This window comes from Callorhinchus milii, unplaced genomic scaffold (assembly GCF_018977255.1).
Source record: "Callorhinchus milii isolate IMCB2004 unplaced genomic scaffold, IMCB_Cmil_1.0 Scaffold1, whole genome shotgun sequence".
NCBI lineage: Eukaryota > Metazoa > Chordata > Chondrichthyes > Chimaeriformes > Callorhinchidae > Callorhinchus > Callorhinchus milii.
The window spans coordinates 70,644,148-70,788,326 of record NW_024704742.1 but is presented as its reverse complement, the minus strand read 5'-3'; the positions used below and the strand labels follow the sequence as shown (position 1 = coordinate 70,788,326).

Here is a 144,179-nt window from a genome sequence, read left to right as displayed (position 1 = left end):
GTAGAAGATGTGAGTTGTTTTCACCTTGAGGCACATGGGTTAAGTTATTCCTCTTGGTTGACCCTCTAATGTCTGTCACAAGAGACCAGACAATGACAGACCATAACACCAACGCCTCGCAATGTCAAAACGTCTCAACACGCTTCACTGGTAAATACTGTCACGTGTAGTGACTGTTTCCTGAGGTAATTCCCCTTGAGGTCAGTGAGTAGACATTTGTAAGAGACTAAAAGCGGAAACATGACTGCCTGGGCTCCAAGAATAGCTCATGTCTGGCTGTGCTTCACAGATAATGGACAGAGAGAATCAATTTATGTTGTGAATTACAATGGAAGGAAACACAATAAATAGGAGCTCTGGGACATTCAAAACACATTGAATTAATGTCTTCACAAATAGCCCATGGCTGGCTCGGAGTCTCATCCATGTTATTATACATCACATCTCTCATATTTGCTCCCGGTCTTACCACTTGGAGTCCACATCATAGATAGGAGGTCATTTGAGCTTTTGTATCAATCCTGGTGCTCTCACTTCCCTACTGGAACTCTCTACTCTAATCCCATTCCTGCCTTCGCCCCATTGTATCTGTGTTGCTGCTCACTCCCCTTCACTTGAGCTATCCACTCTAATCCCATTCCACTGCTCACTCAAGTAACCCCTTCAGTGGAGCCCTCTGCCGCATTTCCCTACAAAATACACAGTCACTCCACCTTACAATATATCATGTGAAGCGCTTTGAGACATTCTCCTGACGTGAAAGGTGCTATATCAATGCATGGATTCACATAATTATTTTCCACAATTGTTTGACACTAGCTGTACCCGTGGCAGCTACGCTTGCAACCAAAAAGTCCAATATGAAATGTAGATAGACACACACATAGACAATTCATCTTTATACTTATCTGGGAGGACTCCTTTTAGAAGGACTCAATGAGAGGACTCAGCGCTTTAAAAATGTAATTGTGCTGTTGGTGTTCTTTATTTTGTTCCCGCCGCTACTTGGGTAGCTTGGCTACGTGTGTGCTCTGTGACGCAGGATGCCACAGGGCCATAGTCAGCCGCCGCGGCCACCAGCTGTAACTGCAGTGCATGCGTGCATAAGAATATGCTCTGTGACGCACAATGACCCAGAGCACAACTTTGACTCGGCGGCCACCAGGTGTAACTGCAGTGAAAAACGTAAAACTGAAATCCATTTTAGGTGATAACTCATGAACGATAGGAGATACCTGAAAACAAATATGCCTGTGTCACTCCCAGACACAAGACCTTTCCGATGAGATATAAATCATGTCTCTAAGTCAATCGGTTATTGAGATCCTTCTTGAAGCGTACACAGACAGACATTGTTGTTTTATTATTATAGATGATTGTTATGTTCTCAATGTGTAGAAAACTCTTTTATTCTCAGCTCACAAGTTACAAATCAAACAATCCAACCAAAAACCCTTCAGTCAGTAGTCAGTGGGTAATAAACAGACTGTATCATGCCCCACCTTTGTTTTGCATCATTAACACCTCTTTAACCCATCATCCACTGTCCTCTACCCCATTTTCTCCTTTATCTTCCTTGTCCTGCCTCCCCCCTCTCTGTTAACCCTTAAAAGCCTCTCCCTCCCAACATGCCCCAGTTTTGATGAAGGGTTGTGGACCTGAAACGTTGACTTACTTACTTTCCTTTCTTTTTTTCACTTTCTGCCTGACCTGCTGAGTGTTCCCAGTGACTTCTGTTTTTGCCTCATATATCCGTTTTACACTCCCATCAGTCTTTGCTTCAAATTACCTCAATTACCACCCTCGGTAGCCGTGTCTTCAGCCACTATGGCCCGAGGCTCTGGAACTGCCTTCCTCACTCCCTTCGTCTCGCTTCCTCCCTTCCCATTTTCAGGTCTCTGCTGAAGACCTTTCTTTTCGACTGCGCCTTTGGTCACCTTCCTCCCCCTCCCCCTGGCTCTGCCCCGGGATCCTAAACTGTAAAGCACTTTGAGATGCCGTCCAGCATGGAGGGCGCTATATAGATCCAAGTTGTTGTTGTTGCTGTTCAATGGCAAATCCCCTCCGAAAGCCCCCTGTAAAACAACCTGGCGTGCGCACCCACGCACAACCACACGCACTCACGCCCGCCCTCCTATCCTCCACCACTCAATACAGCAAGCTACTAGTGGAGGTTTGGGGGGAGAGTGCAGTAGAGAAAGCAAACAGGAACCCAGCGCTATAACATCCATTCAAAGAAAAATTGTTTTATCGAAGGTGCTGTCTTTAAGAATTAGACATTAAAATACGAGGTGCCGTCTGTGCCCTGTTAATAAATCCTTGCATTTGATATGGCACCTTATCACGTCATTGAGACATCTCAAAGCGCTTCACAGAATATACAACAGCAACAATTTGCATTTATACAGCGGCCTTTCATGTGGGGTAGTGTCCCAGAGCCTTTGATATTGTACACTTTATATTGTAAAGTGGATTGACTGTATTTTCTGGGTAAAACAATGGTAGCCAATTGCACACAGCAGTGTGGATTGAAATTATTCAATTATTCCTATTTATTTTTACAGGATTATTGCCATCAGAAAGGAACTGTCAATCGATTAACAAACATTTTCCTATTTCCTACTGCTAAGTAAACAGAGGCATATGGAGTAATAAACTTGCCTAATATTTTGCCCTGCCCGGGAATCAAATTCAGATCCTCTACTTGCAAGGAAAATGCTCTAACCACTAAACTACAGGACTCCACAGGACTTAAATCTTGTCTTACCCAATACAATACGGGATTCCACTCGACCAGGCATTGCAGGCAAATTGGACTGAATGGATTCCTCTTTCACAGACGTGATGAGCTTTAAGTGCTCTGGGACGCTGCTCTGCTTGAAAGGTACCATGTAATGTAAATGCAAATTGATGTTGTTTTTGTTGTTGCTGTTGTTAATGGCCTACATTGTTGGAGGCATTATCCATAGAATGAAACGTTAAACCAAGGTCCCGTTTGCGTCTGTTCAGGTGTTCAAGATCCCATGGGCCTACTCAAAATGAATTTCTCGCTCAATGTGTCCTGACCAACAATCCCCCAAATAGAGTCAGTCACTCCATGGCTGTTTGTGGGATAATTTATACTGGCTGCCACATTTCACTTTACAGTTTATCCTGTGAAGCGCTTTGAGGCGTCTCAATGTCGTGATAAGGCGTTATATCAACCGTAAGGATTATTATTATTATTCCCTACCAGACAAAGCAGTTTACTGGACCAGATAGAGATGAAATAACACACCCTCATACAGCCACCAGGTAGTCTTCAAAGCAGCTTGAGAGAGCTCCCCAGCGCCCAACCATCTGTTAACACCACAACAATCTCCGCTTGTGTTCTAGGGATTGTCAGTCGCTGCCGCCAGCTCCTCACCTCGCCGCAACCCCCCCAACCCCCACCCTCTCTGTTGTCTTCTTCTAAAAATGGAGCTCCACTAAGCCAGAAATAGATTGCTGTGCTGCCAGCTCAGTGAGAAATAACAGCGGGATATTAAACTCAGGACACTTACAACTCAAGACATTGACAGCCATGGAGTTTTGCTGGAACAAACTTCCATTATAATAAAAATAATAATTTTTACTATTATCCCAAGACCTTCCTCTTTGATTACGTCAACAGAACAATTCAAAAAGAGAAGGAAGTTTCTCTCTCCTGGCGTCCTGGCCAACAATCCCCCAAATACAATTAATCACTCACTTCAAGGCTGTTTGTGGGACACTGTTGTGTGCAACTGGCTGCTGCGTTTCACCCACAAAATACACAGTCACTACACTTTACAATATATCCTATGACGTGCTTTGAGATGCCTTGATGACATGATAAGGCGCTACACCAAATGCAAGGATTATTATTATAATATTACTGGGAGGAATCTTGAAAGGAATCAGGGCAGGTGGCCAAACACAACAACACCAGCGGATGTTTCTGAGCTAAGTTCCATCCCATTTGGCAGAAATGAAAGGGCAGAGTTTTTACTCATTGCCTCCCACCACTTCAGAGACGTAGGGCAGTTTTTCATCCCATCTGTTGGAGTTGGAGCCCTGGCTCCAGGTAGGTAAGCATGTCCGTGTAAAGAGAAAGGTGCTCAGCAATTGCGTGCCAGCCTGGTTCAGTCTGTAACCCTCTCGCCTCTGAGTCAGAAGGTTGTGGGTTCAAGCCCTCACATCAGGACTCTAGGTTAATGCTCTAGTGCAGTGCTGGGGGGAGCACTGGCTTGTTGCAGATGCTGTCATGTGTAAGTTAAAATAAATAATAATTTGGTCACTTTTCACAATTGGCTGCTGTATTTGGTTCATAAAATATAGTCAATTAATTTTACAGTACATCCTGTGAAGTGCTTTCAAACATCTCAACGACGTGATAAGACGCTATATCAAATACAAGGATTATTATATTATTATGAGCTATTCAAAAAGAAAAGGAATTTTCTCCTGGTGTCCTGACTATTAATCCCTCGCCTTCTCCCTGATAAAATTGATCACTCACTTCATGTTTGTTTGGGGAGATGTTGCTGTGTGCAAAGCTGGCTGCCACGTTCGCCTACAAACACAGTCACTGCACTTAACAGTAAATGTCGTGAAGCACTTTGTGAAAGGTGCTGTATCAAATGCAAAGATTATTACTATTATTCCAATAATCAGTCCCTCTTGTCTTAATGGACTGCGGAGCCTTGCTGGCCCGTGACAAGTAGAGACCTGGGTCAGACAGCGCTCTGTGGGCTTGTGCCCATGATTGTCTTCCCCTCCCCTCCTGCTCCCCCCCGGCACCGAGTTCCCATGGCTGCAGAGTTGTCTGCTGGCACAGATTGGTTGCTGTATTTACACATTTCACAACCACAGCATTTAGACTCACACTGAGACGTCTCTGGTTCATGGACTCGCCAACATCAGAAAATCACAGATTGTTACAGCACAGAGGGAAGCTATTTGTCCCACTTTATCTGTGCCAGAAGTCTGTTTAGTCTCTCACAACCCTGTCACTCCCCATCGTGTCTATGCTGGTGCTCGCTACCCCACTGGAGCTCTCTACTCTAATCCCATTCCCTGCTCTCTCCCCATCATGTCTGTGCTGGTGCTCCCTCCCCACACTGGTGCTCTCTATTTTAATCTCGTTACTCTGACTGACAATCTTACAGTTAAATTGATCATTGATTTCCCACCTGTTGCTGTGCACAAATTGTTGCTGTGTTCAACTACAAATGATAATAATAATAATAATAATACAAATATACAACAACAGCAACAAACAACAACAACATTACATTTGTATAGCGGCTTTCACATTGGGAGGATGTCCCAAGATGCTGGACATTCAGCTTTTCAGCCCCGAGCTGGGGGTCGGGATCTGGGAGGGTGGAGGGCAGCGGGGAAAGAGGGTGATTGAAAGCACGGTCGAAGAGGAGGGTTTTGAGACGGGTCTTGAAGGAGGCAAGGGAGGGGGTGAGGCAGAGGGACTGTGGGTTGGAGTTTCAGTCGGTGGGGGCAAAGTGGCTGAATTCCGCCCGCCAATGGTGGGGCGGGCGAGGCAGGGGACATGATGCAGGCCGGAGCCTGCTGAGCGGAGGGAACTGGCCGTTTGGTAGGGGCCACTTACAGTAATTAATACACTGTACAGAAAACTCTGAAAGACTTTGAGACATTTTGACCAGCGTGGTGTTAAATGGAGTCCCGGAGCCAAGTGGTTGGTGTGCTCGCCTCACAAGCGAGAGGACCTGAGTTCGATTCCTTGGCGGAGCCAAACCTTAGGCAAATTTTCTTACTCCGCACGTCTCTGCTTACCGAGCAGTAAGTAAGAATGTTAGTCAATTGGTGGATCATTTTTTGGGGATAATAATCCCTCAAGACAAAATGTGGTCATTCAATCTATGGCTGTTTGTGGGTTTTTTTGTGTAATTGGCTGCCGTGTTTCACCCACAAAATACATAGTGAATCCAATGTACAGTATATTCTGTGAAGCACTTTGAGACGTCTCAACGACATGATATTATGCTATATCAAATGTAAGAATTATTAAATACAGAGAATGTTGTTATTGGTATTATTTTTGTGGGCTGGTCAGGGCTCAACCATTGTAACTGCAGCAAAGGAGAATCTCCCTACCCCCTGACTTTGTTTGAATGGTTTTACCTGGAAGCTGAGATTCATGGAACTGGCATCAATTACTTGGATTCAGGATCAGCAGTTGAAATCACTTGAACAAATTTGGGAGGGAACATAATAATGATAGTAATAATGCTTACATTTGATACAGCACATTTCACATCAGGAGGACGTCCCAAAGAGCTTCACAGGATATACTGTAAAGTGTAGTGACTGTGCATTTTGTGGGAAAACGCAGCAGCCAATTTGTACCCATCAATATAATAATAATCCTTGTACTTAATATGGTGCCTTATCACATCATTGAGACGACTCAAGGCGCTTCACAGAATCAATTGTAAAGTGAATTGACTGTATATTTTGTAGGAGAAATGCGGCAGCCAGTTGTGTACAGCGGTGTCCCACAAACAGTCATGGATTGAGTGATCAAATTATTGTTGTTATTTATTTATTTTTTGGAGGGATTTTTACCTCCACCGGAAACCGATCCACTAATTGACTAACAACTGGGTTCCTACTTACTGCTAAACAACATGTAACAACAAGATAAACAGAGGCGTGTGGAGTAAGGAAATTTGCCTATGGTTTCACCCTGCCCAGGAATTGAACTTGGGTCCTTTCGCTTGTGAGTCGAGCGCACTAACCACTATGCTACAAGATTCCACAATCTCGTCCCATTGTACACTGCAGAGCAGTGATAATATCAGTCTCAAAGCTTTAGCGATAAGACCGTCGTCTTTCAATGTGATTAATGTTTGGCAAGTAACCGATTTCTTCTCCTTTGATTCACTTAACAGATGCTCGTAGTTTGCAAGAGCCTGATGCAATATTAGCTGTTTTGTACAAAGATTTTGTAACTAGTGATCGAGTCATGACTATCAACTTGGGTCTCCGCCGAGCTGAACTGGCTCCAAGGTGACATGCTCGGTAAAAGAATGTTGGGAATCAAGCCCATCCTCCATGGTGACACTCCACCCAGTAACAACAATAACTAATAATTTTGTCACTTAATCTATGACTGTTTGTGGGACACTGCTATGTTTAATTGGCTGCCGTATTTCACCCACAAAATACACAATCAATTTGTTTTACATTATATTCTGTGAAATGCTTTGCGACGACTCAACAACATGATAAAGTGCTATATCAAATGCAAGGATTATTATTATTATTAAAATCCTGCGAAGAGGGTTTGAAACATCTCAACGACATGAAAAGGTGCTACATCAAATGCAAGGAATAATATTATTATGACTATTACACATCCCTTTAATATTCATCCTTATCAAGCATCTATCTCCCTCCCTTTTAAAAAAAATTAACAGACTCTGCTTCAATTTGGATTGATGACAGAGAATCCAAGTTGTCACCTCCCCTTTAATTTCCCTCTTTATCATTGTCTTAAATTTGTGCCCGGTCATAACTAACTTGTGACGAGTGAAATGACCTGTCACTATTCACCCTATCATGATCCTTCAGAATCATCAAGACTTCAATCAGGTCACCTCTTAATCTTTTTCTATATAGAGACAACACACAGCATAATGAAATGTATTCCACAGAGACACATAAAATAAGTCTTTAATGGTAGGACTGACACTATTGAGATTGAAATTCCATTTAGGTTTACTCTATTAATACAGGATTTAAGTAATAATAATTTGGTCACACAATCCATTCGCTGCTGCATTTCGCCCACAAAAATATACAGTCAATTCACTTTACAGTGTATTCGATGAAGTGCTTTAAGGCATCTCAATGATGTGATAAGGCGCTATATCAAATGCAAGAATTATTATTTCAGAACAGAGACCGGAGGATCTGAAATGTTTTCCATTGGAACAAAAACGATTGAGGGGTGACATTTATCAAAGTCTTTAAAATGATGAGGGGTTTTGGTATATAGGCAATCAATCGGGAGACTATATTTCCACTGGTTATTGAGTCAGTGACTAGAGGGCATCAATTTAAGACAGTTAGTAAACGAGCAAATGGGGAGGTTAGGATTTTTTTCACACAGAATGGTTAGGACATGGAATGTCCTGATGGAGAGGTGGTTCAGGCAGAATCCATTTTAGTTTTCAAAAGGGAACCTTTATTTACCTAGAAAGGCATAAACTGCAGGGGTGTGGGGAAAAGGCAGGTAAATTACAACAACAACTTGCACTTATAGCACCCTCCATGCAGGGTAGTGTCTCAGAGTTGATTGACTCTTGAAAACGAAATTACGTATGAAAGGATTGCTCTTTAAAAGAGCCAGCACAGACACAATGGGCCAATTGGTCTTCTGTCTTTAAGTATAGTTGATTAACGGATCGCTTTTCTGGGATAATAATCCCTTCAAAAATAATACTAATAATTTGGTCATTCAATTCTCGATAGTTTGTGGGACACTGCTGTGTGCAATTGGCTGCCATGTTTCTCCCATAAAATGTACAGTCAATTCACTGTACAATATATTCTGTGAAACACTTTAAAATGTCTTGAACACCATGATAAGGTGCGATATCAAATGCAAAGATTATTATTATTTATGGGACATTGCTGTGTAGAAATAGGGTGCTGCTTTTGCCTACAAAATACACAGGCAATACACTTTTACAGTAACAATCCTGTGAAGTGCTTTGAGACATTTTGATGAATTTAACAACAAAAATTTGCATTAATATAGCACACTTAATGCAGGATAGCATCTCAGAGTGCTGTAAGATACAAAATCAAATACAAAAATCATTATTAATTTTGTCCTTTGGATGAGACGTTAAACTGAGCTTCGGTCTGTTTCGTTTCAGGTGGATGTTAAAGATCCCGCGGCGCTATTCAAAAAGAAAAGGGAGTTTCTCTCTCCTGGTGTCATGGCCGACAATCCCCCAGATAAAATCGTTCATTCACTTCATGGCTGTTTGTGAGACTTTACTGTGGGTAAACTGGCAGCAGCATTTCCTCCACAAAATACACAGTCACTACATTTTACGGTAAAATCTGTGAAGCACTTCAAGTTGTCTTGAGGACGTGGTAATAATATTAATCCTTGCACCTTATTATATCGTTGCGACGTCAAGCGCTCTGGGATGCTGCCCTGCACGAGGAGCGCTATATAAATGCAAGTTGTTGTTGTCTCAAAGCTCTACACAGAATATACTGTAAAACTGCTGTATCAAATGCAAGTCCTATGTGTGGGACAATTCATTCAGAAAGAGTTAGATCACTGGAGAAAATCTGGACCCTGGTGGAATTTCTCTCCCCTGGTAGCTATTGCTGAGAGACCCTGGCACACTAAGAGTTAACAATCCTGGATGCCAATTGAGTGCTTCCTGACTCAATGGGCGGATTGTAGGAGTTAGAAATCTATTTCTCAGAGAAAATGCATAGACCTCCCCCTTTGCTTTGACGTGTCCTGCTTACGAGAGTCTCTGAGCAAACCTGCCTCCTCCCTCTGTCTCCCTATCCACCCTCACCTCCTCTCTCTCTCTCTCTCTCTCCCCCCGTCACCCCTTCCCATCACATCCCAGCCCAGGCTGACCACCTGCCTTGCCTTTATGCCTGTTCTGGACGCTTTCAGCACCACAGTTACGGCGGACAGCTCCTCACCACATCACCGCAATGAACATCTCCAGCAGTAGCGACCTGTTGGAGTTGGCCGGGGGATCCCAATATTTGGAGGATGGGGACTTTAGGACCTCTTTGCCTGTAATCCTCGGGGTGATCTGCCTTCTGGGCTTGTCTGGCAATGTCCTGGTAGCGATGGGTTTGACCATGGACCTCAGAAAAGGCAGGAGATCGGCTGTCAACACTTGGATCTTGGTCTGAGCTCCACAGACTTTCTCATCCTCCTGCTTTGCCTTCCAATCCGAGCCGCTGTCTACTCAAAGCCAACTTGGACTTTGGGGCGCCTGGCTTGCAAGTCCTCGGATTACATCCTACAAGCCTTGTTGACCACCAAAGCTTTTTGCCTGGCCGCTTTGGGACATGCAAGTTACAGGCAAGTCAGCCAACCTACTAAACCTGACCACCTCAAGCCTCAACCAGCCACTGCTATCTTGGCTTTGTCTGGCTTAACAGCCTCCATCCTATTGCCCATCCCTCACTGGCTCTTCTCCACCACACAGCAGAGCCAGCTAGCCACCTATTGCTTGTTCCAGGTGCCCAGCCACGGCACAAGGTTCATGTGGGTCTTCAGCAAAGCTTACCCTGTCTTGGCTTACTGCCTCCCACTGGCTTTTTCCATCGTTTGCCCCATCAAAGCTCTCCTGCTGCCCGGAACACCCCAGAGAAATAGGACCATCAACCCAAGATACCAGACCAGGAGGGTTTCCATCATGGTGCTTGCCCTCAGCTTGGCATTTGCTCTCCTAAGGCTCCCAGATTGGATTACCTGGATCTGGCTTAGACACAGAGACACTGGGAGCTCCAAGCCCCCTGTTTCCCTGATGGTCCTCTCCCAAGTTCTACTTTTCCTGGGTTGCACAGTGAACCCTGTGATAGTCTCTGCCATGTCCAGGGAGTTCAGGGATGGGTTGAGGGATATTTGGTCAGCGGTTCGATGCAGGCAGGCACCTAGGAGCACTTCTGAGGAGCTGGAGGGAGAGAGAGAAGGGAAAGGACCAGGGAGAAGAGGAAACAGTGCCTTGGGGCACCTCCAGACCATCTCAACCCTGCAGAATGTGGACATCTGCCAAAGCCCAATCGACCAACTGCTCCCAGATGTTCGCCACTTCTGGCAGGACAGAGAGAACACTAAAGCTGCGGTTGACCAGGACCCGATTCCCTGGGAGCATCATGAAAACGCCTAAAAGGAAGTTTGCAACAGGTTTGATCACACATGTAGCTGAGTTAATAATATTAATAATCCTTGCATTTGATGTAGCACCTTATCACATTGTTAAGACTTCTCAACACGTTTCACAGAATATACTGTAAAGTGGACTGACTGTGTATTTTGTGAGGGAAACAGGAATTTTTAAAATTTTCTTTCTAAGTTACAGATATGTAATATGGAATCATGTAGCGTAGTGGTTAACGTGCTTCAGTGAGGGTACCCGCTCCCCACTGGAGCTCTCTTCTCCAATTCCATACATTTGCTATTTCCCAAGCTCTAATCCCATTCCCCTGCTCTTTCCCCATTGTGTCTATGCTGCTGCTCACTCCCCTCTGGAGCTCTCTCTAACACTTCTTGACTGTATTAATAATTAATAGTGTAAAGAACTAATTAACTTGTATGTTTTTTGCACCTTAATAGTTTAAGACTCCTTAATAGCAATTATTAAATCTGGTAACTGTTTATCTTTGTAGGCAAATGCAGCAACCCCAAGCAGTTATGGGTGAATGGTGAATTAATCTGGAGGATTGTCGGCCAGGACAACGGGAGAGAGAAATTCCCTTCTCTTTTCCAGTAGCGCTGCGGGATCTTTAACGTCCACCTGGACAGGTGTAGATAGTATCTCGGTTCAATGTCTCATTGTGAAGGACAGCACCTCAGACAATGTAAAGCACCATTTTCTCTCCCACCCATACTACTTCCATTGCTGCATTGGTGTGTCAGTATGGAATGTAAGTTCAAGAACATTGCTTTGTTCTCTCAATACAAACTGATAAGGAAATCAAGACCCCAAAATGACAAGGGAAGGGGAGTGGGGGTGTCTAATTTGTAAAAAAAAAGATTCAGGCAGCAAGAGAAAAATGGGGGAATGATAATAATAATAATAATCCTTGCATTTGATATAGTGCTTTTTACGTCTTCTAGACGTCTCAAAGCGCCGCACAGAATAAATTGTAAAGTGAATTTGACTGTATGCTTGTGGACGAATCGCGACAGCTAATTGCACACATGAGTGTCCCAGAAACAGTCGTGGTTTGAAGTGACCAATTTATTATTGTTTTTTTTTGTTGAGGGAATATTATCAGCCGTGTGTAGTAAGAATACTTGCCCAAGGTTTCGCCCTGCCAGGAACCAAACCCAGATCTCTCGCTTGCGAGGCGAATGCTCTAACCACTGAGCTACAGGACTCCATTAGAAAAGGTTAGGAAAGACTATTAGAGAATAGATATTCTGTAAGCGAATATCACAAATTAACAAGCATTGATTGCCTCCACCCCCTATCCTAATCACCCGTCTCTGATTCCCTGCCCTGTGAGCACTCTACAGTGGTGATGCTTTGTGTCAGAATGTGCCCCTGCCCCTCTCTATTGCCCAGGAGGCCTGGGGCCGAAATTTGACACGCAGCTCTTAATACTCATTTCTTGCAGTGTTGAAATGCTTCTGTCTTGTAATATGCTCTTCTCTCTCGTTCCATTCAGTCAGTCAGTCTCCGAAATGGAAAATGTTACTGGTTGCATGCATCCCTCTCTCCCTCCCTCCCTCCCTCCTTCTTCCGTCTATCTTTCTTTCCACTTTTTTCCTTCATTCTGTACTTCTTTCTCTCCTTTTTTCCCCTCCCTCCCTGCCTCCTTCCTTCCTCTCTTCCCTCCCTCCCTCTTACACTCCCTCCTCCTACACTCCCTCCCCTCCCTTCCTCCTTGTGTGGTATTTATTAAAAGGTTTATTCAATGTGTCTGATGGTCACTTTCTTGTGCACTGAACTGCAAATACACAGTCACCAATTACATTTTACACGTGCATCTGTGAAGACTATGCAGGGAGTTTCTCTCTCACGGAGTCCTGACTGACAATGCTTCCAGCTAACAGTCAAACACCTCCTGGCTGTTTGTGACATTGTGCTGTGTACAAGTGGCTGCCACGTTTGCTTAATAATAATAATCCTTGTATTTTATGTAGTGCCCTATCACATAATTGAGATGCCACTAAGTGCTTTACAGGATATACTGTAAAGTGGAGTCATTGTGTATTTTGTGAGAAAAACATGGCAGCCAGTTGCATACAGCAATGTCCCACAAACAGTCAGTGAACAATTTTATCTGGGGATTGTTGGTCAGGACATGGAAAATCTCCGATTAGTGCCATGGGATCTTTAATACCTGAACAGATAGATGGGACCTTGGTTTATGTCTCATCTGAACAACGGCATCGCCGACAATGGAACACAACTGCAGCATTGCATTGGAGCGTCATCTTAGACTATGTGATTCCAAATCCCGACATGGGGGCTTGAACCCACAACCTTATTACTCAGAAGCAAGAGCGCTACCACTGAACCAGGCTGACACATAGCATGCATACAGCATACACAGGAACTACACTATGGCAGCAGTTCACTGTGAAGTTCTTAAAGATGTGCAAAGTAGATCAAACTGAATACTAAATCAACTCTCCAAATTCCATTGTTCTGACAAGTGTCATTTTGTCTTAAAATTTAATAGTGGAATTTTTTTAATCCACTTCTGGTTTGGACGATGTTTTTATTTCTTAAATATTGTGCAAAATTTCACAGGCATGATATCAATCGACCTAGGTTTGATTCCCAGGCGGGACGAAACCTTGGGCAATTTTCCTTATGCCACACGGCTCTGTTTACCTAGCAGTAACTAGGAGCCCGGTTGTTAGTCGATTTGCAGATTGTCTTATGGATCAATAATCCGCTGTGGAGTCCTGGCTCAGTGGTTAGAGCATCGCCTGCAAGCGAGAGACTGAGTTATGGTTCCAGGCAGGGCGAAACCTTGGGCAAGTTTCTTACTCACACACGCTAATAATAATTCCCTCAAAAACCAAAACAATAATAAATTGGTCATTCAAACACGACTGTTTTGGGACACTATGCTGGCATTAGCTGCGCAGTTCGCTCCACAAGATACAGTCAAATTCACTTTACAGTTATTCTGTGCGGCGCTTTGGGACGTCCTCCAGAGACGTAAAAGCACTATATCAAATGCAAGTATTATTATATTATAATCAGTCCCCCAAAAATTGGTCACTCAATCTACGACTGTGGGACACTGCTGTGCGCAATTATCTGCCGCATTTCACTCACAAATACACAGTTAAGTCACTTTACAATATAATCTGTCAAGTGCTTTTAGATGTCTCAACAACATGATAAGACGCTATATCAAGTGCAAGGATTATGGTGTTGAGTGAGCCCCGCATGGCACTGGAGTTGGACCTCTAGAGCATCACAGTGGTTGTCACGTCACAAGCTGTCCTGTAAAGGTCCTCCCCCAAGCTGAAGGCAGATACACAGCTGCTGCTCAAGCCCTAAACCTCCAACTGGTGAAACCATTGCTCAATGGGAAGGGATGTGTGCCCGAGCTGTGGATAGGAAGATGGAGTGGCAATGCTCTCAAACATTTTGTGCTGAGATGTATTGCCCAACAGGAAACTAGCAGGGAGTTCCTGGTATCGACCATCCACCTAGTGAGAGCTCAAACCGTGCTTGTCAGATGACAAATGACCAACTAGTGACTATCCTCTTTGGGGGGAGGTAAGCAGGGTCTCCTTGGACTTGAACTGGCTCCAAGATGACATGTTTGTCAATGTAATGTCTGAATCGAGCCCACCCTCTGTGACTGTCTTTAGTTCAGTTCCTGAACCAGGGGGATCTGCAGTATTCCAGGGCACTGCTGATGGCAGCCCAGCCAGCCTGGCTCATCGCAGGACTTGGCAGGACCAGTCACTGGGGGCGGGAATCCTCCACTCAGCCCTGTTAACCCTGTAAGCCAAAGCTCCAAAGGGTAGGGTGGTCCTAACTGGACTAACAATGGGAATCTTGCCAGACAGGGATATCAATGACTAGTCGTGTGGTTCAGCTGGTTATACTCTAGCTGTTATCCCAACACATACTCTGGGGTCCCCAAGCATTCTCTGGGATTAGAGAATGTACATTTCTTTTGAAACATTGTAGGTGACATACATATGGGGAACTCTGGTCTGGTTTGGATTCTCTTAAGCACGGTGATGGGTTTCTGCGTGGGTCGGCCACTCAACTGACAAAAAAACACTCTCTCATTCTTAATTTTGCTACCATTCTCTATCTCACATTCTCCCTTATTCTTTCTCACTATCTTTCGTTCTGTCTCAGTCTCTCTTATTGTCTCACACTATTTCTCTCATACATTTTATTCTCTCATACTCTCATTCTTCTTCAACTTCTCTCGTTCTCTCTTACACTCTATCATTCTGCCCCACTCTATCTCTCAAACTCTCATTCTCACACTTTCACTCAGTCTCTCTCAGCCTTTCTCATTCTCTCTCGCTGTCATACAAACTCTTTCACAAACACTGTGTGATGATAGTGTCTCTGTCGTTCTCTCACTGATTCCCTGTCTTATTCTCACCCTCTGTGTCTTGTTCTCTCTTTCTCCTTAATTCTTCCATGCTTTCTTCTCTCCCACACTCTCTCCCTCCCTCACTCTCATTCTATCTCTCACTCTCTCTCCCTCCATCACACTCTCCCTCCCTCACTCTCTTTCTCTCCCTCACTTTTCTCTCTATCCCTCACTCACATTCTCTCTCTCTCTCTTGTTCTCTTGTACTTGTTTTGCTTTCTTTCTCTCTCAGTCTCATGTCTTGTTTCTTCTTTCTCATTCTATCTTGCTCCCTCTCCCCCTCTCATTCGCTTTTCTTCTCTCTCTCTCGTTTTCTCTCACTCCCCCTCTCCTTAATTCTCTTAATCTTTTCGCCCACAGAATACAGTCAATTCACTTTACAGTATATCCTGTGAAGCGCTTTGAGGCATCTCGATGACGTGATAAGGCGCTATATCAAGTGTAACGATTATTATTATTATTCCCTACCAGACAAAGCAGTTTACTGGGCCAGATAGAGATGAAATAACACACCCTCATACAGCCACCAGGTAGTCTTCAAAGCAGGACAAGCAGCGGGAAAGCTTGCCAGACAGCAATATCAATGGCAAGCTCTGCAGTTTTAGCTGGTTGGGTTCCAGCATTTACCTCAACCCACACTCTTGGGTCCCCAAGCCTTGGCTCTTGCCAACCTGCACCCAATACTCTGGAATTAGGTAAGCAGGATGTGTCCCTCCAGGGAGAGAGTCCGCTTTCCTTTCCAATGAATATCTTTGGAATTTCAATGTGTAGGTGGGATGCATGGGAATTCTCAGTTTGGGTTTGGAGACTCTTAAGCATGGGGATGGGTTTCTGTATGTGTCAGATACCCGGCTGACCAAAAAAAACGTCTCTCTCTCTCTCTCTCTCTCTCACACACACACACACACACACACACAGCCCTGACATTTCAAAGCTTTGATCTAATCTCCCAGCCTGTGTTGAGTTGCGAGCAATCTCAAAGCCTCCCAGGGCTCCGCTGGATCAAAAAACAATGAAATGATGTGATGTGATGTTTACAGACAGGAGGACTAAGGAAGAAAGAGATTTGACAGCATGGTGCCTGCAAGATGTGTGTCTGCAGCCTTAGGCAGTCGTCATAGCAACTGCAAAGTACCGTTTATAGACTCACATTCTGGATAAAGGTTATTCAATAAAATGGGTTTCCATTTATCCTGATCCCTGTGTGTCTGTGTGTGGGTGGTGGGTGTCTCACAAGTCAACTGAGGCAAATAATATCAACTCCAACTTCACCTGTTAATCACAACAACAACAACAACAAGACTAATTTCACGTCGGGAGGACTTCCCAAGGTGCTGGATCACCTCTCCATCCCTCACTCCCTCCCTCATCCCTCACTCCTTTCCTTAAAGATCCTGCGGCGTTACTCGATAAGACACGACAGTTTCTCTGTACTGGTGTCCTGGCCAACCATCCCCCAGACACAGTTGGTCATTCATTTCATGGCTGTTTTGGGGACAATTTGGCAGTTGAGGTTGGCACCAAATACTGCACTGGTCGCAACAGCAAATTCCATGTATAGTGCCTTTCACTTTGGGAGGATGGCCAAGGTGCTGGACAGTCAAGGTTTTGCACTCGAGCTGCGGGTCGGAATCAGGAGGGCAAGAGGGGTGGGAGGATGGCTGAAGGCATCGTCAAAAGGAAGGTCTTGAGATGGGCCTTGAAAGAGACAACGGAGGAGGTAAGGCGGAGGGATTCTGGAATAGAGTTCCAGAGAGTAGGGGCAGAAAGGCTGAAGACCTTTATTAAATGGCGTTGTATCAACTGCGAGGATTACTGTTACTTTCCCACGTTTATTGCTGGTATCAAACACTCCAAGGATGGGAACAGAACACACCTGTGTCACAGAAATTACTGGCTTTAAATAATATAAACAATAATAATAACGGCACTTTCATGTCAGATCAGTGTCTTGAAGCCCTTTATAGTAACAGGACGTCAAAACGTTGTGAAATATCTCATACCTCAATTGTTGTCCACTGTAGTGACTGTTTGTTGCCTCCCAGCTAACGTCCCACTAACCGGCCACAAAGCGAATGACCAATTGATCTGGGGGATTGTCGGGCAGGACACCGGGTGAGAGAAACGGCCTTCTGCTTTTCAAGTAGCGTCCTGGGATCTTTAATACCTGCTTAAACAGGCCACAGATGGGCACTTGCTTTACTTTCTCGACCAAAGGACGGTGCGACTGACAGTGCTACATCACTGCGCTGATCTTCAGTATATGAGCTTGAGTGTTTCAAAATACAGGTTGATTCCGTTATCACACAGTGGGTTTGGTGTCTGTGAATTTGAACCCCATATTATCAGCCACAATAAAAAATGTCTCTCGATCAGCACATCCAAGTGGTCAGGCCTCAGGCCTGCTGAACCCACTGCTCCTGCGAGTCTTTAAGAGATTGCTGGGACATCGCTAGACACCGGAAAGCATTCTGTGTAGGAGTTTGGCTACTCAGCGCTGGACGTACAGCAAACCCAGCCTATGGGGGACTCCACAGGCAGGGGTTATGACAGGTTTGGCCTGTATATTTCTTGGTTATTTGGTCTTTCTTTGATATGTTGGAGGGACCATGCTTCAGGTGAGATGTTAAACTGAGGTCCCGTCTGTGGCTGTTCAGGTGGACAAAAAGTTTCTCTCTCCCAGTATCCTGGCCAACAATCCCTCAGATAAAATTGGTCACTCACTCCATGGCTGTTTGTGGGACATTGCGGTGTACAAATTGGCTGCATGTTTGCCCACAAAATACACAATATACAGCAAACATGGGATGAGCAGTTTAGAGTGAGCTTTACTCTGTCTCTAACCTGTGGCTATGGCTGACCTGGGAGCCTGGACGGATAGTGTAGAGGGAGCTTTACTCTATCTCTAACCCATGCTGTGGTTGACGGGGAGTCGGTGGTTGCTGTGATAACCGTTGTATGTGATTACAGGTCACCTGGTCAGTGTGGTGTTACTCACCTTGCCACTGCAGCACCTGGTCAGACTGTACCTGTACATACTGACAGTCGTGCTGCTGTACGCTGGGCACCAGAGCTCCAGGTAAGCCCTCAGCGACACTGGGGACGGTTCCATTTTATCTATAGCCTGTGTGTGTTTGTAGGGCAAGATTTGAAGCCACAACCTTCTGACTCGGAGACCAGAGTGGCATCACTGCACCAGGCTGACACATTAAGGTGTTCAGATTTTATGGAGCACTCTTGCCTTGGAGTCAGAAGGTTGTGGGTTCAAATCCCACATCCGGATCTTGGAATCACATTTTGTAAGCTGACACTTCAATGATGGGGTGTTGTTGCATTGGCAGAGAGGTGCTATCCTTACATTTGATATACAGTAGCACCTCACACTGTTGAGACATCTCAAACCACTTAACAGGATATAATGTGGAGTGACAGTGTATTTTGTGAGTAAAACGGATGAAACAGAAAACCATTGAATGTCAGCCTGGTGCAGTGGTTGCACTCTTTCCTCTGAGTCAGAAAGTTGTGCATTAAATCCCTCATGTGGGGGACTTGGAATCACAGTCTAAGCTGTCACTCCAATGGGGTGCTGGGGGTGTTGCATTGTCGGAGGTGCAGTGCTTTCAATGAGACGTTAAATCCAGGTCCCGTCTGCCTGTTTAGGTGGACGTTAAAGATCTCATATCATTGTTCGAAAAGAGAAGGGAGTTTCTCTCTCCCGGTATCCTGGCCAATAAATCCCCCAAATAAGTTACTCATTTCCTGGCTGATTGTGAGATGTCTCCGTGCGCAAATTGGCTGTCTTGTATGCCTGCAGAACACATAGTCACTACACTTTACAGTAAAATACTGTGAAACGTTTTGAGATGACCTCTCAGTATGAAAGATGTATCAAATGCAAGGATTAGTTTCTTCTCAGCTGTCACTTCCCAAGTATTTGATCATCTTTCTGTTAAACTTCCCAATTGATTCGCTTTCCCACTCCCTCCCACCACCCTCCTCCCCACAGCCTCAGGGTCTGGGCTGCCCACCTTCTCACCTCTCTCTGGGAGAAGCAATCTCTCCTGGTCAAATTGGTTTAACTTCTCAAGGCAGGGAAATGAGATTAAAGGAGTTATCCTCACGAGCTCTGAAAGTCTCCCCCGTGTGTGGCTGTGAGGCTGAACAGCTCCCTATCGCCCACTTTCCTCCTGCTGCCTCCATCATGATTGCTCGCCATCTAACCTTCCGTCGCCCTTCTCTTAAAGGAATTACGTTCTGCGTGAGATGGAATACGGGTACGAAGGGGCTGTACACAGGGATACAGCAGCTCTGCAGCGGTTTCTCACAACTTTAACAGGTCAGTGGTGGGGGGGCAGGAGTGGGAAACTGATGAAGGGTAGTGTGGAGGAATATGTTGGGGGAATGTGTTGGCGTCTTGATTTGGATGGCACCAACAGGCCTTATATGATTGTAAGGCTTATAGTATAGTGGTGGTGGAGGGGAGAAGAAATAATTGGGGGATATAAGATGCCCTGTTAAGATCGTGCTGCTCAGTCGGTAGTGCTCTCATGGTTGTGAGAGTCAGGAGGTTGTGGATTCCAATCTCACGTCGGGACTTGAACTTGTCTAAGACAGTGGTGGCCAATCTTTATGGTCGGATAACAAAACAAACAAACTTTCTTATAAACAAAAGCAAAATACTGCAGATGCTGGAAATCTAAAACAAAAACAGAAATCACTGGGAACACTCAGCAGGTCAGGCAGCATCTATGGAGATCTATGGCATCTATTTTTCTCTATAGATGTTGCCAAACAAACTTTCTTGGTTGAATATTTCTTGTTTTATCCCATGAATAAAGAAAGATTCAATCAAGAAAAGACAAGAAACATACTACTAATCGAACAGGAATTTACCTAGATTAGTGCAAATGTTCTGGGGGTCGTTTACGGATTGCACCAAGAGGACACTTCCGGCCCACGAGCCACAGGTTGCACAGGTTGGCCACTACTGGTTTAGGCTGACACTCCAATGCAGTGCTGGCTGTGTGCTGCCTGGTCGGAGGTGCCGTCCTTCAGATAAGACGTTAAATCGAGGCCTTGTTTGCGTGTTCAGATCCCATGGCACGATTCGAAAAGAGAAGGGAGTTTCTCTCTCCTGATGTCCTGGCCAACAATCCCCCAAATAAAATTGGTTGCTCACTGCATGGCTGTTTGTGGAACACTGCTGCTGCTGTGTTTCGCCCACAAAATACAGTCAATCCACTTTACAGTGTGAATCACTTTGAGATTCTCGACAGCATGTTAAGACATTAAATCAAATGCAAGTAATATTATTGATATTATTACTAATCCCTAATACTATTAAACAAAATTATTGTTATTTTGAAGTCCTGTAGCATAGTGGTGAGCGCGCGCCCCTCACTAGCGAGAGGACCCGGGTTCGACTAGCAGTAATTAGGAACCTAGTTGTTAGTTGAGTGGTAGATCGCGTTCCCTTTTAAAAAAAATGTGGTCACGCGATGCACGATTGTTTGTGGGACACTGCCATGTTTTTCCCACAAAATACACAGTCACTCCACTTTACAGCTTTGAGACATCTCGACGACATGATAAGGTGCTATATCAAATGCAAGGATGATTATTAATGTTATTAATCTCTTCACCTTGCTTTGCAGGCCAGCTCCTGGTTTGCTCTCTCTGCACTTTCTTTATGAGGACCAGACAGTTGTGGCTGTTCTCGGCCCACCTGCTCCCATTGCTGGCCAGGGTCTGTATGGTGCCCCTCTCCACCCTGCTGCTCCTCAGCAAACTGGCCTTTGTCTTCAGTAGCCTCGAGGTGCTCCTTTTCCTCACCTCGAACATGTTCGTCCCCTATTACCTGGCCAAGGCTGGCTATCGGGAGGTCATGCAGGTAGGTCAGCACAATTTAAGTCACACTTACACAGTCGTTTCACTTTACAGTATATTCTGTGAAGCGCTTTGAGGTGTCTCAATGAAGTGATAAGGCGCTATATCGAATGCATGGGTTATGATTACTATTATTATACAGCGCTTTTCATATCGTCCCAAAGCAATTCACTAGAATGATACCAGGGCTTAAAGGGATAAAATTCGAGCACAGGTTGCATGAACTTCGTTTGTATTCCCATGAATTTAGAAGGTGTTTGACTAACAGTAAGTAGGAACCAGTTTGATAGTCGATTGGGGGGTCGCTTTCTGGGGGTAATTAATCCCTTAAAAAATAATAATTAATAATAATAATTTGGTCACTCAATCCATGACTGTTTGTGGGATACTGCTGTGTGCTATTGGATGGTGCATTTTAGTGCACAAAACACACAACCAATCCACTTTACAATATATCCTATGAAGAGCTTTGAGACGTCTCGATTGCATGAAAGACACTATATCGAATAAAAGGATTATTAATGTATTTTATAAGATTGATATGTGATCTGATTGAGGTGTTTAAAATGATAAAGGAATTCAATAGGGTAGCTCCAGAGAAACTGTTTCCTCTGGTAAGGGAATCCAGAATAAGGGTATTATAATGTAGAGTCCTGTAGTGTCTTGGTTAGAGCGCTCTCCTCGCAAGTGAGAGGACCCGAGTTCGACTTCTGGGCAGGGCAAAACCTTAAGCAAGTTTCCTTGCTCTACACACCTCTGTTTATCGAGCAGTAAATAGAAACCCTTTTGTTAGTCGATTGGCAGATCGCTTTCCAGGGGTAATTATCCTTCAAAAGAAAATTGGTCACTCAATCCGTGAATGTTTGTGGGACACTGCTGTGCGCAATTGGCTGCTATGTTGCACCCACAAAATACAATCAATCCACTTTACACCATAATCTGTGAAGCTTTGAGATAATATGATAAGGTGCTATATCAAATGCAAAGATTATTATTACATTGTGACACAGAGGTGGGAGTGCTATTGAGTGTGCCAGGCTGACACCGGTATGTGTTCCTCTACAGGAAGTGGAACTATTCGGTTTCCTGTCTCTGGGACTAACCTTGTGGAACCGCTTTGTGATTCCCTCGCTCCTCACTGTGTTCTGGCTGGTGTTGTTCGCCACACAGCTCTACTTCTACCTCTCATCCCATGCCCAGAACTCTTCACACGAAGGGCTCGTCTTCATCTTCCTCACCAGGTAACCCTAACCCTCCACCCCCAGTGCACATTGAGGTTTAGGAACGATCTCTGTCCTTTGACACCGAGGCTATAATGTCCCAACAGCACTGTTAATGGCCTCCAACAACAGCAACCAATTACATTTGTATCAGGCCTTTCACGTTGAGAGGTCGTCCCAAGGTACTGGACAGTCAGAGATTTGGAACCGAGCTGTGGGTTAGGATCAGGAGGGGTGGAGAGCAGGGAGAAGGAAGACCCAGGAAGATCAAAGAGGAGGGTCTTGATACAGGCCTTGAAGGAGGCAAAAGAGGGTGGAAGGCAAAGGGATTCTGGAATGGAGTCCGAAGGATGGAGTAGAGAGGCTGAGCCCCTGACCGCCAATGCTGGCCACTCCAACTGCAGTTACTGTGAGCATACACTTTTGCCTGAAGCGATGTCCTGCAGGAAGACATAGAATGGATGAGCTAGTTGGGGATTTATCAGTCAGGACACTTGGGGGGTGGGGGGAAGAGAGGGAGGGAAACGGGAGAGAGAGGGGAGAAACGAGGCGGTGGGAGGGAGAAGGAAGGGAGGGAGGGAGGGAGAAGGAAAGGAGGGATGGAGGGAGAAGGAAGGGAGGGATGGATGGAGGGAGAAGGAAGGGAGGGATGGATGGAGGGAGGGATGGAGGGAGAAGGAAGGGAGGGATGGAGGGAGAAGGGAGGGAGAGAGGAGGGAGGGAGAAGGGAGGGAGTGAGAAGGGAGGGAGAGAAGGAGGAGGGAGAGAGAGATAGAAGAGAGTGGTAGGGGGGGAGAGAGAGAGACTCCCTTATTTTTTCCAATCCTGTGATTCTGCACTGTCATAAATTTGAATCACTGTAAAAATGTTACAGCTCAGAAGGAGACGTTCTATCAAATGCAAGCATTATTATTATTGTTAATGCTGTGTGACTCTCTCTGTCACTTGCAGTGTGGCTGAGTGCTGTGCTACCCCGTACTCTCTGGTGGGTCTGACCTTCACTGTCTCCCGGCTGTCTCTGGGATTGCTCGCTCTATGCAAGTTCTATCTACAGGGATTCTCTGCGTTCGTAAACGAGAACCTCATGCACAGGTGAACAGTGACAACAACTTGTATTTATTTAGTGCCTGTTGTGCAGGGTAGTGTCTCAGAGTGCTTGACAGTGGCTGCGCCTGGCATTGAGCATGGCATTGAGCCAGGAGGGAGGTGACCGTAGGCACGTTAAAAGAAGAGGATCTTCAGGTGGGACTAGAAGATGGGGAAGGAGGGGGCAAGGTGGAGTGATAGAGGAAGCGCATTCCAGAGTTTGGGGCGAAGTGGCTGAAAGTGTGGTCACCAATGGTGAAACTGAGGGCATGAGGGACATGAAGAGGCTGGAGCCAGTCGAGCGAAGGCAGCGGGTTGGGGAGTAGGCGGGTCGGAGATGTAGGGACGTGCCAGGGCATGAAGGGATTTGACAATAAATATGAGGATCTTGAAATCGATAATTTGGTGATAGGGAGCCAGTGGAGCCTGGTTTGATAGGGCTACGGAGTTTAGTGCGGGTGAGAAATAGAGTATGGCGACCGAGAGTTGGAGGAGGACGGAGGAGAGCAGGGAGGAGAGAAAAGCTAGAGTGTAGGGGGTGGGTGACAATATTCGGACTCTGGCATAAAGTAGAGTCCTGTAGCTCAGTGGTTAATGGCTAGAGTTGTTAGAGCGCTCCCCTCACAAGCAAGAGACCTGGGTTCGATTCCCGGCGGGGTGAAACCTTAGGCAAGTTTCCTTACTCCACCCACCTCTGTTTATCTCGCAGTAAGTAGGAATCTGGTTGTTAGTTGATTGGCAGATTGCTTTTCGGGGGTAATAATTCCTTCAAAAAAATATAATGATAAATTGGTCACTCAATCCACGACTGTTTGTGGGACACTGCTGTGTGCAATTGGCTGCCCCGATTCGCCCGCAATTTATACAGTCAATTCTCTTTACAGTATATTCTGTGAAGCGCTTTGAGACGTCTCGAAGACGTGATAAGGTGCTTTATCAAATGCAAGAATTATTATAAAATCTCTGTGCTTTTAAAAACAAACTTTGTTGGGGCTTAACTAGAACTTCTGAACGAGGTTGTAGGGGGTGGCAAGTATTGGGAGCCAATGTTGGGGGACTCAGGAAATTTTCCAATTTCCCGTTGAGCTAAATAAAAAACAGAAGTCGCTGGGAACATCTAGCAGGTCAGGCAGCATCTATCAAGAGAGGAAAGTGAGACAACGTTTCAGGTCGATGACCTTTTATCAGATTTGGGGGGTGATGGAAGGGAGCAGCTTATAAAGATAAACAGAGGAGGGGCAGGGAAAGCAAAACAAAGGAAAAAATTGGATGGAGTACAAGAGATGACCCATTGAGCCAGTTTGACCTGCGTATGAGAGAGCAACTGTGAGGTGCTTTAAGAACTCACCCTGAGTGGGCTGATGGCTGTTTTGTGTGTACAGGGGGGTGACCGAAGGCATTACCTTCCTGCTGCTGGCCCTTCAGACGGAGCTGATGATGCTGCAGGTCCTCCAACGCACCTTCCTCCTCAGCATCATCCTCTTCATCATCGTGGCCTCAGTCCTGCAGTCAATGCTGGAGATTACCGACCCCATTGTCCTGGCACTGGGAGCTTCCAGGAACCGGTGAGTAATACCTACCATCCCCAATGAAGGCTCCAACCCATGCCTGCCGATTGTTTTAACGACCAACTCGTGACTATTCTCCTGGGGGTTAAGCGGCCTCTCCTTGGAGATGGGTGGGTTTAGTGGGGGGGGGGGGCGTGTGAGGGTGTGGGCTTGAGGGAGCAAGGGCGTGGATTTGAGGTTGGAGAGAGGGGGTATTCGGGGGGATACAGGTGAGAGTGTTAGCATAGTGAGTTTGGTTGTGACCCACCTTGTGTCCTGTTGCACAGAACTTTCTGGAAGCATTTCCGTGCTGTCACCATGTGCCTGTTCCTGCTCCTGTTCCCCTCCTACATGGCCTACAAGATTTCACACTTCTTTCAGATGGATTTCTGGCTCCTCATCATCGTCTCCAGCAGCGCTCTGACAGCACTCCAGGTAACGGGGGGGGATGGCACTGGGGATATCTCCAACCTGTGCTGTAACTGTCCTGGGAGTGTGTGCGGACAGTGTAGAGCTTTATTGTGTCTCTAAAGCCTGATCTCACCATCTCCCCCCACAGGTGACGGGGACTCTCTTTATCTACGTTCTCTTCATGACTGAGGACTTGCGGCAGGACTCCGCGGAGAGCATCGACGATGTGATTTACTATGTGAACAGCGGGTGCTGTGTGCTGGAGTTTGTGGTGGCAGTGTGCGTGGTGGGGTACGGGGCAGCCGAGTCGCTGTGGGGAGAGTGGAGCTGGATGGGAGCCTCCGTTATCGTGGTTCACTCCTACTTCAACGTGTGGCTGCGAGCGCGCTCCGGCTGGAGCAGCTTCCTGCTGCGTCGAGAGGCCTCACGGAAAATCAGTGCCCTCCCCCATGCCACCCCTCACCAGCTCACACAGCATGCTGACGTGTGTGCCATCTGTTATCAGGTCAGTGACCACCCAACCCCAGCTCCTCACCTCTCTGTCTCTCTTCCCCATGTGTGTGCTGTGTTTTTCTCTATTTTTTCCCCCATCTCTCCAACTTTTTCTTTCCCAGTCTCACCATCCCTCTTCCTCTCTCTCTCTCTCTCTCTCTCCCTCTATATATCTCTCTTTTCCGCCCATCTTTCCCTTTCTCTCTGTCTGTTCCCCCGTCACTCTTTCTCCCCCTTCCCTCCCCCGTCTCCCCATTCCTCTCTCTTCTCCTCTGTTTTCCCCTTCTCCCCATCTCTCTTTTCCCCCGTCTTCCCACTTCTCTCTCACTCTCTCCCCTCTCCCCCCCCCAACCCCCCAATGGGGGGATGGGATTAGAGTAGAGAGCTCCAATGGGGGAGTGAGCACCAGCACAGACGTGATGTAGGTGCCATGATGATGGCATGTATGTATCTCTGTTTGTTCCTAGGAGTTGAGAAGTGCCGTCATCACCAAATGTGGCCATTACTATCACTCCTCATGTCTCCGCAAGTGGCTTTATGTGCAGAAAACCTGCCCCATGTGCCACCAGCCCATCAAACCCACTGTCCCGGGGGAGGGGCTGGGGGCCCCTCAGCAGGCCGGGGCCGTAGAGCAGCCTGAAGCCCCTCTGCCTGCTGAGGGGGGAGGGGAGGCTGAGGGATTGGTGGAGAGGCCTCGCCAGCAAACTGGTGCTGAGGACCCGGGGCCCAGAGCCGGAGGAGAAGCCTGTGGCTGGATTTCGGACGCTACCCGCGATGAGACACAGGATTTCCTGAAGGAAGCAGCGGGAACGCTGGAACGGGACGGGGAAGAGGAAAGAAACAGGAGGGTGGAAGAGGTGGTGTTCCTGTCGGTAACTGAGCAGCAGCCTGCGAGCATGTCGCTGGGCCTCAAACCTGAACCCAGGGAAAACCGGGAAAGGGACACGGAGGCTCGGAGTTCCCAGCGCAGGGTTAATCCCATTCCTGTTGAGCCTGACGAAAGTCGGGAATGGTCCCATCTCTCCGGACGGCCCGGCCTCTCAGGAGCAATCCCGGATTCTGAAGACAATCGTTCCCAGGACAGATGATCCTGATTTTTTTTTTCTTTTCAGACTTTTAGCACAAAAAAACTCTTAACGTGTGTGGGTGTGCGTGTGGGTATGTGTGTGGGGGGCGCACAGGAGGAGAGGGAGAGAGAGGGAGTGGAAGAATGGAGAGAGAGGAGATTGGGGGGAGACAGAGTGTGAGGAAAGAGGGAGAAACTAGAGAGAGAAGGTTGCGAGAGAGGGAGAGAAGTGTGGAGAGATGTAGGGAAGAGTGGAGAGGGGGAGAGATTGGAGAGAAGAGAGAAACAGAGTGGGGATAGCTTTGGTTTGTACACAACTGCAGTTTGAACTTCTGGACAAGTTGTGTTGCCACTGTTTTAATTCCATACTTCACCAATGCCCCACCTCCTGCCTTGTCTCCTGGCTCGACACCCCGCACACACAGTCACAGTCCCCGATCCAAGCAAGTGGCCCCGATTCATTGCCTCTCAGGGACTCTCAATCAATGGGAAACCGGGCAGATTCTTGTGTTGCTTTGACTCAGCCATCAATCATCTCCTCACCCATCACCATGTGTTATCTGTCTTCAAACTAGACTCAGAGTTCCACATCTGTCTGCCCAGTATACACAGTTTTCATGAGTCACCAAATGCTCCATTATTGTGGGACATTATTTCCTTCTCCCCAATTCAGCAGTTTGGAAATAACCTTGAGATCCATTTATACCCAGCCACCCCCTCACTCCCTTCCCCAGCACCACTAAAGAAGTCTCTCAGCAAAGGTCTGAGCTGTGATAACACACAATTCAACCCAGCTCAGTGCTCGGAAATTTGACTCATCTTAGCCTCAGACCCATCATCCCTCTGTATCCCGGTTCCCCAGCATGTAAACGCCGCTTACAACTGTGTTTCCGAATGGTCTCTACTCGCTAATCTACTTAACTGTGGAGTCCTGTAGTGTAGTGGTTAGCGTGCTTGCCTTGCAAGCAAGAGGACCTGGGTTCGATTCCCAGGCGGGGCGAAACCTGTGCACAATTGGCTGCCTCATTTTGCCCACCAAATACAGTCAATCCACTACAGTACATTCTGTGAAGCGCTTTGAGACGTCTCAATGACGTGATAAGGCATTATATCAAATGCAGGTATAAATCCATCAATCGATTCATCCATCCATTAATTAGGGGTATCTTTCCAGGCAGCCCCCCACACCACCCCGCCATTGCGTCAATGTTCTCACCAGAAGGCTTGAAATTTTCAGGGTGGTGGGGAAGGTGTTTGGTTTTGTATAAAGTAATGGATAATAAAATTTTGAAATGATTACAGGCTTGTCAATCTTTGATACGTTACAAAGTGCGTTGGTTGGGATTGAGGCTATTTATACACTTTTCCTTCTGCACTTTCTCAACGTCCACCTGAGCAGGGCACAACGGACCTCCTCGTCTCCATGTCTCATACGGAGGACAGCATGTCTGGTAATTCATCACTCACCCCCCCCCCCCAGCACTGCATTAGAGCATCGGTCTAGACTGTGAGTTCAAAGTCCACAATATGGAGTTCGAACTCACAAACCTGACTCAGAGGTGAGAGTGACACTCTTGAGATGCTGCTGTACACAAACAACAACAGATTACATTTATATAGCATGTTTCATGTCAGGAGGACATCCCAAGACTCTGGACAGTCAAGGATTTGAACCCAAGCTGAGAGTTGGGATCAGGAGGGGTGAAGGGCAGGGAGAACGGGGATAGGAGGATGACCGAAGGCGTAGTCAAAGAGGAAGGTCTTGAAACGGGCCTTGAAGGGAGCGAGGTGAAGTGATTGCAGGATGGAGTTGTGGGGGCAAAGAGGCTGAAGGCCCAACTGCCGATGGTGGGGTGGTGGTTGTGGGAGGAGGAACACATGGTTGGAGCCCGCTGAGCAGAGGGAGCGAACAGTTAAAGCAGATATATATATATATAGGAAAGGGAGCTATATATAATTGCAAGTTGTTGAGTCCTGCCACGTGAGCCAGGCTAACGCCTTATATATCGATCATTCACTTCATGGCTGGTTGCGGGACGTTGCTGTGTGCAAATTGGCTGCCCTCTTTTCCTACAAAGTACACAGTCATTACACTTGGCAGTGAATCCCGGTGAAGCACTTTGAGACGTCCTTTCGACAGGAAAGGTTGTATTAAATGCAAGGATTATTACCGTAAGTTATTGTTGCTGCAGTGAACCTCTCTGGCCCCTAAATGGTTTCTCTTCTCACCCCCACCTGGTCACCTGTAGGCTACCCCAAGGCTCTTCTCATCCTCATCTATATGCTTCCTCTCGGTGACTTCATCCACAGACACTGAGATAACTTCCACATGTGTTCGGATGACACTCAACTTTACTTCTCCAGCTGCTCTGATGTTCTGACAGCTTGTCTGGATGGTAAATAGCTGCATGAGCACAAAGTTCTTGCAATTAAATGTCAACAAGCAAGAAGCCATACTCTGGCTCCCGTCAACAACGTCTGTCCTGCGGTTCAGAACTCTTCAACCTACCCGATCTGTCCTTAAAACTCTGAACCCGTGCACAACTTAGACGTCAGGTTCGATCCCCAGTTACCCTTCCTCCCCCACATCTGGTCCCTGGCCAGGATCGCTTTCCTCCATCTCCGCCACATTGCCCGTCTCCGACAATACCTCACTCCACTAGCTGTTGAAACCGTTGTCTATGCGTTCATCACCTCTCGGCTGCACTACTCTAATACCCTCCTCGCTGGTCTCCCCTCCTCCACTATTCACAAAATTCAGCTCATCCAGAACTCCGCCGCCCCATTCTCACCCGCACTAAACTCCACACCCCGATTACACCAGCTCTTACTAAACTCCACTGGCTCCCGTCACAGAGCAGATCAACTTCAAGATCCTCACTCTAATGTTTAAATCCTTCCACGCCTTGGCTCCCCACTTTCTCTCCAACCTCCTCTCCCCCCAACACTACCCACTGCCTCTGCTCTACTTATAAATTACGAAAATAATTTGGTCACTCAATTCGGGACACTGCTGTGCACAATTGGCTTCTGCTTTTCGCCCACAAAATATAGTGATTCACTTTACAGTATATTCTGTGAAGTGCTTTGAGACGTCTTGAAGATGTGATAAGGCACTATATTAAATGCAAGGATTATTATTATAACCCATCTGCTCCTGTTCAGATGGAAGGTAAAGATTCTGAATCACAATTTGAAAATAAGGGAGTTTCTCTCTCTCTCTCTCTCCCCTGGTGTCCTGGCCAACAATCCCCCAAACACAATCATTTACTTTGTGCTTGTTTGTGGGAACATTGCAGCGTGTAAATTTGCTGTTGCATTCAGCTACAAAATATACAGTCACTACCCTTTATAGTAACATCCTTGGGACAATCTCCTGATGTGAAAGCCTCTGTATCAAATGCAAGGATTATTATGAATTTATTCGAAAAGAGAAAGGGGTTTCTCTCCCGTTATTCTGGCCAACAGTCCCTCTGATTAAAAAAAATTGGCCACTCACTTCACTGCTGTTTGTGTGATATTGCATGTGCAATTGGCTGCCATGTTTCAAATGCGATGATTATTATTTTTATTTGTTATAATTTCATGTTAAATTATAAGGTTCATTGCAGCCTGTTTCATGTAGTTGGGACTGGGTGAGCTATAGAGAAATAACCACGAGATGGCACTGTTGACCTGATGGTGGCTCAGCCTCACACACCTGTGGTTCTTGGCTGTGTGTGGCACTTGCACCTCTCTCTGAATGGTAAACAATTAACAAACTACTGCAAAACACAAAACATATTGGTTAGAGCGCTCGCCTCGCAAGGGGGAGGATCCGGGTTCAATTCCCGGGCAGGGTGAAACCTTAGGCAGGTTTTCTTACTCCACACACCTCTGTTTATCAAGCAGTAAATAGGAACCCAGTTGTTAGTCGATTGGAAGATCACATTCCAGGGGTAATAAATCCCTCAAAAAAAAATTTGGTTACTCATTCCACGAGTATTTGTGGGACACTTGTGCGCAATTGGCGTTTCGCCCACAAATATACAGTCAATTCACGTTATAGTATATTCTGTGAAGCACTTGGAGGTGTCTCAATGACTTGATAAACTGTTATATCAAATCCTGGGATTATTATTATTAAAGGATTATTATTTGTTATTATTAAAGGATTATTATATGCATGGGAAAATGCAGTTTGCATGTTATTTTCTAATTTAGTAATGTTACATTTATTAATAGTTGCAAAGTACTAATACAAGTTATAATTTGACACAATGCCTTATGTTTCACCAAGTTTTTCTGTGAAGTGTAGTGACTGTGTGTTTTATAGGCAAATGCAGCAGACAATTTGCACACAGCAGCGTCCCGCAAACAGCAGTGAGATGAGTAACTGATTTTATCTGGGGGATTATTGGCCAGGACACCAGGAGAGAGAGAAATTCCCTTCTCATTTCCAATAGAGCTGCGGGATCTTTAACATCCATCCACCTGAACAGGCAAAGATGGGACCTTGCTTTAACGTCTCGTGAAACACGTTGTATGTTGCAAATACAATTTTTGAGATGAAACGTTAAACTGAGATCTGTCTTCCTGTTTTTTGAAGCCTGGCAATATTGTTTGCAGCACATAGTCACTACACTTGAAAAGGCACGGATTATCACTATATAATGAATAGGATTTGCAGGGTAGGTAAACTCAGTTATTCGCTTTGTGGCGGTTTGTGGGACATTGCTGTACACAAATTGGTTGTCACGCACATACAGTTCCCAATAAGTAAACTCCGGTTAACTCGATCCTGGCTTAACTTGTCACAGCCACTTAAGTCAACACGCTGTTAATATCCTAGCCACATTTATTTATGTATTTTTACATATGCATAACTCCTTACTCCTGATAACTTGTCACTGAGCCATTTTCCCTTGGGAGTGATGTGTTATCAGGAGTTTACTGTATATTCTGAAGCACACTGAGATGTCTTTCTGACGTGTGTGGTTTTGTGTGTGTGTGTGTGTGTGTGATTGTGTGTGTGTGATTGTGTGTGGTTGTGTGTGTGTGATTGTGTGTGGTCATGTGTGTATGTGGTTGTGCGTGTGTGTTCCCCGGCTCCTTGCCTCATTCTCACTCCATTTCGCTGAATTGATCTCTTGTGGACTCTTGGGCTGAGCTATTTTCTGTGTATTTTCTTTCCTTGTCTGCTGCTGCCTCAGGTTCTCTGCATATCTATACGCACTGTATATAAAAACACTGTATGCACACACCGTATACACACCATATATACACACTGTATATACACCCCATATACACACACAGTATATACACACCGTATACACCCAGTATATACACACTGTATATACACCGTATATATACTCCGTATATACACACAGTATATACAACAACAACTTGCATTTATATAGCACCCATCATCCGAGGTAGTGTCGCAGAGTTCTTGCCCTGGCCAACAATCCCCCAGATGCACACCTTATATACACAGCGTATATAAATATGCCTTACACACGTACATCATATGTGTGTCTGTTTCTTTTAATCCACTTTCATCTCTATCTCCCACTCTCCTCTTTCTCTTCTCTCCTTAAATCTCTGTATTTTCCTGTAGGCCTAAATTCTTGATTTCCTATAATAATAATAGTTTCTCTATAATAATAATCCTTGTGCTTGCTGCATCTTATTCATGTCGGGAGGACGTCTCAAAGTCTTTCACAAGATATACTGTGAAGCCAGCAGCCAATTTATGCACAAATGTCCCACAAACAGCCATGAAGTAAGTGAGCAATTTTATCTGGGGGATTGTTGGCCAGGACACTGGGAGAAAGAAACTCCTTTCTCTTTTCCAATAGCACTGCAGGCTCTTTAACATCCACCCAAACACTCGGTTTAACATCTCATCTGAATGACGGCTCATCTGACAATGCAGAGCTCTCCCAGCATTGCACTGGCATCTCAGCCAAGACTGTGTGTATTCAAACCTTGGGCCTGAGCTCACAACCTTCTGACTCAGAGGTGAGAATGCTACCAATGAGCCAGACTGACACCGAATTCTTGCATTTTGTATTCCTTCTTTCCAAAGTTGCTAAATTCTTAATTTCCGATATTCCAGTTCCCGTTACATTTCTATATTGTGGAGTCCTGTTGGGTAGTGATTAGCGTACTCGCCTCGCAAGCAAGATGACCTGTGTTCCATTCCCAGGTGGGGCAAGACCTCAGGCAAGTTTCCTTACTCCGCACTCCTCTGTTTACGTAGCAGTAGGTAGGAACTCGGTTGTTAGTCATTTTCTGGAGGTAGTAATCGCTCTAAAAAAATGTGGTCACTCAACTGCATGTAGGTCATTGCTATGCGCAATTGGTTGATGTGTTTCGTCCACAAAAACAGTCAATCCATTTTCTAAATATTCTGAGAAGCATTTTGAGGCATCTTGACGATGTGAAAAGGCAAGGATTATCACTATATAATAATTGATTTTATCCAGGTTAGGTAAAATCAGATATTCGCTTTGTGGCTGTTTGTGGGATGTTGCTGTACACAAACTGATTGATATGCACATACAGTAAACTCCTGTTAACTTGACCCTGGCTTAACAACAACAAAATTACATTTATATAGCGCCTTTCACGTCAGGCAGACGTCCCAAGGCACTGGATAATCAGAGTTTCGGACCCAAGCTGTGAGTCGGGATTGGAGAGAATGGAGGACAGGGGAGGAAGGTGATTGAAGAATGGAGGAAGGTGATTGAAAGCAATGTCGAAGAATAGGGTCTTGGGATGGGTCTTGAAGGAGGCAAGGGAGGGGGCGAGGCGGAGGGACTGTGGGATGGAGTTTCCGAGGTTGGGGGCAAAGTGGCAGAAGGCGGGGGGGGACGTGAAGCAGGCCGGAGCCCGCTGAGTGGAGGGAGCGGGCAGGATGGTAGGAGGTTAGGAGATCGCAGAGGTAGTGGGTAACAAGACCATAGAGAGCTTTGAAGGTGAGGAGGACCAGGATCTTGAACTGTATCCTCTGTGTGATGGGAAGCCAATGGAGTTGGGTGCGAATGGGAACGATAGGGTTACGGAGCCTGGTGCAGGAGAGGACACAGGCTGCAGAGTTCTGGATGATCTGCAGCCTACGGAGGGAGGAATTGGAGAGGCCGACAAGCAATGAGTTTGCATAGTCAAGCTTCGATGTAATGAAGTTGTATATGAGGGTTTTGGTGGCCTGCCGTGTGAGACAGTGGCGGAGCTGGGCGATGTTGCGGAGATGGGGGAAGCCAGAGCAGGTCATGGCACAAATGTGGGGTAGAAAGGATGTTGAGGATCAAAGAAGACGCCAAGGTTCCATACTGGCTTAGCAAGGTGGAGTGTGCAACCATGGATGGTGATGCTGTCAGTGCCTGAGGTGAGGAGGGGATTGATCTTGTTGATTTTCAACTGAAAAAAGTTAGCTCTCATCCAGGACTTGATGTCTGACAGACATTCTGTTAGGACAGCAGTAGTCCTGGAGTCGAGGGTAGAGGTGAGAGGTAGAGTTGGGTGTCATCCGCATACATGTGGAAGTTGACCCCGTGTCTGCGGATGATGTCACCAAGAGGCAGCATATAGATATTGAAGAGGAAGGGACCAAGGACAGAGCCCTGAGGAACGCCGCATGTGACGGTGCGGGGGTTAGAGGAGAAACCGTTTGTGGAGATGAAATGTAGGCAATGTGAGAGGTACAATCTGAACCAGTCAAGGAGAGAGCCGTGAAGGTTGAGGTGAGAGGAGAGGCGATGGATGAGGATGGAGTGGTCAACGGTGTCGAAGGCACCAGAGAGGTCAAGGAGGACGAGGAGGCAGAGGGAGCCCTGATCGCAGATGGACACAACTTTTAAAAATGCGGTAGATGGGTGTTTGAGGAGGATGGGTTTGCAGGGTTATGGAGAAAGGGTTGGGGAGTGGGATTGACATTACATAGGTCTTTTCAAAGAGCCGGCACAGACTCGATGGGCCCAATGGCCACTTTTTGTGCTGTACGATTCTATGATTCTATGAATGTCATTTGTCACTTTGACCAGGGCTATTTCTGTGCTGTGGACAGCACGGAAACCCGATTGGAGGGGTTCATGAAGGGAGTGGCGGGAGAAGAAGGAGTGAAGCTGGGAAGCAACAACTCATTCCAGGACCTTGGAAAGGAAAGGGAGGTTGGAGATGGGGCGGTACTTTGAGAGCAGCGATGGGTCAAGGGAGGGTTTTTTAAGTATAGGAGTGATGGCGGCTGTTTTTAAAAAAATGGGAATGGTACCAACGGACACGGATAGGTTTATGATATCTGTGAGTAGAGGGGCAAGGAGGTGGAGCTTGGAGGTAAGGAGAGGGGTAGGGATGGAGTCGAGGGAGAAGGTGGTCGGTTTCATGCGGGTTGTAGTGGTGGTGAGAGAGGAGTGGGAGACAGGTTCGAAGGTGTGGAGGGAGGGATGGGTAGGGGCCGGGATATGAGGGGGAGATGGGGAGGGTGTAGTAGACGGAAGAGCAGAGGTAGCTGAACGGATCCTCGAGTTTGGATTCGAGGAAGTCCAGCATCGCTTCGCAGTTGGACTTGGAGGTGAGGATGGGCAACGCGTGAGAGAGTGGGCGGAGGAGCCAGTTGGTGATGGAGAAGAGGAGCCTGGGGTTGTCCTTTGGCCTCCAAGATTGTCTTATTAACTTGTCACAGCCACTTAAGTCATCAGGCTGTCAATATCCTGGCCGCATGCATGCATGGATTTGTTTGTTTGTTTGTTTGTTTATTTATTGATTGATTCATTGATTCATTGATACATACATATGCCTAACTCCCCACTCCTGATCAGTCGTCACTAAGCCCTATTCCCTTGGGAGTGATGAGCTATCAGGAGTTTACTGTATATTCTGAAGCACATTGGGACATCTTTCTGACATGAAAGGCAATGTATCAAATGTAAAAATTATATTTTTTTAAGAAGGAAATTAGATAATGGCTCCAGGCATCACAGGAATTGATAATCTTTATAATGATCCGTACATTTGATACTTACATTTTGGGTGCCAGTTTTCTTTAATAAGAATCTTTACATTTGATACAACAATTTGGATTTACAACAACAACAATAATACAGTGCCTTTCACATCAGGAGGGAGGATGTCTTAAAGCGCTTCACAAGATTTACTGTAAATAATAATAATAATCCTTGTATTTGATATAGAGTCTTATCACATCGTTGAAACATCTCAAAGGACTTCATAGAATATCTCGTAAAGTGAATTGACTGTATATTTTGTGTGCGAAAAATATAAAAAATATAAATGTAGTGACTGTATTTTGTAGGCGTACATGGCAGCCAGTTTGCACACAGCAGTTTCCTGCAAACAGTCATGGAGTGAGTGACCAATTTTATTTGGGGGATTGTTGGTCAACAGGAGAGACAAACTCCTTTCTCTTTTCGAATCGTGCTATGGGATCTCTAACATCCACCTGAACAGGCAGACGGGACTTCTCATTCAAGGGCAACACCCCCTCAGAACTGCATTGCAGTGTCATCTTAAACTGTGTGAGCTCAGAGTCCACAACCTTCTGACTCAGAGACGAGAGTGCTACCAACTGAGCCAGGCTGACACACTCTTTTAAAACGATTTCAAAATAATTTCAGGATTTTCCACAATTCTGTGTGATGATGAGCCCTGAATAGTGATTTCACAGTGAATCATAGAGTGATTTCATGCTGCTTGAATTCACAATCTGGGTGTAAATACTGCACCAATGTCAGTTCAAACTGAGCTGTGGATAAATTACCTGTGGCCTGGAAATATTTTAATTTTGCATTTGGCTAAAATGCAAAAATTTTCTTTAATTTTTTTAGCAATCAAACTGTGAGAATAAGCAAATTTCAGTAATGAAGGGTTTAGAAGCATTGCAGAGTCAGAAATTAACCTCAAAGTTTTTGCTGCTTTTCGCCCACAAAATATAGTCAATTCACTTTACAATATATCCTGTGAAGTGCTTTGAGATATCTCAAAGACACAATAAGGTGCTATATCAAATGCAAGGATTATTATTATATTATCATTGCAATGTAGCTGTCAAAAAAATTATGTTTTATGTTTGTTAAATTAAAGTAACTTAAAATGAATAAATAGCTATTTATTATCTCACAAGAGTAAAGAGAACATGCAAAGGGGGAGCTTTGTGAATTAATGTCATTGATTTTAATAATAAAAAAATTGCTTTCTTTTGTTTTGAAATTTAGAAATAAAATTTCACCCACAAAATACACGGTCAATTCACTTTACAATGTATTCTGTGAAGTGCTTTAAGATGACTGAACAATGTGATAAGGCGCTATATCAAATGCAAGGAATATTATTATTATTAAATTTAATTTTCTTCATTACAACAATGCTGGAACTGTTGTGTGTGTGTGTTTGTGTGTCAGTGAGTGAATGTGGGGAAGATTTATCTTGTTATAAGGTGCAAAGAAAAAATAGATGCACACATAAAACCAAGCTGAGATATTATCAAACTGTATTAATTTAAAAATACTTCAGCGAATGTAACCTTAGATCATTTTACATAATTTTACATATCTGCCAACATGCAAAATTCTAAATAATAATAATAATTCTTGCATTTGATATAGTACCTTATTATGTTTTCAAGACATCTCAAAGCGCTTCACAGAATATACTGTAATGTGAATTGACTATGTATTGAGTCCTGTAGCTCAGTAGTTAGAGCATTCGCCTCGCAATCGAAACCTGGGTTTGATTCCCAGGCTGGGCGAAATGTTGGGCAAGTTTCTTTACTCCACACACCTCTGTTTACCTAGCAGTAAGTAGAAACTCAGTTGTTGGTCGATTGGCGGATTGCTTTCCCGGGGGTAATAATTCCTTCAAAAAAACAATAATAATAAATTGATCACTTCAGTCCATGACTGTTTGTGGGACACTGCTGTGTGCAATTGGCTGCCTTGTTTCACCCACAAAATATACAATTTACTTTACAGTATATTCTGTGAAGTGCTTTGCGACGTCTTGAAGACGTGATAAGGTCCTGTATCAAATGCAAGGATTATTATTATTATGTGGCAAAATTGTGGTAATCAGAATTGATTAGTATTTATTAATATTATTGAGTATCATTGTTATAAGTAACGATCACATAATTATCAGTGAAAAGATAAATAAATAAGACGGTTGATTAGATTTCGATTTGTTGTGTTAAAGCTTTAACTTATTGGACTTGAGATTTTAATACACCAACAATTGTAATATATATAAGTAGATAAGGCGTTTATATCGCAGATCCAATTTAAAAAAGCCACAAAAATATACACAAGTGTAGATTATCGATTATAAACTCAGCGATGTTATAATATAGGTAACATGCTTAAAATGTATACAATTCACATATAATTCTCCATAATTCTCACTCAAACTGACTTCAAACAACAAAACACACCTCTAAGTCAGAGTTGCAAAGCCTTAGATTAATTCGAATTCAATAAAACCTTGTGGGGAAAAAAAAGTTTAAACGCATTTTTTTTAAAAAAATTGTGATTGTGAAAAATGATAAGGCAAAATGTGTTTGAAAATCTCAAAATTATTGCTAACATAGTAAAGCAACATTCTGTTACAAACCTCATCTGCAGTGTTTAAATGTACTGTGTATTTAAACACTGGTGGTTGGTGAGAGAGTGAGTGTAACTGCAGGATATGTCTGATAATCATTGCATTATATATAGCTCTACTGATAGCTCCAGACACCAGTGAGAATAACCAACTACTCGATCCTCTCTCTCTCTCTCTCTCTCCACTATTTATCCGCACACCATCAATCTGTTTCCCCACTCTTTCTCTCTCTCTCTCTCTTTCCTCTTTTTCTTTCTCTCGTTCTCTTTTCCCCCTCTTTCTCTTTCCCCCCTTTTTCTTTCTCTCTCTCTCTCTCTCTCTCTCTCCCCTCTCTCTTTCCTCTTTTTCTTTCTCTCGCTACCTCTCATTATTATTGTCTGCCCCCTCTCCCTCCCTCCCTCCCTCCCTCTCTCTTTCCTTCTTTCTTTCTTTCTTTTTCTCTCTCTCTCTCTCTCTCTCTCTCTCACCCACTCCCCAGCACCTCTCTCTCTCTCCCCCTTCACTCTTTTCTCTCCCTCCCCTCTCTCTTTTTTCTCTCACTCTCCCCCTCCCTTCTCACTTTCTCTCTCTCCCCTTTCTTTCCCTCTCTCTTTTTATCATCCCCTTCTCAATCTCTCATTCTTCGATGCAATATGAGACAGGAAACTGGGAGGGAAAAGCACACAGCCAATTATCCCCAAAAGAGATTGCAAAACAGCTTCAGCAGAATTGCAGAGTTATAAAAATATATATAATATACAATTCAAAACAAACACACACTAAGTAGTATCTTAATGAAAACACATGGCTGAGCTTGTTTGAATATAATACACAAAAATAGTAAGTATGTAAATGTTGCCCTGTTTTCAGCCAGCGTTCCCCCATTTCCATATCAAAACTATATGGAGTTAGGGTTTCAATATACAGAATATATTACAGTGAAGTTCTGAAACCAGGGATTTCATGAAATCCCTAAAATTTTCAGTAAAATTATGAAACCATGAAACTTGCCTAAGGTTTTGCCCCGCCCGGGAATCAAACCTGGGTCCTCTTGCTTGCAAGGCGAGAATTCTAACCACTATGCTATAGGATCTCATAAACCTTTATCTCTCTCTCCCCTCAGGAAGACAATCCGTTCCACCGTCAGTGGCAGCACTTTCAGCCACTATGCCCCTCTGCCTTGCCCCCTCCTTCCCCATCTTCAGATCACGCCTGAAGACCTTCCTTTTTGACTGTGCCAGCAATCCTCCCTTCCCTACGGCTTGGCGTTGTGCTCTGCCACTGTCAAGCGCTCTGGGACGCTACCCTACGTGATGGGTGCTATATCAATGCAAATTGTTGTTGTTCTTTTGCAGTGATTCCGAGTGAAATCATTCTGAAACAAAAATGGGCTTGTGCTTTTGTAGTGTGTAATACGGGTGAATCACTTGTGGTTTTTTTGCATCTAAACTCTGAACACTTGTGGATGAGGTGATGGATGTTACAGTAATGCTAGAGAACAGATTCCATTGTAATTCCACAGCTTTGCACTCAGTTTAGCACTCCCAGGTCAGCGACAGCATGGGTTAGAGACAGAGTAAAGCTCCCTCTACATTGTCTGCCAACACTCCCAGGTCAATGTCAGCATTTGCTGTACGCTTGCATTTAAGGTAGTGCCATACCACATCGTTGAAACATCTCAAAGCGCTTCACAGAATACATTGCAAAGTGAATTGTTTGTATATTTTGTGGGTGAAATGCGGCAGCCAATTGCACACAGCCGTGTCTCACAAACAGTTGTGGATTGAGTGACCACACTATTATTATTTATATTTTTGAAGGGTTTAATACCCCCCCGGAAAGTGATCCGCTAATCGACTAACAACCGGGTTCCTACTTACTGCTAGGTAAACAGAGGCGTGTGGAGTAATAAAACTTGACTAATTTTTCGCCCTACCCGGGAATCAAACTCGCGTCCTCTCGTTTGCGAGGCGAGCGCGCTAACCACTACGCTAAGGGACTCCCTACATAAATGTAATTTGGTATTGTTGTTGGCCGGGTAATTATCTGGCCTGGAATAACTCCTGTTCTTCTTGTTATTTTGCCTGTTCAGCTCTCTCCCTCCCAGGTGTGGCATGAGCTGGGCTGCTGCCTGTCTCACTGATCGTTACTCATTCTGTACTATTTCAGGTGCTCATTACTCTCCATGTGACTGTCTCTCCCCAGGTATTTGTTTATTATTGCCTCCTGCCTCCCAGAGTCACCGAGCTGACATCAGGCATTGCACATGTGTGCGGCGACGTGCTGTGTTGTGCTAAATTACCCCTCGGTTAATAAATGGGAGTCTGGCCAGAATACAAGGCAGCCCGTGACCTCTCACTTGGATGTCAACAGCCAGAGCTCAGCGGGTCTGAGCATTGCTGGGAGACAGAGAACAGAGAGAGACAGTGAGACAGACAGTGAGGGAAAGAGACAGAGTGAGAGAAAGAGACAGAGTGAGAGAGATCGAGAAAGAGAGAGACACACACAAACAGCGTGAGAGATACATACACAGAGTGTGAGAGATGGAGACAGACAGTGAGAAAGGCAGACAAAATGAGTGACAGATGGAAATAAGTGGGAGACACACAGCAAGAGTAAGAGAGACACAGAGGGAGACACACACGCACAGTGAGAATGAAAGATACATACACAGTGTGAGAGAGAGAGAGACACACGCACAGCGAGAGTAAGAGAAAGAGAGACACACGCAAACATACACACAGAGCAAGAGAGAGACACACACACACTGCAAGAGTGAGAGAGACACATACAGAGTGAGAGAAAGTGAGAAACTGTACGAGACAGAACAAAAGCGAGCAAGAGAGAAAGATGGAGAGAGAGACACAGAAGAATGAGACCCAGTGAAACAGTTATCCAGTGAGACAGAATCAGAGAGATACATAACAAGAGAAAGGCAGAGAGAGAAACGGAAAGAGAACATGTGAGTTAGCGAGAGAGAGACTAGGACAGAGTGAGAGACACACACACAGAAACACACAGAGAGAGAGAGAGAGAGAGAGAGAGAGATACAGAAACTAAGTGAGGGAGATACACAGAGACATAGGGTGAGAGACAGAGTTAGAGTGAGAGATAAAAACAGACAGATAGAGAGAGAGAATTAGACACAGACAGATGGACAGGGAAAGGCACACAGACAGAAAACAGACAGACGTAAGGACAGAGGGAGGGTGGGAAAGATATTCTGCGGATATCTGGTCTCTATCGTAAAATAAAATCTAAATCTTGTTCCCAGTGGCCGGAGCAGCGGGTAGGTTTGAGGTTGGTGTAAACTGGCAGAATCGCTTAAGTTCTTAGCCTGAAGAACATTGTCTTAAATTTACATTTGGGTGGAAAGGCTTCAAACTCAGTCTTAATTTGGAAGCCTTACACATGTATTTGTTTAAAAAAATAGAAATGCAGGAAAACGACTTTCGAATGAAGATGATTAAGGAGTTTGTTTAAAAAATGGTTAATTTCTCATCACTGGGTAAAGAAATACTCGCTGGGGTCTGTCCTGAAATTACCCCCTGAACCTGTGTCCTCTTGTTCTGCTGTAAGTATTGTTCTAGGTTTAATTTCTCAATCCCATTTAAAATCGTTCACAACTCGATAAGCCCGCAAGACATCTTATTTCAAGACTGAAGAGCACCCCCCACCACACACACACACACTCTTGTCCAGTTGTTGCACCAGCTTCAATCCTTCAGTGTGAGTGTCAGTCTGGTACAGTGGTAGCGCTCTCATCTCTGAGTCTGAAGGTTTTGGGTTCAGGACCCAGTTTCTTTCTCCATGGCCAATAATCACCCAGATAAAATTGGTCACTCACTCCATGACCATTTGTAGGACACTGCTGTGTGCAAACTGGCTGCCGCGTTTCACCTACAATACACACAGTCACTCCACTTTACAGTATATCCTGTGAAGCGCTTTGAGATGTCTTGACGACAGGATAAGCCACTACATCAAATGCAAGGATTATTATTATATAAATGAAATTTAAATAATAAAATTATATATAATGAAATTGAATTCACAAATTACTGACTGTCACCCCAAAGGACTCCCGTACTGTGTCTCAGACAATAACAAATTGAGCTTTTAATAATAATTCTTGCATTTGATGTTGCGCCCTTTTTTGTAGGGAGGACGCCTCAAAGCACTTCGCGTGATCTCACTGTAAGGTGTAGTGACTGTATTTTGTGGGTGAACCAGGAAGCCAATTTGCACACAGCAACTTCCTGCAAACAGCCCTTAAGTGAGTGACGTTATCTGGGGGATTGTCGACAGGACACCAGGAGAGAAACTCCCTTCTGTTTTTCAATAGAATTGTGGATTCCTTAATGTCCACCTGAACAGGCACAGACAAATTTAACGTCTCATCCTAAGGATGGATTTTTTCTTATATGTGGCAGGATTTATTATTTGTTTCTTCCCCACCCCGATGCTGTGGCTCACAACTCTCCAAATAAATTGATTCCACCTTTTGGGGAGAGCAATGGGACCTTAATTGTTGAAAATATTATCAATAATAATAAAAATTTAAACAGCAATCTCATTTTTTTAATCCCAAGTAAAAAGTTTTTCTTCTCTCTCCTAATGTTTTTTTTTGCTCCCCAACAGCTCCAAAAAATCTGGCTCTCATCCAGTTCTAATTTACAGCAGTGCCAATTATCCGGCACACCTGGGTAGTACGGAATATTTGTGGAGTCCTGTAGCATAGCGGTTAATTCGCTCGGCTCGCAAGTGAGAGGACCTGGGTTTGATTCCTGGGTGGGGTAAAACCTTAGGCAAGTTGCCTTACTCCACACACCTCTGTTTACCAGCATAAGTAGGAACCCGGTTGTTAGTCAATTTGCGGATTACTTTTCCAATGAAAATCCTTTTTAAAAAAAAGAATATTTTGGTTATTCAATCTATAGCTGTTTGTGGGACACTGGCGGCTGCGTTTCGCCCACAAAATATACAGTCAATTCACTTTACAATATATTCTGTGAAGCGCTCTGAGACGTCTCTCCCACTGCGAAGTGCTCCGGGTGGAGGGCGCTATATAAATGCATGTTGTTGTGATGAGGCGCTATATCAAATGCAAGGATTATTATCTGCAAAACCACATCTGAGCATTGCATAACATCTGCAAAACTACTTCCCTGCAGTTGACCCCTTTCAGATGAGTGTGTCGGGGGCGGTGGGGGGGGGGGGGGGAGTGTCTTTTAGTTCCGTGTAAGTAAAAGCCAACAGAATACATGTCATCCTGTTACAGTCTATCCACCCAGCTGAAAGACTTACTGGTGTAAACAAGCATTTTCCCTATAAGCTTCTTAAAAGTGGTAAGAGTTTACAATTTTTCTGGTGGGGAGTTGGGTGGGGGGGTTGGAGCAAGATTTAATAAAAATAATGATAGTAATCTTTGCATTTGATATAGCGCCTTACCACGTTGTTGAGATATCTCAAAGCGCTTCGCAGAATATACGGTAATAATAATAATAATAATCCTTGAATTTGATATAGCGCTTTTCATGTCGGGAGGACATCCCAAAGCGCTTCACAGAATACACGGTAAAGGGGGTTGACTGTATTTTGTGGGCGAAACACGACAGCAAATTGCGCACAACAGTGTCCCACAGACAGTCATGGATTGAGCAGCCAAGTTTTCTTTTTTAGAGATGGTTACCCCCAGAAAGCGAGCTGCCAATTGACTAACAACCCGGTTCGTACTTACTGCCAGATAAACAGAGGCGTGCGGAGTAAGGAAACTTGCTTAAGGTTTTACCCGCCCGGGAATCGAACCCGGGTCGTTTCACTCGCAAAGCAAATGTGCTGACCACTACACTACCAGACTCCATAATATTCAAAGTGCTTCACAGAACATACTGTAAAGTGGATTGACCGTGCATTTTGTGGGTAAAATAAGGCAGCCAATTGCGCACAGCAGTGTCCCACAAACAGTCGTGAATTGAGTGACTAACATTTTTTTGAGGGATTATTAACTGCATGACCCAAAGTGCAGGCAATTTGGGCAAGCTCTCTGCAGTCTAAACATCTCACCAATTTTTCCTGGCTGGCAATGCCTCTCCAGTGAGCATTGGATGTTATGTACAGAAACCTTTCTCGCAGCTCCAACACACTATAATAAGGCAAAATGCTTTGAACACACCACAGAGCGTTTTGGTTATTTATGTCATTTCCTGGTAAGACTTGTCTTTTTCAAAATCATTATTATTAATATTATTATTGATAACATTTGCATATATTTCTGTCTTTGAAAAAGGAATCGATCTCTCTTTTTTTTAACATAAATCTTGTCTCACGCGCTCTCTCTCTTTTGCAATGCGTTAGAAACACAGTGCATTATAACAACTTTCGCTCTCTCGTTTTCTTTCTAATTCTGGCAATGTGGGCAATTGAGAAATAATGTTACCGTTATTAAAGATGCTATATATAAAATTCACAGCAGCTCGGGACAATATTGTCATCATATTGTGATCCCCCAATAATTGGAGTCAGGAAAAAATAAACAATTTTATTAAATATTATTTGGAATTTTTATCAACATTTTAGTAATTCACCCATTTCTTTCTTTCTTTCTTTCTTTCTTTCTTTCTTTCTTTCTTTCTTTCTTTCTTTCTTTCTTTCTTTCTTTCTTTCTTTCTTTCTTTCTTTCTTTCTTTCTTTCTTTCTTTCTTTCTTTCTTTCTTTCTTTCTTTCTTTTCACTGTCTCTTTTTCTATTTCTCGCTGTCGTTTATTTCTTTCCTATCCTTTTACTTTCTTTCTCTCTCTCTATTTCTTCCTCCCTTGATTTATTCACTGATTCCATCTGAGGGAAAGGGAGGGAGACCTGTACATTAATGGGGGGAAGTGAGAAGCCAATTGGCTTTGCGAATACCGGGGCTAGAGTTTGCGTGTAAAGGTTTCGCAACCCGTTTCTTGTGCTAATTAGCACCAGAGGTGTTGGCTTCGAGTCACATTAATCGCGATAAAAGTTGTGTGCAGTTTTTTTTAAAAAGCAATGTAATGATGTTTTAAAACTATTGTGTTTTTAAAGCTATTAATATTAATTATTATGATGATGATGAACAAAATAAAAATAAATATTAGTTGCACAATCATTTTTTTTTACAAAGGTGAGTAATACGATTTTACTAGGACCCCCAATTTGAAATTTTGCTTAGAAACGTCACTACACTTTGTAGTAAAATCTCCCTCCCCCCATACAAAAGGTGCTGTATTCAGTGTAAAGATTATTATTAATTTTTAGAAAAAGAAGTATAAATGTCTTGAAGTAATAATTGAAGAAACAGCAGTGCACCATTTAATGTCATTATTTTGGGTGAAATCATGACATGTGTTAATATTCAACAGCCTTTAACTATAATAATAATCCTTGTATTTGATATAGCGCCTTATCACGTCATTTAGATGTATCAAAGCACTTCACGGAATATACTGTAAAGTGTAGTGACTGCATATTTTGTTAGCAAAATGCGACACCCAATGGCATACAGCAGTGTCCCACAAACAGTCGTGGATTGAATAACCAAATTTTTTTGAGGGATAATTATCCCCGGAAGAGATCACCCAATTGACGAACAAGCAGGTTCCTACTTACTGCTGATAAAGAGAGGTGTGTGGAGGAAGGAAACTTGCCTAAGCTTTTGTCCCATCCGAAAATCAAACCCGGGTCCTCTTGCTTGTGAAGGGAGCGCTCTAACCACTTACCCTACCAGGCATTTGATATGGAATCTCATCACATTTTAGAGGTGTCTCAAAATGCTTCTGAGGATATACAGTAATGTTTAGTGACTGTGTGTTTTTGCAGGCGAAGGAGGCAGCCAATTTTGTACATAGTGATATCCTCCAAAAACAACCAGGAAGCGAATGTTCAATTTTATCTGTGTTGATCTGATTGTTGGTCGAAACAGCGAGAGAAACGCCCTACACTGAGCCTCAAACAGCCTTATGTTATTAAGCATTAAGCAACTGTTGTCTCTGAGATTAACCTGGCAGGAAGTAGGAACCCGATTGTTAGTCGATTGGCAGATCATTTTCCAGGGATAATAATCCTTCAAAAAAAAAAGTGGGCCACTCAATCCACGACTGTTATGGGACGCTGCTGTGCACAATTGTCTGTCGTGTTTTGCCCAGATAATACAGTCAATTCACTTTACAGTATATTATGTGAAGCGCTTTGAGATGTCTTGACAATGTGAGAAGGCTCTATATCAAATGCAAGCATTATATTTATTATAAACGTTAGGACAAGTTTAGCCACCAAGAACGAGACCCATGTTTCACTAACAATTTCAACCCTGTTTTGGGGTTTGGTTCTGAAAGAGTTAAAGCTTTTTACCTGTTATTTTTAATGTGTTTTTTTTGAGAAAAGGGAGGGGGCAAGGGATTTGATGACTCTGAGGCTGATCTCATCACTTCCTTTCTCCAATCCTGGTTTTCCCAGCTGGATGCAAAACTCCTTGTTTGGCAGAGGAACCCACCTCCAGTGGATGTGAGCCATGTAGTTTGTCCCAGGAGAGAAGAGAGAGAGAGAGCGGGAGAAGGGGTGATGATTAGAAACTTGCAAGCTCCGTGTAGAATAACAAGTGCTCTGAGATGCTGCTCCGTGATGGGCGCTACATGAATGCAAAGTTGTTGTTGTTATAAGGTCCATTTCCGCTGGGACTCGGACAGCTAGAGTGAGAGAAGAAGGAAGAGTGAGAGAGACGGAGGGAGGTTAGGGGAAGAGGCTAAGAGGAGAACATAATAATAATAATCCTTGCATTTGATATAGCGCATTATCACGTCTTCGAAACGTCTCAAAGCGCTTCACAGGATATACTGTAAAGTGAATTGACTGTATATTTTGTAGACGAAACATGGCGGGCAATGGATCACAGCAGTGTCCCTCAAACACTGGATTGAGTGACCAAATTATTAAATTAATTTTAAAATAGTTATTAAACATCACCCACCTTCTCACCATCTCTCCCTTCCACCTCCTCCTCTCCACCTCTCCTCCAGCTCCCCGCAGCCTATCTTCCCACCAGCTTCCTATCTCTTCCTTTCTCTATTCCCCCCTCTTTATTCTCTCCTTTTCCCCTTCTTTCCCACTCTCTCTGTCTACCCTTCTATCGTTCTTTCTCCAGTCCTCACTCTTTTTCCCTTTCCCTGCACTCCCCCTCTCTCTCCCCCTCTCTCTCCATCCCCTCCCCCAAAGGACAAATCACATATTTGCTAAATAACAGTCGACCTTCCCCAAACAATATAATATAATATATATACTAATAGAGATTTTAAGTCGATCTGCCTGGATTTGGGACCCCTGTTTTCTGAATTCTCAACTTTAGCTCTGCGATTTACGACCCAGAACAACCCTCCCCCCTCCCCTCTCCCCCTCCCCATCCCCCCCACCCCCAAACCATCGTGTCCCCCCACCCCTCCCCTAAGAAAACAGCTTGACATGTCAGTGTGTGTGTGAATGTGTGTGCTTCTCCCTCTCTCCAAAAGCTGATCCAATATTTAAGACACCCCCTCCTTCCCCTCTCACAACCTCCCCCCCCCCCCCCCCCTCACACACACCCACAACCCATCACCCATTTGGGATACGGAATCAATCGCTATTTGTGTGTGTGTGTTATTACTATACCAGTTCGCTGTTGTCTGGCCAGAGAATCCCATCGATCCCATATATATCTATAATATATATATATATATATGTATTATATGTTTCCCTAATATCGATCCCATATCTTAAGTGATGTACAAAAACACCCACACCACATCCACACCCGACACTCTTCCTCTCTCCTCTTTTGCTCTCGCCCCAAATAACATTAATAATATTAATGAATAATTGTCACGCTGTGAATACCAGTCAATTGGACGATCGAGAGAGTGAGAGAGAGGAGAGAGAGGAAAAGAGGAGAGAGAGGAGAGAGGAGAGAGAGAGAGAGTCGGGACGTTTGTAAAGCAAAACTCCCTACCGAAAAGCTGGGCTGATGTTTGCGATTCAGGACAACATTCCCCGAGTTGGCTTAGCTATGAAGGAAGAGCCCCCGGTCTCTGGGATGAACTGTGTCCGCTCCTGGATGCAGGCTGGCGGGATACTGGACGCCAACACCGCGGCTCAGAGGTAAGCAAACCCCCCGCCCCCCCCCCCCCCGACCCCGACCCCGCTCCTCTCCGCTGTGTTTTTACATCGCTGTGTGTGTTGAGAGGGGATGAGTGCAAATGCGTTGTTTTGCTCGAAATAAGGAGGACGAGCGTTTGAGTGCGGCTCCTCGGCTCTGCTCGAGTTCCCTGGACTGTGGCTCTCTCTCTCCCTCTCTCTCTCTCTGTGTCTGTATCTGTGTCTCTCTCTGTGTCTGTATCTGTGTATGTGTCTCTCTCTGTGTCTGTATCTGTGTATGTGTGTCTCTCTCTGTCTGTATCTGTGTATGTGTCTCTCTCTGTGTCTGTATCTGTGTATGTGTGTCTCTCTCTGTCTGTATCTGTGTATGTGTGTCTCTCTGTGTCCTGTATCTGTGTATGTGTGTCTCTCTCTGTCTGTATCTGTGTATGTGTGTCTCTGTCTGTATCTGTGTATGTGTATGTGTGTCTCTCTCTGTCTCCTCTGTCTGTATATCTGTCTGTCTCTCTGTGTCTGTCTGACTTTCTGTCTCTATCTGCCTCTCTTTCTCTGTCTCTCTGTGCTTGTGTGTGTGTCTCGTTCTCTCTGTGTGTGTCTGTCTATCTCTGTGTGTGTATCTCTGACCGCCGTCTCTCTCTGTGCCTGTGTGTGTGTTTATATCTCTCGGTCTCTTCGCTCTCTGTATCTGTTTCCTCTCCCCCTCTCCCCCTCTCTCTCTATCTGCCTTTCCCCACGTTCCGCATTAAGAGCCCATTTGGTGTTTGACAAACTCCGCACAGAAAACACTGCCGTCTCTCTCTCTGTATCTCTCTCTCTGTATCTCTCTATCTCTGTGTGTATCTCTCTCTGTGTCTTTCTCTGTGTCGCTGTATGTGTATCTCTCTCTGTTTATGTATCTCTCTCTGTCTCTGTGTGTATCTCTCTGTGTGTCTCTGTGTGTATCTCTCTCTCTCTGTGTATCTCTCTCTCTGTCTCTGTGTGTATCTCTCTGTGTGCCTCTGTGTGTATCTCTCTCTCTCTCTCTCTCTGTATCTCTCTCTCTCTGTCTCTGTGTGTATCTCTCTGTGTGTCTCTGTGTGTATCTCTCTGTGTGCCTCTGTGTGTATCTCTCTCTGTGTATCTCTCTCTCTGTCTCTGTGTGTATCTCTCTGTGTGTCTCTGTGTGTATCTCTCTCTCTGTGTGTATCTCTCTCTCTCTCTCTGTATCTCTCTCTCTCTCTGTGTATCTCTCTGTGTGTCTCTGTGTGTATCTCTCTGTGTGTCTCTGTGTGTATCTCTCTGTGTGCCTCTGTGTGTATCTCTCTCTCTCTCTCTGTATCTCTCTCTCTCTCTGTGTATCTCTCTCTCTGTCTCTGTGTGTTTCTCTCTGTGTGTCTCTGTGTGTATCTCTCTGTGTGCCTCTGTGTGTATCTCTCTCTCTCTCTGTATCTCTCTCTCTCTGTCTCTGTGTGTATCTCTCTCTGCCTCTGTGTGTATCTCTCTATGTCTCTGTGTGTATCTATCTGTGTGTCTCTGTGTGTATCTCTCTGTGTGTCTCTGTGTGTATCTCTCTGTGTGTCTCTGTGTGTATCTCTCTCTCTGTGTCTCTGTGTGTATCTCTCTCTCGCTCTCTCTGTGTGTATCTCTCTGTGTCTCTGTGTGTATCTCTCTCTCGCTCTCTGTGTGTGTGTATCTCTCTCTGTCTCTGTGTGTATCTCTCTGTGTGTCTCTGTGTGTATTTCTCTCTGTCTCTGTGTATCTCTCTGTGTGTCTGTGTGTATCTCTCTCTGTCTCTGTGTATCTCTCTGTGTCTCTGTGTGTATCTCTCTCTGTCTCTGTGTATCTCTCTGTTTGTCTCTGTGTGTATCTCTCTGTGTGTCTCTATGTGTATCTCTCTGTGTGTCTCTGTGTGTATCTCTCTGTATGTCTCTGTGTGTATCTCTCTGTGTGTCTCTGTGTGTATCTCTGTGTCTCTGTGTGTATCTCTCTGTGTGTCTCTGTGTGTATCTCTCTCTGTCTCTGTGTGTATCTCTCTGTGTGTCTCTGTGTGTATCTCTCTGTGTGTCTCTGTGTGTATCTCTCTGTGTGTCTGTGTGTATCTCTCTCTGTCTCTATGTGTATCTCTCTCTGTCTCTATGTGTATCTCTCTGTGTGTCTCTGTGTGTATCTCTGTGTCTCTGTGTGTATCTCTCTGTATGTCTCTGTGTGTATCTCTCTGTGTGTCTCTGTGTGTATCTCTCCCTGTCTCTGTGTGTATCTCTCTCTGTCTCTGTGTGTATCTCTGTGTGTCTCTGTGTGTGTCTCTGTGTGTCTCTGTGTGTATCTCTCTGTGTGTCTCTGTGTGTATCTCTCTGTGTGTCTCTGTGTGTATCTCTCGCTCTCTGTCCCTCTCAGTTTGTTGTCAGTCTGGTTCTGTTTCATTGCAGATCAGTTTTACACCTTGTTTTTTAAAAATATTTTATTAAAATAAAAGTTAGCTGTTCGGACTTTAACGCTCTCCCATCTCCTATTTTAATGTTGGAATGCGTTATTATTCGCTTTTCTCCTTTTTAACTTTCTTTCTTCCTCTCGCCCTTTCCTTCTTTCCCCACTGTCACTTACTTCGTCTTACTTTCTATTTCCCTTCTCTCTCTCTCTCTCTCTCTCTTCACTTCGCTATTTCCCTCTCTCTTTCCCTTTCTTTCCCACCCTCTTTCCCCTCTCTCTTCTCTTCTATCGTTCCCTTTCTCTTGTTCCCACTCTTCTCCCTCTTCCTTTCTCTTTCCCCAGTTTTCTTACCCCCCCCCCCCCTCTCTCTCCCTCTATTTTTCTTTCTCTTTCTCTGTGTCTTTCTCTCTTTCACTCTCTCTGCATATCTTTCTCTCTCCCCGTCTCTCTCTCCGTCTTTCTATTTTTCTATCTCGGCCTCTCTGTTTCTCTCTCTATCTTTCGCTCTCTGTTTCTTTCCGTCTATTCTTTCGTTCTCTCTCTCTATTTTCCCGTCTCTATATATCCCTCTCACTCTGCCTTTTTCTCTCTTTTCTGTATCTCTCTTTCTGGAGCGTTTGAGGCAGAGAGGTAGAGAGAGACACACACACAGGGAGACCCACACAGGGAAACAGAGACACACACATAGGGAGACAGAGACACACACACAGGGAGAGAGAGAGAGACACACACACAGGGAGAGACACACACACACACACACAGGGAGAGAGAGAGAGACACACACACAGGGAGAGACACACACACACACACACAGGGAGACCCACACAGGGAGACAGAGACACACACACAGGGAGAGAGAGAGACACACACACAGGAAGAGAGAGAGAGACACACACACACAGGGAGACACACACACACACACACACACACCCACAGGGAGAGACACACACACACACACACAGGGAGAGAGAGAGAGACACACACACAGGGAGAGACACACACACACACACACAGGGAGACCCACACAGGGAGACAGAGACACACACACAGGGAGAGAGAGAGACACACACACAGGAAGAGAGAGAGAGACACACACACAGGGAGACACACACACACACACACACACACCCACAGGGAGAGACACACAGGGAGACAGAGACACACACACAGGGAGAGAGAGAGAGACACACACAGGAAGAGAGAGAGAGACACACACACAGGGAGACACACACACAGGGAGAGAGAGAGAGACACACACACACACACAGGGAGAGACACACACACACACACAGGGAGAGAGACACACACACACACAGGGAGAGAGACACACACACACAGGGAGAGAGACACACACACACACAGGGAGAGAGACACACACACAGGGAGAGAGACACACACACAGGGAGAGAGACACACACACAGGGAGAGAGACACACACACAGGGAGACACACACACACACACAGGGAGAGAGACACACACACACAGGGAGACACACACAAACACACACACACACAGAGGGAGAGATACACAGGGAGAGACACACACACACACACACACACACAGGAGAGAGACACACACACACACACAGGAGAGACACACACACACACACACACACACACACACAGGGAGAGAGACACACACACAGGGAGAGAGACACACACACAGGGAGAGAGACACACACACAGGGAGACACACACACACACACACACAGGGAGAGATACACAGGGAGAGAGAGAGAGAGAGACACACACACACACACAGGGAGAGAGACACAGATTCGCTTTCTACACTTTAACGTCCTGTTAACTTTTAAGATCAGTTGCAAATTATCTTTCACCAGTTACTGTTTGCAGTGAAAGTGTCAGTCTGGCACAGACCGGGGTTTCATTCCACATCGCTAAATATAGACGTTTTATATGTAAAAAAAATCAAAACATAAAAAACTACTTTAATTTATGTTGTACTATCATAAACCCGCTTGACCGGGATAATCTCTCTTAATATAAAATATATTTATATATATATAAATACCCTGGATAACCTGGGATTTGACAAGTCAATCTGATCCCCAAATAGTGTTTAGAAATGTATTTTTTCTCCATTTAAGTTTCTAAATTGGATTCATATAAAATTAAGGACATGTTTAGCCTGAAATATTACACACACAAACTGTGGATTACTGTGTACAATGATGTCCCGGTTTATTTTCTGAGAGGGGTTTTGGAGAGGGGGAGAAATACATAGTGAGATAGGAAGATAGATAGAGAGAGTGAGGAGAGAAAAAGAAAGTTGGGGTGGGGGGGGGGGGTGGCGCACACAGAGAGACAGACACACAGTTCGAGAAAAAGACTGGAGAGAGAAGAGAAAGAAAGAAACAAAGACAGAGAGAGAGAGAAAAAGACAGAGAGATGAAGGAAGAGACAGAAAGAGAAAAAGCAGAGGAAGGGAGAGAAAAACACAGGGAGGTGAAGGGAGAGAGGGAAGGCAGAGAGGGCAGGGAGAGAGATGGGGTGGAGAGGGGGAGAGGCAGAGAGGGTAGGGAGAGAGATGGGGTGGAGAGGGGGAGAGGCAGAGAGGGCAGGGAGAGAGATGGGGTGGAGAGGGGGAGAGGCAGAGAGGGTAGGGAGAGAGATGGGGTGGAGAGGGGGAGAGGCAGAGAGGGTAGGGAGAGAGATGGGGTGGAGAGGGGGAGAGGCAGAGAGGGTAGGGAGAGAGATGGGGTGGAGAGGGGGAGAGGCAGAGAGGGTAGGGAGAGAGATGGGGTGGAGAGGGGGAGAGGCAGAGAGGGTAGGGAGAGAGATGGGGTGGAGAGGGGGAGAGGCAGGGAGAGAGATGGGGTGGTGAGGGAGAGGGGGGAGGCGGACAGAGAAGGGGGAGACAAGAGGGGAAAGGGAAGGGAAGCGAGGGAAGACTGTACTGGGTGTGGGTTGGGGTGGGGGCTTGGGGCTGGGGTGTGGGCTGGGCTGGGTTGGGGTGTGGGATGGGGTTGTGGGGTGGGGGTGGTTTGGGGTGGGGGTATGGGGTGGGGTTGGGTTGGGGGCTGGGGTGTGGGCTGGGCTGGGGTGTGGGGTGGGGGCTGGGGCTGGGGGTTGGGGTTGGGTGGGGTGTGGGGTGGGGGTGTGGGGTGGGATGGGGGTGGGCTGGGCTGGGTGGGGGTATGGGGTGGGGGTGTGGGCTGGGGTTGGGGTTGGGTGTGGGCTGGGCTGGGGTGTGGGCTGGGGTGGGGTGGGCTGGGGTGTGGGCTGGGCTGGGGTGTGGGCTGGGGTGGGGGTTGGGTGTGGGGGTGTGGGCTGGGCTGGGCTGGGGGTGGGGGCTGGGGTGCTGGTAGCCTGCTGACCCCGGGCTGTCTCCCCTCTCTGCCCGCAGTGGGGTGGCTCTGGCCCGGTCACACTTTGAGAAACAGCCGCCCTCCAACCTCCGCAAGTCCAACTTCTTCCACTTTGTGTTGGCGCTGTATGACCGTCAGGGCCAACCCGTGGAGATAGAGAGGACCGCCTATGTGGACTTCGTGGAGAAGGACAAGGTGGGCTTCCCCACTCCTTCCTTCCTTGCTTCCTTGCTTCCTTCCTTTCTTTCTTTCTTTCTTCCTTCCTTTCTTTCTTTCTTTCTTTCTTTCTTTCTTTCTTTCTTTCTATCTTTCTTTCTTTCTTTCTTTCTTTCTTTCTTTCTTTCTTTCTTTCTTTCTTTCTTTCTTTCTTTCTTTCTTTCTTTCTTTCTTTCTTTCTTTCTTTCTTTCTTTCTTTCTTTCTTTCTTTCTTTCTTTCTTTCTTTCTTTCTTTCTTTCTTTCTTTCTTTCTTTCTTTCTTTCTTTCTTTCTTTCTTTCTTTCTTTCTTTCTGCCTCCCTCCCTCCCTCCCTCCCTCGCTCTCTCTCTCTCCACTCATCTTTTTCTATCTATCTTTCATTCATTTCTTTATTTCCCCTCCTTTTACTTTCTTTCTCTCTTTCTCCCTACCTTGAATCAGTTATTTATCTATTTCTTTCATTTTCTTTCCCTTTTTTGCTTCCTTGATCTATTTCTTTTTTCCCCCCTCTCTCTCTCTCGTTTTGACCCGCTCCACTCTCACTCTCCTCTCGTTTCCCTTCGTTTTCTCACTCGACTCCTTCCTTCTCTTCTCTAAAGTCCCCTCTTTCCCTTTCACATTCCCCCCATCCTTTTACTGTCAGTACATTATACCCAGAGCCTAACACTGCGCTTCACACCCAAGGTCACACTTAATTTTAAACTGAAATCCCAGTGGCCAGTAACAAATTGCAAGTATATGCTACTAATTTACAATAAACATTAATATATATATATATATTTGCACAGGAACAAGCTGGGGAAAAGACAAACAATGGAGTACATTACAAGTTGCAACTTCTGTACAGCAATGGTAAGAAACTGTGACACATGTCTGTCTGTCTGTGTGAAAGATTCTCACTTTGCTGTGTATAATGGTTAGAGCATTTGTCTGGCAAGCGAGAGGACCCGGGTTCGATTCCCAGGCCGGGCGAAGCATTAGGCAAGTTTCCTTACTCCGCGCACCTCTGTTTATCCAGCAGTAAGTAGGAGCCCTGTTGTTAGTCAATAGGCGGATTACTTTTTGGGGGTAATAATCCCTCCAAAAAAATGTGGTCACTCAATCCGCAACTGTTCGTGGGACACTGCTGTTCGCAGTTGGCTGCCGTGTTTCGCCCACAAAATATACAGTCAATTCAATTCATATTACAATATATTCTGTGAAGCGCTTTGAGGAGTCTCAATGATGTAATAAGGTAATATATCAAATGCAAGGATTATTATTATCTGTGTGGGTGTGTGTGGGTGAGGGTGGGGGTGCATGTCATTTAAAGCACTTATACATAATTCCAATTGACAAATTCAGTGAAAGTTAAAGTTACGCCAAATAAACATTTTCTATTTAATATATCTTTTGGGTTGGGGAAGGGGCAGGCGTTACACTATATTTAAGGTATAGTGCAGCTGCACAATAACATAGTCATTACATTCCAGTAAATTCCGTGAAACGCTTTGAGATGTCCCAATGCTCCAAATTCATAGAATCATGGAATCATAGAAATTGAATTGCTTTCATAATGATAATTATAATCCTTGCATTTGATACAGCACTTTAGCATGTTGTGAAACCGTCTCAAAAAGTCCTTCATAGGATTTTCTGTAAAGTGTAGTGACTGTGTATTTTTGCAGGAGAACGTGGCAGCCAATTTGCACACAACAGCAGCCCACAAACAGTCTTGGAAGTCAGTGATGAAAATTTAATCAGAGAGAAACTCACATTTTGTTTATCCTTGATATACTTTGGTTGGAACATCAAACTGACATCTCGTCTGTGCCTGTTCACATGAACGTTAAAGATCCCTCAGCACTATTGGAAAAGAGAAGAGAAGGGACTTACTCTGTCTGTTTTTTTGTGGCCAACAATCCCCCAAATAAAATTGATCATTCACTTCAGGGCATCGTTCACTGTTGGACATCACCGTGTGCAAATTGGCTGTATCTTTCGCCTACAAAACACACAGTCACAATAGTTTACAATAAATCCTGTGAAGCGCTTTGAGATGTCTTCCTGACATGAAAGCTGTGATATTGAATGCAAGGATTATTATTATTTTTATGCTATTACAGTTTAAATCACTGTGTAGAGGTAGTTTCTAAGTGTTTTTCAGTGATGGTCAGCCAGACCAATAACACTGCCACGTGACATATGAATAGATGTTACTTTTATTAATATATTTAAACTTCATAAAATAGCTACTGTTAACAGGAGGTTGATATTTTGTTAACCAGGTATGTTGTCATGCCATTTCTGAATAATCTTATTAACAGTCCCAGCTGCACTGATGATTATAGGAACTATGTTTGTTTTCTACTGCCACATAAGTCCACTTTCAATTTGTAGATCAATATATTTCCTGATCTTCTCTAGTTTCTTATTTCTTACATTGTAATCACTTGGGATAGCTGCATCAATAATACTACATGCCTTTATTATCATTAGTATCATTATGTTATTGCATTTTAAATCACTCTATTGGGGTAACTTCTTAATAGTTTTCAGTGATGGGTCAGCCAGACCAATAATACTGACATTTAAATGGGAATAGGTGTTACTTTTCTTAATATATTTGAGCTTCTTAAAATATCTATTTTTAACTGGAGGCTGATATTTAGTTTACCAGACATTGTGTCAAGCCATTTCTGAATAATCTTATTAACTATTATACATTATTATTATTAAAGGGACCCGGACTCTATATTGTATGTTCAGAATCCCTGTTACTCAAGCGCTTGATTCTCAGATAATAACCCCATTGAATTGTGCGAGGCTATCACCTTCAGTTTGCTGTGTGTGGAGTATCTGCTATTTCTGGTTTGTAAGCCTTAGTGGAATGAAAAACAAACCGTTTATCCTTTGTAAAAGTGAAGAGGTTAAAAAAATCAGCGATAAAGTGTTGAACGCAGAGTGGAATGGGAGGATGTTTAACTTTGTTTTAGGAAAAGTAATTACTCAAAAGGAAAATATATTTAGTGGAAGAAGGAATTAGGAAATGGCAGAGAGGAGAACTTCCAGGAGATGCCCTGAAAACAGCTGTGGTTGTGAAATTGGCTATCATAAAGTATAGCATGCTTCTACTTACAAATACACTGACAAATAAAATAATAATCATCCTTTCACCATGGGAGGACATCTCCGAGCTATTCATGGGATTTTACTGTAAAGCGGAGTGAAAGTGTGTTTTGTGGACACAGGAACGTTCCACAAATAGCCCCACATAGCCAGATATAGACAGTCCCTCTACTTAACAATGATTACCATAAAGCGCTCTGAGATATCAACATCAGCATCAATTTACACCTACAGCATATATACAGCCTTCCTCGTAGAGAGGACGTCTCAAAGTGCTTCATCCGTTTGTATTTCAAGGTCCCTGTCAGATGTACAATGTGAAAATAATATTAGCAATTGCAAACAGACCGAAATTTGTATCTGGGGAATTATGGGCCAGGACACTGGAAAAGAGGAACTCCCTTTTCCCTTAATGTAAGCTAATCGGGGAATTTTGGTGTAACACATCAGTGGATCAAAAAAGCACTAAGCCGTGAATTTCCATTTCATTTTTGTCTCTGTCTTGGTTTCCACAGGAATCCGAACAGAGCAGGATGTATATGTTCGGCTGATCGACTCCATGACCAAACAGGTAAGAGGATTTCTTAATTGTGGGATGCTGGATTTTCACATCAGAGTGTATTGGAGTCTTGTGTGCAGTTGTGGTCACCACATTACAGGAAGGATACTGTAGCATTGGAGAGAGAGAGAGAGAGGGGGGACAGTGTAGATTTACAGGGATGTTCCCAGGGAGGAGAGGACACAGCTATCAGGAGAGCGTGCACAAGTCCAAGCTTTTCTTTCTGGAGTTGACAGGGGACCTGATCAAGGGCTTTAAGGTTTGAAAGGATTTGATAAGGTGGACGTTGATGGGCTGTTCGCACTTGTTGGTGAGTCTATAACTAGAGGCTGTAAATATAAGCTCATCAGTAACACATCTCAGGGATGGAACTTTAGGAAAAACTTCTTCACACAGAGGCTGGTGAGAATGTGGACCTCACTGATCAGAGCTGTGGTTGAAGCAGAAAGTATCAACAACAACAACTTGCATTTATATAGTGCCCTTCACACGGGTAGCATCCCAGAGCACTTGGCAGTGGCAGAGTCTGACCTCGAACCAAGGAAAGAGAGAAAGTGGAGGTGACCATAAGCATGATCAAAAAGGAAGGTCCTTAAGCGGAATTTGATAGTGGGGACAGAGGGGGCAAAGCGGAGTGATTGAAGGGGAGAGCTCCAGAGCTTTGGGGTGTAGTGGCTGAAAGCATGGCTGCCGCCAAGCTGATGCAGCAGGTGGTGGAGTGGGGGGTAAGCAGATCGGATAGGTAGGGAGGTGCGAGGGCATGAAGGGATTTGAAAACGAGTACGAGAATCTTGAAGTCGATCTGTTGGGTAATTGGCATCATATTCAAGAGGTGGAGTCCTGTAAAGTATTGGTTAGCGCTTTGCAAATGAGAGGACCTGGGTTTGATTCCCAGGAACGATAAAACCTTAGGCAAATTTCCTTACTCCACACACATCTATAAGTAGGAACCTGGTTGTTAGTTGATTGGTGGATCGTTTTCTGGGGGTAATAATCCCTTAAAAAAAAATCCACAACTGTTTATGAGACGCTGCTGTTTGCAAATTAGCTGCCGCGTTTTGCCCACAAAACACACAGTTAATTCACTTTATAGTATATTCTGTGAAGCGCTTTGAGACGTCTAAAGGACATGATAAGGCGCTATAGCAAATGCAAGGATTATTATAGGATTATTAGCGCTCCCTCATCTAAACTAGCTAAATCCCCACGCCTCCTCCACCCCCCACCCCACCCCCCCCACAATTCATTAAAGATCTCCCTCCCTCTCTCCCTCTCTCCCTCCCTCCTTCTGGTCAACAATCCCTCAGATAGAATTAGTTATTCACTCCATGGCTACTTGTGGGATGTTGCTGTGCGTATTTTTCTACAAAATACACAGTCACTACACTTCACAGTAAATCCTGGGAAACGCTTTGAGATGTCCTCCTGACATGATAGGCACAGTATCAAATGCAAGGAATATTATAAGAGATTGCTGATATAACGGGAGCTGCTCTCTGGTGACTAACCCTGCGCACAACCTCTCATCCGCTCACAGCACTGCGGTATTCAATCCCGACGGGAAGTGTAAAAGAGATGCTCACATTTCTAGCTCGCTTCTTATGGTATTTTTTTTCCCCAGACCTGGGAATTACAGCACATTTCTGCTGTGAAATAATGCTCCAATCTCCTCCGGTCCCAATTCCTTGCTCTTTCCCTCCGCTCACCTTCAATCTTCTTCCTCTCCTGCCTTGCCACAGCTCCGTGAGAACATTTTTACTGAACAATTTCAGGCAGCGGGGATAATGACAGTTTGGAGATTTTCCATGAATCTATGTCTTCTTGAGTTTTAAGACAAAATCCTGGGTAGAGGCAGGGAGAGACACACTAATCCCGGGTAGAGGCAGCCATGGAGTAATAATAATAATCCTTGGATTTGATATAGTGCCTTATTGCATTGTTCATATGTCTCAAAATGCTTCACAGAGTATTCTGTGAAGTGGATTCACTGTATGTTTTGTGGGCAAAACCCGGCAGCTAATTGCACACAGCAGTGTCCTACAAACAGCCGTAAATTGAATGACCACATTTTTTTTTGGTGGGGTTATTACCCCCAAAAAGCAATTCGTCAATAGACTAATAATCAGGTTCCTACTTACTGCTAGGTAAACAGAGGCGAGTGGAGTAAGGAAACTTGCCTAATGTTTCATCCTACCCGGGTATTGAACCTGGATCCTCTCGCTTGTGAGGCGAGTGCTCTAACCACTACAATACAGGACACTACCCTCTCCCTCCTATAGCCAAGGGAGAAGGGAATTGAGAGGAATACAGGAAAAGGGAATACAGCAGAATAGGAGAGGAGAATAGACCTCTCTCGTGTGGAGTATAAACACCGGCACAGACTAGCTAGGCTGGACGGCTGTAATGTTCTATGCAAATTAATTGTTGACTTCATGCCTGCAGTTAGTTAATATTATAACAATAATCCTTACCCTTGATAGCGGCTCTCACATTGAAAGGACGTCTCAAACTGCTTCCCAGGATTTTACTGTGTAATGTAGTGACTGTGTGCGTTTTGAAGCGCTTTGAGATACGTTCTGACGGTATTGGCATGGTTTCTCTGGTTTAGAAAGTTGGAGGCACAGAGCAGTGTAAGACGTGCTAGCTTAATGTTGTAACAGACAGAGAGAAACACAGAAACACACAACACTAGCTAATTAACACGCAAATTCAGTGCATCATTTGTATCCAAAGTGTGGTCTCACTCTGGTAACAGCAGCTGAGCGTATTTTAAAGGCAGCTAGAGGCACAGTTATAGGCATGCAGTGTGCCCACAGACAAAGTCTGTAAGGGGCTAATTTGAGAGATCTGCACAACATCAGCGCTTGGACTTGCAGTTTTTCTTCACAGGAATTGACTGTATATTTTGTGGGAGAAACGTGACGGCAAACTGTCCCACAAACAGTTGTGCATGGAGTAACCAGATTATTGTTTTATTTTGGAAGGATTATACCCACTATACTACAAGATTCCATGATATCTCAGAGTACATCACAGAGTATACTGTAAAGTGGATTGACTGTATTTTGTGGGCGAAACACGGTAGCCAATTTTTGACAGGGCAGGTCCGGCTGGGTCCGAGTTCCGTACCTGGAGTTCGATAAACAAGGTGTTTACGTATTTTGTATTGTATTTAAAAAGGATGTGTAACTAACATTTTACCGGGTATATCACACAGAGCTACTGTACTTATTAACATAGGAACAGGGTAGGCTATTGAGCCCTCTAGCCTGTTCCGCCAATTTATTAGATCATGGCTTATCTGTACATCAACTTCACTTACCTGCCTTTGCTCCATATCTCTTGATACCATTGGCTAACAAAAATCTATCTACCTCTGTCTTGAAAATTATTCATTCCCTTCATGGCTGTTTGTGGGAAATTGCTGTGTGCAAATTGGCTGCCACGTTCGCCTATGAATTACATACTTTTCCTTGTGAAATTCTTTGAGCTATTTTGCCATTACAGATGTAGTATCAAGTGCAAGTGCTGTACAGTGTATGGAGTCTTGTTATAATGTGGTGTTTGGAATTGCAACAAGTTGGATTGCATATCTGCACCATTGACTGATTCCATGCCCCGACTATCTTGTGCTAAAAGAAAAAAAAGGACAACTCCCAGATCAGTGGGTCACTGCCATCGTCACCTCCCATTGACCGCACAGGTGCAAAGCTGGAGGTCCTTTCAGCAGTGACCCGACGATCTGGACATACAAGTTGGACATTTGTTTCTTTGCGTGACAAGCAAAATTGGCTGACTTCTGGGTCATAAGGTCTTCACAGACTTCACTTTCTGTTTGCTCACGCAGCAAAGCAGGAAGTGGCAATGACAGTGACCTAATGATCTGGAAGTCAGCTATTTTAGCACAAATGCTTATTCTTGTTATTCTTATTATCAATTGACCGGATTAATGTGGGATGGACAATGACCGCTGGTGGCATTGTCACTGAGCTCCGCCTCGAACTTCACCCAATGTCTGGACATGAGCCTGAAATCTAGGAAGAGAAGAGAAACAACCAACACTGTCACGTAGGTCAATGTCTCAAAGCCTTCACAGGGATTGTACTGGAACCTGGGAAATTGAGGGGTGGAGTGGATGCGGCACATGGAGGGGGAGAAGGGGAGAGAGAGGAGAAGATGGATTTGACTGAGGACATGGTTAAAGAAATGCCGGAAGTTTTCCAAAGACGGGGAGCTCTGAACAGAAGGTGCAGTAGCTGAAAGCTTGGCCACCAATGGCAATGCAGAAATGCACTCCGCACAGGTCAAACAATAATAATAATCTTTACATTTGATACAACAACAACAAATTACATTTGTATAGTGTCTTTCACGTCAAGAGGCACTTCACAGGATATACTGTAAAGTGAAGTGACAGTGCATTTTGTAGGTGAAACATTCTCAATGGTAAGCTGTGCAGTTTTAGCTGGTTAGACTCCAGCAGTTATCCCAACCCACACTCTGGGGTCCCCAAGCCTTGGCTCTTGCCAACCTGTGCCTAATACTCTCCGGAATTATGTACACAGGGTGCGTCCATCTGGGGGAGAGGGATAGAGTGCACATTCCATTTGCAGACACAGAGAAAGTTTGTAGAGTAGGTGGCATGAATATAATGATAATCTTGCATTTAAGTGTCTTTCATGTTTGGAATACCTTTCAAAGTGTTTCACAGGATTTATCATAAACTGTAGTGACTGTGTTTTGTAGGCAAAAAGAGCAGCCAATTTGCTCCGTGAGGAACTCTCAGCTTGAGTCTCATTCGCAGTCTGGTTTGGAGACTTAATAATAATAATAATCCTTGTATTTGATAAAATACCTTATCATGTCATTGAGATGTCTCAAAGTGCTTCACAGGCTATACTGCAAAGTAAATTGACTTTATATTCTGTGGGTGAACCACATCTGGATGTGAAGCACATCTATAGTCCTGTAGTGCAGTGGTTACGCATTCGCTTCGCCAGCGAAGGATTCGGCAGGGCGGAGCCCTAGGCAAGTTTCCTTACTCCACACTCCTCTGTTTACCCATGTAGGAACATGGTTGTTAGTCGATTGGTGGATCACTTTTCCAGGGGTAATAATCTCTTCAATAAAAAAAAGTAATTTGGTCACTCAATCTACGACTGTTTGTGGGAAATTGCTGTGTGCAATTGGCTGTTTTGCCCACAAAATATATAGTCTTAACTACGGTGATGGGTGTCTGCGTGTGTCAGACACTCGGCTGACGAGAAAAAAAGACTCCGCAGAGACGTGCTTGTCTCGTGGAGACCGTTGTGATGTATCTTTGTGTGGCGACGCTTTATATGTGTAGTTTAGATAGAGAGATACGTGGGTGCAGGTAGAGATGACCTTCTTGTGACAGTTTATTATGTAGATGGATACTGCCTTTTGCAGCACCACACAACAGGAGATTCTGGCAAGAAGAGACAATTTGTCTTCATAAACTGTGTCATTGCCTGTGAATGGTCTTAATAGCTTCAATTCAGTGCTAAAGAAAACATACTCACACGTTTCTATGTGTATATTTTTACCATTTTTTATCCATTGCTCACCACAAACACTGCTCATTCTTTTTCTCTCCCTTTTTGTTTCTTTTATTTGTTCCATCTTTCTCTTACTCTTTTTTTCTATTTCGTTCTTCCTTCCTTTTCGTCCGCTTACTTTTTCTTTCTTTTTTTTCATTCTTTTTCTTTTCCTTTCTTGTTTGTTCGATTTTTTTCTTTTTCTCTTTCTATTCGTCTCTTTCTCTTTCATTCTTTCTCTCACTTTCTCCCATTGTCTTTCTTTTAGTCTTTTTCTCGTCCTTCTTTCTCGTTCTTTCTCTTTTTTTCTTGGTCATTTGTACCTTCTTTCTTTACCTCTCTCACTTTTTCTCTTTCTCTCTTTTGTCTCTTTTTCTTTCTCATTGTTTTTTTCTTGAATATCTTTTTTGTTCTATGTCGGATTATCTTTCTCTTTCAATGTCTTCCCCTATCTCATTTCTCTTTCTCTTCTAGTTTAATTTTCTCTGTATTGTATCACATTATTTTCAGCCTAACATGGAATTATGGAATATGCAGGTTTCAGCCCTTTAGGCTAACCCGGGAGCGAGGTTCATAATAATGATCCTTACATTTCATATAGTGCATTATCACGTCATTGAGACGTCTCAAAGTGTTTCACAGGGTATAATACAAATTGGATTGACTGTATTTTGTAGGCGAAATGCCCAGGATTGGAACTTTCTAGTTCATTTCAACTCCCTACTCTTTCCTCATAACCTGATATATTCTCCCTCGTTGAATCTTTGAATCTCAACCTCAGCAGTCACAATGCCGAAGCACAGTAACAAAGTGGAGACCTGTGTGTAGTGGTTAGCGCACTCGCAAAAGAGAGGACCTGGGAGGGGTGAAACCTTAGGCAAGTTTTCTTATTCCACATGCCTGTTTCCCAAGAGGTAATTAGGAACCCAGTTGTCAGTCGATTGGGAGATCACTTTCCGGAGGTAATAATCCCTTCAAAAAATAATTTGGTCACTCAAAGCACGGCTGTTTGTGGGCCTCTGCTGTGCGAAATTGGCTGCCGTGTTTCTCTCACAAAATATACAGTCAATTCACTTTACAATATATTCTGTGAAGCACTTTAAGACATCTCAAAGATCTGATAAGGCGCCACATCAAATGCAATGCATTATTCCGTGTTGTAATAATAATCCTTATATTTGATACAGAGTATTATCATGTAGTTGAGACATTTCATGATGCTTCACAGGATTTACTGTAAAGTGTAGTGTATTTTGTGGCGAATGCAACAGCTAATTTACATCCATCAATGTCCCATTAACAATCATGGAGTGAGTGTCCGAATTTATTTGGGGGATTGTTGGCCAGGACTCTGGGAGAGAGCAACTCCCTTCTCTTTTTGAGGGAGAGGAGAGAGGGGAGGAGAGGAGATTTCAAGATCCTCATCCTCACCTACAAGGCCATTCACGGTCTTGCTCCCTCCTACCTCTCCAACCTACTATCCCCCTACCTACCTGCCCGTACCCTCCGTTCCTCTGGCTCCGGTCTGCTCCACGTCCCCCGCCCCAACCGCCCTACCATCGGTGGTCGGGCCTTCAGCCTCTCAGCCCCCAGGCTCTGGAACTCCATCCCCCAGTGCCTTCGCCGCCTCCTCCCTTTCCTCCTTCAAGGCCGCTCTCAAAACCTTTCTCTTTGACCGTGCCTTCAGCTCCCCTCTCGACTCTCTACCCCCTCCTCGCTCCCTCCCTTCCCTCCCCTCACCCTGACCATTTCCCCCCTCCTCGCTCCCTCCCTTCCCTCCCCTCACCCTGACCATTTCCCCCCTGCTCGGGTCATGACCCAACTGTGCAGCGCCTTGGGACGTCCTCCTGACGTGAAAGGCGCTTTATAAATGGAATCTTGTTGTTGTTGTATCTTGTTGAGAGGACAGGATAAAAGTAGAGGAGGGATAGATATGAGAGACAGAGATTGCCGGTTCAGGACAATGAGCGATCAGCTGGGGCACGTGCTCAGTGCACTTAAGCTGAGAGAAACCAGCCATATTTCTTCATAAGCTGGGTGTCACCGCCTGTGTATAAACCTAATAGCTTTCAATTTGCTCTTAACTTCTCCAATTCATTCCTTGATCCGTATCCATCTGTTGTAATATCTCTGAGAGTATATGACAGAGCCTGCATCAGCACAGCTTCAGAGCTCAGACATTCCCCACAGACACCTCAGAGGGGAGAAAACTAGTTAATGATGTACTGATGGGGGTAAGTGGAGGGGGCTGGGTGGGGGGGGGGAACATGTGTTATCCCGGTGTCCTGGCTAACAAATCCCTCAAATAAAATTGGTCACTCAGTCCATAGCTGTTTGTGGGACACCACTGCATTCAAATTGGCTGCCGCATTTTGCTCACAATATGCACAGTTACCTCACTTTACAATGTATCTTGTGAAGCTCATTCAGCAACAACAACAAAATTACATTTATAGAGTGCCTTTCACGTCGGGAGGACGTCCCAAAGCACTGACCAGTCAGGTGTTGGGGCCCGAGCATGGGGGAGGGGTGGTGTAGCGGTGAGGGAAGGCAGAGAAGTGGAAGTGAGATCAAAGGCACGATCGAAGAGAAGGGTCTTGAGATCGGCCTTGAAGGAGGTAAGAGAGGAAGCGAAGCGAAGGGACCGTGGGATGGAGTTCCAGAGTGTGGGGGCAGAGAGGCTGAAAGCCCAGCCACCGAGATTAGGGTAGGTCGGGCAGGAGACATGGAGCTGACCAGAGCCCGATGAACGGAGGGAGTGGCCAGGTTGATAGGGAGTCAGCAGGTCAGAGAAGTAGGAGGGGGCAAGGCCATGGATGGCCTTAAGGGTGAGGACGAGGATCTTGAACTCGCTCCTTTGGGGGATGGGGAGCCGGTGGAGTCGGGTGAGGATGGGAGTGATGGGGTCGCGGAGCCTGGTGCGTGAGAGTACACGAGCTGCAGAGTTTTGGATGATTCTGCAGCTTGTGAAGGGAAGAGTTGGGAAGGCCGATGAGGAGGGAGTTCCCGCAATCGAGCCTTGAGATAATGAATGCGTGTGTGAGGGTTTCGGCAGCCTGAGGGGTGAGGCGGTGGCGGAGTCTGGCAATATTGCGGAGGTGGTGGTAGGCAGTGCTGGTCATGGTGCGGATGTGGGGGAGAAAGGACAGTTCAGGGTCAGACAAGATACCCAGGTTCCTGACTGGCTTAGTGAGGTTGAGAGTGCAGCTGTGGAGGCTGATGCTGCCAGCGCCTGAGGTGTGGAGGCACTGGCGCGAGCCAATCAGGAGGGCCTCGATCATGCTGGGGTTGAGTTGGAGAAAGTTGGCCCTTGTCCAGGACTTGATGTCAGACAGGCAGTTGGTCAGGACGCCAGTAGTCCTGGAGTTGAGGGTGGAAGCAGAGAGGTAGTAGAGTTGGGTATCATCCGCATACATGTGGAAATTTACCCCATGTCTGTGGATGACATCACCAAGGGGGAGCATGTAGAGGGTGAAGAGGAGGGGACTGAGGACAGAGCCCTGAGGAACACCGCACAAGACGGTGCGGGGAGTGGAGGAGAAGCCGTTTGCCGCGACAAAGTGGAGACGGTGTGAAAGGTAGGACCTGAACCAGTCAAGGACAGAACCTTGAGGGTTGAGGTGGGAGGAGAGGCGGTGCAGGAGGATTGAGTGGTCCACGGTGTCAAAGGTGGTGGAGAGGTCGAGGAGGCAGAGGGAGCCCTGGTCACACATGGTCAGGATGTCATTTGTGACCTTGACCAGAGCAGTTTCGTGCTGTGGGCAGCACTGAAACCCAATTGAAGGGGTTCATGGAAGGAGTGAGAGAAGAAGAAAGAGCGAAGCTGGGAGGCAACGACTCTCTCAAGGACCTTGGATAGGATGGGGAGATTTGAGATGGGCCGGTAGCTGGATAGCTGTGGTGGGTTGAGGGAAGGTTTCTTCAAGGTGGGGGTGATAGTGGAGTTTTGAGGGGGGAAGGAACAGTGCCAGATGACAGAGAGAGGTTAATGATGTCGGCGAGTAGTGGGGCAAGGAGGTGGAGCTGGAATTTAAGAAGAGGGGTGGGGATGGGGTCGAGGGAGCAGGTGGTATACTTCATGGAGGTTATCGTGTTGAAGACAGAGGAGTGGGTGACAGGCTCAAAGGTGTGGAAAGAGAGATGGGTAATTGTCAGATGGGTAATTGTGTGGGGTGGGGGTCGGGAGGGGGTGGAAGTTGGGTGGGCAGTGGCAGCTGAGAAGTTTCCCTCGATTTTGGACTCGAGTAAGTCTAGCATTTTCTCGCAGTGAGAGTCAGAGGAAAGTATCTCCGAGGTGTGTCGGGGAGGGCAGAGGAGCCAGTTGGTGGTGGAGAACAGGAGCCTGGGGTTGCCCTTCGCCTCCAGGATTAACCTGGAATAGAAGGACGATTTGGCTGAGGTGAGAGCGGAATGGTAGGTCTTGATGAGGTCCAGCCAGATGTGGCGGTGGACCGTTAGGCTGGATTTGAGCCAAGTGCATTCGGCAGACCACACCTAGCCCTTAAGCAAGCGGAGGTGGCTGGTGAACCAGGGTGAGGATCGGGAATAGGAGGCAGTTCGGGAGGTGAGGGGGGCAAGGACATCGAGTGTGGTGGAGACGGTGCTGTGGAGAAGAGTGAGTGCAGCGAGTGGGTTGTTGCGAGAGATGGGCCAGAGGGGGAGGAGTTCAGAGGACTTCAGGGCAGGGGAGAGGGATTATGGGGAGATCTTCTTCCACAGGTGGTAGAAGATGGTGGTAGGTTTGGAGGCAATGGGGAGAGGGATATGGGAGTTGAGGGAGATGAAATGGTGGTCAGAGATGGCCTTGTCAGTGAATGGTGACATCTGAGATGCTGAGGCCCTGGGTGATCACCAGGTTGAATGGGTGACCGTGGGTGTGGGTAGCAGAGTGGATGTGAAGGGAGAGATTGAGAGAGGAGAGGAGAGAGGAGAAGTCTGAGGAGATGGAGCAGGAGGGGGTGAAGTGGAGGTTGAAGTTGCCTAGGATGATGAGGCGGTCGGAGCAGAGGCAGAGGCAGAGGGAAGCAAGGAGGGTGGAGATGTCAGAGATGAAGGTGGGGGAGGATTTTGGGGGGCGGTAAAATAAGAGAGTTTTCAGAGAGAGGTGGGAGGGATGGCAGAGGGTAAGGCAGGAGAGTTGCGGCGGGGGGGCTATTTTAAGGGAGGGCCAGCTTGGGTCGGAGCCGGCAGCCAAGATGCTCATGCTGGGACAAGAGGCGGTGGGTTTAGCAGTACATTGTCAGCCTGCAGGAGGCTGGGGGACCTAGAGTTGGCGCAGAGGGGGGAGGGCACTCATTGTGGTTAGCAATGAGCATCCTGCAGGGGAAGGACAGGGGAAACAGACAGACAGACAGACAGACAAAATGAGGGTGGGAGGGAGGGAGACACTGGTACAGGCTGTCCTGTCCTGTACTATACTATGTAGTAGCTGCTGCCAGTGATTCAAATCTGGCGGGTGGAAGTGGGAAAATCTGGAGGTCTAAAATAGCGGCTCCCCCGACTGGTAATGGCCACTGCTCGATTCCCACGACACCCACCTCACCTCAAGGTCCACGAGACCCCCGGCCCAGCCGGCAGTTACCGGCCCCTGCCTCTGGCTAACGTTGGTCCCGATCCCCGGGACCCCGGACCCGCTCTGGCTAACGCTGGTCCCGATCCCTGGGACCCCAGCCCCCGCTCTGCCTAATGCTGGTCCCAATCCCTGGGAAACCAGCCCTGTGATTCCCCGCCGCTGCCTGACTTACCTTCTGTGAGTCCCGCTCGGTTTACCTGGGTTTTCGAGGCCCTACCGCTCACTGGCTCTCGACTGTCCCTGTCGCTCGCTGGCTCGAGACATTCAGACATCTCAATGACATGATAAAGCACTATATCAAATGAAAGGATTATTATTATTATCACACATACCAGGTTTTACCCAGCAATGGTGAAGGGGGAATGGGATACAGTGTATACCCAGCCATCCTCAAGGTTAAATACTAGTGACCATGTAATAATTATCACAACACACACTACATTTTCAGCTGTTCTTAGATTAAAACTAAACTGAATTGGAAAACAGCTACTTTCATAGGGTCTGAGACAGCATAAACACAAACACGATGGAGATTGACTGTGTGTTTTGTGGGCAAATGTCACAAAATGTAACACAAACAGCCATGGAATGAGTGACCTATTTTATTTGGGGGATTGTTGGCCAGAACACTGGGAGAGAAAATCCCTTCTCTTTCCAAATAACACCATGGGATCTTTAATAGGCTGATGGGACCTTGGTTTAACGTCTTATCCAAAGGACGCATCTCTGACAATGCAGCATATCCCCAGTGCTGCATTGGAGTATCATCTTAGATTATGTTATTCCAAGTCCCGATGTTGGGCTTAAACCTACAACCTTCTGACTTGGAACCGAGAGTGCTGCCACTTCGCCAGGCTGACACTACTGGAGGCAGAGTCTATAAAACGTGTGTGTTGTATCTGCTCTGGGAGATTCCTTCTCTCCTTCCCTCCTTCCTTCCCTCTCTCCCATTCTCTGTTACATCTCGAGTTAGACCTCATTGTCACCGTTAACCATCATTGTATTCAGAGACTTTCTCTTCTCTTGTTGAATACCAATTTAATGACAGCTTTTCTCTCGCCCTCTTTTCCAGCCGATTATATACGAAGGACAAGACAAGAATCCAGAGATGTGTCGTTGTCTGCTCACACACGAAATCATGTGCAGGTAGCTCTCTACTCTAATCCCATTCCCTGATCTTTCCCAATTGTATCTGTGCTGGTGCTTTCTGGCATTGTGATAATTATCAAATGAAACATTTCATTTTACCTACCCATTATATCCTTTATTTATTTTTTCTCTATTTTATTTTCAGTCATTAGAAAAGATGTCATTGCTAGGGAGCTACACTCTGACTCTAACCCAAGCTGCAGCTGTCTTCAGCAACGGTTAGAGACAGAGTATAGGCCACTCTATGCCCTCTGCCCAGGTCAGGTACAGCAGGGGTTAATAATAATCCTTGCATTTGGTATCAAGAAGAAGAACAACAACAAAATTACATTTGTATAGTGCCTTTCACCTCGGGAGGACATCCCAAGGCACTGAACAGACAGATTTACAGACCCGAGCTGGGGATCGATGTGGGGGAGGGTGGAGGGCAGGGGGTAAAGCAGGGAGATCAAATGTACGGTAGAAGAGGAGGGTCTTGAGGTAGGTCTTGAAGGTGACAAGGGAGGGGGCGAGGCGGAGGGACTGCGGGATGCAGTTCCAGAGGGTGGGAGCAGAGTGGCGGAAGGCCTGCCCGCCAATAGTGGGGCGAGCAAGGCAAGGGATGTGAAGCAGGCCGGAGCCCGCTGAGTGGAGGGAGCGAACAGGATGGTCGGAGAGGTAGGGGGAGCAAGATTGTGGAGGGCTTTGAAGGTGAGGACCAGGGTTTTGAACTGTATCCTCTGTGTGTTGGGAAGCCAGTGGAGTTGGGCAAGAATAGGGGTCACAGAGCCTAGTGCGGGAGAAGATATGGACTGCAGAGTTCTGGATGATCTGCAGCCTGTGGAGGGAGGAGTTGGGAAAGCCAGCAAGCAAGGAGTTTGCATAGTTGATCCTCGATGTAATGAAGGAGTGTATGAGGGTTTCAGCGGCCTGCGGTGTGAGACAGTATCGGAGCCGGGCGACGTTGTGGAGGTGGGGAAAGCAGAGCGGGTCAAGGCGTAGAAGTGGGGTAGAAAGGATGGCTGAGGGTCAAACAAGACCCAAAAGTTCTGGAGTATCTTAGCAAGGTGGAGTGTGCCTCCATGGACGGGAAAGGAGGAAGAGTAGCAATATTGATAGAAAGACACTATTACAGTAGCGGAAACGAAAGATTTGAGTAAGAGAGATCAGGTTGTGGAAACACTGGGTAGAATTAAGGAATAGCAAAGGAGGTAAGACTGTTGAGAGAAGTCTACAGACCTCCAGAGAGTTGTGATGTAGTGGGGAAATGTATAAATACCGAGATCAGGGAAGCATGTAGCAAAAGCAATGTGGTTATAATGGGAGATTTTAATTTTCGCATAGACTGGGAGAAGCAGGACACTTCAGGTAGTAAAGGCAACACATTTCTAGAATGTAGAGCACGTTTTTCTAGAATGTATTCCAGAGTGAACGTTTTCTGGAACAATATGTTTCAGAACCAACAAGGGAACAGACCACACTGGATTTGGTGATGGGTAATAAGCCAGAACTAGTTAGCAATCTGACAGTAAAAGAATATTTTGCAAATAGTAATCATAATATGATTGAATTTGACGTTAGGTTTGAGAAGGAGAAGGGAGAGTCCCAAACCAAGGTTTTATATTTAAGTAAGGCAAACTTCGATAGTATGAGAAATAAATTGACCACAGTAAACTGGGCTGAACTGTTAGTGGGTAAACCAGACGAACAATGGGAAATTTTCACAAAAGTATTTGGTCTGCCTCGTCCCCTCCCTTGCCTCCTTCAAGCTTCAAGCTATAAAAGGCAACAAAGGGATACAAAGAAAGTAATAAGAGGAGCAAAAAGGGAATATGAAAAAAAAACTTGCAAGGAATATTAAAACCAATAGTAAGAGTTTCCATAAATACATTAAGAGCAAACGAGAGTGGTCAAGGGGAATGTGGGCCTGTTAAAGACAGATGTAGGTGAGATTATAACGGAAAATAAGGAAATGGCTGACTTGTTAAATAAATACTCTGCTACTGTTTTTACAGGACAAAATACCAGCCATACAGGGAAACCCAAAAATAAGTCAAAGTGAAATGCTTAATAAAATTAATGTAAATAAAAAAAATACTGTAATCCGTCATCAGGGACAGAATAAGTGAACACTTGGACAGGTATGAGCTAGTCAAAGAGAGTCAGAATAGGTTTGTGAAGGGTAGGTGTGTCTGACTAATCTAGTTGAATGTTTTGAGGAGGTCACTAAAATGGTAGATAAGAGAGTGTCTATGGATGTCGTTTATATGGACTTTCAGAAGGTATTTGATAAGGTTCCGCATAAAAAATTAACAAAAATGAAAGCGCATGGAGTCAGAAGTAACCTTGTAACGTGGTTTGGGAATTGGTTGGGAGGCAGGAAACAGAGAGTAGGGATAAAGGGAACGTTCTCTGATTGGCGCGACATGACAAGTGGTGTCCCCCAGGAGTCTGCACTGGGACTGCAGCTATTCGCCATATACATAAATGACTTGGATGAAGGAATAGAAAGTTTTATACCCAAGTTTGCAAACAACACTAAGCTAGGAGGCTCAATAAGTTGTGTAGATGAGAGTAGAAAGTTACAAAGTAACTTAGACAGATTAAGTGAGTGGGCAAAGCTGTGGCAAATGGTGTTCAATGTAGGGAAGTGTGAAGTCATCCACTATGGACCAAACAAAATCAAGCAGAATATTTTCTTAATAGGGAGAAACTAAGAACTGTGCAGGAGCAAAGAGATTTGGATGTCCATATCCACAAAACACTAAAAACTAGTTCCCAGGTGCAAAAATTAATCAAAAAGGCGAATGGAATATTGGCCTTTATCTCAAGAGGAATACAAAGCGGAAGAAATGATGCTTCAGCTCTATAGAGCATTAGTCAGATCCCATCTGGAGACTGCGTTCAGTTTTGGGCACCGCGCCTCAGGAAAGATATATTGACCCTAGAGGGGGTGCAGCGCAGGTTCATCAGAATGTTACCAGGCCTTAAAGGGTTAAATTACGAGGAAAGGCTCCATAAACTTAGATTGTATTCCCTTGAGTTTAGAAGATTGAGGGGTGATTTGATTGAGGTATTTAAGATAATAAATGGATTCGATAGGGTAGATACAAATAAGCTATTTCCTCTGGTGGGGGAAGCCAAGGCAATGAAGCATAATCTTAAAATTAGAACCAGGCCATTTAAGAGTGAAATCAAGAAGGATTTTTTCACTCAAAGGATAGTAGAAAACTGGAACTTTTTCCCCCAAAAGGCTGTGGATGCTGGATCTACCCACACCTTCAAGAGTTAGGTTGATAGATTTTTGGTAGGTCAGGGTATTAAGGGATATGGGGAAAAAGTGGGAAATTGGAATTGACAGGATTGGTTGACATACTGATCAGCCATAATCTAATTGAATGTCAGAACAGGCTCGAAGGGCTGAATGGCCTACTCCTGTACCTGTCTTGGCTTGCAATTGGGGAATTGCAACCCAGGACACCAGGAAAGAGAAACTCCCTTATCTTTTCGAATAGCATTGAGGGATCTTTAATGTCCACTTGAACAGGCCTTGGTTTAATGTTTAATCCACAAACAAAGCACCCCTCCCCAGCTATGCACTAGTGCATCAGCCTATTACATACATATTATGTACACAATGTCGGGGCTTAAACCTGCAACCCGCTGACTCAGAGGTGGGAGAGTACTAGTGACTGAGCCAGGCTGACACAATTGGTTAGATGGTGAGCAAAGCTTCCTCTACACTGCCCTATCCAGGGTTCCAAGGCAACAGTGTCCATTTTAGTAGACAAAGCATGGCAGCCTAGTCTGTCGTGCGTGGCCTATAAAGATGGCCGCTCAACATTCAGGCATATTGCACTAAGCCCCTATTCTGTGCATACACTTTCGATAGGCCCAGATAGACAGGTGCACAGAATAGCCAGGTCTACAGTTAGACTGTGTGGTGTTGCGTATAGCGAGACACAAGGCAAAACGCTGTGTTTCTCTTCCCGTATCAGAGATTTCACAGCCCCCTCGGGCTGCTCACGGGCCTATATTTAGTTCTGAGAGACACCACTGTCTATTTTAGAACACAAGTTCGCGAAGGAGGGAGCACGTGATATTACAACTAAAAGAGAAACACTCAATGGCTATATTATTAAAATACTCAATAGCTACAGGAACCAGTTACAGTACTGGACTGCCAATCTACAAGTCATGGGTTTGATCCCCCGCTATGGACTGTGTGCAATTTAGGTTCAATGAAAATGTGGCGAATTTTTCGGACGGCAGTGTCCCACAAACAGCTGTGGATTGAATGACTAAATTATTATATTTTTACAAAATTATAATTATTAATAATAATAATCTATGCAGTTTATACAGCATCTTTCATGTTGGGAGGATGTCTCAAAGCGTTGATAGAAATTTATTTTGGAAGTGACTATGTGTTTTGTGGGTGAATCCGACAGTCAACTTGCACACAGCAATATCCCCGCTATAATAATAATAATAATAATCCTTGCATTTGATATAGCGCTTTTCACGTCGGGACGTCCTCCCGACGTGAAAAGCGCTATATCAAATGCAAGGATTATTATTATTATTATTATTATTATTATTATTATTATTATTATTATTATTATTATTATTATTATTATCCCACAAACAGCCATAAAGTGAATGATTTTATCTGGTGGATTCAGCCAGGACACTAGGAGAGAGAAACTCTCTTCTCTTTTCGAATAGGGCTGCAACATCTTTAACTGCCATCTGAATAAGGACAGATGGGACCTCAGTTTTAGTGTCTCATCCGAAGGACAACATCTGACAATACAGCATTCCCCCCCCCAATGCTGCAATGCTAGGAGTGCCAGTCTAGACTGTGAGTTCAAAGTTCAGGTGTAGAGGCTTGAACCCACTACCCTCCGACTCAGAAGTGAGAGTGCTACCAACTGAGCCTGGTTGACACCAGAATAAATAATAAGAAAAAGTGAGCAGACAGACTAACATTGGAGGATTGAAATTCCACCCGTGATTAACCTGTGAGGTTGTTTAATCTTTAAATTTTAAGGTGACAGCGAATTGGGGGCAAAATTCTTCAATTCTCTCACAATCTAATCTAATAATAATAGTCCTTGCATTTGATATAGCGCCTTATCATGTCTTTGAGACATCTCAAAGTGCTTCACAGTGTAGCAGCCTAGTCTGTTGTGCGTGGCCTACAAAGATGCCCGAAACATCGTGGGCGAAATACGGGAGTCAATTGCGCACACAGTGCCCCACATGCAGCCGTGGATTGAATAATTAAATTCTTATTTAAAAAACATTTTTTTTTGAAGGGATTATTACCCCCGGAAAAGTAATCCACCAATCGACTAACGACCAGGTTCCTGCATACTGCTGGGTAAACAGAGGTGTGTGGAGTAAGGAAATGTTTCACCCTGCCCGGGAATCAAACCCAGGGCCTCTCGCTTGTGAGGCGAGTGCTCTAACCACTAAGCTACAAGACTCCACAAAAATATACAGAGAGAGTGAGACAGAGAAAGCGTGAGAGAGGGGGATAGAGAGAGAGTGTGAGAGAGAGAGAGAGAGAGAGAGACAAAGAGAGCGAAAGAGTGAGACAGGTAGAGAGAATAAGAGAGGGAAAGAGAAAGGTGTGTGTGGGGGGGGGGTAGAGAAAGAGTTTTGGAGGTTAAATTTGGAGGTTTGCCTCTCTCTTCCCTAAAATATAGCTTTCAAGTTAAGACCAACTTCAAGAATGCAACATAGAAACACACAGTAACTCCATTGTGTCAGCTTGGCTCACGTAGTAGCACTCTTGCCTCTACGTTAGAAGATGGTGGGTTCAAGCCCTGCATTGGGACTTGAACTCACTTTATCTAAGATGACGCTATAGTGCAGTACTGGGGGGAGCACCTCATTGTCAGAGGTGCTGACCTTCAGATCAGACATTAAACTGAGGTTCTCATCTGTGACCTACTCAGGTGTATGTTAAAGATCCCAGAGCTACTCAAAAAGAAAAGGCAGTTTCTCTCTCCTGGTGTCCTGGCCAACAATTCCTCAGATAAAAATGGTCATTTGTTTCATGGCTGTCTGTGGGATGTTGCTGTACACTATTTGGGCTGCACTTTGCTTAAAAATACACAGTGACTTCACTTCACAGTAACTCGTTTGGGATGTGAAAGGCACTGTACCAAATGCAAAGATTATTTTGCTATTGTTATTTGCAATATATCCTGTGAAGTGCCTTTGAGATGTCCTCCTGACGTGAAAGGCACTGTGTCAAATGTAAGGATTATTATTATCAATAATCGCTCATAAAGTACATAGTTAATCCACTTTACAGAATATACTGTGAAGCGATTTGAGATGTCTCCATGACATTATATCAAATGTGAGGATTATGATTTTTATTATTTATTATAATAATTACAGGAAACGTGACTAGCCTCTACCCCTTATTCCCCCTCTCTTATTCACCTTATCTCCATCGCCTTGTCTCTCATGTCTGCATCGAGTTTCTTCTTAAATTCATTGATGCTCTCTGCTTTTCTCTGAACCCACAACTGTCGGTGGTGAGAAATTAAATGGTCTTGTAGATAAGGCTAGGTAGATTTGCAGGAGTTTGCAGCGTAATATCCTGTAATATTCTCAAAATACTGGAGGGAGTGGAATTTCATCCCTCCCTCCTCACCTCTCCCCCTTCGCCCCCATCACCCCACCCGCCCCAACATGCCCTGAACACGGTGTCGTGCCCCAAGCCGTGTTTGTTCCGTGATTAAATCTGCTCTCATCACATCAGAGTTGAGACGTAAACTCATTTGCTGAATATATTAGCGGAGTCTGGGTCTCATCTGCATTATAATTGATAGATTGTTCCAACGAAATTGCCTTGTGCAGATGTGGTGTCTAACGTTTTGTCTGTAGCTGTCGCGATGCGATGTGATGCAGTACTATGTACAACAGAGAGTCTCTTTATTAGTGAACCTGAATGTCACAGCCTATCTCTGGCTCAGATGTGGAGTCCCGTAGTGTATTAGTTAGAGCAATCGCCTCGCAAGCGAGAGGACCGGGTTTGATTCCCAGACGGGCCGAAAATTTAGGCAAGATTCTTTACTCCGTACAACTCTATTTACCGAGCGGTAAGTAGCAACCCAGTTGTTAGTTGATTGGCAGATCGGTTTCCCTTAAAAAAATTGGTCACTCAAAGCACGACGGTTAGTGGAACACTGTTGTGTGCAATTGGCTGCTGCATTTCTCCTATAAAATATACAGTCAATTCACTTTACACTATATTCTATGAAGCGCTTTGAGACATCTCAATGGCCCAAAGGCGCTTTATCAAATGCAAGGATTATTATTATTGTGGGTTCAGACCCCACCCCACAAGTGAATTCCAGGCTGGAGTCTAAACCAGGGGTTCAGAACTCTGCAGCTCGTGCAGCTCGTGCACTGTCCCGCACCAGGCTTCGGGACCACATCACTCCCACCCTCGTTCGCCTCCACTGGCTCCCCATCCCCCAGAGGATCGAATTCAAGATCCTCATCCTCACCTACAAGGCCATTCACGGCCTTACTCCCTCCTACCTCTCCGACCTACTATCCCCCTACCTACCTGCCCGTACCCTCCGTTCCTTTGGCTCCGGTCTGCTCCACATCCCCCGCCCCAACCGCCCTACCATCGGTGGTCGGGCCTTCAGCCTCTCAGCCCCGAGGCTCTGGAACTCTATCCCCCAGTGCCTTCGCCGCCTCCTCCCTTTCCTCCTTCAAGGCCGGTCTCAAGACCTTTCTCTTTGACCGAGCCTTCAGCTCCCCTCTCGACTCTCTACCCCCTCCTCGCTCCCTCCCTTCCCTCCCCTCACCCTGACCATTTCCCCCCTGCTCGGGTCCTGACCCAACTGTACAGCGCCTTCGGACGTCCTCCCGACGTGAAAGGCGCTCAATAAATGGAATCTTCTTGTTGTTTGTTGTTGTTGTTTGGGGGTTTTATATATAATAACAGATCCCAGAGTGAGTTACAAACTACCTGTTTTAAAAGAGGACTGGAGAGCAAGAGAGATGGATAGAGAGAGAAGGTGTGAGTGAGAGGGCATGAGAGAGAGAGAGATTTAGGAAGTACAAGAAAGAGAGAGAGGGAGGGAGCAAGAGAGATAGTTAGGGAGAGCAAGAGGGAGTAAGAGTGAGAGAGAGGGGTGGGTGGGAGGAGGAGAGAATCTTGTCCTGTAATAGACTACCCATCACTCTGTTAAACCATACTGGAACAGGATTACGTGAAATGAAAGCCTTTAAAGAACAGCTGGTTAGGAATTTGACTCTTTATTGGAGCCAGTGGTATCAATAATCCTTTAAAAAATGTGGTCACTCCACAGTCCACGACTGTTTGTGGGACGCTATTGTGTGTTTCGTCCACAATCTGCACGGTCAATCCACTTTACAATATATTGTGTGAAGCACTTTGAGACGTCTCAGCAAGAAAAGGCGCTACATCAAATGCAAGAATTATTATTGTTATTATGATAACAATAATAATAGGCTTCGGGTACCCATACCCACCATAAAGCACTCTGAGGTCCTACCCTGCCTGAGGGCCTATATAAACACAAGTTGTTGTTGTTGTTACTGTGAACACTGGATGCGACCAGGCACTGTGAATGTGAGTTGCTCTCTTGACCCTGTGACTTTTTCCCCTCCCTCTCCCCTCCTCCCACGCAGCCGATGTTGTGACAAGAAGAGTTGCGGGAATAGAAACGAGACGCCCTCTGACCCCGTCATCATCGACAGGTAGGAAAACATGGCTTCTGGGAATAATGTGGAATTCCTCTCGGAATAGTGCAGAATTCCTCCGGGAGGAGAGGATGGTGACTCCTCGTCTTGCGGGGGCGTTTTGTGGTCGTGTTTTGATTGTTGTGTTCGGACTGTGTGCCTTATCCTGGGGGCTCCCTTCACACTACAGCACCTCCCGACCTCTCTGACCTGCTCTTACCTGATGCCTGTTGCCCCCCCCACCCCGCTCAATGACCGTGCTTTCTGTCATTGCACCTCCACGCTCTGGAACTCCCTGTCTCTTCCCCTCTCAAACTATCTTCTGAAGACCTAACTCTTCAGTCGCACCTCTCCCCCCCACCCACCCACCCACCAACATCACTGGCTTGGCATCCAACTCCATCACTATGAAATGCTCTGAAACGTTATAATGTGTGTAAGGTGCTCTGTAAGTGAAACCTCATTTTGGAACCAAATCAATCTCATAGTGAGTTCCTGGCTGGCTCCAGTTCCGTGCTTTGTCTCTAGCCCTGAAATTCCTGAGCTCTCATCTGGTGTTGGGGGGTGGCGGGGGTGCAATAGTCAGAAGGTTGTGGGCTGAAGCCCCATGTCAGGATTTCAAATCACATCGTCTAGGCTGGCAATCCACTACAGTACTGGAAGGAGTGTTACATTGTGGTAGTGCCATCCTTCAGATGAGATGTTAAACCGAGGCCCAATATGTTCTGTTCAATTGGACATTAAAGATTGCATGGATTTCACAGCTGCTTCTAATTTGAAGTGAAATACTGTGAAGCGCTTTGAGACTAACCTGGAGTTAGGGTTAGGGGTTAGGGAGATGATTAGGGTGAGGGGTTAGTGGTTATGGTGATGATTAGGTGGTTATGGTTTGTGTTTAAGTTTAGGGTGTTAGGAATTGGGGTTAGTGGTTAGGGTGAGGAATCATGGATTAATTTCACCCACAAAATATACTTTACAGTATATCCTGTGAAGTGCTTTGAGACGTCTCAACTACATGATAAGGTGCTATATCAAATGCAAGGATTATTATTATTATTATTAGGGTTTATCATTAGGGCTTAGGGTTAAAGTTTAGGAGTTAGGTTGAGGAATTAGTGTGAGGGATTAGGGGTAGGTTAGGTGTTAGGGTCAGGGGTTAGGGTTTGGCATTAGGGTTAGGGTATAGAGTTGATGTTAGGGAGAGGTGGGATTCCCAATGTATGGGAGCGAGACCGACGCAAATGTTTGTTAAGTGAAGGCAGCTGTTTGCTTAACAAAGAATGTACGAAACAAATTAGAGAAGAATGTGAGCCACGTGGGAGTGGGCGGCGTGTCCGACCTGTCACCGATCAAATATCCCCCCTTCCTCCTCCCCACAGCTGCTGCTGTCTGTCTGACAGATAGCCATCACTTGGCACCAGGAAGAGGGGGATGGGAGGGGAGACAGAAGACGAGACTGTGATTCCCATGGGATTTGTCTGCAGGATGATGGCTTCCCACCCGGCAAAGAGAAATCTATTGACTCACATCAGGGAGCTCCAGTGGGGAAGCGAGCACCAGCACAGGCACGATTGGGAGAGAGCATGGAGTGGGATTACAGTAGAGAGCTCCAGTTGGGGAGTGAGCACCAACACAGACATGATGGGAAATGTGAAGAGTTGAGTGTTGGGGGGTCCCAGTCAGAATTCCCTCCCTTCCTCCCTCCCTCCCCCTTTCTTTCTCTCGCTCTCTCACTCCTGCCTTTAAAGCGACAGGCTTGTAAAAAAGTAACCTCGCTCCTGCTGTTATTGCCACTGACCAGATGCTTCCAATTTCAATTTCGTCCCACCACGTGTTAAAAGAAGCAAGTCTTAGCCATTACCTTATGCTCTCAGTATCCATCCACACACAAAACACACTCACAAGCACAAATATACACACACTCACACATACACTCATATACATACACACTCGGACACACACATACATTGAGAAGGGAGAGAAAGTACAGCTTCTTCTCTTTGATGCCTGTCAGCCAATGTGGAAGTTAGAGCATTTGCCTCCCAAACGAGAGGACTGGGGATTGATCCCCGGGCAGGGCAAAACCTTGGGCAAGTTTTCTTACTCCACATGCCTCTATTTATCTAGCAGCAAGTAGGAACCTGGTTGTTAATCGAATGGCGTATCGCTTTCCGGGGGTAATAATTCCTCAAGAAAAATTCGGTCACTCAATCCACGATTGTTTGTGGGATATTTCTGTGCACAATTGGCTAGTGCGTTTCGCCCACAAAATAAACAGTTAATTCACTTTCCAATAGATTCTGTGAAGTGCTTTGAGACATCTCAAGGACATGATAAGGCGCTATATCAAATGCAAGGATTATTATTATACAAATGCAAGTTATTGTATCTCTCCTCTGTCTCTGTATCTCTCCCTGTCTGTATCTATATCTCTCTGTGTCTTTGTATCTATCTCTGTCTCTGTCTGTATTCTCTGCATTTATATCTCTCTCACTTTCTCGCACTCTTATATCTGCATCTCTTTGTCTATCTCTCTGTCTCTTTCACTCTCTCTCATTCTGCTATACAAATGTAATTTTGTTGTTGTTGGCTGTTTTTATCCATATCTCCCTGACTGTATATGTGCTTGTGTGTCTCACTTTGTCTGTGTATCTCTGTCTCCCTCTATGTTTGTGAGTGTGTCGCTCTGTGTCTTTTTTTCTGTCTTTCTTTGTCTCTCTGTATTTCTCGCTCTATCTCACTCTCTCTGGCTCTTTCTCTCTCTCTCTTAGACTGAAATCAGGCAGTTTATTAGTTCAATCCCCTAATGCTCCATAAACTCATTAGTTTTTCCCAGTGTTAATTTATTATTTGAGCGTAAGGGGACAGTGGAGGATCAGAGCTGGGACTGGCTGGGCTGCACTGGCAGATTGTAGAGAGAGAGAGGGGGGTGGGGGGCGAGAAAGAGAGAGAGATTGGGGGGGAAAGGAGAAAGGAATTGTGTTTGATAAAGCTTCACCGATGGCCCAGTATCTCAAAGCGCTTCTCAGTGCTTCCTGTCAAGTGTAGTGGCTGTTTTTAGTTCGGCAAATGCAGCGGCTATTTTGATCAGCGTCAAAGTCACAGCGCTGTAACTCTTGATGTGAAGGGCCCCACATATGTTGCTATTGTTGTATGTTTGGGAATGTGCGTATGATTGTGCAAATGTGAGTGTATGTGTGTGTATGTTTGTGCGTGTGAATATGTATGTGCGTGTGTGTAGGTTTGTATATGTGTATTTATTTGTGTGTACATATGCATATGTCTGCACATATATGTGTGTGTACTTTTTGTGTATGTGTATTTATGTGTGTGTATGTATATGTGTGTATATGTTTATGTGTGTGTCCATATATTTGTGTGTATGTGTTTGTGTGTATACTTATGTGTGTCTGTGTGTGTGTATGTCTATGTTTGTGTGTCTGTAGGTATATACGTGAGTCTGTGTATGTGTCTATATGTATTGAAATGTATGTGTGTATATGTATGTGTGTGTGTATGAGTGTATATGTGTATATGTATGTGTGTGTGGGGGGGGGGGGGGTGAGGGGGCGTGCGGGATGGGAGGATGGGAATTGGGAGCTTGGCCTTTACAGTGGCAGGTTATTGATCAGGTGAGCGCCTCTCAGATTGACTATAGATTGGCAATAAATGGAAATTGTAAACTTGGAGTTTAAAATGGAAAACCCTGGGCTGCCGGGGTTTGAGCAGCGATCACAGTGACTGGGGTTAATCGTTAAAGTACCGACAGACATGTCAGGGGAGGTGGTTTCCATGGTTACGGCCTGAGATGGAGGGAGACCCCAACAGTATTTTATTCCGAGTGAACGCCGTGAGCGAGAGATGGAATCATGAATTGGAAATCAGGGAACAGAATCCCTTGGAATTTGTTTCCAGAGAATATTCCACGACCTGGAGTTGAGGTACAGATCAGATATGATCTTAATAGAATGGCGGACCAGTCCCAAGTGGCTGAATTGCCTTGAGCTGTTCCTATGTTAGCATTGATGGGATTATTTCCCTCCCCCAAACTCTGACCTCTCTCTCTCCTGTAACCATAAAATGCGACTTTTCCAAACAGATTCCATGGGCTAATTATCAAAGCAAACCTGTTAAGAAACATCAGGAGTAAAATTTGTGGGAATTTCAAAATGGTTCCTTATGTTAAGTGAGGAACTTTTGATAACCGCCAGCAGGTGGCACTCCCTCCTCTCTGAGTCAGTGGATCTGACCTCTTCTAGCTCGCTTGCTGCCATATTTTTAACCTCACATTATTTTAAAATTAATCGTTACAACAACACCATGCAGCTACACAGTTACCTTCACATGGGGTAGTGCCTTGGAGCGCTTAACGGTGGGGGAGCCTGACACTGAGCGGGGAGGAGGGGGAAGGTGACCGTAAGCGCAGTTGAAGAGGAATTTCTTTAGGTGAGATCTGAATATAATAATAGTAATAATAATCCTTGTAGTTGATATAGTACCTTATCACATCTTTGAGACGTCTCAAAGCGCTTCACAGAATATACTGTCAAGTGAATTGACTATGTATTTTGTGGGCGAAACTCGGCAGCCAATTGTGCACAGCAGTGTGCCACAAACAGTCGTGGATTGAGTGACCAAATAATTTTTTTGAAGGAATTATTACCCCTGGAAAAGTGATCCACCATTCAACTAACAACCAGGTTCCTATTTACTGCTAGGTAAACAGAGGTGTGTGGAGTAAGTTAACTTGCCCAACATTTTGCCCTGCTGGGAATTGAACGCAGGTCTTTCGCTTGCAATGCAAGTGCTCTAATCACTGAGCTACAGGAGTCCACAAGGGCAACAAGGGGGTAAGATGGAGGGATTGAAGCAGAAATTCCAGAGTCTCGGGGCATAGTGGCTGAAAGCATGGCCTCCGATGGTGGAGTGGAGGGAGCGAGGGATGTGCAGAAGGCCGGAGCCCGTCAAGCGGAAGCGGTTGGTAGTCTGGTGGGGAGTAGAAGGTCGGAGAGGTAGGGATGTGCAAGGGGGTGGAGAGATTTGTACATAAGTCTGAGGATTTTTAAATTGATCCATTCTGCAATAGGGAGTCAGTGGAGCCTGGCAAGGACTGGGTTGGTGGTTGTGTGGAGCCAGGTCTGGGTGAGGTTACGGGTGGCAGAGTTTTGAATTGATTGGATTTTATGAATGGTGGAGATGGGGAGACCGGCGAGGGGGACATTGGAATAATTGTGGCGGTGGGTACTAAGTGTGCTTTTATCCAAAGAGGAAAGTTTTAACTGTTGCATCTGGATGATATTTGATTTTTCCCTTTGGTCACTGGAAGAGAGGCAGATTTCTGCGCTCATTCCCTCCCCCACCCCTCCCAGACCAGAAATAATCAGCGTGTGTCAGCCTGGCTCAGTCAGTATATAGGAACATATGAACAGGAGTAGGCCATTCAGCCCCTCAAGCCTGTTGCGCCATTCTATTAGATCATGGCTGATCTGTACTCAGCTCAAATTAGTAGTGCTCTTGCCTTTGGGTCACAAATTGTGAGTTTAAGCCTCCATATGTCGAGGACTTTGAGCTCACAGTCCAGGCTGATTTTCTAGGGCAATACAATACCCCTCCTGCACTGCACTGAAGTGTCAACCCAGAATGTGAGCTCAGAGTCCCCCAATATAGGGCTTGAACCACAGCCTCTGTCTCATTGTCAGAGGTGCTACCTTTTGGATGAGACGTTAAACTGCGCCTTGTTCAGGAGGCGGTTAAAGATTCCGCGGGCCCTACTCGAAAACGAGAAAGGAGTATCTCTCTCCTGGTGTCCTTGCCAACAATCCTCCTAGATTAAATATTGAATCATTCACCTTCTGGCTGTTTGCAAGAACATCGCTGTGTGTAGATCGGCACATAGTCACTACACTTCACAATGAAATCTTGGAAAGCATTTTGAGACCTCTCCCTGATATAAAAGCTGCTATTAGCAAATGCCAGTAATATTATTCTTTATTATTTATTATTAATATTATGACAGGCGTCCCCTAGCATAGTAGTTGCATGCTCGCCTCGCAAGCAAGAGGATCCAAATTTGATCCGAGGTGGGATGATACCTTAAGCAAGTTTCCTTACTCCACACACCTCTGTTTACCTAGCAGTAAGTACACAGATGTTTTCTGTTACGCTGCAGTTCTGTGGGTGACTGTGGTTCATCTCAATCGCATTTCGGACTATTCACAGGACTTTTGATGTGTTTAATGAAATAACTAGCATTATAGAACCCACATGAAGTCTAGAATGTTCAGTAATAATAATCCTTGCATTTGATATAATGCCTTATCATATTTAGTCAATTGGCAGATCACTTTCCGTGGACAATAATCCCTCAAAAAAAATGTGGTCAATCAATCCACGACTGTTTGTGGGACATTGCTGTGTGCAATAGACTTCTGCATTTCGCCCATGAAATACGCAATCAATCAACTTTACAATATATTCTGTGAATCTCTATGAGACTTCTTAACAATATGATAAGGCGTTATATCAAATTCAAGGATTATTATTACTGAACATTCAAGACTTCATGTGAGTTCTATAATGCTAGTTATTTCATTAAACACATCAAAAGTCCTGTGAATAGTCCGAAATGTGATTGAGATGAACCACAGTCACCCACAGAACTGCAGCGTAACAGAAAACATCCATTCTCATGAATAAACCATACAGATTCACAGTGCGCATTGTAGACTAAACAAACTATTTAAAGTCAACACAGAATGCGGGAGGTGTTGTTTTCATTAGGCCTGTCTTTGCTTAGGTTCACTCGCCTTGTGTTGGGGTAGACAAAGAGAGTCACGTTTCATCACCCCAGGTTGTCCCCAATGATTGCTGGAGGCAGAGGAGAGCAAAGAGGGAGATTCCAGTATTAGAGGGACGAGTGGTGAGCAACGATTAGGCAAGCTAAGGCTCTGACTGAAACCTTTGGCAAGTTTCCTTGCTCCACGTGCCTCTGTTTTCCAGATAGTAAGCAGGAACCCGGTTGCTAGTCAATTGGCTGATCATTTTCTGGGGGTTTGAAGCCTGCAGGCTGATGCTGTCCCGCTGATCATTCGCTCCCAGTCTCTGTGTGCATGTTTTGGCTGCCGCCCTGATCCAAGCTCCCACCCCCCACACTCCGCTACTCACACTCTGTCCTTCTGTCCCACTGCCCTCCTCGCCTTCTCTCTCTCCTGGACTCCACCATTACCTCCCTCTGCTCCAACCTGGGCATCCTCCACCAGGCCCATTGTGGCTTCTGGCATTGTTTGTCCCAGAGCAGCCATCCTACCTGGCCCATCGCTCACTCTCTCAGCAGCAACGACCTCCGAAAGGCAAACGCTCCTTCCCCCTCCCTCATCCATACCTTCTCCAACTCTCTCTACTTCTCAAAATCCATGGTCATTTCTCCCCCACGACATCAAATCGTCTCTAAACCATACTCCCCATCACCACCGCCCACCAGCAAACCTTTCCACATTTCCCTCCAAAATATCTGCTCCCTCTCCAACACAGCCCTTACAATCCATGACCTCATCCTGGATGAGAATATTGATATTCTTGGGCTTACAAAAACCTGGCTCTTCTCCGGTGACCCCGTCCCCCTCGTTGAAGCTTCCCCTCCTGGCTATAATTTTCACCACAGCCCCACCCCAACCAATGTGGCGGGGAGGTGGCCTTCATCTCCCAAGCTTCCCTTGGTCTATACCCATATTCTTCTGACTGTTTCTCCTCCTTTGAGCATCTCACCCTCTACCATCCCTCTTCTCTCTACCTCAAAATCCTCCTAGTTTACCGCCCCCAAAACCTCCTGACTGCTTCCTCACTGATATCTCTTCTCATCCCTGTCCCTCCGCACTGAACACCTGCTCATAATGGGTGATTTCAACCTCCACCTAAACTCCCCTTGCACCACCTCCTTGGTTTTCACTGCCCTCCTCTCCTCCCTAAACTTCACCCTCCACATCAACTCACTGACCCACGAACATGGCCACTCCCTCGACCTCGACCTGTCAATCACAAGCCCATCTCAGACCACTTCCTCATCTCCCTCTCTTCCCACATCCCCCTCCCCTCTTCCAAACCCTCCACCTTTTTTTTCCACCCCTAGAGAAAGCTTCCCCCTGTATCCCTCACAAATGCCCTCTCTTCCTCAGACCACCTCTCCCTCTGGCCCTCCACCCACAGTGATCCTGATGCAGCCGTCAAGCTGCTGAATGACCATCTCTCCACAACCTTCAATTCCCTGGTTTCCCTTGAAATCCAGGGTTGTCTCCAAATCCACCCACCCCGGTACACAGGCCAAAACTGTCTTTTACTCCAATGTCATCTTGGAGGCAAACAACAATCCAAAGACGCAGTTTTCCACCATCCATCACCTCTTCCGTGCACCCCCTCAAGCCCCCTCTATCCTCAAGTGCGAAGAGGTCGTAGACTTCTTTGCCTCAAAAATTAAAACGTCTGCTTGGCTGCATTGTTCCCCCCCTACCATGTTCCCTTCCACCCCACCCAGACCATCCAATCCAACTTCTCCCTCCACCAAGGCTCCTGCCACTCCCCCCTCCTTACAATCCTTTGCCCCCATTTCTCCCTCCTCCCTCTCAACCAAAATCACTTGGATGAAGTTCACCACCTGCTACCTTGATCCCCTCCCCACCCAGATGCTGGTCACTCAACACCCCCTCCTCTCCCCCCTGCTGGCCGACACGGTCAACTAGTGTCTCACCTCAGGCTCTGTTTCACTCCCCCCTGAAAACCGTTGTCATCACACCCCTCCTCAAAAAANCCACCCTCGATCCCTCTAATCTCTCACACTTCCATCCCATTTCCAACCTACCCTTCCTTGCCAAAGTCTTGGAACACATTGTTGCAGGTCAACTTCAGTCACACCTCTCCCTCCTTGAGCCCCTGCAGTCTGTTTTTTGCCCTGCCCCCCACAGCACAGAGACAGAGCTTGTCAAAGTCACAAACAATGTCCTCTCTATCTCCCTCTGCCTCCTCATCCTCCTGAATCTCTCTGCCACGTTTGACATAGTCGACCAGGCCATCCTCCTCCATTGCCTTTCCTCCTTCATCCACCTTAGTGGGACCGTACTCACATGCTTTGAGTCCTACTTAACCAACCGCCTCCATTTCATCTCAGCAAATGGTTTCTCTTCCCGCCCCCTCCCGGTCACCTGTAGAGTAGCCCAGGGCTCCATCCTTGACCCTCTTCTTTTCCTCATCTACGTGCTCCCTCTGGGTGATGTCATCTGCAGACATGGGGTAAACTTCCACATGTATGTGGATGACACAAATCTACTTTGCCTCCTCCAGTACCAACTCCACATCTGCCGATGTTCTATTAGCTTGTCGGCAGACATCAGGCCCTGGATGAGGGCAAACTTCCTGCAGCTGAATGTGGACAAGACGGAAGCCATACTCCTTGACTCCCGTCAACTTCTTTACTCCTGTGGATCTGAACTCCTCAACCTTCCTGGGCTCTCCCTCAGACTCACCGAACCAGTGCGCAACCTAGACATCTAGTTCAACCCCCAGCTGTCTTTCCTGCCCCACATCTGGTCTCTGACCATGACCACCTTTTCCACCTCCACCGCATTGCCTGCCTCCGACCGTATCTTACCCCAAATGCATCTGAAACCCTTGTACATGCATTTGTCACTTCCCGCCTGGGTTACTCAAACGCACTCCTCAAAGGTCTCCCCAGCTCCACTATTCAAAAGTTCCAGCTCATTCAAAACTCTACTGCCCACATACAGACCAAACTCTGTATCCACATCTCACCAGTTCTGGCCAGGCTCTGCTGGCTTCCCAACACCAAACAGCTCGACGTCAAGATCCTCATACTTGTGTTCAAATCCATTCACTCCCTGGCACCTCCCAACCTCTTCAACCTCCTCACTCCCCAATCCATCACCTGGCGCCTCCGTTCGACTGGCACCGGCCTCCTGATCGTCCTTCGCACCTTCTGCCCCACCATCGGAGGACGTGCTTTCAGCCACTATGCCCCAAAATCTGGAACACTCTCCCTCAATTCCTCCACCTTGCCCCCTCGCTCCCCTTTTTCAAGTCCCACCTGAAGACTTTCCAGTTCAACCGTGCTTATGACCACCTCCCCCTCCCTCTAGCTCAGAGTCAGGCTCCGCCACAGTTAAGCGTTCTGAGATGCTATCCTGCATGGAGGGCGCTATATAAGAGCAAGTTGTTGTTGTAATAATCCCTCCAGCAAAATTGTGGTCACTCAATCCACGACTGTTTGTGGGATACTGCTGTGCAAAATTGACTGCCGCGTTTCGCCCACAAAATACGAAGTCAATCTCTACGGTAATTCCATTCCCTGTTCTTTCCCTATCTCATCTGTGCTGGTGCTCACTCCCGCACTGGAGCTCTCTACTCTGTTCCCATTCCTTGTTTTTTCCCCATTGTGTCTGTGCTGGTGCTCGCTCCCCCTCTACAGTCATAACCAAACTTTCTGAATAGATTGTAAATAAATTGGGATAGTATAAAGGAAGAAAGAAAGACCTTCACATTGAAGTGAGTTGAATTTATTGAAAAATACATTCAAACATTGCAGGCATTTTTCTGCCTTTTTATATGAAAATATCCTTGTAAAAAGACGACTTTATTTAATTAAACAATATATATCTTTCCCAGTTATTTTCTCCCCCATCAGTTCAAATTATCAATTTTCCTTTCCGATAAGTCAAGATCTTATTAAGAAACAAGCATCCACTGTATATAATGTAGTGTGTCAGCCTGGCTCAGTTGTAGTACTCTCGCCAGTGGTAGTACTCTCTGAGTGAGAAGGTTGTCTCGGACTGGAGTCAGGGCTTCAAATCATATTGTCTAAGATGATGCTCCAGTGTAGTATTGGAGGCTGTTGCATTATTAGAGGTGCCGTCCTACGGATGAGACATTAAACCGAGGTCCCATCTGTGTGTTCAGGTGGCTGTTAAAGATCCCATTGCACTATTCAAAAAGAGAAGGGAGTTTCTCTCTCCCGGTGTCCTGGCCAACAATTCCTCCCCAAACAGTATTGGTCACTCACTCCATGACTGTTTGCGGGACATTGCTGTGCATAAACTGGCTGCTGGGTTTGTCCGCAAAATGCACAGGCAATCCACTTTACAGCACATCCTCTGAAGCACTTTCAGATAATTTGACAATGCGATAAGGTGCTGTATCAAATGCAAGGATTATTATCATATGGGTATGGATTGTGTTGCATGTGTCAGCCTGGTTCAGTTGGTTGCACTCTGGTCTGTGAATCAGGGCGTAATGTTGGACAAGTTTCCTTACTCCACACAGCTCTGTTTGCCTAGCAGTAAGTAGGAATCCAGTTATTAGTCGATTGGCAGATAGTTTTTCCTGGGGTAATAACTACTTTAAAAAAATAATAAATTTGTCACTTCAATCCACAACTGTTTGTGGGACACTGCTGTGTGCAGTTAACTGCTGCGTTTGGCCAACAATATATGCAATCGATTCATTTCAGAGTATATTCTGTGAAATGCTTTGAAACATCTCAAAGATGTGATAAAGCGCTATATCAAATGCAAGGATCATTATTTTATAGTCTGATGTTAGCAGTGACACTGCTATATAGGCTGGTATTAACAGTGAAACCGCTATATAGTCTGATATTAGCAGTGACACTGCTGTATAGTCTGATATTAGCAGTGACACTGCTATATAGTCTGATATTAGCAGTGACACCGCTATATAAGTTGGTATTAACAGTGACACCGCTATATAGCCTGTTATTAGCAGTGACACCGCTATACAGGCTGGTATTAACAGTGACACCGCTATATAGTCTAATATTAATTATTAATATTAACGGTGACATTTCTTCATAGTCTATTATTAATTATTCATAGTTAACAGTGACACCCTACGTAGCCTGATATTAGTAGTGACACCTGTATACAGCCTAATGTTAATTATTAATATTAACAGTGACACCCCTATATAGATTGATATTAGCAGTGACACTTTCATATAGTCTGATATTAGCAAAGACACCTTTAAATAGATAGAGGTGCTCTGAACACCATTTTATGTGAAGGGTGCTAAATAATAATAATAATAATCTTTGCATTTGATATAATGCCTTATCACGTCTTCGAGATGTCTCAAAGTGCTTCACAGAATATACAGTAAAATGAATGGACTGTATATTTTGTGGGCGAAACACAGCAGCCAATCGTGCATAGCAGTGTCCCACAAACAGTTGTGGATTGAGAGACCAATCTATTCTTATTTTTTTAAGGAATTATTTCCCCTGGAAAAGCCATCCGCAGTCGACTAACAACCAGGTTCCTACTTACTGCTAGGTAAACAGAGGCGTGTGGAGTAAGGACACTTACCAAACGTTTTGCCCTGCCAGGAATTGAACACAGGTCTCTCGCTTGTGAGGTAAGTGCGCTAACCGATGAGCTACAGGACTCCACATAAATGCAATGTAATGCATTTGTGTGGAGTTCAACTTGCATTTATAAATAAATTGCAAGTTTTTTATAAATAAATGTTGTTATTAGGATTAATAGCTGCAATTGTAGACTGCAAATAGCAGTGATAAAGGTGGCTGGGGTGAGTGGGAAGGAGGTGCAGAGAATTAGAGTCAAAGATAAGAGTTTTACGGTATTGATCTGTTTCTTACCAGTGTCTCTGCCTCTAACAACCTTCCTGGTAACCAGCTCTGTTTACAGAGGAGAAAGCGTCACCAATAATGCAGCCTTTCCATACATAGCCTGGCTCAGTCGGAGGCAGTCACATCTTTGAGTTACAAAGTTCCCATGTCGGTCCAGTGTAGTGCTGGTGGGGGAGCGTTCCAGCGTCAGAGAAGCCATCCTTCAGATGAGAAGTTAAAATCCCACAAATGGGCATGATTGACTAATATATCTGTGGGATTGTCGGCCAGCATATTGGGAGAGGAAAACTCCCTTCTCTTTTCCAATTGCATCGTGGGATCTTTAATAATCTTTAATATATCCACCTGAACAGGCATAACATGACCTAGGTTTTAATGTCTCATTTGAAGGAGGGCCCCTTCGACATTACAGCGCTCCCCCCAAGCCTATACTGCAGCATCAGCTTAGACTATGACTGTTAATAATAATCCTTGCATTTGATATCACACTTTATCACTTCTTCGAGACGTCTCAAAGCGCTTCACAGAATATACAGTAAAGTGAAATGACTGTATATTTTCTGAGGAAAGTCCGGCAGCGAAACACAGTGTCCCACAAACAATCATGGATTGAATGAACAAATTATTATTTTTTAAAAAAATTTGGGGTTCGGGATTGTTACCCCCAGAAAAGAGATCTGCCAGTCAACTAACAACTGGGTTCCTATTTGCTGCTAGGTAAACAGAGGTGTGTGGAGTAAGGAAATTTGCCGAAGGTTTCGCCCTGACCAGAAACCAATTGATGCCACTCCACTCCAATGTCACCCACATGGGGGCTCGAACCCACAACCTTCTGATTCAGAGACAAGAGCGTGACAAGAGTACGCGTACAGGGAAGATGGATGGGATGAGGAGGCAGAGTCGGGGGGGGGTGGGGGTAGAGAGAGAAATTAGGAGGAACAGACAATTTCAGGAGCTTGCACAGCTGTTACAGAAAAAAACCCTGAATAATGAGCTGTTAGTTATAGCCTGAGGGATCTCTATAAAATCTGGATTAGATCTCAAACAATCACTAAAGTAACCCATCACAGTTACTTATCAGTACCACAGTTGAAAGAATCTATCTCTTTCCATCAGTTCTATATTCTGCAACTTATGAGAGACTGTGGGACATAGTGTGTCAGCACTCGATCTTTGACCTCCAGCATTACATTTCAACACAGCGCAGACTTATGGGGTGAATATTAATAATAACATTATAATAATAACCTTTGCATTTGGACAGCGCCTTTCACATCAGGGGGATGTCTCACCGGATTCACTATAAGACGTAATCACTGTGTTTTGGAGGCAATGTCCACAAACAGCCATGAAGTGAATGACTCATTTTTTTGTCTATGGGAATTGTCGGCCAGGACACCGGGAGAGAGAAACTCCTTTTTTCTTTTTGAACAGTGTGCGGGATCTTTAATGTCACCTGAACAGGCACAGACAGAACCTCGGTTTAAAGCCTCATCTGAATGATGGCTTCTCTGTCCCATTTAACTGCACTTTCCCATATCCCTGTGACTTATTACCCCTGTAGTTGACTCATGTAGTGCTATTCATATATCGACTCCTTCGTTTGCCTACAAAATACATAATCACTTCACTTAATAATTATAATCTTTGCATTTGATATAGCGCCTTATCACGTCATTGAGATGTCTCAAAGTGCTTCACAGAATATACTTTTAAGTGGAGTAACTGTAGGCAAACGTGGTAGCCAATTCCTCACAGCAATGTCCCACAAACAGACGTGGATTGAGTGACCAAATGTTTTTTGAAGGAATTATTACTCCCGGAAAGCGATCTGCCAATCGACTAACAACTGGGTTCCTACTCACTGCTCGGTAAACAGAGGTGTGTGCAGTAAGGAAACTTACCTAAGATTTTGACCTGCCTGGGAATCAAACCAGTGTCCTCTCACTCTAAGGTGAGAGCGGTAACTACTATGCTACAGGAATCCACTTGAGAACATTGCCCGTGTAATGCTCTGAGACATCTCGGGATGAGTGGGTACTGTATCAAAAGTGGGTATTATCATTAACATTATTGATAATAATAATCCTCATGTTTGATGATTATTATTATTAATAATTATTGATAAGAGCAAAGCATCCTAGCTTTGATTTGTTGGTGATAGGGTTAAGTTGTTCATAATGCTTCCCATTGCAAGCGAAATATATAACGGAGACGGCTGGGAGAGAGGGAAGAAAGGACGTCAAAGAGACTGGAGGCAATCTGAAAAGACAGATAGCTGGCAAAATATTCAAAGGTTGACATTTGAGGCCCTTTATCTGCCTTGATATTCATCTGCTGTTGATGTCTGGCGCTCTGTGACAGTGTGAATTTCTCCTGTCCCTCAGTCACAATGGGAAAGATGGACGTTGAAAGAAAGGGCTTGATGGGACAGGAGAGGCAGACTTACAGCTGATAACAAAGAGGGAGCTGGTGCAATGTTACTCTATTCCCCCACCCCCATAGCCTTCGCCTCCAGGTCTGTGCTGTAAATTCACCCTCTCCTTGCCCCATTGTGCTGCGTGATGCTCTTTAGGTGATGCCCTACATGTAATTGTATGTTGTTATTACGGTGTGTCAGCCTGGCTCAGTCAGTAATGGTCTCACCCATTAATCAGAAGGCTGTGGGTTCAAGCTCCCACTTCGGAGACACCGTCTAGGCTGACGCTCCAGTGCAGTGATGAGGGGAGCATTGCATTGTCCGCGGTGCTGTTCTTCAGATGAGATGTTAAACCGATCTGTGCCTGTTCAGGTGGACATTAACGTTACCACTTTGCTATTCAAAAAGAGAAGGGAGTTTCTCTCTCATGGTGTCCTGGCCAACAATCCCCTGGATAAAATTAATAATTTACTTCATGGTTGTTTAGGGGACATTGCTGTGTGCAAACTGGCAGCCGCGTTCAGCTACAAAACACAGAGTTATTATTACATAGTGTGAAATGCTTTGAGACGTCCTCCTGACATGAAGGTGTTGTATCAAATGTAAATATTATTCTAATAGAACATTACTAAAAATAGCAGCACAGATGGACAAGGCCATAAAGAATGTAATTTTGTCCAGAGGAATAAAGTATTAATGTAGGGATGTGATGTTACATGTATTATGGAGTCCTGTAGCATATTGGTTAGAGCACTCACCTCGCAAGCACGAGGCCATGGATTTGTTTCCTGGGCAGGCGAAACATTAGGCAGTTTCCTTACGCCACACGCCTCTGTTTACCTAGCAGTAAGTAGGAACCCGGTTGTTAGTCGATTGGCGGATCGCTTTTCCAGGGGTGATAATCCCCTCAAATCTTTTTTAAAAATTATAATTTGATCACTCAATCCATGACTGTTTGTGGGGCATTGCTGTGCACAATTGGCTGCCACATTTCACCCACAAAATATACAGTCAATTCATTTTACAGGATTATTCTGATATTACATATGTATTATGTATATATATATAAAACCATGGTTAGACTGCATTCAGAGTTTTGTGTGCAGTTGTGGTCACCACAATACAGGAAGGATATTGTAGTTTTAAGAGAGGACACAGCTAGAGAGAGATAGAGAGAGACGATAGTGTAGATTTACAAAGGTGTTCCCAGGCAGGGGACCTAATTGAAGGCTTTGGTCATTTTCAATCCACGACTGTTTGTGGGACGCTGCTGTGCGCAATTGGCTGTCGCGTTTCGCCCACAAATATATGGTCAATTCACTTTATTCTGTGAAGCGCTTTGAGACGTCTAGAAGACGTGAAAAGCACTATATCAAATGCAAGGATTATTATTACTATTATTTAAGGTTATGAAAGGATTTGATAAGGTGGACGTTGATGGGCTGTTTGCACTTGTTGGTGAGTTTGTAACTAGAAGCTATAAATATAAGCTCATCAGCAACACATCTCATAGGGAGTTTAGGAGGAACTTCTTCACACAGAAGCTGGTGAGGATGTGGACCTCACTGACCAGAGTTGTGGTTGAAGCAGAACGTGTCAACGTATTTAAGAGGAAACTTGATCCCAATGTGAGGGAGAGGGGAATATAAGGGTATAGAGTAGAGGGGTATAGGAGAGGGGAATAGAGGGGTGTAGGAGAGGGCTGTAGGAGAGGGGAATAGAGGGGTGTAGGAGAGGAGAATAGATGGGTGTAGGAAAGGCGAATAGTGGGGTGTAGGAGAGGGGAATGGAGGGTTAAATTATGTGTGGAATATAAACAATGGGACAGCCTGTTTCTGTGTGTAACCCTCTGTAAAAGTCCACACATGCATACCAGGAAATGAGCTCGGAGGACCCGATCAACTGGAAGTTGACCATTGTTAGTGTAATAAACAGGCCAGCGGACAGAAAGTGGAGCGGCAACAGGCAGAAAGTAGGTGGTCAATGGGCAGGAAGCAGTCAGATGTGCACGGTGATCGGGGTGCATACTGGAACCGTGTTTTCAGCAATTTTGCGAAGTGGTGAAGCGTGTTATAATGGGGGCAGGGGCTGTACATCGAAAAATTGATGATAGCTCCAACTGTCAGAGTGCACTGAATCCAGACAATGTACAAAAAGGGTTCGTTTATCTTCAACAAAAAAACACTGGGCTTTTGCTGGGTTTTTTNGAATACACAATCTCTTCCTTCCGGACTTTTCTAATTGATTCATAAATTCTATAACTGTGCTTAATTAGGACAAGTCTTGATTTGGCCTCATTTGCAAATTAGGGAAGAGATTCATCCTCATGGGTGCTCGGCTTATGTCAGACACCGCAGGTACTCGCTGGGAATTAGTGCCTGGCTCGGTCTCTTGCAGTCAGAAAGTTGTGGGTTCAAGCCCCCACCCCATGTTAGGGACTTTGAGCTCAAAGTCTAGGCCGATGCTCCAGTGCAGTGCTGAGGGGAGTGCTGCATTGACAGACTTCATTGAACTAAGTTCCTCCTCTGTACCCTGTTCAGGTAGATATTAAAGATCCCTCGGCATTATTCGAAATGAGAAGGGAGTTTTTCTCTCCCGGTGTCCTGACCGACAATCCCCCAAATAAAATTGATCACTCACTTCATGACGTTTTGCAGGACACTGCTGTGCACAGTCACTGAACTTCAGTGTAAATCCTATGAAGCGCTTTGAGAAGCGCCGATGAAATAATAAGGCTTTATATCAAATACAAGGATTATTATTATTATCAGTTCAGTTCCTGTGGCTGATCAGTGTTCTCTGTTAATATATTTCTCATCCACTGCTTTTTCCTTCTTCTGCTACGTCCCACCATCAATGACGAGGACAACATATTGTAGTGTCAGCCCTTCATTGAGTTTGTGAACTCTAGCCTAGGCTACCCCTTCACTACACACTCAGGGAAACACGGTTGCATTGTCAGACGTGCTGTTCTTCAGATGAGCCATTCACAGGCTCACTCTTCACCATCTGACTCTCTGTATGCTTGTGCTCTTCAAATGCCTCACTCCACAATCTCACTCTTCACCCGCCCGCTGTCCACCAGCTCTCCCTGGACACTGGCAATGTGTTTGGTGTTGGATTAGGTCGAGCACCGCTAACATTTTCCTGTCGAACAAATAAGCGAGCTTTCAGTGAACAGCAACAATATGGTGATTTAGTCCCCGAGGAGACAAGTGTAAAGGCAGGTTATTGAGGTCAGGAAGATACACTTACCTACAGCACTCGATTGTCATTGCTGTCCACGGTCTCTCTCTCAGCCAACCTGCACTTAATGACCTGAAGTGGCATTTTGCTGGTAATCCACAGATGATGATTCCTTTGTATTTCATACAATGCCTATAACATCTCAGAGAGCTTCACACATTTCCTGTGAAGTGCAGTTTAGAAAAAAACACTGCCGCAAACATGCGGACAGCAACGTCCCACAAACAGCCGTGAAGTGAATGAGCAGTTATATCTGGGGGATTGTTGGCCAGGACACCAGGAGAGAAGAAATCCCTTTGCTTTTCGAGTCGTGCACGGGATCTTTAATATCCACCCGAAATGGCACAGACGGGACCTCAGTTTAACATCACGATTGCTAATCAATTGGCGGATTGCTTTCCGGGGATAATAATCTCTCCAAAGAAAAAAACATGTGGTCACTCAATCCACGACTATTTGTGGAACACTGCTGTACACAATTGGCTGTCTCTATTTGCCCACAAAATAGAGTCAATTCACTTTATAGTACATTATAATAAATACTCAATCTTGTCTTTGAGATGTCTCGACGATGAGTTAAGGCGCTGTATGAAATGAAAATATTATTATTAATAATAATTAGTATGCCTAGGAGTGACAACATCAACAACTGGCATTCATATAGCATCCTTCATGCAGAATAGCGTCTCAGAATGCTTGACAGCTGAGATTCTATACTACAGAAGTAATAATAATAACAATAATAATCCTTGCATTTGATATAGCACCTTCTCACGTCATTGCGACATCTCAAAGTAAGATTTACTGTAAAGTGGATTTGACTGTGTATTTTGTAGGCGAAACATGGCAGCCAATTGCGCACAGCAGTGGCCCACAAACAGCGACGGATTGAGTGACCAATTTTATTTGTGGGATTGTTGGCCAGGACACAGTGAAAGCGAAACTCCCTTCTCTTTTCAAATAGTGCCATGGGATCTTTAACATCCACCTGAACAGGCAAACAGGACCTCGGTTTAATGTCTCATCTGAAGGACGGACGTTAAACCCAGGGGAGGGGTGAGGGAAAGGGCAGGTCAATGGGATTGAAAAGATTGCTCTTAATGAGAACCAGCACGGACATAATAGTAATAATAATAATGATAATAATAATTATTGCATTTGATATAGTGCCTTATCAAGCCTTTGAAACGTCTCAAAGTGCTTCACAGAATATACTGTAAAGTGGTATAAACACAGAAATCGCTGGGAACACAGAAGGTCAGGCAGTATCAATGGAGAGAGGAAAATGAATTAACGTTTCAGGTCAATGACCTTTCATCAGAATATATTGGAAAATGTAGTGACTGTATATTTTGTGGGTGAAATGTGGCAGCTAATTGCACACAGCAATGTCCCACACACAGTCATGGGTTGAGAGACCCAATTTTTTTGAAGGGATTATTACTCCCGGAAAAGCAATCCACCAATCGACTAACAACTGAGCTCCTACTTACTGCTAGGTAAACAGGGGCTTGTGGAGTAACAAAACTTGCCTTCGGTTTTCCCCACTCGGGAATCACACAATGGGCTGAATGGCCTTTTTCTGTGCTGTAAATTTCTATGGTTCGAAAAGGGGAGTGGAGAGAGGAGGGGTGGCGATTGAAGAGTTAAAAAAAAAGCTGTGTGTTTATCTTCCTGCCACCTCCCCATCAGCCACCCCCCACCCCATCAGCCAACCCCCCCCCCCCCCCCCCCCCCGCCCCCCACACCCCCCGAAGTGAAATTTCGCACCAGGCAGCTCACCGGCGTGCGCTGGTAATCAACAGAAAAATAAATGGAGACGGGCGTGAGGCACATCACACTTGACAGGGCCTAGCCTTGTGTCTGTCAGGCAAATTAAACACTTTCAGACATTTTCACCTACTTAGACACCGACAGCGCATATGGCCCACAAGTTAAAAATAAAGAAAATGTGCATACATTATCATACATAATACACACGCATCTCCATTTAATATGTAAATTTCTTGAAATATTACTGAATACCTTCTGTTCCAAATGAATAAATTTGAATTTGCAATTAGAATAATCTTGTATAATTAATGAAAGCTGTCAATTTTTTGTTCATAAGTAATTTGATTAAACACATTGATGGGGCACTTATGGAGCTCTTGAAACTGACTATGTGTGTTTTCCTGGGGAACGCCAGGTTTGGAAGGAGTGGATGGGGAGTTTGTGTGTATGTGTGTGTTTTCTCTTTCGCTCGCGCTCTCTGGCTAATTCCCCTGCTGACCGGCAGAGCTGCTCAGTGTCATTAACAAGGACTTTTTGAGTTTGTGCAGTTACACGTACCTCAATTAGCCAGGGCGCCAGCAACAGGGCTCAGAAACAGACTGTGAGAGGCCATGCTGTGCACACAGAATGCCAAACAGTCCGTCCGTCTACCCTCACCTTCTCCGTGCCCCGTCCCACACACACACACACAATCACACGCACCTGCACACAACACACACATGCAACCACACACATACACACACGTGCACACAAACCACACACACATCCACCCACACACAAGTACACAGACTCACACAAACACATGCACACACCCATGCATATACACGCACACAACACACACTCTTTAATCATCATTTTTTCATTTAAAAAAATGTGGTCACTCAATCCACGACTACTGTACCAATTGGCCACCGTGTTTTGCCCACAAAATACAGTCAATTACTTTACAATATATCCTGTGAAGCGCTTTGAGACGTCTCAATGATGTGATAAGGAGTTATACCAAATGTAAGGATTATCATTATTATTATCCTAATAATCCGTGTGTTTTGAAATCGCCGCTTACCGCCCTTCCAAGTGTCACCGAGAGCTTCACAGGCTTTCTCTGCTAAGTGTGGTGACTGTATTTCATAGGATGATGCAATCAATTTGCAAGCAGCGACATCTCACAGTCAGCCGTCATGTACAGCCAGCTTCAGTCAGCAGGACTCAGGTTTTTGAGTCAGAAAGTTGTGGATTTGAGACCCCCATGTCGGGGACTTTGGGCTCACAGTCTAGGCTGATGCTCCAGTGTAACTGGGGGAGCATTACATTATCAGAGGTGTTGCCTTTCCAATGAGATGTTTTATCACAATATTACTTTACAATATTTCCTGTGAAGCACTTTGAGAAATCTCAAGGCATGACAAGGTGTGATATCAAAGTGTTTAAATGTCTCGAAGCGCTTCAGAGAGTATATAGTAAAGCCAATTTACTGTGTTTTGTGGGGAAAATTACTGCCAAGTGTACTGTCTATGTATTTGGATGGAATGTTTGTGGCATCCATTTTGCACACAGCCATCACAAACAGCCATGAAGTGAATGACTGATTTTATGTGGGAGATTGTCAGCTGGGATATCGTGAGAGAGAAATTCCCTGACCGAGAGGCGAGAGTGTGATCGACTGAGGTAGGCTGACAGCACATAAAGAGGGACATGAGTCTTGTGGTGTAGTGTCTTCTTCGGGTGGGGGTGGGGAGTGGAGAAGTAAGTGGAGTCTCCTTGGGGCTGAGTGGGCTCCAAGGTGACATGTTTGGCCACGGAATGTCAGAATCGAGTCCAACCTTTGTGACGGTCTCCAGTCCAATTCCTGAGCCAGGCGGGTCTGCAGTATTCCAGGGCACTGCTGATGACAACCCAGCCCAACCTGGCTCATCAACAGGACTTGGAGGGGCAGACCAGTCACTGGGAACAGGGAGTCATCCCACTCAGCTCCTGTTAATGCTGCAAACCATAGCCATAATGGATTGCTAGTCCTAGTTGTGCTCTCAATGGCAAGCTATGCAGTCTTAGATGGTTAGACTCCAGCAGTTACCCCAACATATACTCTGGAGTCTCCCAAGCCTTGCCTTTTGCCAACCTGAGTCCAATGCTCTCTGAGATTAGATGAGCATGGTGCATCCTCTGAAGAGAGAGGGAGAAAAAGAGAGTGCGCATTCTATTCCAGATACAGGGAAATCTTTATGTGTATGTGGTATAAATATGTGGAACATTTGGTTTGGAGACTCTTGAGCACGGTAATGGGTTTCTGCATGAGTCATACTCCGGGCTGACCAGAAAAAAAGTATGAAAACCCCTTACAGAATAAACGTGGAAATATATATTTTATATATATATATATATATTTTAAGGAGTCCTGTAGCGTATTGTTTAGAGCAAGCAAGAGGACCGGAGTTTGGTTCCCAGGCAGGGAGAAACCTAAGGCAAGTTTCCTTATTTCACACACCTCTGTTTACCTCGCAGTAAGTAGGAACCCAATTGTTAGTTGATTGGCGGATTGTTTTCTGTGGGTAATAATCCCTCAAAAAAAACAATAATTTGGTCACTCAACCCTGTATGTGGGACACTGTTGTGTGCATTTGGCTGCCCCATTTTGGCCCAAAACACACAGTCAATTCACTTTACAATATATTCTTGAAGTGCTTTGAGACGTCTCAACGAAGTGATAAGGCGCAATACAAATGCAAGGATTATAATTATTATTTTCATCCTCTCAGGTTGTGTGATCGGCAGAAAGGAAAATTAACACTGCAGATCTCTTCCCATTGAATCCTTGCCTTTAAACTCCTGAAATGTTTATGACATCTCGTAAAGGCAAATATAATTCAAGTCATTAATATGATTGGTTTCCTCCCATTGAAAAAACTGCTAATGCCACTCTCCCTTTGTAAAGGATTTTTACAGCACGTCGCAAAATGCCTGTAGAAATTAATGTTACACTGGAGTGCTTTGGCTCTCATTCCCACTAGCATCTCATGTGTGAGAGGGAGTGAGAGACTGAGTGTGTTTCCTTCAATCATATTTTAATTATGATAACAACAATAATCCTTTCATTTGACACAGTGCCTTTCACATCCAGAGGACTTTTCAAAGTGCTTCACAGCACATAATATAAAGTGTAGTGACTGAGTGTTTTGTCGTTAAACATGCAGCCAATTTGTATAGAGCAGCGTGCCACAAACAGCATGAAGTGAGTGACCAATTTTATTCAGGGGATTGTCAACCAGGAGAGAGAAACTCCCTTCTCTTTTCAAATAGAGTCGCGGGATCTATAACTTCCACCTGAACAGGCGCAGATGGGGAGCTCGGTTCAATGTCTGATCTGAAAGACCCATCCGCATCCACCGCCTCTCCTCCCTCCCTCAGCCACCTCAGTGGGACTGCACTAGCCTGATTCAAGTCCTACCTAACAAACCATCTTAATAATAATAATAATCCTTGCATTTGATATAGCGCTTTTCACGTCGGGAGGACGTCCCAAAGCGCTTCACAGAACACACTGTAAAGTGAATTGACTGTATATTTGTGGGCGAACGCGGCAGCCAATTGCGCACAGCAATGTCCCACAAACAGTCATAGATTAAAAATGACCAATTTATTATTGTTTTTGGTTTTTTTTTTGAGGGATTATTATTAGGCGTGTGGAGTAAGGAAACTTGCCCAAGGTTTCGCCCTCTGCCTGGAATTGAACTCAGGTCTCTCGCTTGCAAAGCAAGTGCTCTAACCACTGAGCTACAGGACTCCACAATGAGCTCCACAACCACTGAGCTACAGGATCTTCACTTTGTCTCTTCAAATGTTTTCTCCTCCAGCCCCTGCCCGATCACCTGTGGTGTACCCTGGGGCTCCATCCTTGGCCCCCACCTCTTCCTCATCTATATGCTCCCTCTTGACAATGTCATCCACAGATATTGGGTAAACTTCCACATGTGTGCGGATGACACACAAATCTACTTCTCCTCCTCCAGATGCGACTCCAGGTCCTTCAATATTCTCTCAGCTTATCTGGCAAACATCAGGGCCTGGATGAGTGAAAATTTCCTGCAACTAAATGTTGACAAGACGGAAGATATACTCATTGGCTACCATCAACATCTTCTATCCTGCAGATCTGACCTCCTCAACCTCATCGGCCTATCCCTCAGAACCGAACCGGTGCACAATCTTGTGTCAGGTTCGACCCACAGCTGTCCTTCCTTCCCCACATCCAGTCCCTGACCAGGACCACCTTCCTCCACCTCTGCCACATTGCCCACCTCTGACTATACCGTACTCCAGATATAGTCGAAACACTCATCTGTGTTCGTCACCTCCCAACTCGACTTTTCAAATGCCCTCTTTGCCAATCTCCCCAGCTCCACCATGCACAGGATCCATCTGGTCCAAAACTCCGCCGCCCGCATACTCACCTGTATTAAACTCCATACCCCTCTCACATCAGTTCTAGCCAGGCTCCACTGGCTCCCTATTGCCGAATGGATCGATTTGAAAATCATCACACTCGTTTTCAAATCCCTTCATGCCCTGGCACCTCCCTACCTCTCTGACCTGCTTACCTCCCAACTCACAACCCACTGCCTCTGTTCGACTGGCTCTGCCTTCTGCATGTCCCTCATGCCCTCCGTTCCACCATTGGCGGAGGCACAAGGCACCGAAACTCTGGAACACTCTTCCTCTCTCTGGGTTTTGAAATTTGAAGCTTGAAATCGCCCACCTCTGTCCTCTCTATATCTCCCTTCCCATCCCCATTACCTATCCTCTCATCAGAGGGTAAATCTATAGCCTGCTTTACCTCACTAGCATTTGCGTGTCAACCTGGCTCAGTGGTAGCGCTCTTGCCTCTGAGTCAGAAGATTGTGGGACTTGGACTCACATAGTCTAAGCTAACACTCCAATGCAGTGCTGAAGGTGTGTTGCATTGTCGAAGATGTTGTCCTTTGGATAAGGCATTAAACTAAGGTTCTGTCTGCCTGTTCAGTTGGACTTTAAAGATATCATGGCACTCACTCACTCCATGGCTGTTTATAGGACATTCCTGCATGCAGCTGACTGTGCGTTTCACCCGCAAACTGCACAGTCACTACACTTTACAGAAAATCCTGTGAAGGGCTTTGAAACATCCTCTCGACGTGAAAACGCTGTATGAAATGCAAGGATTATTATTATACAAGATATAAAAGAGAGGGGAATGGGATTAGAGTACAGAGTTCCAGTGGGGGACTGAGCAGCAGAACAGACATGATGGGGAAAGAGAAGGGAATAGTCAGCCTTGTGTCTGACACATGCGGAAACCCATCATCATGCTTAATAGTCTCCAAACCAACTGAGATTTCCATGCATGGAAATTCCAGATATAGATTGCTGGAGTGAAAAGCGCACTCTCTCTCTCTGGAGGGACATGTCCTGCTTGTCTAATTCTGGAAAGGATTAGGCGCAAGTTGGCAAGAGCCAAGGCTTGGGGATCCCAGCATGTGCGTTGGGGTAACTCCTGGAATCTAACCAGCTAAAACCACATAACTTGCCATTGATATCACTGTCTGGCCAGATTCCCCGCTGCTTGTCCAGCTAGGACCACATTACCCGATAGGGTTTTGGCTTGCAGGGTTAATAGGACCTGAGTGGGGAGGATTCCCTGCCCCAGTAACTAGTTTTCCTTCCAAGGATTTAAAACTGCGTTTCCGACAGATGAAATGAATTTCCGAGCTTTTCCGACTAGTGAGTCAATTCCTGAGTTTGGGTAATAATTTTTTTTAATGTATTCAAGTTATTAAATTTAATTAAACGCTCTCATGTTGTCATCTAGCGAGATTAAGTGTAAAAAAGAAATTATTGTAGGTTTTGTTTGTGTGTGGAATGTCATCGGGTAATAAATATTTGCTGGCGTTGATGTGAAGGATGTAATAGATTCCTCAGATAAAATACAATAAATATTTATATTTTTTTAATTCCCGAGCTCAGGCAGCACTGAAATTGAGCGTGTTGCCTCACCACGATAGAGTGGGTGGCACAGTCTTAACCTGCCCTCAATTGTGAAAATTGTTGTAATAATAATACTAATAATACTCCATTGATATGGAGTCCTATAGAGTATTGGTTAGAGCACTCATCTCGCAAGCGAGAGGACCCAGGTATGATTCCCAGGCGGGGTGAATCCTTGGGCAGGTTTCCTTACTCCATACGCCTCTGTTTACCTAGCAAGAAGTAGGAACCCGGTTGTTAGTCGATTAACGAATCACTTTCCGGGGATAATATTCCCCTGCCCACCCAAAAAAAAAAATTTCTTACTCAATCCACGACTGTTTGTGGAACTCTGCTGTGTACAATTGGCTGCCACGTTTCATTCACAAAATACACTGTCAATCCACTTTAAAGTATATTCTGTGAAGCTCTTTGAGACGTCTCAATGATGTAATAACCCTATATCAAATGCAAGCATTATTATTATTATTATAATCTTTGCATTTGATATTGCCAATTTCATGCTGGAAGGACACATCAAAGTGCTTGAGATCCCTATGATGATCAAACTTGGTTTCAAGGATTGTTATTACTGTGGCTCAGTCACAAAACAACAACTACAACTTGTGACAGAGACCTTCACACGGGGTAGTGTCTCGGAGCACATAACAGTGGTAGAGCTTAATGCCAAGTTGGGGTAGAGGGGAGGTGACTGTAAGCACAGTCAAAGAGGACTGTCTTCAGGTGCAGTCTTTAATGTCATATTAATAATCCTTGTATTTGATATAGCGCCTTATCACATCGTCGAGATGTCCCAAAGAGCTTCACAGGATATACTGTAAAGTGGAGTGACTGTGTATTTTGTAGGCGAAATGCGGCAGTCAATTGCACACAGCAGTGTCCCACAAACAGTCATTGACTGAGTGTCCAATTTTATTTGGATGATTGTTGGCCAGGACACCAGGAGAAACTCCCTTTACTTTTCAAAAATGCCATGGGATCTTTCATGCCCATCTGAACAGGCAGACAGGACCTCAGTTTAACATCTCATCCGAAGGACGGATTGGTCTGAGGGAGCCAACATGACACAATGGGCTAAATGACCTTCTTCTGTGGCATAAATTTCTGTGGTTCTATGGTTTCTTTGCCCATCCACGCACTGTTATGTGGAGTGTTCCTCAGGGCTCTGTCCTTGGTCCTCTCTTTATTATCTACATGCTCCCTACATGGGGTCAACTTCCACATGTATGTGGATGACACCCAACTCTATCTCCCCACCTCCACCCTTGAATCCAGGACTACTGCTGTCCTAACAGAATGTCTGTCAGACATCAAGTCCTGGATGAGAGTGAACTTTCTTCAGTTGAACGTCATCAAGACCGAGGCTCTCCTGATTGGTTCCCCTCACCTCAGGCGCTGACGGCTTCACCATCCATGGTTGCACACTCCACTTCACTAAGCCAGTCCGTGATGTCTTGTTTGACCCTCAACTGTCCTTTCTACCCTACATCTGCGCCATGACCCGCTCTGCCTTCACCCACCTCCGCAATATTGCCCATCCCCTCCCATCAGGCTGCTGAAATCCTCATCCATGCTTTCATTACATCCAGGCTTGACTACACTAACTCCCTGCTCGTCAGACTTCCCAACTCTTCCCTCCACAAGCTGCAGGCACTGTGTAAATATAGTCTATTGTAAAGAGAGTGATAAAGAGAATAAGGGAGTGACTGAGAGGGTGAGAGAGAGAATGAGTGAGAGAGTGAAAGAGAGGGAGAGAATGAGCGAGAAAGTGAATGTGAGAGAATGAGAGACTAAGCGAGAGAGCGAATGAGAGAGACAATGAGCAAGAGAGTGAAAGAGAGAGTGAGAGACCGAGGGAGTGGGGAGAACAAAAAGCAGCGAGAAAGAAACAGAGAGAGCAAGAGAGACACTGGAAGAGAAAGTGAGAGAAAGATTGATAGAGAGAAAGAGCGAGAGAAAGAGAGGGTATGTGAGAAAGAATGAGAAAGAAAGAGAGAGCATCTGGAAGAGAGAGAGAGAGTGCAAGTGTGAGAGAGAGAGAGAGAGAGAGAGAGAGAGAGATTGCGAGAGAGTGTGAGTAAGAGAAAGTGCGAGAGTGAGAGAATTCCAGAGAAAGAGTGTGAGAGAGATGAAGTGAGAGAGAGGGAGAGAAAGAGTGTGAGAGAGAGAGAGAGAGAGAGAGTGCAAGAGAGTGTTGGAGAGAGGTGCAAGAGATTGTGAGGTGGGGGTGAGAGAAAATGGGAGAGATTGTTTGAGAGTGTGTGAAATTGAGTGAGGGCAAGAGATTGCAAGAGAGCATGAGAGAATCTGTGAGAGAGAGTGTGACAGAGTGTAAGAGATTCCAAGAGAAAGGAAGCAAGACAGAGTGTGCAAGAGAAAGGGCGTGAGAGTGCAAGAAAGAGCTTGTGAGAGATTGTCTGAGAGTTAGTGTGAGAGAAAGAGAGTGCGAGCGAGGAGTAAGGAAGAAAGCAAGAGATTGTGAGGGAGAGTGCAAGAGATTACAAGAGAAAGTGTGAAAGAGAGAGTATGAGAGAGAGTAAGAGAAAGAGGATGCTAGACAGGAGTGCAAGAGAATTAGAGATTGTAAAAGAGATGGGGAGAGAGGGAGCGAGAGAGTGAGAGAGAGTGCAATTGTATGAGAGAGAGAGTGCAAGAGAGATTGCAAGAGGTAGAGTGGGAGAGAGAGAGCACGAGAGAAAAAGAGTGAGTGAGAGAATGCGAGAGAGAGCGTGTGTGCGAGAGAGAGATTGCTAGAGAGAGAGGGATTCATTCCAGAGGCTGTTTTAGTGTCTCATAAAATATTTATTATGATTGTGCAGGCTGTGTAATTGCTATCTGGGTTTGAATTATTTATGGTGTGGTTACACCGGGATGAGTGAGATTCAGAGCAGACTGTGGTAAACTGCAAACTTGCCTCTAGAACAAAGAGAGTATGGGGCAATTAATTCCTTCATTAAGAAATAATTATTTCAGATTATTTCAGCTTCCCCATGTTATATATTCCCCCATGTTAATTCTTTCATCCTCGGTCCTGCACTTTACACAGGTTCCCTTTGTTCAACTAAAACAGTCTACTGTCACTGTATCCTCAACAATGTCCCACTTTTGTCTCGTTAAAGAGATTAAGAGGAGCAAGTATTCTGCCCACTCAGCTCCTGTTAACGCTGCAAACCAAAACCCTAAAGGGTAGGGTGGTCCTAGCCAGACCAGCAGTGGGAAAGCTTGCCAGGCACTGCTCTCGATGGCAAGCTATGTAGCTTTAGCTGGTTAGACTCCAATAGTGATCCCAACGTACACTCTGGGGTTCCTCAAGTCCTGGCTCTTGCCAACCTGTGCCTAATACTCTCCAGAATTAGGTAAGCAGGACGTAACCCTCCAGGTAGAGAGAGAGTGCGCATTTTAGACATGGGGAGTTTCCATATGTAGGTGTTGCACACAACAAGAGCTCGCATTTACACGTAGGGTAGCGTCTTGCAGTGCTTAACAATGGTGGAGCCTGACGCGGAACTGGGGGAAAGTGACCGTAAGCACTGTCCGCGAGTAAGGTCTTCAGGTGCAATCTGAAGATGGGGAAAGAGGGAGCAAGGCAGAGGGGTTGGAGGAGAGCTTTGGGGTGTTGTGGGTGAAAGCACGGCTGCTGATGGTAGAACGTAGGGGATGAGGGACAAGCAGGAGGCTGAAGCCAGCCGAGCGAAGGCGGCGATGGAATGGGGAGTAATCAGGTCAGAGAGGTAGGGAGGTGCCAGGGCATGAAGTGATTTACAGATGAGTATGAAGATCTTGAAGTTAATCCGTTCTGTGGAACATATGTGTGGAACTCTTAAGCGTGGTGATAGGGTTCCATGTGTCACACACCCGGCTGACATACACTGAGGGCAAAATTAGCTCTTAAGTATACTGTGCAACTTAGGGATTGAATAAACTGCCTTCTCACTGTGATGCTGACTGTAGTCCTGAGTATGACGTGCAACCCGCTCACATCCCCCCCCCCCACCCGACCCAACCACCACCCCCCCACCCACCACCCCCCCCCACCCACCACCCCCCCCACCCCCCCCACCCCCCCAACAGGGATGACCTTACGACTGGCAAGCTTTAATTAATGCACACACATGTGGAGTCCTGTAACTCAGTGGTTAGAGCACTCGCTTTGCAAGCGAGAGACCTGAGTTCAATTCCAGGCAGAGGGCGAAACCTTGGGCAAGTTTCCTTACTCCACACGCCTAATAATAATTCCTCTAAAAAACAAAAACAATAATAAATTGGTCATTTTCAATCTACGACTGCTTGTGGGACATTGCTGTGCGCAATTGGCTGCCGCGTTCGCCCACAAATATACAGTCAATTCACTTTACAGTGTGTTCTGTGAAGCGCTTTGGGACGTCCTCCCGACGTGAAAAGCGCTCTATCAAATGCAAGGATTATTATATTATTATTATTATTATGCTGACTTCAATATTCAAAACGTCCCCAAGTGCTTCACACAGGAGGTGCTGTAATGTGGAGTGACTGTGTTGGGAGAGGAATCCTAACCAGGATTCACTTTCCTTATGTAGGGTGACTCAGTCATTAGCACTCTCGCTTCTGACTCAGAAGGTTATGGGTTCAAGCGGCAATATGTCAGGATTTGGGGTTGACAGTCTAGGCTGATGCTCAAATGCAGTGCTGGGTGGATGCTGTATTGTCAGAGGTGCTTTGGATGAAACGTTAAATCGAGGCCCTGTCTGTTCAAATGGATGTTAAAGATCCTGTGGCACTATTTCAAAAGAGAAGGGAGTTTCTCTCTCCAGGTCTCCTGGCCAACAATCACCCAGATAATACTGGTCACTCACTTCATGGCTGTTTGTAGGACATTGCTATACAAATGTAATTTGTTGTTCTTGTTGTTGCTGTACACAATTGGCTGCTGTTTCACCTACAAAATACCACAGTCACTACACTTTACAGTAATTCCTGCTTTGAGACGACTCAGTGATGTGATAAATCTGGAATTTGTCAAATTATTAAATGCAGCATCGATTCTAAAACTGTTTTTTCCAAAACAACCCAGAAAACCTTTTTAAGAATTAAGACAATTTGCCAAATTCTGGAGACTTAAATGAATAGAGTAAACGAGAAATAAAGTGGAATTTCTCCCCATGTATTTTGTGGGCGAACGGGGTAGCCAATTTGCATACAGCATATCCCGGAAACATCCAAGAAGTGAGTGAGTGATTTTATCTGGGGGAATTGTCGGCCAGGCACTGGGAAAGAGAAAACTCTCTCAAGATCTTTAACATCTACCTAAATAGATATAGACAGGATCTCAGTTTAATGTCCCATCCGAAGGACGACACTTCTGTCAATGCGGCAACCAGCGCTGCACTGGAGCATCAGCTTTGAATGTAGCTCAAAGTCCCCGAAAAGGAGGTTTGAACCCACAACCCTTTGACTCAAAGGTGAGAACATTCACCGACTGAGCCAGGCTGACACCTACTTGTGTGCAAAAAGAGTGCTAAGAAACTGGAACCAACCTAGAACTGGGTGGGAATTTCTCCTCAGCTGTGCGGCAGTCAGCATTCAAAGGGTTAACTCTGACTGGTACCAGCCCAGCCTAGGGGTGGAGTATGTGTGTGTGGGGGGAGGGGGACTTAGGAGGGGAGAGAGAGGGGTATTGTATCGGTGTGTTTGATGATTATCAGCACAGAAAGCTGAGAGAAAGCGGAGAGGTATTAGAAGGAGGCAGATCAGTTGACAATCGATGGGGGACTGAGCGAGGAGGCTGGGAGACATCTCCCAGATTCAGGACTTCAGCACCGCTCACCAACAGAGGCCAAGAGCTTAATTGATATTGTGGGAAAAATTTCAAGGACGCTCTCATTTGTGGAGGTGGGTGAGGGGGAAGGATGCTCGAATTAGAGAGTGATCTATGAAAATAATAATATAGGGCCTTATCATGTCATTGAGATGTCCCAAAGAGCTTCACAAGCGAATTGTGCACATCAGTGTTCCACAAACAGTTATGGATTACGTAGAATTACATAGAATGTACAGCACAGAAACAGGCCATTCGGCTCAACTGGTCTATGCCGGTGTTTATGCTCCACACGAGACTCCTCCTGCCCTTCCTCAGCTAAGCCTAGAGGCATAACCTTCTGTTCCTTTCTCCCTCATGTAATAATAATAATAATAATAATAATAATAATAATCCTTGCATTTGATATAGCGCTTTTCACGTCAGGAGGACGTCCCAAAGCGCTTCACAGAACACACTGTAAAGTGAATTGACTGTATATTTGTGGGCGAACGCGGCAGCCAATTGCGCACAGCAATGTCCCACAAACAGTCGTAGATTGAAAATGACCAATTTATTATTGTTTTTGGTTTTGGAGGGATTATTATTAGGCGTGTGGAGTAAGGAAACTTGCCCAAGGTTTCGCCTTGTCTGCCTAGAATTGAACTCAGGTCTCTCGCTTGCAAAGCGAGTGCTCTAACCACTGAGCTACAGGACTCCACTATCTAGCTGTACTTATCTATCTTCCCCTTAAGTACATTTATGCTATTCGCCTAAAGAACTCCTTGCGGTAGCAAGTTCCACATTTGCACTACTCTTTGTATGAAGAAATTTCTTCTAACTTCCCTATTTGATTTATTGGTGACTATTTTATATTGTTGGCCCCTGGTTTTGATCTCCCCCACAAGTGGAAACATCTTCTCTATGTCTACTCTATCAAAACCTTTCATAATTTTAAAGACCTCATGTAGGTCATCCCTTACCCTTCTCTTTTTAAGAGAAAAGAGTCCAAGCTTGTTCAGCCTTTCCTGATAGATATAACCTTTCAGTTCCAGTATCATCCTTGTAAAGCTCCTTTGCACATTCTCCAGTGCTCTATATCCTTTCTACAATATGAGAACTAGAACTGTACGCAGTACTCCAAGTGTGGCTTAACCAAGGTTCGATATAAGTTTAGCATAACTTCCCTGCTTTTCATTTCTATGCTGCTAGAAATGAACCCAATGCTTGGTTTGCTTTTTTAATGGCCTTATTAACCTGCGTTGCTACTTTTAGCGATTTGTGTATGTGTACCCCTAGATTCCTTTGCTCCTCTACCCCATTTAGATTCTTATTTTCCAGGCAGGATGTAACCTCCTTATTCCTCCTACCAAATTGTACCATCTCACACTTATCTATATTGAAATTAATTTGCCAATTAAATGCCCATTCAGCAAGTTTATTAATGTCTTGTCATTTGTTGCAGTCCTCCTCAATATGAAGTACTCCCCCCAATTTGGTGTCGTCCACAAATTTTGAAACTGTACTTTCGATCCCTGAGTCCAAATCTTTAATGTAAATTGTGAACAGTGGTCCCAATACCAATCCCTGTGAAACACCACTTTCCACCCTCTGCCATTTACCCCAACTCTGTTTTCTGGATTGAGTGACCACATTTTTTTTAGGGATTATTACCCTTGGAAAGCCATCCGCCAGTCGACTAACAACCGGGTTCCGACTTACTGCTAGGTAAACAGAGGTGTGTAGAGTAAGGAAACTTGCCAAAGGTTTCGCCCCACCTGGGAATCGAACCCAGGTCCTCTCGCTTGCAAGGGGAGCGCTATAACAACTGTACTACAGGACTCCACAATCTGTGACCTGTTAACACCGTTTAAAAGTTGCTGTTGTCATTTACAACAATATGATCATGTTCTAAGCACTCCCCTCCCACGTCAGGGTCTTTCAGCTCACAATTTGTGCTGATACTGGGAGAGTGTTGCGTTGTTGGAGACGCCGTCTTTCAGATGATACATTAAACTGAGCTATGCAAAAAATGAAGAGAGTTCCTCTCTCCCGGTGTCCTGGCATGACAATCCCCCAGATAAAAATTGGTCACTCACTTCACGGCTGTTTCTGTGCACAAATTGACTGCCATATTTGCCTACAAATACACAGTCACTGCACTTTACAGTAATTCCTGTGAAGCTCTTTGAGACATCTCGACAATATGATGTTATCAAATGCAGGGATGATTGTTATAATGGAGTCCTGAAGTATAGTGATTACAGTGCTCACCTCGCAAACGAGAGGTCTCTGGTTCGATTCCCAGGTGGGTTGAAACCTTAGGCAAGTTTCCTTACTCCACATGACTCTGTTTAACTAGCAGTAAGTAGGAACCCGGTTGTTAGTCAATTGGCAGATCAATTCTGGGGGTAATAATCCCTGCAAAAAAAGTTAGTCACTCGAACCACAACTGTTTGTGCGACACTACGGTGCACAATTGACTGCCGCGTTTTGCGCACAAAATACACAATCAGTCCACTTTAAAATATATTTAGTGAAGCACTTTAAGACATCTCAATGACATGATAAGGCGCTATATCAAATGCAAGAATTATTATATCTATTATGATGTAAGATTTCAGGCCAACCTGGTGTCTGGCACACGCAGGAACCCATCACTGAGCTTAAAATCTCCAAATCAGACTGAGTGTTCCACACATGTACGTTACCCAAACTTGGAATTTCCTTGTGTATTGGAATGGAATGCGCTCTCTCTCCCTGGAGGTATGCATGCTGCTTACCTAAATCCGGAAAGTATTAGGCACACGTTGGCATGAGCCAAGGCTTGGGGACCCCAGAGGGTGTGTTGGGGTAACTGCTGGAGTCTAACCAACTAAAACCGCCATTATGCACAGTGTCAAATGGTCAAGGTGCTTCACAGGGAAATGCTGCAAAATGTAGTGGTTGTATGTTTTGCAGGGGCAAATGTGGCAGCTAATTTGTGCACAGTAATGTCCATAGGGTGAATGAACAGTCTTATCTGGCAGATTATAGCCCAGGACACCGGGAGAGAGAAATTCCCTTCTGATTTCCAAATGGTGCCCTTTTTGCTGTTTATCAAGACTTTCTGACTATGCCTTCGGTCACCATTCCCCTCACACAACCTACCTGAACTCTCCCTCTCCCTCACCCCCTCTTCCCCATTCCGCACTCCCCCCTTCCAACTGTGTCAAGTGCTTAGAGATATCCTCCCAATGTGAAAGGTGCTGTTTAAATGTAAATTGTATTGTATTCACTTTATTCATTTTTATTTCCAAAGGAGCTGGGGAGTGGTTTGTTTTGGCTCAGAGTGGCATACCCAGTGTGTCCATTCCCCCCACCACCCGCCCTCCCCCGATAACAAAGACGGGTTTATTTATCTATGTTGCATTTGCTCAAAAAGGAAGGATGATTTTAACACACCTCTCAGAATGATCAGATAATTGGTAATTAGGCAATCAAACCAATGCAGAGCTATTTCAGCAGCATTGTGTTGGATTATGGATGCGAATGCTACTGAGCGAGTCATGAAAATACCAGCATAGACACGATGGGGAAAGAGCAGGGAATGGGATGAGAATGGAGGGCTCCAGTGAGGGAATGAGCCACCAGCACAGACACAATGAGGGGAAAGATGGTTTGGTCCATTTGGGGTTGTGTATAGTGAGAGGAAATCTATAATAATAACAATCCTCGGATTTGGTATAGCACTTTATCAGGTCATCAAGACATCTCAAGGTGCTACACAGAATATACTATAAAGTGGATTGACTGTATATTTTGTGGGCCAAATGCGGCAGCCAATTGTGCATAGCAGTGTCCCACAAACAGCCGTAGATTGAATGACTAAATTATTATTAGTAGTATAAATATATTGTTTTGAAGGGATTATTGCCCCCAGAAAGTGATCTGCCAATCGACCAACAACGGGGTTCCTACTTACTGCTAGCTAAACAGAGGTATATGAAGTAAGGAAACTTGCCTAAGATTTCACACCACCTGGGAGTTGAACATGGGTCTTTTCGCTTGCGAAGCGAGTGCTCTAACCACTGAGCTATGGGACACAATGGAAAGTTAGCTAAATTGGTGAAAGGAGATGGGTTTGCAGGAATAGTGACAGGAAGTGGCTGTGGTGGCATTGTACAGACAAGGGCCGGAAACAATGTTCAGCATGAAGTTTGCCACGATAACCAGAATCTTTTTTTTCCAGATTTTTCCTCAAGTTCTTCCTGAAGTGCAATCAGAACTGCCTGAAGAATGCCGGGAATCCTCGGGATATGCGTCGATTCCAGGTACCACCAAACTCATGACAATAATATATTATATAATATTTACAATCCACCTCTTTTGTTATAGTAATGATATTAAAACAATAACTATCCACCCCATTAATAATAATAATCCTTCCATTTGATATAGCACTCTATCACATAGTTGGGATGTCTCAAAGTATTTTACAGGATAGACTGCAAAGTGTAGTGACTGTTGTGGGTGAAACCTGGCAGCCAGTTTGCGCACAACAATGTCCCACAAACAGCCATGGAGTGAGTGACCAATTATATTTGGGGGCTTGTTGGTCAGGACACTGGGAGAAAGAAACTCCCTTCTCTTTTCCAATAGCATCATGGTATCCATGGCACGATCAGGTCATCAAGACATTTCAAACCGCCACACAGAATATACTGTAAAGTGGATTGACTATGTATTTTGTAGGCAAAATGCGGCAGCCAATTGTGCGCAGCAGTGTCCCATAACCTGTGTTCAATTCCAAGGCAGGGCAAAACCTTAGGCAAGTTTCCTTACTCCACACCCATCTGTTTACCTAGCAGTAAGTAGGAACCCAGTTGTTGGTTGATTGACAGATTGCTTTCTGGGGGTAATATTCTCTTCAAAACAATATATTAATACTAATAATAATTTGGTCATTTATTCCACGACTGTTTGTGGAATCTATGGTACTATTAATCCACCTAAACAGTCAGACCTTGGTTTAATGTCTCATCTGAAGGATGGCACCTCCGACAATGCAACACCCCCCAGCACTACATTGGAATGTCAGCTTAGACTATGTGATTCCTGACGTGGAGCTTAACCACAATCTTCTGACTCAGAGGCTAACACCTGAGCCAGTGATGTGGTCGGCTGTACAGCACAAAACATTTTAATACAATGTACCCAGCACCTTTATCAACACTTGACACTGCTGGCTGGGCACCTGAAGTGGGGTGAGAGACTGAGGGAGTGGGAAGGGGAAAGTTGATCAAAAGTGTTATCAAAGAGGAAAGTCTTGAGATAGGCCTTGAACGAGGAGAAGGAAGGAACAAGTCAGAGGGTGTTGAGGTTGGAGTTCCAGATTTGCTGAAAGCTTGGCCGCTAGGACCCTGGACTGATTTGAAAGCTAGGATGAGGATCTTGAACTCGACCTGCTGGGGGATGGGGAGCCAATGGAGACAGATGAGGATGGGCGTGATAGGCTCGCGGAGTCTGGTGCAGGAGAGGACATGATCTGCAGAGTTCTGGAGAGTCTGAGGCTTGTGGAATGCATAGATGGGGAGGCCAATAAGCAAAGCATTAGTGTAGTCAAACCTGGACATGATAAAGAACAGCAACAACAACTTGCATTCATAGTCAATTCACTTTACAGAATATTCTGTGAAGTGCTTTGTGACGTCTCAATGACATGATGAGGCTCTGTATCAAATGCAAGGATTATTATTATTATTTAGCACCTTTTACGTAGGGTAGTGTCTCAGAGTGCTTAGAAGTGGTGTTTCACACTGAGCTGGAAAGGGAGGGGAGGTGACTGAAGACATGGTTGAAGAGGAAAGCCTTGAGGTGTGATTTGGAGATGGTCAAAGAAGGGGCAAGATGAAGGGATTGAATGAAGGAGTTTCAGAGATCCAGGGCATAGCATGTGAAATGAGTGGATAAGACCACACATCATGAAGAGCAATGGAGTTATCGTGACTGAGAGTCAGATCCTGACGGGGAATCGGCTCTCAGGAGAGCGAGGGATTAGAGAACTTAATCTGCTGTTAGCACAGCACAATCCTCTGACCTGTCTCGCACAATGATGTCAGTAACATCTGAGATAACCCAGTCTCTTGGGTACCCCCGGGAGCGAACATGAGAGGCGAGGGGAAAGGACAGAGATTAAGCAAAGGGTTCAGTTCTGCACATCTGTCGAGGGTTTGTATACGTTGAAGAGAGTAGACATGATATGTCATCATCTTCCCCCCTTGCAATGCTGCTCGGGATTGAGGGAAAAGCAATAAATCCTGTGGGTCCCATGGTGTAGTGGTTAGAGCACTCGTAAGCGAGAGGCCCTAGTTTCGATTCCAGGGCAAGGCGAAACCTTAGGCAAGTTTCCTAACTCCACACCCCTCTGTTTACCGAGCAGTAAGTAGGAACCCGTTTTTTAGTCGATTGACGGATCACTTTCCGGGGGAATAACACCTCCAAAAAAATCTGTTCATTCAATCTAGCACTGTTTGTGGGATATTGCTGTGTGCAATTGCCTGGCATGTTTCACCCACAAAATACAGTCAACTCATTTTACAATATATTCTCTGAAGCCGTCTCAAAGGCCTCTTAAGGAGCTATATCAAATGCAAGGATTATTACTATTATTATCCATTATAGAAGACCCTCATCTCTGATATTGTTGAAGTGCTCTCTGTTAAACTCATGTCTGCTCAGTCTCTCAGTGCTGAGACAGAGGCAGAAAATTCTAAGTGTACCACAGAGTGGTGCTATATCTGTAACACATTCAGTCCCTTTTCCTGTCTACTTTGTCAATTCACTTTAGAGTATCTTCGGTGCAGCACTTTGAAATGTATCTATAATGTGAAGGCGCTATATCAAATGCAAGGAGTTTTATTATTAAAACAGGTTGAGGGTTGTTTTGGGAATGTTGCAATGATGTTGTGACATTCTCACTCAGTCCAGGCTGGTGCAAAAACCTAATATGATTTCCCGTTTCTTGTTTCCTCCTCTCCGTCTCCTTGCAGGTTGTCATATCCACCACCCTCAATGTGGACGGTCACGTGCTGGCGGTCTCTGACAACATGTTTGTGCACAACAACTCAAAGCATGGCCGGAGGGCACGGCGGCTCGACCCCTCCGAAGGTACCACACGCGCACACTCACACATAGGGGAACCATCTGAGGGTTTATAATAATAATAATAATTCTTGCATTTGATATAATGCATTATCATGTTGTTGAGACATCTCAAAGCCCTTCACAGAATATATTGTAAAATGAAGTGACTGTGTATTTTGTGGGTGAAACGTGAAACAACAGCAGTGGATTTAGTGACCCAATTTTTTTGGGGGTTGGGGAGAGATTATTACCCATGGAAAGCGATCCACCGATCGAGCAACAACTGGGATCCTACTTACTGCTAGGTAAACAGAGGCGAGTGGAGTAAGGAAACTTGTCTAAGGTTTCACCTTGCCTGGAAATCAAACTGGGGTCCTCTCGCTTGCGAAGCGAGAGCTCGAACCACTACACTATGGGATTCCATGGGACAAGATGCCTCTCACCTTGGGAGGACGTGTGTACGTTTTGCAGGTGGAGGCGGCAGCTGATTTGTGAACAGAGTGAAAGAGAGTATGTGAGCTAGAGAGTGAGCGAGTTAGAGTGAGGGAGTGCATGATTTTGTGAGAGAGCAAGAGGGAGAATTAGAAATGTGGGTCAGAAAGTGAGAGTGAGAATATTAGAGAGGGTGAGCTAGAGCAAGAGAGAATGAGCAACAGAGCGAGTGAGGGAATGAATTAGTGAGAGATCAAGAGATAGAGAATGTGAGTGAGAAGGAGTGAGAGGGAATGAATTAGTGAGACACTACGAGAGAGAGAAAAAAAAGTATGCGAACGAGAGAGTGCGAGGGAGCGAACCAGTGAAAGATGAAGCGAGAGCAGAGAGAGAGAGAGAGACAGTCTGAGATAGAAGCTGTGATTTGCCTGCATGTGTCACCAACAGTTGTATTAGTGCCTGAGAGTGTGATTATGAACGATGCTCCTTTTACAATCCACTGGATGACAGATTCAGTTAGCAGTATTTTCTGAGACGATTCCACAACTCAGGGTGTGTTAATGTATGGTGTGAGTCTGTAATGTATGTAGTGCCAACAAGCCCACTCAGTCACTTGCACTCTCATCTCCGAGTCAGAAGGTTGTCGGTTCAAGTCCACATTGGGGACTCTGAGCTCATAGTCTGTGCTGACATTCCAGTGCAGTGCTGAGGGAAGGATTGTCAGAAAGTGCCGTCCTTCAGATGAGACTTTAAACCAAGGTCCCGTCTGTCTATTCAGGTGGATGTTAGAGGCTGTGTGTTTTATGGAAAAATGTGGCAGCCAAGTTGCACACAACACAAACAGCCATGGAGTGAGTGACCAATTTTTATTTGGGGGATTGTTGGCCAGGACACTGGGAGAGAGAAACTCCCTTCTATTTTCTAATAGTGCCATGGGATTTTTAATATCCACCTGAACAGGCAAACAGGACCTTGGTTCAATGTCTCATCTGAAAGACGGCACCTCTGACAATGCAACACACCTCCAGCATTGCATTGGAGCATCAGCTTAGACGATGAGGTTCCAAGTCCTGATGTGAGGCTTGAACACACAACCTTCTGACTTAGGCAAGAGTGCTACAACTGCCGAAGCTGACAAACACACAAGGATAGCTTCTCAACATCCCCCTCACCCCCTTGGGCTTGCGTCCCACCTCCTTGCACCACCTCCTCCTGTAGCCTCAGCTCAGGGACTCAGCTCATAAATGGAGGAACAGATGGCACGAAAAGAAGTAAAGTTTATATCCTATTAGTGGATTGAGTGGCGACCATCTGCACAGCCAATTGCAGAAACACTGCGCTAGAGGTTTAGAAGTCATTACTGCAAATTTGCGGATATCTCCCAACATGTAGATTAGGCTGGAATGAGAGAGCCTGGCAGGTTTTCCGTCAGGGAGAAAATGGCGAAGGAGTTTTTTTTTACGATGTTGGAGAGAACTAGGGATTTGAGTTTGACGGCTAAGTCATTTTTCTTTATTATTGGGAATTGGGGAAGCCAGATGTTGGTGTGACATTGTGCGGGGAGAAGGGAGAGGACAGGAAGAGCTTCCTCATCCCCTCTCATTGGACTTACTGAGCCCATTCCTCTGGAAAGGGGGGTAAGGCAAGGCTGCCCATCAATAATCATAATAATTATAATAATCCTTGCATTTGATATAGCGCTTTTCACATCTTCTAGATGTCTCAAAATGCTTCACAGAATATATTGTAAAGTGAATTGATTGTATATTTGTGGGCGAAACACGGCAGCCAATTGATCACAGCAGTATCCACAAACAGTCGTGGATTGAAAATGACCAATTTATTATTGTTTTGTTTTGGAGGGATTATTATTAGGCCTGTGCCTGGAATTGAACCCAGGTGTCTCGCTTGCAAGATGAGTGCCTAACTGAGTTCTTGACCGGCCAGCTTGACCTCTCGCTTCCTTCCACCCGACATCCCCCCTCTCCCCCCCCTCCCTGACATTCCCTGCTCGGTCATGACCAACTGTGCTACAGGACTCCACCTGTCACCCACCCTGTTCAATGTGTTCATCAAGGACGTGTTGGATGGCATCGAGGGAGAAAGGCTTGGTATACCTGTTCCAGGCCTCTCTGACAGGATTGCGGCACTTCTGTTTGTGGATTCTATTGAGCTCTCCCCACCCCTCCCCCGAGCTCCCCTCCTACCCTTCCCCCCAGAGACATCTCAAAGCGCTGCATGGGCTTTGGTGTTGAGCGCAGTGACTGTGTGTGTATTTGTGGCCGCACACAGCAAAGTCCCACATGCAGCCATGAAGTGAGTGACTGATTTGATGTGGGTGATTATTTTTCCCACAAAATACACAATTAATTCACTTTACAGTAGATCTATCCCGTGAAGCGTTTTGAGTCACCTTGAAGACGTGATAAGGCGCTATATCAAATTCAAGGATTATTTTTTTTTGGTAACCGGTACACCTGAAGAGAGAAACTCTCTTCTCTTTTCCAATACCATCACGGCATCTTTAATGTCTGCCCAAACACCCAGAGACAGCGAGCTCGACTTTGAAGTCTCATCTGAAGGACAGCACCTTCGACAGTGCAGCGCTCCCGCCTCAGCAGTGCACTGGAACATTACCCTAGACTTTGTGAGCACAACATCTCTGACGTTGGGGATGGGGGTGGAGAGGGGGTGTGGGGGAAGATTGAACTTTCGTGACTCGGAAGCAAGACTGCTAGTGACTGAGCTTGGTTGGCATAGTATCATGTGTCTAGTGAGTGACAGACAGACAAGTGTATAAAGGAAATAGAGAGAACTTCTGTAATTAGGAGGAAAGAGACTGGGAGCAGGACAAATTGAAGCTCCTGTTTGAGCCAGCGAGCTCTCTGTTGGGAAACTAAAGTGTAGCCAATTAATTCTGTTAGATCGCACACTGAAATTTTTTGAAATACAGTATATTATACCTGCTCGCTCGCTTATTCCCCCAGAGCCTGGCTTTCTTCATTAACTCTATCCTAATTCCATCTCGGAAAATATCACGCTTCACAGCAAGGAATGTGGAATCTAAATGATTTTACAAAACCCACATGGAACTGGTTAAGTGTTTGAGGTTCATGTGTCGACCCGGCTTAGTCACTAGCGCTCTCGCGTCTGGGATAGAAGCTTGTGAGTTTAAGCCCCTGTTCCCCATGTGAAGCTCACAGGCAAGGCTGACGCTCTAGTGCATTGCTGGGAAGGAGGGTTGGGAGAGCGCTGCAATGTCTTAGACAAGTTTCCTTATTCCACACTCCTTTGTTTGCCCAGCACTAAGTAAGAACCTGGTTGTTAGTCGATTGGCAGATCGCTTTCCGAGGGTGACAACCCCTCAAAAAAAATGTGATCGCTCAAACCGCAACTGTTTGTGGGACACTGCTGTGCGCAATTGGCTGCCGCGTTTCGCCCAAAAATATACAGTCAATTCATTTTACAATATAATCTCTTGTCGGCCAGGGTACTGAGAGAGAGAAAATCCCTTGTCTTTTTGAGTAGCGGCGTGAAATCTTTAACGTCCACTTGAACAGGGCATTGATGTGGAGCTCGGATTAACGTCTAATCTGAAGGACGTCACCTCTGACAATGCAGTGCTTCCCCCAGCAAGGCACTGGACTGTCAGCCTCGACTCAGACCTCAGAGTCCTGACACGGGGCTTGAACCCACAACCTTCTGACCCAGATGCGAGAGCGCAAGCGACTGAGGCACAACTTATAAAGTGGCAGCAGTGCCAAACTTGGGGTCAAGTGTCTGCATTCACAGCACTGGATCTCACACACATACCGTCTCTCTCTATCGCACTCCCCACACTGTCTATCTCTATCCCTCTCTCTGTCCACACTGTCTATTTCTATCCCACTCTCTCCCACACTGTCTATCTCTATCCCTGTCTCTGTCCCACACTGTCTATTTCTATCCCTCTCTCTCCCGCACTGTCTATCTCTATCCCTGTCTCTCACCCTGTTTCTCTCTCTCCGTCTCTCACAGTCTTTCACACTGTCTCTCTTTCTCACTCTCACACTCTCTTTCTATCCCCACCCTCTCTTTCCCTCTCTCTCATTCTCTCTTAGCAGTCTCAAATGTTTCTGTGTCTCTCTGTCTCACTCTTTCTGTCTCACTCTCTCTCACACACACTCTCTCTCACACACTCTCACATTCTCTCCCTCGCTCCCTCCCTCTCTCACACACTATCCCCCTCTCTCACACTCTCTCTGTCTCAGTCTCTCTTTCTATCCTCCCTCTCCCTCTAATACACTCTCTCCCCTTTTCTCACACATTCCTTTCTCTATCACACTCTCTTTATTCCCCCTGTCTCCCTTTCTAACACTGTCCCCCTCTCCATAGCCCCCTTCTCTATCTCTACACCCCTCCTCACACCCTCACCCCCTCTCCTATGCACAGTACCATGCCTACTGTACAATGCCTGCTGGAGCCAGACCCCTTACAATAAGAGATGATCCCATGGAGAGCGATGTAATGTCACCTCCCCACTTACTGTCTCCATTACCTCATGTCCAGATGAGCGATGGCTGGCTGGGTGATGCTCACTGATTTACGGGTTTAGGATACATTTGTGAGTAATGCAAGGCTGCTGCCTGCCCAGTGATATCACACTCCCATCTCATAAAGTGAGCTAATAGCAACCTCCCTCACACCAGACCTTTCCAGCAATGTTTCACCTCCGAGCTCCTCACCACAATCCATTAACCCATTAATGGCCAATGGCAGCCTATGCATTATTATAAACAATAACAATAAGCGGAGTCCTGTAGCGTAGTGGTTAGGGCGCTCGCCTTGCAAGCAAGCAAAATTTGAGGCAAGTTTCCTTAGTCCACACACCTTTGTTCACCTAGCAGCAAGTAAGAACCTGATTGTTAGTCGATTGGTGGATCACTTTTTTGGGGTAATAATTGCTTTACAAAAATGTGGTCACTCAATCCACGACTGCTTGTGGGACACTGCTGTGTGCAACTGCCTGCTGTGTTTTGCCCATAAAATACACAATCAATTCACTTTAAGGAATACTCTGTGAAGCTCTTTCACACGTCTCAATGATATGAGAAGGAGCTTTATCAAATGCAAAGATTATTATTATAACAATAGGGAGATCGAGGGAGGGAGGGAGGAAAGACAGGTAAATGGGATTAAATTAATGTAATAAATTGGGGGAAACTGGCTGAGTGGGATCTTCCGTTGCCCGACTCGGATAAAATGGTGCAGATTAAGGCTGGTGTGTGTTCCCTGGGCTGAGGTGCTCTGTGTGTTTGTCTCTGTAGCAGCCACACCCTGTATCAAAGCCATCAGCCCCAGCGAGGGCTGGACCACAGGGGGAGCCACTCTCATCATCATCGGAGACAACTTCTTCGACGGACTCCAGGTGGTGTTTGGGACCATGCTGGTGTGGAGCGAGGTGGGTATGTGGAAAACTGGAGAGAGAGAGGGGGAGGTGAGAGGGAGGGAGAGGAGAGTGTGGGAAGAGTGGGATGGGAGGAGAGAGGGGGAGAAAGAGATACGGGGGAGAGAGGGAGATGAAGGGGAAGGTGAGAGAACGAGTAAAGAGAGTGCGGTGCGAGGGGGAAAAGAAAGAAGGGGATGGGGGAGCGAAAAAGAGGGGGAGGGAGAGAGTGAGAAAGAGAGAGAGAGAGGAGAAATAGAAGGATGGGGAAGAGAGGGAGGAGGGAGAGGTGGGAAGCCTATTATTAGAAGATTGGCCTTGGACAATGCAGTTGTGCTCTTGCCAGCTCAGTGGGGTGTGTGGCAGTGTGAAGGGGGTTGGGGGGATGCGGGGTGATAGGGAGGAGGTTGAGCTTTGCCGAGCTGGGAATCTTGGCCGCTGTGTGACACCCTCTCTCTCTCCCCACCATTTAACACCCTTTCTCTCTCTCTCTCTCTCTCCCCACAGCTGATCACGCCCCACGCTATCCGCGTGCAGACGCCCCCCCGCCACATCCCAGGCATGGTGGAGGTCACTCTTTCCTACAAGTCCAAGCAATTCTGCAAGGGAGCTCCCGGGAGGTTCATATATACAGGTCAGTGCTCCCCACCCCACATCTACACATTGTGTTCCACCATCAGTGGTCAGGCCTTCAGTCGCTCTGCCCCACCCTTTGGTACTCCTTCACACAGTCCCTTCATCCCTTCCCTTCTTCAAAACATGACTCAAGACCCTCCTCTTCGACCGCATATCCGGCCACCCTCCCTGCCCCTACCTCCCTGCCCTCCAGCCCCTGATCCCAACCCCCAGCTCGGGTCCAAATCCATGACTGTCCAGTGTCTTGAGATGTCCCCCTGATGTGAAATGCGATATACAAATGTAATTTGTTGTTGCTGTGGAGTTCAGCAGCGTATTGGTTAGAGCACTCACCTCACAAGTGAGTCATCTGGGTTCGATTCCTGGGTAGGCCGAAATATTGGGCAAGTTTCCTTACTCCACGTGACACTGTCCTCCTAGCAGTAAGTAGGAACCCGGTTGTTGTCGATTGGCGGATCGCTTTCCGGGGTAATAATCCCTTTAAAAAAATTTGGTCGCTCAGTGCATGACTATTTGTGGGACACTGCTGTGTGCAATTGGCTCTGGATTTCACTCACAAAATACACAGTCAATCTACCTTACAGTATATCTTGTGAAGCACTTTGAGGCAACATGATAAGGCACTATATCAAATGCAAGGATTATCGTTATTATTATTATTATTGTGTTCCGCCTTTGAAGTCCATGACCTTTAAAGAGTGAATTATTAGATGCACCGGTGAGATAGCCTATTGTCAGGCTGACACCTGACTCGTAGTGTATCGGCCAGCCCATCTGTTACTATGGAGTTTGGATGCTGATAGATTGAGGAGTGGATTCTTTTAAAAAGACATAAATCTATTGTTCAGATGTCTTTGCCATTACAGTACTCCACAAACTACACTCACATCAAGACACAAGACAAGCGATAGGCCAGAGAGATAGAAATAATGATGAAAACAATCTGTATGTTTGATACAGCACCATTCACATCAGGAGGACGTCTCATAGCGCTTCACAGGATTTTATTGTAAAGTGTAGTGACTGTGTACTGTGTCGGGAAATGCAGCAGTCAATTTGACACAGCAACATTCCATAGAATAGCCATGAAGTGAATGACTTTAATATCCTGTGACAGGACGCAGACGGAGCCTCGGTTTAATGTCTTATCCTAAGGATGACACCTCTGACAATGCGGTGCTCCCCTCAGCACTGCGCTAGAGCGACAGCCTAGACTATTTGAGTTCAAAGTTCCCGACGTGGGAGCTTGAACCCACAACCTTTTCACTGAGAGGTGAGAGTGCCACCGACTGAGCCAGGTTGGTACATAGGAGAATATGTATGAATGGGCGGGTGTGGTGGGGGGGAATTGATGATGCAGCAGAGATGGGTGGAAGGAATGGGTTAAGCCAGAGGACTCACTATTCCTATTTAACCTCTTCTTATGTAATTCTTATCTAGAATTATCATCTATCCAGGAATTCCGACTGCATCCTCACTCACACCAGCCACTGGGGTGGTTGTCCATGTGGTTGAAATTCCTGCCAAAATTGCTGGAGAGAATTCTGAAGACCTTTTTTTTTCTTAGTCAGTTGTCTGACTCATGCAGAATCAAGTCTTCGAACCAGACTGAGAGTTCCATATATGTTTGCCACCTACACATGGAAATTCCCTGTGTCTGGAATGGAATGTACTTTCTCTCTCTATCTGGAGGGAGTCACTCGGCTTCCCTTTTTTTTGGTCAGCTGTGTGTCTGACACATGAGGAAACCCATCACCATGTTTAAGAGTATCCAAACCAAACTGAGCATTCCATGCATCCCACCTACACACGGAAATCCCAGAGATAGATTGTTGGAATGGAATGCACACTCTCTCCCTGGAGGGATACATCCTGCTTACCTAATTCCGGAGAGTATTAGGTGCAGATTGGTAAGAGCCAAGGCTTGGGGACCCCAGAGTGTGTGTTGGGGGTAACTGCTGGAGTCTAACCAGCTAAAGCAGCATAGCTTGCTATTGAGAGCACTGCCTGGCAAGCTTTCCCGCTGCTTGTCCAGCCTGGACCACCCTACCCATTAGGGCTTTGGCTTACAGGGTTAACAGGAGCTGAATGGGAGAATTCCCTGCCCCCGAGTCATTATATAGAGAGCAAGCCAGTTAGTATTGATGATGTGAGAGTGACACTGTTCACCAAGTGGGAGGGAACAAGGACTTGTCTCCAGTCAGTTAGCATGCATTGATTGCCATACCCTGTTGGAGTATTGATCCTGATCTCTTATCATCAGATCATGCCGACACTCTGTTCACAGACACTCAGACAGAAATTTCTGCCACTTTGTGCTCATTTAATCCCTATTCTCCTAAACAGCCGAGCTCAGTCAGTACTGCTATTGCCTCTGAGGCAGAAGGTTGTGGGTTCACGTCGGGATTTGGACACTTTAGGCTGCGGGGAGGGGGCAATTTATTATGGAGGGTTCGTCTTTCGGGTGAAATGTTGAACTGAGGTCCTATCTATGTCTGTTCAGGGGACGTTAAAGATCCTGCAGCACTATACGTGGAGTCAAGTAGCTCAGTGGTTAGAGCATTCACCTTGCAAGCGAGAGACCTGAGTTTGATTCCCGGCAGGGCGAAACCTTGGGCAAGTTTCCTAACTCCACATGCCTGATAATAATCCCTCAAGAAAAAAAATAATACATTGGTCACTTCAATCCACGACTGTTTGTGGGACACTGTTGTGCACAATTGTCTGCCGCGTTTCGCCCACAAATATACAGTCAATTCACTTTCCAGTATATTCTGTGAAGCGATTTGAGATGTCTAGAAGATGTGAAAAGCGCTATATCAAATGGAAGGATTATTATGTTTATTCGAAAAAAGAAGGGAGTTTCTCTCTCTCGGTGTCCTGGTCGACAATCCCCCCAAATAATTTTGCAGCAGCTTGCAGGACGTTGCTGTGTGCAAATTGTCTGATGTATCGGCCAACAAAATACATGGTGACTACACTTTATACTAAAAAGACTGTGAAGTGCTTTGCGATGTCTTGGCCGAATCAAATGCAAGAATTATTATTGTGTTGGGGGTTCGGAAGAGAAGACAGGATGAACCATGAGGAAAGAATTGATGCGTTTTTGAAATAGCAACAGCCAGGGACAATAGCGAAGTGATGTTCATTTGGGAGGGGAGCATATATAATAATAATAATCCTTGCATTTGATATAGCGCCTTATCACATTGCTGAGACATCTCAAAGCATTTCATAGGATATTGTAAAGTGGATTCATTGCATATTTTGTGAGCGAAACACAGCAGCCAATTGCACACAGCAGTGTCCCGCAAACAGTTGTGGATTGATTGACCAAATTTAACTTTTATTTTGGAGAGATTATCAGCCCTAGAAAACTATCCGCCATCGATTAACTACTGGGTTCCTATTTACTGCTAGGTAAACAGAGGTGGGTGGAGTAAGGAAACCTTGCCTAAGGTTTCGCCCCGCACGTTAATTGAACCCGGATCCTCTTGCTTGCGAGGTGAGTGCGCTAACCACTATACTACAGGGATTCCCAGGTGGGGCAAAACCTTAGGCAAGTTTCGGGTTGAGAGAGGAGGAAGGGAGGGAGTGAGAAATGGTCCCATTTCTAATACCACAAGGAAAGTTGGAGATGACCTGGGAAAGAGAGGGAAAGGAGCACATGATCTGCTGTGTGCAATTGCTAAGTGAGTGGGGAGTGAAATGGGCAACTTGTGCGGGGTGGGAGGGGCGGAAATCAATACCAATTATCTAGGGCTAAAACGATGGTGGTGTTAGCAAGGAATCAGGCAATCTGTCTTCATACAGGCTAAGTGATCTGGGATGAAAGGTCAAACAAGACTCTTCCCCACCCCTCCACCCACCCTCATAATTACTGATCTATAAAAAAAGAAAGTGCTTATTGATTGCTTTAAGAGTCTGGAATCTACCAATAAAGAATACAATGAATGGGTAGGGGGGAGGAGAGGGCAGATTGGTGGGGGGGAAAAGGGGAAGCTTTTAATGACTGAATTTGTTCTCAATAGGGAGGACATATAAAATCACGCTCCCCGTCCATTCGTTTGAACACTCTAAATTGTTGTTGTCAATTATAATAATATTAATCCTTGCATTTGATACCTTATCACGTCGTTGAGATGTCTCAAAGTTTGTCACAGAATATATTGTAAAATGGATTGACTTGTGTGCAAAACATGACAGCCAATTGCGCACAACAGTGTCCCACAAACAGTCATGGATTGAGTGACCACATTTATTTTTGGGTGGGATTATTACCCCCGGAAAGCAATTCACCAATTGACTAACAACCGGATTCCTACTTCTTGTGAGGTAAACAGAGGTGCGTAGAGTAAGGAAACTTGCCTAAGGTTCTCACCTGGGAATCGAACCCGGGTCCTCTCGCTTGTGAGGGGAGCGTGCGAATCACTACGTTACGGGATTCCACAAGATCCTATAGTGCGCTGCTGTGAAAGAGAAGAGGTTTTTTTTCCGCCCCTCCATGGTCAGCAAGATTAAAATTGGTCATTTGCCTTAGAGGCTGTTTGGGGAGGGGCGAGGTGGGGGTGTTGGGGATCTTTGCTGCCCACAGAAAGGTGTGTGCCTTGAGCTGGGGGCTGTACTGTAATGTTGAAAGTTGTCTATGCTCCACGTGTGTCTGAAATCCCTACCTCTGCTTGACACAAACTCAGCGTATAAAAGATATTCTCTCTCTGTGTCTCTCCCTCCCCCTGCCGTTTCCTCTCCAACCAACCCTCCCCTGTAATCAGGCCATTAATCATAAAAAGCCTGTCAAATATGACTTTAGAGACAATTTGTCAAGCACGTAGCACCCTCTAGTTTTGGCAAGCGTAGGTCTGGTGGTAGCGAGGGTGATTGACAGCCAGAGAACAGACACGCAGAATGGCTTGTTTACACTAATATACGTAGGCTGGCATTTCATGAATAACAATCAAGGGCCCGGTGTGAGATACCTTTGCGGGAGGGGTGGGTGGGTGGGGGGGCGGTGGGGGGTGGGGGCTCAGAGTCAGCAATCTGCAAATAGACTGTATTACTGGAATTACAATATTTGTTTTGTCTGAAGCCAGCCTGCTGTGCCATTTGCTTCCAGCCGAGAGATGATAAATCAAATTGATTTAAGACAGATTGTTTGCGTTGGGCTAAGGGTCCGACAAGCACAGGGTTGTTACCAGCGACTGCCGTTTCGTTTGGTTCCCCCGCACGCTTGATTACCTCCAAAAGAATGATTTGTTTTTCTCTTATCTGTTTAAATATTTATGGCGATTTTCACCCCATATATCCCCCCTCCCCCTCCACCTCCGCCACGCCCTCTACCTGACACACACTCACTCGCTCTCACTTTCTCTGTGACTTTCTCTTGCTGTTGTTGTTTTCCTCTCTCTCGCCTGTTTCTTTCTGTCTCTCCCCTTCTCTCTCACTCTCTTTTTTTGAAACTGTCACTTTAGTGCTGTTGTTCTCTCCTTTTTTCTCACCTGTTTCTTTCTGTCTGCCCCCCTCTCGCTATCTCTTTCTCAGAAACTGCCAGTTTCTTGCTGTTGTTCTCTTTCTCATCTCTGTTTCTTTCTACCTTTCTCTCTCTTGTTCGCTGTCTTTCTCTGAAACTGTCACTTCTTCATCTCTTTTTCTTGCTTGTTTCTTTCTGTCTCTCCCCTTCTCTCTACTCTCTTTTGCTCAAGCGCTCTGAGACGCTAGCCCGCGTGGAGGGCGGTATATAAGTGCAAGTTGTTGTTCTCTGAAACTGTCACTTTCTTGATTTCTCGCCTGTTTCTTTCTGCCTACTCACCATCCCCCTCTCGTGATCTCTTTCTGTGAAACTGTCACTTTCTTGATCTCTCTCTCGCCCATTTCTTTCTCTCCCTCTCTCTCACTCTTTTGTTTTATTCTGTTACCCCCTTTTTCTTTTCTCCATCTCTCTGTTCTCTCTGACTTGATTTCATTCATTCATTCCATCTCTCTCTCTCTCTTTCCCTGTTCCTTTCTGTCTCTGTCTCCATCTCTCTTTCTCACTTTTTTCCTTTGAATTTTTCTTATTCATTCTATCTTTGCATCTGTGCCTTATTGGGATCAGTTCAGCATCAGAGACCACATTAGATACAAAAGACATTGGCATGATGTTCAGTGACTATATGTTTTGTGGGTGAACGCAGCAGCCAATTTCCACACAGCAATGTCACACAAACAGCCCTGAAATTAATGATCAATTTTCATCTGTGGGATTGTTGGCCAGGACATCAGGAGAGAGAAACTCTCCTCTTTTTGAATGATCCTGGGGGATCTTTACCATCCACCTCAACAGGCACAGACTTGTTTAATGTCTGATCTAAGGGACTGCATCTGTGACAATACAGTGATCCCCCAGGACTTCCACTGGAATGTCAGGCTGGACTGTGCCTTGATAGCTTAGCTCAGGGTTGTCCAACTAGCAACCCATGGGCTGCATCCGGCCCTATGGATAATTTCATTGTCCGACGAGGAAATACTGGTGACCTGCAGGCTCCGAGCCAATCAGAAGATAGTCACCAGGGACTCAAGCTCTGCCAAGGCAATGGGACTGCCCAATTTCATTTCTCAAATCTGGCATTCGGCCCTCAGCCACTAAAGGCTGAGGGCCGAATTACTCTAGATTAGATGTATCGAATGCAAGATTATTAACAAGATTGAGGATGGAGAGCAGGTGGGAGAAGCAGGGTGATCGAAAGCACAGTCGAAGAGAAGGGTCTTGAAGGGGATCTTGAAGGAGGCAAGGGAGGGGATGAGAGGAAGGACTGCAGGATGGAGTTCCAGAGGGTGGGGGCAAAGTGGCAGAAGGCCCACCTGCCAACAGTGGGGCAAGTGAGGAGGGGAACGTGAAGCAGGCTAGAGCACGCTGAGCGGAGGGAGCGAGCAGTATGTTAGGGGGTTAGGAGGTCGCAGAGGTAAGGGGGAGCAAGACCATGAAGGGCTTTGAAGGTAAGGACCAGTATCTTGAACTGTATCCTCTGTGTGATGGGAATCCAGTGGAGTCGGGCGAGGATGGGTGTGAGAGGGTCCCAGAGCCTAGTGCGGGAGAGGATACGGGTGAAGAGAACGAGAAAAAGAGTGTGAGAGAAAAGGGAAGGAAAGAAAGAAAGAAAGAAAGAAAGAAAGAAAGAAAGAAAGGAAGGAAGGAAGGAAGGAAGGAAGGAAGAAGAAGGAAAGGAAGGAAGAAAGAAAGAAAGAAAGAAAGAAAGAAAGAAAGAAAGAAAGAAAGAAGAAGGAAGAAAGAAAGAAAGAAAGAAAGAAAGAAAGAAAGAAAGATTCTGTGAAGAGAAGACACTCAGGGATACATCTATCCTTTAAGATGACACAAACTCCTACTTACTGTATCCCAATGACCAATTTACCTTTTCTCTTCAATTCTACAGCGTTGAACGAACCCACGATCGACTATGGTTTCCAGCGGCTACAGAAAGTGATTCCCCGGCATCCCGGCGACCCCGAGAGGTTACCCAAGGTCAGATCCCTCTCCATTGCTCTCTTTGTGTGTCTGTGTGTATGTCTGTGTGTGTGTGAGTCTCTCCCTCTCTCTCAGCAGTTATTCTGAATATTTTATTCGGCCATCGTTGTAGGCCACGCACAAAGGACTAGGCTGTTATACTGTAAAGCATTTTGAGACATCTTGAAGACATGATAAAGCAGCATATCAAATACAAGGATTATTATTATTACTGTAGACCAGGATGGTCCAATATTTTGGCTACTGCGGGCCAGATACCAGATTTGAGAAACATAGGAACAGGAGTAGGCCATTCAACCCCTCGAGCCTCAAGCTGTTCCACCATTCTATTGGATCATAGCTGATCTGTACCTCAACTCCAAATGGCGTGGTTAGTCAGGAGAACACTGAACTGTGTTGATTTCTTTTAAATGTTCCTGTGTTGGGCAATTGGTATTGATACAACCATTTAAACCAGCAAGGAGGTAGCGCATCCTCTCACTCTGAAAACGTATCCTTCCTTCTCCAATAATCATACTTGAATTTGATACAGCCACTTATCAGGTCAAAACATCTCAGTTTTCTCTAAAGTGTAGTGACTGTCTATTTTGTAAGGCAGCCAATACCAAACACAGTACCACAAACAGCCATCAAATGATTGAGCAATTTTATCTGGGGGATTGTCAGCCAGGACACCGGGAGAGAGAAACTCTTCTCTTTTCCAATAGCACCGCGGGATCTTTAACATCCACCTGAACAGGGCACACGTGAGGAGCTCGGTTTAATATCTCACCTGAAGGACAGCACCTCCTACAATGCATCGCTCCCGACACCCCACCCCCCCACACCCACCAGCACGGCACTCGCTGGATCATTAGCCCCTAGACTGGGAGTTCAGCGTGTTCTGGGGTGATTTTAAAAAACAGTCTGAGATTTTGCTTTAGTTTTTTAAAATGGAAATTGGCAGAAAAGGTTTAATTCCGGGTATAGACTTGAACAAACTCGAGCAAAATAATAACAACAGGCAGGGCAGGGGAGGAGAGGGGGCATGAGAGAGAGAAAGAAAGTGAAGGGGAGAGAATGAGAAAGAGAAAGAGAGAGATAGAGGGAGAAAGAGTGAGAGAAAATGAGTGTGAGAAGGAGATTGAAAGAGGACGAGAGAAAGAGAGCAAGAGGGAGTGCGAGAGAAGGAAAGAGAGTGAGAGAGAGCGACGGGATTCAATGGGGAGGTACCGTGCAAGAATGTGAGAAAGCGTGAAAGAGAGAGAGAGAGAGAAAAAGAGCAAGAGAGGGTGAGTTGGAGAGAGAGAGTGAGGGAGCAAGAGAGGAGAGAAAGAGAGTGAGAGAGAGCGACGGGATTCATTGGGGAGGTACCGTGGTGATACTCAGATGCAGGAATGAAAATTGACATGTTAAAAAGCTGCCATATTAAAACCATTCATCACACAGTGACACACTGAAGGGCTCTACAAACAGCATTTGATTTAAAAGTGGCCATTAATAGCCCATTACTCAGAGAAGCGGCTTTACGATCAGCAGTGTGAAGCTGACAGGGAGCAGCCACACTCACCTACACCACAAAGACCGCCCTACGCCTTTCCCTCTCCCTCCTGTTGTCTCACCGGTCAGCCATACATAATAACAATTATGTAAGAACATAGGAATTGCTGGATGAAAGAAGACAAAGGTCCATCCAGTTCACCTTCCGCCAATGCTAGCAGTCACATGCACATGTCTTACTGCACTCGACTGCAATCCGCCAATGGACTAACAGCTGGGTTCCTACTTACTGCTAGGTAAACAAAGGCGTGTGGAGTAAGGACACTTGTCTAGGGCTTCGCCTGCCCGGGAACCAAATCCAGGTTCTCTCGCTTGCAAGGCTAACCACTATGCTAAGGGTCTCCATGATAGTGATGTGGAGGCTGAAGGCACAGCCGTCGATGATGGTGCGGAGGGAGGGGTGAACTGGCTCCAAGGTGACATGTTTGGTTTGAATCAAGCCCACCCTCTGTGGCAGGCTCAAGTCCGGTTCCTGAGCCAGGTATGTCCGCAGTATTCCAGGGCACTGCTGATTATAGCACTGGTCATTGGCAGGACCTGGAAAGGCAGACAAGTCACTGAAGGAAGGGAATCCTCCTACTTAGCTCCCCTAATGGATAGTGTTCTTAACTGGACAAGCAGCAGGAAGCTTGCCAGACAGTGGTCTAAATGGTCTATGTAGTTTTAGCTGGTTAGACTCTAGAAGTTGGAGAGCCCAATGTACACTCTGGGGTTCCCAAGCCTTGGCTCTTGCAAACCCGCGCCTAATGTATGGAATTAGGTAAACAGGATGAGTCTCTCCAGGGAGAGAGCACATTCCATTCCAACAATCTGTCTCTGGGATTTCCATGTGTAGGTGGGATGCATGGAATTCTCAGTTTGGTTTGGATACTATTAAGCATGGTGATGGGTTTCCATATGAGTCACAAACCTAGCTGATCATCCGAAAAATGATATAGCACCCTTCACGCAGGGTAACATGTCAGAGCACTTAACAATGGCATAATTTGATGCTGAGCTGGAAAGAAAGGGGAGATGAGTCCTGGGCCAATAGAAAAGTGCGGCTGCACTTTCTGGGTGTAATCTGCTATAAACACCCTCCTGCTCTACAAACCCGCTATGAATGTAGTTACTGGCCCGCGGGCCACTCACTGGTTACCTGCCGTCACTGTGGGCGGAGCCGCTCCGGACGTTCGTGCACAGTGTGGCGCTTCACTCAGAGGCCCCACTGTTGTGATTGTCTGTGTATGTGAGTGTCTGTGTCTCTCTGTGTTTGTGAGTGTCTGTGTGTTTGTGAGTGTCTGTGTGTCTCGCTGTGTTTGTGAATGTCTGTGTGTCTCTGTGTTTGTGAGTGTCTGTGTGTCTCGTTGTGTTTGTGAGTGTCTGTGTCTCTGTGTTTGTGACTGTCTGTGTCTCTGTGTTTGTGAGTGTCTGTGTCTCTGTGTTTGTGACTGTCTGTGTGTCTCGTTGTGTTTGTGAGTGTCTGTGTGTCTCTGTGTTTGTGAGTGTCTGTATGAGTGTGTCTCTCACATCTTCAAGATTTTTCAAAGCACTCACAGAATATATTGTAATTCCCAATATTGTAAATTGAATTGGCTGTATATTTTGTGGATTAAACAACCATGGATTGATATATACAGTTCGTGGGACATTGCTGTGTGCAATTGGCTGTTGCGTTTCTCCCACAAAATACATAGTAATTCTACTTTGAAGTGTATCCTGTGAAGCGTTTTGAGATGTGATAATCTCTAATTGATGGTGTCAGCCTGGCTCAGTTGGTAGCACTCTCGCTTCTGAGTCAGAAGGTTGTGGGTTCAAGCCCCCAGCCCCCATGTTGGAATTTTGAGCTCACAGTCTACGCTGACGCTCCACCACAGTGCTGGGAGGGAACGCTGCTTTGTCAGAGGTGCCGTCCTTTGGATGAGATGTTAAACCGAGGTCCCGTTTGTGGGTGTTCAAGTGGACGTTATTGTATAATTAGCACATCACAGGTTACAATTTGGGTGTCAGTCACTGTGGCAACGGGGATGAAATCTCTAAATGATTTAACAGTGTAAACATTTCTCACGTTTATGACATGTTTAATTGGAATCGCGTCAACGAGATACAAATATTACCCTTGTGCTGTGTAAACCAGTACACCCTTCTAATTACTTCCCTGAAGTGGTTTAATAATAAATAATAATAATTTCAGCTTTTGATACAGTGCCTTATCGTGTTTTTAAAACATCTCAAAGGGCTTCACAGGATTTACTGTAAAGTGTGATGATTCATTCTGTGGGTGGACATGGCAGGCAATCTGTGCACAGCAATGTCCCACAAAGAGCCATGAATGAGTAATTTTATCTGGGGGATTGTTGGCCAGGACACTGGGAGCAATAAATTCCCTTCTCTTTTCAAATAGTTTCAACCACAAAATACATAGTCAATCCACTTTGCAACATATTCTGTGAAGCTCTTTGAGACGTCTCATCGACGCTATATCAAATGCAAGGATTACTATTATTTTATTATTATAGCGCTGCGGGATCTTTAATGTCCATCTGAACAGGGCACAGACTGGGCCTCGGTTTAACATCTCATCTGAAGGACAACGCTTCTGACAATGCAGTGCTCCCCCCAGCACTGCACTGGAGTGTCAGCCTGGACTCTGAGCTCAGAGTTCCCGGCTCTGGGGGGGAAGGGGCAGGGCTTGAACCCACACCTTCTGATTAAGAGGCGCGAGCGCTACCTACTGAGCCAGGCTGAGACCAAATAAGACATCTGCTCCTAATTGGGGTTGGCTGTTGCTCTGTCACGTTCACGTAAGGGTTACATTCCGCCTGTCACCGCGGGTGTTACTCTGTGCAGACCCACATAAACTCACAATCAAATCGCTTCTCAAGTTATAAATTATATCCACCCCCCTCCCCGTGCTCCCCCTCTCCACCCTACTGACTTCCAGAGATTTGCCTCTGATCACCACCTGCTATTAAACTTACATTCACAGCGTGATCAGTCTATGAAGACGCTATTAAGCATGGTGATGGGTTTTCAAATGTATCAGACATGTGGCTGACCAAAAAGAAAGCCGGGGGTGAGGTTGGAAGGGGGTAACAGACGACTTGAAGGTAGTTGCAAGGAGGAAGAAGGTGTCCCTCTGTGTATTCAGTGGTTGTGTGAATCTTACTGCTTTTGACAGTCTTTTTTACTCTTTTTCTCTCTTCTCCTCTAGCCCCCAGTTCCTCCTTCCTCCCATCCTGTCATCGTATCTTCCTCCCGTGCATTGCCTTCTTCCTTTCTTTAATCTTTAATCTTTTCTTTCATGTTGTTTTGCTGCTTTTCCTTTCTTTTCTCCTTCCCTTCTAACTTTTTTCATTCTGTTGTGCTTTCGTTTATTTCCTACTAGTAGAACGTGGGGAGAAAGGAAGGAGCTGTGGGAAAGGAGAGAGGAGGGGAGAGCCCTGGTGGGGGAATACGAACCCGGGCACTTGATACAGCACCTGTAAAAGTGACACGTCTCAAAGTGCTTCACAGTAATTTCTATTAAGTATAAGAACTGTGTATATAATAATCCTTATATTTGATATAGCACCTTACGTCTTTGGGATGTCTCAATGCGCTTGACAGAATATACTGTAAAATGTAGTGACTTTGTGATTTTATGGGCGAAACATGGCAGCCAATTGCGCACAGCAGTGTCCTACAAACAGTTGTGGATGCGTGACCCTTTTTTGGGAGGGAAATTATTATCCCTGGAAAGAGATCCGCCAATTGACTAACAACTGGGTTCCTATTTACTGCTAGGTAAACAGGCGTGTGGAGTAAGGAAACTTGCCTAAAGTTTCCCCCGGCCTGGGAATCGAACTCAGGTCCTCTCATTTGTGAACCTCACAAGGCTACAGGACTCCACATATTACATGTATAAATGCAGCAGTCAATTTGCACACATCAATTGAATGACAAATTGTATCTGGGGGAGCCAGGAGTATCCGAGGACAGCAGGACAGAGAAACTCCCTTCTCTTTTCAATAGTGCTGCAAGATCTTTAATGTCCACCTGAACAAGGCACAAACTGGACCTCGGTTTAACCACTCATCTGAAGGACAGCATTTCCGACAATGTGACGCTCCTCCAGGTGTTCCTATTAGAAAAGAGAAGGGAGCTTCTCTCTCCCAGATCGCACCCAGATAAAATTGATCATTCAATTCATGGTTGCTTGAGGGAGGTTGCTATGTGCAAATTGTCTACTGGGTTTACCTGCTAAGTACAGAGTCACTGAACTTTGCAGCTGTGAGATGTCTTTACCACTCTGTTTCAAAGGCAAGGAATATAAGGATTATTATAAGATGAAGATATTATTATTATTATTATCATGAAGTCAATCCTCTGGGTTTCAGACCAGTCAATGGGAGCAGGGACTCTTCCCGCTCAGCTCCTATTAACCGTGCAAGGTAAAGCCCTAACAGCTGATCACTGATGGGTTTCCGCGTGGGTCAGCACACGGCTAACCTCAAATAAAAACAAGTGTGTGTTGGTTTTGCAGGAGGTGTTATTGAAGAGAGCAGCTGATCTGGTTGAAGCCTTGTACGGGATGCCACACAACAACCAGGTAAGACATGGCAAACAGAGGCCTCTAATCTGATGCCTAGGCTAAGCAGGTCTACAGTATTCCAGGGCACTGCTGATGTCAGCACAGCCCAGCCTGGCTCATCGGCGGGATGTGGAAGGGCAGACCCGTCACTGGGAGTTGGGAATCCTCTCACTCAGCTCCTGTTAACCCTGCAAACCAAACCCCTAATGAGTAGGGTGGTGGTGGTCCTAGCTGGACAAGCAGCAAGCCTGGGGTGCTGGCGAGGGGGAGGGCAGATGTTGGGATGTTGGTGAATGGGTATACAGATATCGGGGTGTTGGCAAGGGGATATACAGATGTTGGGGTGATGGAAAGTGGGAATCCAGATGTCGGAGTGCTGGCGAGGGGTTATACAGATGTGACTCCCTGTGGTGGCCTGTGTTCCGGCAGGAGATGATCCTGAAGCGAGCAGCTGAGATCACGGAGGCCCTGTACAGTGTCCCCCGCAACCACAACCAGCTGCCATCGCTCGGTAACACCGGAGGTCACTCCGCCATGATGGGGGTCAACTCCTTCACCGGTCAGCTGGCCGTCAACGTGTCCGACCCGCCACAAGGCACGGAGCAAGGTGAGTGTACATCACTGTGTCACGGCTCCACATTCATTCATTCCTTCATTCAATAATAATGACCCTTGCATTTGATATAGCGTCTTAGTATGTCATCGAGATGTCTCAAAACACTCCCTGATATACTGTAAGCTGTATTTTGTGGGTGAAATGGTAGTTTACGCATAGCAATGTCCCGCAAACAGCCATGAAGTGTGTGAATCGAGTTTATCTGGGGGATTGTCGACCAGGACACAGAAAATCCCTTCCCTTTTTAAATAGTGCTGTGGGATCTTTAACATCCACCTGAACAGGAATTCGGTTTAATTTTTCATCTGAAGGACGGCACCTCTGCCAATGCAACAGACTCCGAGCACTGCATTGGATGTCAGCTTAGACTGTGTGATTACAAGTACCGACTTGTGGGTTTGAACCCACAACCTTCTGACTCAGAGGCAGGAGTGCGAACAGAGTGCTGTCCTACGTGAAGGGTACTACATAAATGCAAGTTGTTACTATTGTTATAATCCAATTTACGTTTATACAGCCCTTTCACTTTGCGAGCAAATAAGAGAAAGTGAGAGAGAAATAGTGCTGTGTTTCCTGACAAGTGCAGTTGTGGTACTTTATGATGCAACAAGCTGGAATGCTAAGATGTTGGTGATTATCATCGTTGTGTATCACTGGAGGTTTGGGCTTCTCTTTAGCCATCATCCTCAGGTCACCGAGCAGCTGAAACATACTGCTCTTTAAATTGCACATTAGAAATCCCAAACCCAATCGATAGGAAAATCCAATAGTAAAATTGATACATGAATTCAGAAATACTGAGAAACAAGAGAGCAAGAGAGAGCAAGGGGAACAGGGAGGGTGAGAGGGAAGAGAGAGGGAGAGAGTGCATGAGGGAGAGGGCAAGGGGTGGGAGAGATAGCAAGGAGAGAGAGAGAGAGACAGAGCAAGAGGGAGGGGGTAGAGTGAGAAAAAGATGGGAGGAGAGAGTGAGAGAGAAGTGGGGGACTAAGCTCGGCTGGGCAAGAGAACTGCAGTAACATCATTAAAGAAACAGGGTCTTATCTGGGAAGTGTCACTGGGAGTAACAACACCAACCTGCATTTATAGAGTGTCCTTCACATAGGGTAACATCACGGAGTGCTTTACAGAGGTGAGGGTTGGACCGAGCGAGGGAGGGGTGGGAGGGAGGGTGATATCAAATATTGAATATCGACAACAACAGCTTGTATTTATACCAACCCCTTAGCAACAGCAACAACAAATGACATTTGTATAGGGTCTTTCACAACGGGACAGAGAGGAGAGGTAACTGTAGGTATGTCAAAGAAGAAAGTCTTCAGGTGCAATATGATAAGGGAAGAGAGATTGTGTGGAACTTTACACCATCTTAAATGTAGAGACAAAGTTCACAATTTATTTCAGGGCTTGAAGATAATAATAATCCTTGCATTTGACATAGCCCCTTATCATGTCATTGAGACAATACAATAATAATACTAACCAGAGAACACGGCCTGCGATTAAACTGAGGTAAATTCAGAACGAACCTACGGAAACACTGTTTCAATGAGCAAATAGTGAACTTGTGGAACAGACTTTTAGGAGATGGTTGAAGTAAGAAATGTTGATTCCTTCAAACACTGAGTAGTTTTCTTTTAAGAAATAACATTATGGGATATAGAACATGGGTAGTTCAGGACATATGTGCGTGTGGTCACCAGGAAGGTGGAAGGTGAACTAGACGGATAATTTTTTCGGCTAGCATTTCTTATGTTCGTATAATAATAATCCGTGCATTTAATATAACACCTTTTCATGTCTCGAGATGTCTCAAAGAATATACTGCAAGGTGAATTGACTGTGTATTTTATTTCAGATAGATATATTTCAGAAGATATACATTGAACCTGGAATAAGCTTGTGTGTTTTTTTTCTCTCCCCCACCCACCCCACCCACCCTACTCTCCCGTGTTGCGGGAGTAGGTTACTCTCGGAACAGTAACAGTGTATCCCCCAGAGGCTATGTGCCGGCCTCCACTCCCCAGCAGACCACCTATACCACCAGTATGAACGGGTACGGAAACGCTGGCATGTCCAACCTCGGCATTCCCACATCCCCCAGCTTCCTGAACGGATCAGCAGCCAGCTCTCCTTATGGCAGTAAGTCTTATGGGGGCGTGGGGGGAAGATGTCCAGGCAGAACAGCTGTTTTTATTAGACTGGGGAGGGGAAATGGGGTTTGGGGCTGTTAGGGGGATAAGTGTTGGATACTGGATCAATTCAAATTTTCAAGACTGAGGTGGATAGATGTTTGTTAGGTCAGGGTATCAAGGGATATGGGACAAAGAATTGGAGTTGAGGTGCATATCAGCCATGATACAATAGAACGGCGGAACAGTTTTGAAGGGGCTGAATGGCCCACTTCTGTTCCTGTGTAATCGATCCATTGATCGATCCATTCACCAATCAATCAATCAATCAATCATTTAAGCTTATGAAAGCATTTGATAAGGTGTATGTTAACGGGTTGTTAATGGGTCCACTAGTTGGTGAGTCTGTAACTAGATGCTATAAATATAATAATAATAATCTTTGCATAAGCTAGTGACAACACATCTCACAGGGAGTTTAGGAGGAACTTCTTCACACAGAGGGTGGTGAGAATGCGGACCTCACTGCCAAGAGCTGTGGTTGAAGCACTGAATGAAAAAGAAGGGAATATGGAAGTGTATGAGAGGGGAATAGGAGGGATGGAGGCTCATGTGGAGGATAAACACCTCTGACAGTGTTTTGTGCCCACACCTTATTCTCTCTCTCTCTCTCTCTACTGCTATGATCTCTGTAGTGAAACAGAAAAGTGCGTTTGCGCCAGTCGTCAGGCCTCCGATCTCACCACCGCCGCCCTGCTCCAGCTCCGGTGCGAACAGCCTGCAAGGTGAGCGAGCGAGTGAGCACCTCTGGGACCACATTGACACCAGCGTTATGTTCCACCTCCAGTGACCTGTGGGTTTATCAGACATTGTGGGGGCTGACAAAGGCAGGCTTTTTGATGGTTTTGGTGTTCGTTCGCTCTGCTCTCCACAAGCCCCACAACTCTGCAAACCACACCCTCTACAAACTCTACCCTCCACAAGCTTTCTAAAAGTCCCGCAGCTCTGTCCTTTACAAATTCCGCTCTCCCTCTGTATCCCACGCTCTCTGGAACCCTCTCCCTAAATTCCCTTGCTTTATCCACTTCTCTCCCCACATTCTGCAGCCTATTAGCAGCCTATCCTTTGATTGTGACTTTGTGCCACCCCTGGAGAGCATGGCTATTGGGGTGCACTGGGAAGGAGCAGGAAATTGGGATTCAATAACGTACAGCCAACAATTCCCCAGAAAAACTTGTTCTCACTTCACATTGCTCTGTGCAAATTTGCTACTGCGTCACAGTCATTGCACCACACAGTATATCCTCCTGACATGAAAGGTGCTGTATCAAATGCCAGGATTATGATTATTGTTTTAAGCCCTTCGAGATAATAATAATCCTTGCATTTGATATAGTGTCTTATCATGTCGTTGAGACATTTCAAAGCGTTTCACAGAATATACTGTGAAATGGACTGACTGTGTATTTTGTGGGCCAAATATGGCAGCCAATTGTGTACAGCAGTGTCCCACAAACAGTTGTGGATTAAGTGACCAAATTTTTGACCAGATGTTTGAACATTGTAAATACCGACTGAGCGCAGAGTGGACGCAAGCAGATTAAAGATGAGAAATATCCTTTAAAGACGAGAACAGGGTATCACGAAGGGTGGCTGAGGCCAGGACACTAGGGCTCATTTATAAAGCAGTTTGGCGCTGTGTTTGGAGGGCAGTTGGTGGGTAATTGGAGGGTTGAAACCAGAGGGGCTGAAGGGTCTTATTCACCCGAACCCGTTGTATGATTTTGCAAAGGCTTGTTAATTAATTCATTGTCTTTCTCTCTCTCTCTCTGTCTCGTCTACTCTTTGTTTCCAAAGCCATGTCTGGTCTGATCATACCCCCGATGTAGAGGAGGAGTGAGAGGAGATCTTCCATCAGCCGAAGACGAAGGCAGGGCACGACGATCTTGAGGGCTGTGCGCACTCGGGGGAGAGAGAAAGCGAGAGAGAGATTTAGGGTGAGAGAGAGAGATTGTAAGGAAGAGAGAGATGGAGATTGAAAGAGGGAGATTGGGCGTGAGAGAGCAGGGGGAAAGGACAGGGGGAAAAAATACCCTGACACATTTCTTCTGTTTCATACATGTTGCCAACGACAACCAATTATTTATTCACGGACCTTGGCTTTTCAAAGTTGGCATTTTCCACTGTTGTTCACAATTTTTTTTAAGTCCCCAAATAACTTTGTACGGTACACGGTCAGTGTGGGTGGGGTTGGGGGGGGTGGGGTTGGGGTGGGTGGGGTTCTGGAAGAGTGGGTCAGGGACATGGAGCTGGGGATGGGATGGGAGGGATAGGGGGAAGGAGAAAAATAGTCGGACTGGTGGCTATTTTGAATTTGAAAACAGGAAGTCGTTTTTGCCCCTTGTTTGTCCTGAGCTGCCTCGAGGAGGGGAGGGTGGGGCGGGGATGAAGACACCAACGGGAGTGTTGCGACGCAGAGACTGGAGAAACAGAAAGCCAGCCTGCAGAACAGGAAGAAGTCAACGCTACCCCGCTGAGTTGGACAACTGAAAGAGGAAATGACCCACTTTTTAATGGGGTTCAACGCCAGCTTCCCTGTTCCGTATTGCGTGATGAAGAATGGACTTGGTGGTGGGGGAGGGAGGGCAGGTGCTGGTTGTGGGGGAGGGGACAGGGGTGCGTGCACTGTATGGGGGAGCACTGCGTTTTCCGTCTAAGCTTTTTTCTCCATCGTTTATTCTTTAGCCACATTTCCTACCTCCGCGCTGACCCTCACCACCCCCACCCCAACCACACAAACCATTTTGGGGGTTGGATGTTCCACTTCCTAATAACCCTCTGTGTGTGGGTGTGTGTGTCTGTATATGCATGTGTGTGTGTATGTTATGTGGATGCTTGTGTATGTGTGTGCGTAAGTGTCTGGGTGTATATGTTTGTGTGTGTGCCGCGTGTG

The 144,179-nt window shown here is 45.4% G+C and overlaps 3 protein-coding genes across 3 annotated transcripts; all 3 read left to right on the top strand.

The window, feature by feature from the left end:
- The first annotated feature begins 1,043 nt into the window (after window positions 1–1,043).
- Window positions 1,044–10,925, top strand: LOC121850578 (G-protein coupled receptor 151 protein-like). Its single transcript, XM_042342938.1, has 3 exons — window positions 1,044–1,185; window positions 6,930–7,047; window positions 9,875–10,925. The coding sequence occupies exons 1-3, from the start codon at window positions 1,044–1,046 to the stop codon at window positions 10,923–10,925; spliced, it is 1,311 nt and encodes a 436-aa protein (XP_042198872.1).
- Window positions 10,926–17,043: 6,118 nt separating this feature from the next.
- LOC103187262 (RING finger protein 145) lies at window positions 17,044–27,249 on the top strand. The gene is made up of 10 exons (XM_007906678.2): window positions 17,044–17,071; window positions 18,322–18,430; window positions 19,596–19,687; window positions 21,006–21,241; window positions 22,303–22,478; window positions 23,409–23,549; window positions 24,926–25,108; window positions 25,378–25,525; window positions 25,650–26,006; window positions 26,461–27,249. The coding sequence occupies exons 1-10, from the start codon at window positions 17,044–17,046 to the stop codon at window positions 27,079–27,081; spliced, it is 2,091 nt and encodes a 696-aa protein (XP_007904869.2). The 3' UTR covers window positions 27,082–27,249.
- A 21,233-nt stretch (window positions 27,250–48,482) lies between these two features.
- On the top strand, window positions 48,483–143,245 carry LOC103187261 (EBF family member 4). The gene is made up of 16 exons (XM_042343813.1): window positions 48,483–48,778; window positions 54,549–54,705; window positions 55,494–55,557; window positions 58,329–58,384; window positions 70,575–70,648; window positions 79,325–79,393; window positions 115,503–115,584; window positions 118,303–118,420; window positions 124,135–124,268; window positions 124,761–124,887; window positions 132,296–132,384; window positions 138,431–138,496; window positions 138,908–139,085; window positions 141,060–141,236; window positions 141,922–142,011; window positions 143,084–143,245. The coding sequence occupies exons 1-16, from the start codon at window positions 48,645–48,647 to the stop codon at window positions 143,113–143,115; spliced, it is 1,647 nt and encodes a 548-aa protein (XP_042199747.1). The 5' UTR covers window positions 48,483–48,644; the 3' UTR covers window positions 143,116–143,245.
- The last annotated feature ends 934 nt before the right edge of the window (window positions 143,246–144,179 follow it).

Coding starts and splice junctions, on each gene's coding strand:
- LOC103187262 (XM_007906678.2), top strand. CDS start 17,044: ATGGGCCTTGAAAGAGACAACGGAGGAG. Junction 22,479..23,408: donor GTCTTCATCTTCCTCACCAG/GTAACCCTAACC, acceptor TGTCACTTGCAG/TGTGGCTGAGTGCTGTGCTA. Junction 25,109..25,377: donor CTGGGAGCTTCCAGGAACCG/GTGAGTAATACC, acceptor CCTGTTGCACAG/AACTTTCTGGAAGCATTTCC.
- LOC121850578 (XM_042342938.1), top strand. CDS start 1,044: ATGCCACAGGGCCATAGTCAGCCGCCGCGGCCACCAGCTGTAACTGCA. Junction 1,186..6,929: donor GTGTAACTGCAGTGAAAAAC/GTAAAACTGAAA, acceptor TTCACTTAACAG/ATGCTCGTAGTTTGCAAGAG. Junction 7,048..9,874: donor CGAGCTGAACTGGCTCCAAG/GTGACATGCTCG, acceptor ATGTCCTGGTAG/CGATGGGTTTGACCATGGAC.
- LOC103187261 (XM_042343813.1), top strand. CDS start 48,645: ATGTTTGCGATTCAGGACAACATTCCCCGAGTTGGCTTAGCTATGAAG. Junction 48,779..54,548: donor GCCAACACCGCGGCTCAGAG/GTAAGCAAACCC, acceptor CTCTGCCCGCAG/TGGGGTGGCTCTGGCCCGGT. Junction 124,269..124,760: donor CCATGCTGGTGTGGAGCGAG/GTGGGTATGTGG, acceptor CTCTCCCCACAG/CTGATCACGCCCCACGCTAT.